Source organism: Nicotiana sylvestris, chromosome 2 (assembly GCF_000393655.2).
Source record: "Nicotiana sylvestris chromosome 2, ASM39365v2, whole genome shotgun sequence".
In the NCBI taxonomy this organism is placed as follows: domain Eukaryota; kingdom Viridiplantae; phylum Streptophyta; class Magnoliopsida; order Solanales; family Solanaceae; genus Nicotiana; species Nicotiana sylvestris.
The window spans coordinates 154,067,124-154,211,302 of record NC_091058.1 but is presented as its reverse complement, the minus strand read 5'-3'; the positions used below and the strand labels follow the sequence as shown (position 1 = coordinate 154,211,302).

At 38.5% G+C, this 144,179-nt stretch overlaps 3 protein-coding genes across 3 annotated transcripts; all 3 read right to left on the bottom strand.

Annotated features, from left to right (window-relative positions):
- Positions 1-4,828: 4,828 nt before the first annotated feature.
- Positions 4,829-5,980, bottom strand: LOC138885811 (uncharacterized). The gene has a single exon (XM_070166793.1). The coding sequence runs from the start codon at positions 5,978-5,980 to the stop codon at positions 4,829-4,831; it is 1,152 nt and encodes a 383-aa protein (XP_070022894.1).
- A 38,461-nt stretch (positions 5,981-44,441) lies between these two features.
- LOC138885810 (uncharacterized) lies at positions 44,442-45,605 on the bottom strand. Its single transcript, XM_070166792.1, has 2 exons — positions 45,300-45,605; positions 44,442-45,194 (listed from the first exon to the last, which is right to left on the bottom strand). Exons 1-2 carry the CDS (start codon positions 45,603-45,605, stop codon positions 44,442-44,444), a joined length of 1,059 nt encoding a protein of 352 aa, XP_070022893.1.
- Positions 45,606-77,515: 31,910 nt separating this feature from the next.
- Positions 77,516-88,090, bottom strand: LOC104217574 (BURP domain protein RD22-like). The gene is made up of 3 exons (XM_070168272.1): positions 88,008-88,090; positions 87,441-87,548; positions 77,516-78,137 (listed from the first exon to the last, which is right to left on the bottom strand). The coding sequence occupies exon 3, from the start codon at positions 78,073-78,075 to the stop codon at positions 77,782-77,784; it is 294 nt and encodes a 97-aa protein (XP_070024373.1). The 5' UTR covers positions 78,076-78,137; positions 87,441-87,548; positions 88,008-88,090; the 3' UTR covers positions 77,516-77,781.
- Between the last annotated feature and the right edge of the window lie 56,089 nt (positions 88,091-144,179).

The following is a 144,179-nucleotide window of genomic DNA, read 5'->3' as shown; positions in this document are numbered from 1 at the left end:
GGAATTTCCACCGCTGACCGCGAAATTAAAACAAATCATTTATAACTCAGGGCTTCATATGACCGATCACAAAAAATGGCCACGGCCGAGAAATTCAAAAAAAAAAAAAAAGAAATGGGAACTATAGGGTTCTTACGAGCATACAAAGTAGGAAATCAATTGCTAAAATGAACAACCCTACCCCTCACTAAGCCTAAACAACAGTTACCCACATGAATTTTGAATCTCAATGCGTATATTATGTGGATTAATCAAACCCTAATAATAAAATAAATAAAGAAGTTAAAACTAAAAAGAAAATAAAACGAAAAATCTAAAAGCAATGCAATGATTTGAGAATACCAGTTGTTTGATGAGTGTTGGAAACGAACTTCTAATTGGTGTTATTTGGATTAGGGCTCAGAATGGGAAGATGAACAGTAGGCTCTTTCTTTTGAGAGTGAAAATTTCGAAAAGGATAAAAGGAGGAGGGCCCTTCTATTTATAATAAAAACCCTAGGGCCCAAATCGACCTACCTGGTGCGGCCGCGGAATTCCACCACTGTTCGCGCTTTTACTGTTATGAAGAGTTTAAAGTTCAATGCTACCACTGAAAGAGAAAAAATGGGCGCGGCCACGGAAAGGGTCCGCTGACCGCAAAAAACCCGCAGCGGACGTGGTTGAAACTTCAGATAGATCACATTTTGGACTTTTCAAGTCCGTGTCCGCTACCAAATTATGACCCCGCGAAATATTTTCCGCTGACTGCGGAATTTTGAGCGCGGTCAGTGGTCCTAATGTATACTTAGCCAAATTTTCCAGTATTAGTCCTGCACTGCATCAAAAATTCCTACATAAATCTCACAACCAGTTAGTCCATAACAAATCCTACACTAAGAAGAAAATGAAAAACACATGGGTTGCCTCCCAAGAAGGTCCTGATTTAATGTCGCGGCACGACACATGTTACCATCATTATTTGAAATTGATCAAGGACACCACGTGGCTGTCATCAAATTTTCCCATGTTGTGTTTGACTCGGTGCCCATTAACTCTGAAAAGTTCACCATTTTTATTCTTCAAATCAAGAGCACCAAATGGAGTTACATGTACAACTTCAAAAGGGCCACTTTATTTTGACTTGAGCTTTCCCGAAAACAGTCGTAACCGAGAGTTGAATAAGAGAACCAAATCACCTTCCTTTATTTCCTTGCTCGGGGCATATTTGTCATGTAAGTACTTCATCTTGTCCTTATACAAGGAAGAGCTGGAATATGCTTGAAACCTAAACACATCAAGTTCATTGAGTTGCTCTACCCTGAGATTTGTTGCAACATCCCACTAAAGATTTAATCCCTTCAAAGCCCATATGGCCTTATACTTTAACTCAACCGGAAGATGTCATGCTTTCCCAAATATCAACCGGTACGGAGACATACCAATTGGGGTCTTATAAGCACTCCTATAAGCCTTCAAAGCATCATCCAGTTTTCTTGACCAGTTAGTCCTATTTGCATTGACAGTTTTTGACAATATGCTCTTTATCTCCCTGTTGGAAACCTCTAATTGTCCACTAGCATGAGGATGATAAGGGGTTGATACCTTGTGATTGACACCATGCTTTGCAAGCAAAGTGTCAAATGCCCTATTGCAGAAATGAGAATCCCCATCACCGATGATTGCCCGTGGAGTGTCAAACAGTGTGAAGATATATATCTTGAGAAATGCCACACGCTCCGGCCTTTGTTGTTGGGCAAAGCCACAGTCTCAACCCACTTGGAAACATAATCAATGGCCACCATAATATAAGTGCTGCCACGCGAACTCACAAAAGGCCCCATGAAATCTATGCCCCACACATCAAAAATGTCAACCTTAATAATAGTGGTGAGAGGCATTTCATCCTTCTTGGAAATTCCAGCATCTCTCTGATGCTCATCACTTCTCTTGACAAGCTCACCAACATCTTTATACATAGTAGGCCAATAAAAACCACAGCTAAGAACCTTTGAAGCAGTTCTCGCCCCACCATGATGACCACTATAGGGCAAGGAATGGCAAGCATCAAGAATACTCGTTTTATCCTCTTCCGGAACACATCTCTGGACCATACCATCATTACAAATCTTGAATAGATAAGGCTCGTCCCAGTAATAGTCCAAGCTATCCCATTTAAGCTTCTTCCTTTGGTTATAAGAGAGCTCACTCAGAATAATGCCGGTCACAAGAAAGTTAGCAACATCGGCGAAACAAGGCATACTATTCAAATAAACTGAGAAGAGTTGTTCATCCGGGAATGAATCATTAATTTTGAGGTCATCACGAGGCCTCCCCTCCTCCAAGAGGGATTAGTGGTCCGCCACTTGGTTTTCACACCCTTTTCGATCAATATTTTCAAGGTCAAACTCTTGAAGAAATAGAACCAATCTCATCAATCAAGCCTTAGAATCCTTCTTTGTCATCAAGTAACGGAGTGCCGCGTGATCAGTATGAACAATCACTTTGGCACCCATGAGATAAGGCCTAAACTTTTCCATGGCAAACACTATGGCTAGCAACTCTTTTTTCGTCACCGTGTAATTAACCTGGGCATCATTCATAGTTTTGCTTGCATAATACACCGGGTGAAACATCTTGTTCATCCTTTGCCCCAAGACCACTCCTACCGCAACATCACTTGCGTCGCACATGAGCTCAAAAGGTAAGCTCCAATTGGGTGCGGTAATAATGGGAGTGGTTTTCAGTTTGTACTTGAGAAGTTCAAAAGCTTTCATGCATTCATCATTAAACACAAACTTCACATCCTTTTTCCAATAATTTGCACAAGGGATTCACTATCTTAGAAAAGTCCTTTATGAATCTTTGGTAGAACCACGCATGCCCAAAAAAGCCCTAACCCCCTTGATAGGAGTAGGAGGAGGAAGTTTTGAAATCACTTAAATCTTGGCCTTGTCCACCTCAATACCGTTCTTTGAGATCTTATGGCCGAGGACAATGCCTTCTTCGACCATAAAGTGTCATTTTTCCCAGTTAAGCACAAGATTTATCTCTTCACATCGGGCTACCACCTTGTCAAGATTCTTCAAACACTCAACAAAGGAGTCACCCACAATACTAAAATCATCAATGAACACTTCCAAGAAGCCCTCCACCATGTCTGTAAATATAGCCATCATACACCATTGAAAGGTAGCCGGTGTATTGCACAAATTAAATGGCATCCGTGATAATGCAAAGGTGCCATACAGACATGTGAAGGTGGTTTTCTCTTGGTCCTTTGGTGCAATCAAAATCTGGTTGTAGCTTGAGTACCCATCCAAAAAGCAATAGTAGGAACGCCTAGCAAGTCTACCCAGCATTTGGTCAAGAAAGGGCAAGGGAAAATGATCTTTGCGGGTCACTTTGTTCAGCTTCTGGTAGTCCATGCATACCCTCCATCCTGTGATAGTCTTAGTGGGGATCAATTCATTTTGCTCATTTATGACCACAATCATAGCCCCCTTTTTTGGCACACATTATACCGGTTAAGTCCATGAACTATCCGAGATGGGGTACACAACCCCTGCATCTAGCCACTTGATCACTTCCTTCTTGAAAACCTCTTCCATAGCCTCGTTCAACCTCCTTTGATGTTCCATGGAGGGTTTGGCATCATCCTCAAGTATAATCTTGTGCATGCAAAAGGCGAGACTTATCCCCCGAATATCAGCTAGAGTCTATGTAATTGCCTTCTTCCTTCTTTGGAGCACCTCAAGGATGGTATCTACCTACACGTTAGTAAGGCACGAAGAAATAATAATAGTTAAAATGGAACAAGGGCCCAAGAATTCATACCTGAGTCGTGGAGGCAAAGGCTTCAACTCCAATACGGGAGGTTCATCGATTGAGGGCTTTGTTGGTGGAGTGTTTCTGTTCTTAAGATCCAAGGAAAGTTTACGGGGCTCATAGGAGTAAGAACCCATTCCTTGCAAGTCATTGACATACTCTACCAAGCCGTCATCCTCAGTCACATCATGGTTCAACAATAACTCTTCCAAAGGATCCTCCACATTGATCATGGCACTCGTGTCATCAACTATCACCTCTATCACTAGACCGACAAAATAACAAACCTCAGTACTATTCGGCTACCTTATTGATTTGCACATATAGAAGACAACTTTTTCATCACCCACCCAAAAAGTGAGCTCTCCTGCTTCCACATAAACCAATGCCTTCCCTGTTGCTAGGAAAGGCCTTCCCAATATTATCAGCACCTCATAGTTGACTTCGCAGTTGAGAATCACAAAATCAGCAAGCAAAAGAAACTTGTCCACACAAACAAGAACATCATCAATAATACCAAGCGGCCTCTTCATTGTTCTATCCGCCATTTGCAATCTCATTTAAGTAGCTCTCGGTTGACCAATACCCAAAGTTTTGAACACAGAGTAAGGCTTAAATTTATACTTTCTCCCAAATCACACAGAGCTTTTGCAAAATCTGCACTACCAATGGTACATGGAATGCTGAAAGCGTCGGGATCTTCAAGCTTTTGAGTCATCGAATGCACAATTGCACTCACTTGATGAGTTATTTTGATGGTCTTACAATCCATAGATCTCTTTTTAGTCACCAAGTCTTTCATAAACTTGGGATATCCCGACATTTGCTCAAGAGCTTCCACCAAGGGCACATTGATCGACAAACTTTTCATCATCTCAATAAACTTCTTGAACTAGTTTTCATTCTTCTGCTTTGCAAGTCTTTGAGGGTAAGGTGGAGGAGGGCTTGGCAAAGGATCCTTGGCTTTAGGCATTACCATTTCCGGTATTTCTATCATGTGTTCCCTAGATGGGTTCACGTCATTTTAAGTCTCCACCGCATTGTCATGAATATCAATTCTCACCTCAGAATGCAAATTATCTCTACTCCCTTGCTCATCAACTATTGGAATATCATCATTTTTCACTTTAGCCTCATCACTCACAACTTCCTTTTGCTTGGAGGTACTTGTTTCACCACCTCTACCGCTCCTTGTGGTCACCGCCATTGCATTGCTGGTATTGTTTCCACCCTTCGGGTGTACTACCATGTCACTAGGTAGTTCCCCCTTAGGGAGAGTGTTCAAAGATTGTGAAATCTGGCCAAGTTGGACCTCTAGGTTGCAGATAGAAGTATTATGGGATGCCAACTGGGCATTCGAATTGGCGTTTTTCTTCATCATTTGCTCAAACATCAACTCAATCCTCCCCATCTCATTATTTGACGAGCTAGGACCATGGGACAGAAATGGAGGAGGGTTGTTTGGTTGTTGATACATCGGAGGCCTTTGAAAATCCGGCCCCCAATTACCTTGATTACCATTATTCCAACCCCCTTGGTTCTTTTTGCCACCCCAATTGCTGTTGTTACCCCAATTTTGGTTGTTACTCCCCCAATTCTTGGAGTTGTTGTTGTTATTGTTCCAATTTCCTTGGTCTTGGTTGCCCCAATTCTGATTATTTCCTTGTGATCTCCATTTTTGATTTGGAGCATTACCTCGGTGTCCTTGATAGTTGTTGGCATATAAAACCTCTTCATTTTGCTCACCATAACCATCATCTTGGTTGTAACCACTGTCACCTTGCTCAAATTGATCTTGATTGCTTTGCATTTGTTTACTTGACTGTCTCCTCTTGTTTACCAACATGTTTACCCCTTCCATGGCATTCACTTGTCTTAATGCTTGAACTTGCTGCAATTGAGATTTTGCCAATTGGTTCATTATTTTAGTCAACTCTGCTATTGCTTGGTTGTGGTCATGGAGCTCTTTGTACAGGTGTATGACATTGGCATCACCTTGTGGCACATTAGCTTGACTTTGCCATGCCGAGAAAGTATCTGCCATATCATCTAGAATATCACACGCCTCAGCATAAGGTGTGTTCATAAAGTTTCCCCCTACTAGCTGGTTCATTACACATTGATTGGTGGTGTTAATGCCATGGTAGAAGGTTTGCTGGATCATTGCTTCAGTCATGTCATTGTTCGGACATTCTTTCACTATCGTCTGATACCTTTCCCAGATCTCATGAAGTGGTTCAGTAGGTTCCTATTTGAAGGCTAGGATATCATCTCTCAGGGTCACCATACGCCCTGGCGAGAAAAACTTGGCTATAAACTTGTCGGCAAACTCATCCCACGTGGTTATGGACTGGTTGGGGAGTGTTTCGAGCCAGTCCAAAGCTTTCCCTCTAAGTGAAAAAGGGAATAATCTCAGTCTCAATGCATCCTCTGACACATTTGTATGTTTGCTTTCCCAACAGGTATCCATAAAACCTTTTAGATGTTTATATGCATTCTGATGGGGAGCGCCTATAAAGTACCCACTTTGCTCCAATAAGGTCAATATAACATTTGTAATCTAGACATTGCCCGGCCAGATCCGGGGTGGGACAATTGCACTTGTGTAAGCTTCATTTGGAAGTACCCGAGGAGCTACTCTCGAAGGGACTGGGGGAGGGTCTGGAATGTTTTCATTGGCCTGGCGGCCTATTCTTTGAGCTTGAGGCACCTCATCTTCACCATTATCATCTACCTCCTCCCCCGGGATAACATTTTCAAGAGGATCATTATTTTCCATTTTGTACCTAAATCGATTAACTCACACAAGTTAGTAAAATAGAAACAAAGAAAAACAAGACACACGACTAGTTAGATAGGTAGCCAAAATCGTTTAGCTCCCCAGCAATGACGCCAAAAAATGATCAGCTCCAACCCTACGCCACTACATAATGGTAAAGAGTGGGCAATGCAAATTTTACCCGAAAGGTCGGGATCAATATCCACAAGGAGCTAATATTGGTTTGGAGTTGGATTTCTATCCAATCTAGCTATGCGTGCTGCTCTTAATTGCACTTCTAATCATATTTGGATTTGTTACTATTCTACTTTTAATGCTATTGAATGCTGAAAATAAACTAAGTACAATATTTTTGTAAGAATTTTCTCAAGTGATAAAAAGCACTAGGGAAGTGACTTACACCTAGGTAAGTATCTAATGGGGTCTAGAATTTAGGACAAGCTTGTCACAATTGTGATCATGATATAACCATTGCACATAATTACTCACTCTATACCTCTCGGTAGTTTGAATGGCTTTGCCCTAATTGGATTTCTCAAGCCTAATTGGGTGTTCAAACAATGCAAGCAAAATTGGCTCAAGTCGTGTATTACTATCTCTAGGTTTAACCCTTTAATTGGGGCTATCAATCTATTGAATGCACCCCAATTCCTTGTTAGCTTGAATTTCCTAGACTTAGTCTCTCTTTCTCAAGAAGAGTCTAAGTCATAAAGGCATGAATCAGTGTTTGTAACCACCAATTGTACAATTAAAGCATGAATCAAGCTAAATATCGCGAACCCATAAATAATTAAGCCCTAAAATTAAAGACCCATTAAATACCCACACTAGGGTTGGGTCACAACCCTATCTAATGGGTTTAGCTACTCATTATCAAGGTACATATCAAAGATGGAGATGAAATATAAGCCATAAAAGTTGATTACAAGAATAAAATCTAAGAATAATAGCTAAAGATGTTCTAAAATTGCTCCAAGTGCTAAAATATTGATGTTCATGAGCTCCTCAAAACAAAAGATGACCTAAAATGTGAAAAAGATCTATTTATACACAACTGAAATTATTGGACAAAAATACCCCTATGGAGGTTCCGCTGTCAGAGCAATACTGATTGCCTCAGCACTTGAACTTTTGCAGCCGCACAAAATCAAGTGTGGACCACGTTTCTTCCATTTTGGAGGGGGACTGGGCTTAATTTTGCTGGGAGTGTAAAAGAGACCGCCTCAGTGTTGTCTTCAAATGCGGCCGTGTAATATGTTCGTGGACCACGCTCTTCATTTGAGCTCAAATTTCTAGGCCTTTAAATCTCTATTTTGCCCTCAGCAAAATTTGCACCATGGCCACTTCAGGTTTTCCGCGTCCGCACTATTTTATCACGGTCAGCGGTCCCTGTCTGCATCCAAAAACCTTCTCTGAACCTCAATTCCGTTGTCAGCATAATTGTGGCTGCCTCAGCGGTGGACCTTCAGTGGCTGCTCTTTTCCTTTGCTGTCAGTGTTGCGCCCCCTTTTTCTCATGAAATCGGGTGTATGACATTTCGTATGGGAGAACTCGTTCTCTTTTAAGAGATGGGTTTTGTAATTTTGAAAAGTCGCCACCTAATGATTTAAGGTGCATTAGGACACCAATGGGGTTCAATTCTAAGTTTCATTTGAATAACCAGAGATAGGGTAAGGGCTTGAAATTATCCCAAGGGGAAGATGTTAGGCACCCCTGGGGATCCACTAGTGTGGTTCCCGGCCAGACAATTTATTGTGAATTTAGCAAATAGACAAGTATGGGCTCAAATATTAGGGGATTTAAATGCATAAAAAGAAAGAACAATTAAAAGAAGAGTTTGCAAATAATGGGAAAGGGGGTCCTAGGTTTATATTTAATATGGATCACATCAATGCGATACCCGGTATGACACTTCTCAAAAGAGGGGATACACGTGGTATTAGCGCACCGGTCATCATATACATATCTACCCTTCCCACCTTGTTCAGGTATTAAAGTGCGGATTGGTCTCGATTACAATTGTATGCTATTACCCGTCCTATTCCTATCAGTCCCGGAGGAGCTTAGGACTACTATTCCTAAAGGGGGGATATTAGGCTAATTGGTTTCAAACGGTAAAAATCTAAGGCGACATACAAAACACATACTGCATGTTGTGGAAAGCATATAAACAGATAAAGGCCCATATACACCTCCTTAAACAAAAGCACATAACTAGCATGACTTGCACATACTTTTTAGGTATGATTAAAATAAGAAAGATGAGAGGAGTTTGATTATTGAAGCAGATTTGTTTGATTACATAATACATATAAGAAGTCTGAATCAGGCCTGCCTGCTGGTTGTAGCAATTAACAAAGGCGGATTCAGTTTTTTTATGGTTATTACTCTAAGGCTTGCCTAAGTGTTTAGATGGGATCCTATAGGCATGATATCTAATTGATTCAGAATGTGGCGAAAAAATAATAACTCAAAATAAATTGTTTGAATTCCTATAGGCATGCTTGCTAAACCTCGTTAAAGAAGGGAATTAGATTATTTAAAACTGATTCAGAATAGACTGATCTTAAATTGAACTAGTTTCATATTCTACAGGTGATGGTATCTACTATTGCTGATTTAAACCCTATGGACATGATATCTAATATTGAATGTGAATGGAAATGAACCAGATTTACTTGGGAATCCTTATAGGCATGGTTTCTATATATTACTGATTTCGATATTATGAACATGACACTTATTTATAGCCTTTTAGAACCTAAAACATGATATCTAAGTGGCATGCAGTATGTAATAAGTCCTATAGGAAGGTTATCTAGGTGTGACATTGACCATGAAGAAATTGAGATAAACCCTACAGACATGGTGTCTAAAAGATGCAGAATTGAACAAAAAGAATTTAAAAGAGTCCTATAGGCATGCTTTCTACCCTTGAGCATAGATAGTTACCCAACCCTTTTCACTAGCCAGCCCCCAAATGTTTATTACAAATTATTAAAAACCAAAAATAATGAATTACATTAGAAAAGTACAAAGAAAAGTTATAACCAGAGGAAGCCTGATTCTTGACTTCCTCTCTGAGTTATGGAATAAACCACCTCAAAAATGCCTATTGATCCAAAGCATTTCTCGGACTTGAGTGTGTCAGAGTTCCCTAAGGGTCTCAAAAGGACCCCGGGCAGTGCTCACACCCAAGTTACATAACCAAAATAGGGATGAGTGCAGTGTGGAAATGCCAGCCCTTATGTGTCCAAGTTCAGAGGGAGCTCATGGGTCCCAAGGCAGGGCTCATATAATGGGGGCAGAACGTAAGTCTAAGAAGATGGTGAAAGTATAGAAACAGAGTTTCAAGAACTGAGGGAATAGAGGAGGGGAAAGGATGATAGGGAGACATCCATTAGCATTTTACAAAGTTAACAATTTCATACAAAGGGGTGAGGGGATTGGGAGTCCATTGCAATGAGCCTATACACTTAGGTATGGGTTAGCATTGGGCATGCACAACAATGGGAAGTGTTGACATGCCTATAACCCAATCACAACATATGAGATAAACATGGAGGTTATGATCCCAGGGGAATCAGGTTTGGGTCATGCACAGCAATGTCCAATGTTGTCACGCCCCAAACCAACCACAAGTATTAAACATATTGGGGTAGGGATTTAGGATTCACAAGTCATGATACATTAATTTAGAATAGGAAAATAGGGAAGTTACAACATGCTTTATTAATGGTACCGGGTTAAATACAAACCGTAGACAAGAAAGGATGCAATAAACAGTAAATAAGCATGTTGTTGTTGGTGCAGAAGCTTAATTAGGACATACCAGTAAGAAATGCAAATGCAGAGAAAAATAATCAAGTTTCCCACAGCCTAGCCTTGGCTTTTAGCCAGCTAGGTAAGGAAGCAATATAGTAGTAATAGAGAAAAAGAGAGAGATTTAGTGGAGTGTGTCTTTGAACTCAAGTGTTTATGCCTTGTGTTCGTGTCCTTGAAAGAAAAGAAGTACATGGTATTTATAGTTTTTGAAAACGAGTAAGGGAGAGTTAATATGCTACAAATGTGGGAACAATCATGATTCATAATCAATTATACAATTGATTGCTTTTAATTAAGGGATCACTTGCTTAATGGGCAGTGACATGTTAAAAATAAGGAAGGAAATCAATTTGTCAGCAGGCTGACAATTGCCATAAAAGAAGTAATAAAACATTACGTAAGCAATCAAGTCTAGGTACAGAAATACTCTAATTTCGGAAAGGATTCAGTAAAGCAAAATAGGAAAAGAAATCAGTTAACCTTAATAGGCGAGTGAAATCAGAATTTCACAAAGGAAAAGTTTGAAATCAGTCACAAGTTTGAAGATCAGTCAAAGAAGGAAACTCAGCATATAAATAAGGTGCATAAACACTATACATGCGAGGCCAAGCCTATTGGCAAAAGGAAATAGCATACAATAGTAGCACAAAATTTAGTAGATAGCAACATTCGAAGCATGAGAGTCTAGTAGGTCAAGTCACATTGAATTAGCAGTGAAGAAAACATAGAATATCGAAGGCATGAGAAGATCTCACAGTAGCAGGTGAGGAAAACCCCCCTTTTAAAAATTAGAGTTTCGAGCATAATCGAGTTTTAGAGACGATAAAAAACCAGAGTCAGAAGAATCACACAAAGGAATAAAAGGTTTTGAAATTAAGAACTTCAAATCAAGTCATGCACTTAAATGAACAATCTCAGACTCAAAGCCATAGGATTTTCAACAACAATGGAGTTTTAAAAGAGGATAAACAAACAAATCGGACAAAACTCAAGCAAACAAGCATTCGTCTAATAAAAAGTCAAAAGAAATTGGGGTTTTTAACATGCAAACTCAGGTAGAAGAACGATATAAGCTAACATAGCAAAACATGTCAAAAATCAGAGAAAAGTTTTGAAATAATTTAACAAGAACCCTAATCGGAAAAGATAAGGGGTTTTGAAAGCAGAGTTTTAAAAAGAAACTTTGAGAAAAACGCTTAGAAGTCCAAAGAAAACATAGATCTGAAGCATATCTAAGAGAAATCGAAATAACCTTAGATGTTAGGGTTTCAGAAGAACCCCAAGTGACGAGAAAGACCTTGAAAACCATCGATCTAAGCAGGAGAGTCAAAAGTCTGACTCGAATAGCCATGGCTGGCCGGAGAAAGGTCAGATACGACCGGAGAACAGTCATCGAGCAAAGACTGGACAAAACCCTTTTAGGATCTAGTCATAAGACCACAAGAACGAACACGTAGGGGCCATGGGAGGTTGATACAGGTCTCCGATGACCTTGGAAAGCCATGGATTAGAGCAGATTAGGGTGGCGGTAGCTAGGGTTTGATGTAGTTGTAGAGAGGATTTGGGAGAGGAGGGGTTTTAGAGGCAGCGAATTATGAAGAATGGAAAGGGTTTTTTTTGGAAAGCGTTTGGGGGTCTTTGGGTTTAATTAGGAAAGGATTAATGGGAGTCGTTGATCTAAACGATCAACGGCTGGGATTAGATGGGAGTCCGGGTGGGTCATTTAAATGGGTTGTGGGTCAGTTTGAATGGGAATTGGTTTAGGGTAATTGGGCTTCTAATTAGGTTCAATTGGGGTTCAAAAGCGGGCTATAATTGAAATAAAATGGGGCTAACATTTAAATAACCAATTTTTCCTATTTATTTTATAAAAAATAGTAAAATAATTTCTGTAAATTAATTAAAGGTACTAAAATAATTTATAGTACATAATTATCAAATTTAAAATACTGGACTTAATTTTTTATTGATATAGACGTAATTAACTCTAAAAGAGGCTGACATTGCAATTACATGTAATTTAGTTTTAAAAATACTAAATAAATTTGTAAAAATATGCAAAAATTATTTTAGCTATATTTTAGTAAAAATATGAGGATCCAACAAATGAATCACCAAAAATGATAATTTTGAAAATTATTATTTGTTTTTTATGAGTAAAATAGGGGAATAAATTGGTTTAAAAATCTTTAAAAAAATAGGAAAAAATGATAAAACATTTGGAAATACTTATACATGCATATTTATGCTATTTTAAAAGTACTTTGTATATAAAAATATACAGGAAAAAATTGGGTATCAACAGCTGCCCTCTTTACCTAGGAGGGATGAAAGAGTTGTCGGGTAAAGATATGATGGCCAATTTTGACTGAGCGAAATGGTTCGAAGAGGTTTAGGCTACGGAGACTTTCGAGAATGGACGCAATATCCATGACGGGGTGAATGGAGAAGGTCTGATAGGGCTGCGGGAACTAGAACGGGATCGCTCTTGCCGAGATGGCCGTTGCTCGCCGGTTTACCTGCAAATAAGCAATACAAGCATCTATCATGCATAGATTTAAATATGATGCAAATTTCCGTCGTACTATGAATGTCGTCTTCGGACGATGAGAATGATGTCCTTAGACCATGATGTCCTGGGCCATGAAGCGTGCAATAAAGGATTCGCAAGCCATGAAATGATGCTCTCGGGCTATGTGGATGGTGCCTCCGAGCCATGATGCCTTTGAATAATGATACGCGAGAAAATTAAAAGGGATCCTCAGGCCATGACATGGTGTTCTCGGGCTATAAAAATGGTACCTCCGAACGATGACACCTTTGGATAATTTGGTGATCTTTCAACCCATGAGATGCAGTATGTGGCGATCTTTCAGCACATGAGATGAAGTATGAGGCAATCTTTCAGCCTATGAGATGCAGTATGAGGCGATCATTCAGCCATACAGATGCAGTATGAGGCGATTTTTCATCCCATGATATGTAGTATGTGGCGATCTTTCAGCCCATGCAGATGCAGTATGATGCGATCTTTCAGCCATGCGGATGCAGTAGGTGGTGATTTTTCAGCCATTCAAATATAGATGAGGTGGCTATCTTTTAGCCATGCAATGTAGTAGGTGGCGATGTTTCAGCCATGCAAATGTAGATGAGGCGGCGATCTTTCAACCAAGCAATTATAGCAGGTGGCGATATTTCTGCCATGCAGATGCAGATGGAGGTGGTGATCTTTCAGCCATGCAACGTAGTAGGTGGTGCTCTTTCAGCCATGCAAATGTAGATGAGGTGGTGATCTTTCAGCCATGCAAACATAGATGAGGCGGCGATCTTTCAACCATGCAAATGTAGTAAATGGCGATCTTTCAGCCATGTAGACGTAGATGATGTGGTGATCTTTCAGCCATGCAATTGTAGTAGGTGGCGATCTTTCAGCCATGCAGATGCAGATAGAGGTAGAGCTGAACCTTGGAAGGCAGAATGGAAGCCTTATGCAATGCAGAAAATGCAGATGGAGACAGCATTTAGTCTTGAAAGGCAAAATGGTAGTCTTATGCAAGAAATAAAATGGTAAATGGTAATAGAGCTTTCTTAGCTGATATCAGGTTGTGATATTGTTACTACTGGGGCCATTGTGATGCACAAAATGTCATTGGTGTGTATGGATAGCAAATATGGGTAACTGAAACGGTTCTGAGAGTTGTATTCCTAAACAATATTCGTCTCGTGAGTTTATGATATGTTTGATGATTGCACAATCCAAGTGCCTGCATCCAAAGAAAAATCGTGAGTTTTGTAAAGGGGGAGGTTAGTTTGTATCCCCGCTAGCTCTGCTCGACCTTCTTGGCTTTGATCTGGTGATACTATATGTATCATTGGGGGAGCATTGCTAAACAAAGCAATTTTAGTAGTAAACATTCATGATTTCGTAAAAATATGACATAATAATAATAATTTTTAAAATAAACCGATGACTGTGACGTGGTTCGGGACATTGCAACCTCTCTTGCTACAGAATTTTGAGGGTCCTCCTCAAAATTCTGCCCCAGTTTAATTGGTCGATGCTTCTGACTATTGCCTGCGACGATCGGCTGAAATTATTTCGGAATTCTGAGGGACCTCCTCAAAATTCTGCCCTAGTTTCCAATTGTTGGGGAAATGAAAATCTTATTAAATTGTGACCGAACCAATAGGGCTGCCTACGTATCCCCTCTTAAATGGGAATCAGGTCAGGCGTAGTTCAAATTACATCATATAAGGAAAGCATAAAGATCACACATAGTAACGCTTGACTGCATCTGAATTGATTAGCATTGGCCAGACTTCTCCGTCCATTTCTACGAGTATGAGGGCTCCTCCTGTCAGAACCTGGTGAACCATGTATGGACCCTTCCAGTTGGAAGAGAACTTCTCTTTGGCTTCATCCTGATGTGAAAAAATTTTCTTTAACACCATGGACATTCTTTTCTGATAAAGTTGACCATGGCAAACTGCATTCATTCTTTTTCCATTTATAAAGGCTGGTTGCTCGTAATGCCTTTTCACCTACTCTGCGTCATCGAGCTCAGCTTCTTGCATGATCCTTAGGTAGGGAATTTTTACCTCAGTGGGAATGACTGCCTCTGTACCGTAAACCAGCATATCGGGAGTTGCCTTGGTTGATGTGCGGACTGAGGTGCGATAGCCAGTAAAGCAAATGATAACTTCTTGTTCCACTGTTTATGCTTCTCTATCATTTTCCTCAATATTTTCATGATATTCTTGTTGGCAGTTTCTACGGCCCCATTTATCTGAGGTCTGTAGGTTGTGGAATTCTTGTGTTTGATCCTTAAGGTTTCACACATAGCTTTCATCAAGTCATTGTTGAGGTTGAAGCCATTATTAGTAATGATCAACTCTGGAATCCTGAATCGACCAACAATGCGGTCGCGAAAAAAGTCTGCCACGACTTTCTTGGTTACTGCCTGTAAGATGATTCTTCGACCCATTTGGTGAAATAGACGATTGCTACTAGGATAAATCTATGTCCACTGGAAGCGGCGGGCTCGATTGGTCCAATAACATTCATCCCTCAGGCGGCGAATGACCAAGGTGAACTTGTTGCATTAAGCTCATTTGGAGGTACCTTTATCATGGATGCATGTATCTGACAGCAGTGGCATTTCCGGACATAGTGGATGTAGTCCGTTTCCATAGTCATCCAAAAGTAACCAGCCCGGATTATCTTCTTGGCTAAGACAAAACTGTTCATATGTAGACCATAGGTCCCGGCATGAATTTCCTCTAGTAGCTTGGATGCTTCCTTTGAGTCAACATACCTTAATAGTCCCAAATCGGGAGTCCTCCTATATAGGATTCCTCCACTGTGAAAGAAATTGTTGGACAATCTCCGAAGTGTGCATTTCTGAGTGGGGTTTGCAAATTCTGGGTACTCACCTTCTGCCAAATATTCCTTGATATCATGAAACCAAGGCTTTCCATCTGCTTCTTCTTCGATGTGGGCATAATAAGCTGGCTGATCGTGGATCTTTATTGGAATGGGATCAATGAAGTTTTTTTCTGGATGTTGTATCATGGATGATAAGGTAGCCAACGCATCGGCGAACTCATTCTGAATTCTAGGAACATACTAGAATTCCGTATTTTTGAACCTTTTCCTCAATTCCTGTACATGATGCAGGTACGGGAGTATCTTGGAGTTCATGGTTGCCCATTCTTCTCGCACCTGATGTACGTGTAGGACCGAATCTCCAATCACTAGTAATTATTGAATATTCATGTCAATGGCCATTTTGAACCCTAGGATGCAAGCTTCATACTCGTCCATGTTGTAGGTGCATGGGAACCTGAGTTTGGTAGACACTCGATACTACTGACTGGTTTCTGATACTAGGACTGCTCCTATGCCAACTCTTTTGAAATTTGCTGCTCCATCGAAAAACATTCTCCAACCGTCATAGGATTCTGCAACATCTTCTCCTATGAATGATACCTCTTCGTCAGGAAAATACGTTTTTAGGGGTTCGTATTATCCATCCATGGGATTCTCAGCAAGGTGGTCTGCCAGTACTTGTCCTTTGACCACTTTTTGAGTTACGTAAACAATGTCAAACTCACTCAACAAGATTTGCCACTTGGCTAGCTTGCCAGTGGGCATAGGCTTCTGAAAGATGTACTTCAAAGGATCCGTCCTTGATATGAGATATGTGGAATAAGCATAGAAATAGTGTATCAGCTTCTGAGCTACCCAAGTCAAAGAACAACATGTGCGCTCTAACAGAGAGTATCGGGCCTCCTACGGGGTGAACTTCTTACTGAGGTAATAGATGGCCTGCTCTTTCCTCCTCGTTTCATCATGCTGCCCTAGAACACAATCGAACACTCCATCCAAGACTGGTGGTGTTGACGGGTATTTCATGATTCTGTCGAAAGCTTTCTGGTAGTCATCAGTCCATTTGGTAGCAGCATCCTTCTTCAATATCTTAAAGATTGGCTCACAGATAACTATAGATTGCGCTATAAACCAGATGATGTAGTTAAGCCTTCCCAAGAAACTCATCACATCCTTCTTGTTCTTTGGCGGTGGCAATTCTTGAATAGCTTTGACTATTGATGGGTCCAGTTCTATTCCTCGGTGACTCAAAATAAACCCAAGTAATTTTCTAGCAGGAACCCCAAACGCACACTTTGCGGGATTCAGTTTTAGTTTGTACCTTCGCAGTCTATTGAAGAACTTTCTCAAATCTTCCATGTGATCGGTGGCTTTCTTGGACTTGATGATGATTTCATCTACATATACCTCAATCTCCTTGTGTATCATATCGTGGAAAATGGTGGTCATGGCCCTCATGTAGGTGGCCCCTGCATTCTTTAAACCAAACGGCATCATCATGTAACAATACATTCGCCATGACGTAATGAAATCAGTTTTCTCAGCATCTTCTTCATCCATCCAGATCTGATGATAACCAGCAAAACAATCTACAAACGATTACAACTCATGCTTGGTGCAATTTTCGATCAGGATTTGTATGTTTGGCAAAGGGAAGTCGTCTTTTGGACTGGCCCGGTTGAGATCCCGGTAGTCGACACAGACTTTGACCATCCCGTCCTTCTTCGGTACTGGTACAATATTGGCTAACCATATCGGGTATTCTACTACCCTGAGAACCTTAGGTTTGACCTGCTTAGTGACTTCTTCCTTGATTTTTAGACTCATATCAGGCTTGAACTTTCTGAGCTTTTGCTTTACCGGTGGACATGTTGGATCGGTTGGCAGTTTGTGAGCCACAATAGATGTACTCAGACCTGTCATGTCATCATACGACCAAGCGAATATGTTCTCATATTCTCTTAGAAATTCTATGTATTCCTTCTTTTCTAACAGCGATAAGTGAACGCTGATTCGTGTTTCTTTAACGTTTTCTGCATCTCCCAAGTTAACAACTTCTGTCTCGTCCAGGTTGGACTTAGGTCTGTTCTCAAAATTCTCAACTTCCTTAACAATCTCTTCTGGTATGTCATCTTCCTCTAAATCTATGTCTGTTTGTTACGTTGTCTCATTCCATGTCACAGTCTTTGGCTTATCAAGGTAAGTAATAGTAACGCTGTATAAGTAAAGTAATGAGAGAAAAATAATAATAAGCGTTGAATTATAAGAAAAGTTAAAATGCTTGGATAAATTGCATAATTATTTTGGAACATTGGAGCTCTTATTACGGGAATTAAAATGCAAAAGAAAATCATTTAGTAAATAAAACAGTGCATGATGTTTGTTTTAGCCTTGCTACCCCGAGGCTCGTCGGGCTCTGGTTGTCCTGATGGTCCAGTTATTGAGTCGTGCTCCTCTGCTTACAGCCTGTATGGAAGGGCCTTCCTCCCCCTCCTCCTGGAGAACAATACAACAGTCCATGTCATTGTATTTTAAGAACAAGTTCTTCATTGATGCTAGTGTTCTTCCTCTGACCCATAAATAATATCGGTCGGTCGGAAAGTCTGCTCCAGATGTGGTATCGGCTTCTCCAGTGGATAGTAAGGACCGCGCCATGGTGGCGACCAGTTGTTGAATTCTTCCCAGGTGTACTCATATCCCAAACCGAAAGTGGTGCCATACTTCTTGAGTTTTATGAGCTTAGTGATTCCTTGGAGGTTCTTGCCGAGCCCTTAGCCAATTTCGTACCCACTCCAATTCAGTATACTCTCGATCTTGCTATCCCACAATTTGTCTTTGTCAACAGCATTTACCCGTTCGATGTGATGGTAAGTCTCTCCACCTAGCTTCTTTCTTCCTTCGATTGACGGAATGGTTTGGCAACTATATATAGGGTTGCTACCGTCGCCGTGAATGATCACCTCCTGGTGATTCTATTCAAACTTTATCGCCTGATGTAGTGTTGATGTTACGGCCCCAGCAGCATGAATCTACGGTCGTCCCAACAACAGATTGTAAGATGTTGACACGTCTATCACTTGGAAATCAACATCGAACCAAGTTGGCCCCATTTGCAAACACAGACTAATCTCCCCAATGGTGGACCTTTGGGAGCCGTCGAAATCTTTCACATTGATAGCTCTGTCCTTTATTTCATGTAGTCCCTTACACAACTTCTTGAGTATTACCAGCGGACAAATGTTGAGACTGGACCCTCCATCGATCAGGATTCTGTTTATAAAATAGTCTTTGCATTGCACGGTGATGTGTAGTACCTTGTTGTGACCCAACCCTTTAGGTGGCAGCTCATCCTCATTAAAAGTAATTTTATGACTTTCCAATACCTGTCCTACCATGTTAGCCATTTCCCCACCAGTGATGTTGCTTGGCATGTATGCTTCACTCAGCACCCTCAATAGAGCATTCTTATGTGCCTCAAACTTTTGTAGCAAAGAAAGGATGGAGATTTGTGCTGGTGTTTTGTTCAACTAGTCGACGACCAAGTATTCCTTATCTTGTATCTTTCTCCAAAGATCATCCGGCACTGTCTTAATTATGGGTGGCCGATTGGAGGCCTGCTTTCTTGACTCAGCTAACTGTTCAGGGGTATAAACTCTACCAGTTCTTGTCATACCCTGTGCCACAATAGTTTCTTCGAACCTAACCTTGCCTTTACTCCTTGTTTTGGCTGTATAGTCCCATGGTATAGCCTTTGTATGGAATGGTGTCATGGTCGACATCGCCACTGGAATTAGCATGGATATATTTACTCTGAATAGAGCATGTGCCTTGGGTGGTAAAACTGCAACTTCAAATGGTGCGGGTGCATTTGCTGGAGACACGAATTTGACCTCAATTGGTTATGGTGTCTTTGCAGATGACGTTGCTTCAAACTCAAGTGGCACGGACATATTTACCTAGGCATCCTCAGAGGGCTGAATCTGGACCACGATCGGATTAAGAGTAACTATTGGCTTCTTTGGGTCATCACCTTCTGCTATCAATCTGATTGATCCCTCGGGATCCCAATCATCCTCTATTTCAATCATGTGGATGTCTCCACCCTTATGTTCTGGAAAAGGGTTGATGCAGACATTTGGAGAGGGTTCCTTTGCCACAATAATCTTACTATCAATCAGAGACTAGATCTTATCTTTTAGAGAACGACATTCGTCGATGGTGTGTCACTTTATGCCGGAATGGTATGAACAGGATTTGTTAGGATTAACCCACTGAGAAGGGTTCACAGAAGTTGCAGCGGAGATGGGGGTGACATAACTAGCCATTTTGGGTCTCTCGTACAATTGGTCAATAGGATTAGCAATGGTCGTATATTGTTTTGGAGGTCTGCGATCAAAATTTGGTCAAGATCTAGGAAAGTTTTGGTGTGTAGGAGGTGATTGATAGAAGAATGGTTAAGCATTGTAGGTTTGGTAAACATGTGTGTGTTGAGAATATCTGGGTGAAGTAGACTAATATGCGGGAGGTGGAGGTGATTGATAAGTGGGTGGTGGAGTTTGGTAGGAGGGTGAGGGTGCTTGGTAGTTCGGAGTTGGTTGATATGTGAGTGGAGGTGTTGGGTAAATTTGGTATTTGACAGGAGATTTGGCTCTCTATGCAACCGTTACGGCTCCTATGTCCCTTTTCTTGGGCACACTACCTTACTGCAAGGCCTTATTTGTCGCTTACGAGGCCTCGAAGTTTGTAACCATACCGCTATTGATGCCCTCTTCAATCCTTTCACCCAACTTGATAATGTCAAAAAATTTGTAGCTCTCGATCATCATTAGTCGTTCATAATACTGCGGGTCCTGAGCCCGGACAAGGAATTTGTTCATTTGTTCCTCCTCTAAGGCAGGTCTGACCTTAGCAGCTTCAGACCTCCAGCGAGTAGCATACTCGCAGAATGTTTCTGTAGGCTTCTTCTTTAGATTCTAAATATAGAACACATCCGGCACATTTTCTGCGTTAAACCTGAACCTGTCCATAAAGTCGGACGCCATGCTTACCTAGCTTGACCATTTCTTTGGATCATGGATGATGTACCAAGACAAAGCATCTCCATTCAAGCTCCTCATGAAAAGCTTCATGTGGATTCTCTCGTCTTTCCCTACTCCAACCAGCTTGTCATAGTACGTTGTCAAATGGACCCTTGGATCCCCTATACAATCAAACATTTCAAACTTCGGAGGTTTGTACTCCTCGGGCAGTTCAACATCGGGTTGTATGCAATGATCTTCATAGATTAACCCTTCAATTCCCTTGCTTCCTTCAACGCCTTGAATTCGGCTACTCAATTTCTTAAGTTCTTCAGCCAAATTCCTGATGAGTAAATCCTTGTCATCAGACTAGGGTGTGCTTGAGATGAGTTGGGTAGACTATGGCATTGTCTCCACGTAGATAGGGGTGTTATGGTGGGTGTGAAAATGGTCATTTGTGGGGTTTTGGAGTTCTGGGATGAGTAACGGGGTGTTGTTTGAGGTATGGCATGTGTTGCACTGATGGTGGGGCGCGGGATGGTTTAGTTGATTTGGGTGTATTCTGTGGAGGTGTGGGGTTCTGAGCATTTGGGAAATTGATATTTGGAGTGGTGAGGAAAAATGATAGATTTACCAGATTCCGAACCTGATCAAGTTCTTCTTGGAATTTTAGCAACTTTTGTTCGAGTTGGGATGCATTTTCTTTGGAAATCTGAGTACCATGACCATGAGTGACCTCAACCCGTTCAGCTGAGTTCTCCTTTTTGACATTGTTCAAATCTTCCATCTTCTCTTTGTTCTTATTTTTGACAGAACTAAGAGGAGGAGTGGGTGCAGGGCCCATAGATCTCGTGGAATAAGATGATGTTGCCAGAGTGCACGAACTAACTTTTTGGGAGAGGAATAATAAAACAAAAGTAAAAACAAAAAGGTAACAAGTTAGTGAGGATCATAAAAATGTTGTGATATTTAAACACATAGTGCAGAATGTAAAACGTGTCCTAATTTGGGAGCCTCTTTGTGCCCGAGGTAGGCCTAACGACAAATTAATTTGGAGAACTTATAATGCTATAGGCCTCATTTTATTGATAGAAAATAAGACGAATCCCAAATCGACACTAAACAAACAGGAAATAAATGTCACTAATGGCCATTGGCCTTATTTTATAAAGTGAAAAGACAAACTCCTATCTATTTGGTCCCAGAAGGACCTTCCCAGATTCGGCATCCTTAGCTCCGTCGAACAGCTTTCCCAGCTCGCGAAGTCCCAGCAATAAATAGGCTCTTGCTAGATGTCCTCCTTCGTTTCCTTCAGCATTTTGGCAGTCTTCGACCCTTTTGAGAAACTTTCTTTCTTATTCCACTATGCCTCGCTCCAGGTATCTCAATCGCTTGTTGCCACTGACAGCCATATCCTTCCATTCCTCAATCAGTTTCTAGTTGTTTTCTTATATCTCACGGTGCTCACTTTCGCACTCCCGGATCCTCTTGCGTAGTTGATTGTATTTGACCTATACCTCGGCCCTTTCATCTATGATCATGTGGCCCCTAGCAAACCCTGGCTGACCCAGACCATCGTGATTATCTTCTAACCAGCCTGAATAGTATGGAGCGCGGCCAGTGTGGTATCTGTCTGGCTCGATGGTATCTCTCCCCATGACGATCTTGCAGTGCCACATATACTGAGCTTGGTACTTATAAGGACTATCCTCATTATGGAAGTCAGCCCGGAAATGACTCATCTTGTCGACCTTGGGTATAACTTGCTTCCTACCAGCTTGCCTCATAACCGAGAGAGTGTTGTAAGGGTATGTTCCTCTCGGGTCGATCAATATCAGGAAATGTGCATCTCTGGATTGGGCGATGAATTCCTCGGTAGGAAACCACTCGAACATCCATTGTACCTGGTCCTCAGTTAGATTGTCAAATAGCTCTACCCATCCTTTGGCATCTTCTAGCTGAGCGAACATATTGGGCATGCAATTCATTCGCCTCGGATAATGGAAAGAGATATGATCATCCCATTCCCTTCGCTGAATCTCTTGTCAATATTCACCCCTTTGGAGATGCTCCATGAGCTAGAGTCGAAGTAGGAAATTGCAGCCTTCAAAGTGTTTGGCTCCTCGTTGACACTTCTCCAATGCTCGGTATATTTCCGAAATGATCATAGGCACAATGCTGAAGGGTTGCCCCCCAATTCCTTCCATTAGAGTATTAGTTACCATAGCCAACCTAGTGTGGATTCTTGCTTTCTTCATTGGAAACACGATCAACCACAGGAAACAAAACATGAATACAAAGACTCTTCAGTGAATGTGCCCCAATGATGTGATGGCATACTCGTTAGGATAGGTACGGTAGGATTTTCTATGCTTGTACCTCTCATACATATAGTCAAAAGGGATGTAGGATTATTTCAAACATGTCAGTTCTGGGTTCTTCTTCAAACCCATCATTTTGAGGAAGCCCCTGCCCTTACGGTTCTCAAGCATTAACAAACCCGGAGTTTCCCATACTATACCAGTCAATCCTCCTATCTCTTCTAGAAAGGGTGTCATTTCAATGTACCCGAAGTGGAATACGACCCTCTCACAATCCTAGAACAAAGTAGCAGCTTCTATGATCTTGTTGTTGGGGTGGATCTCCAGGAGAAAAGGTAGATTTCCCAAATATTTTCGGACAAGAGCTTGATCACTAGAGTGAAGATCATTCCATAAGCTTAGTAGTTTTGGGTGGATGTTGGTGACCATGCCGAATCTAGGGACTTTGTGCCTCATTTCTGCAAGACAAATAAGGTTGGGCCCTTACCCTCACCAGACTCGACTATTTAATACCAGCAATTAGCATGAAGCATTTAGTTCTCCAAATAAATGCACAGAACATGGGGATGTCCGTTTGGGTTTAGGGAAACCCAGTGAACTTTGGACAAGGCTATCTTAAAGAGTCATTATGCGGACAACATAACTGACTGAGCTAGGTTTGACCATGATGCATGCACGGTTTAAACAAAGTGAGGTTTCTATGGGGTTTTATACTGGTACCCTTGAGCGGACAACTCAAAGGGGAAAGGCACGGAACTGTAGACTACACCATTAATCGACTGGTTTTACCGCAAATATGTCTTTTTTGGATTTAGGGGTAATAATATAAGAAGAGCACAACCACTCATTATAAGCGTTGATATGGTATTTGTTTGGGCACGAGTGGAATATGATGTTGAGCATGATTATGCAATAATTAAAAGTATGTTGGCACGTATTTGCACATTAAGAAAGCAATAAATACAGTAGTTTCATAATTTAAAGCAGTAGTAAAGGAAAGAAACAAAGAAGACAAGTCAATTTTGCAATTGAAAAGGGAATTGAATGCTTAAAGAAATTAAACAAGTAATTGCCACATAAAGAGGTATAAATTCACAGTAATAGTCTGAAATGGTAAAAGCCTAAAGTCCCCAGCAGAGTCCCAATGTTGTCGCGCCCTTTTTTTCTCGCGAAATTAGGTTTATGACATTTGTTATGGGACAACTCGTTCCTTTTGGGAGCTGGGTTTTGCAATTTTGAAGAGTCGCCACCTAATGATTTAAGATGCATTAGGACACTAATGGGGTTCAATTCTAAGTTTAGATTGAATAACCAGAGATAGGGTAAGGGCTTGAATTATCCCAAGAGGAAGGTGTTAGGAACCCCTCGGGATCCACTAGTGTGGTTCCCGGCTAGAAAGGTTATTGTGAATTTAGCAAATAGACAAGTATGGGCTAAAATATTAGGGGATATAAATGCATAAAAAGAAAGAACAATTAAAAGAAGAGTTTTAAAAAGGAGTTTTCATATAAAGGGAAAGGGGGTCCTAGGTTTATATTTAATATGGATCACATCAATGAAAAGAGGGGATACACATGGTATTAGCGCACCGGTCATCATATCCATATCTACTCTTCCCACCCCGTTAAGGTATTAAAGCGCGGATTGGTCTCGATTACTATTGCATGCTATTACCCATCCCATTCCTATCAGTCCCGGAGGAGCTTAGGACTACTATTCCTAAAGGGGAGGGATATTAGGCTGATTGGTTTCAAACGGTAAATATCTAAGGCAACATACAAAACACATACTGCATGTTGTGGAAAGCATATAAACAGATAAAGGCCCATATACACCTCCTTAAACAAAAGCACATAACTAGCATGACTTGTACATACTTTTTAGGTCAGATTAAAATACTAAAGACGAGACGAGTTTGATTACTAAAGCAGATTTGTTTATTACATAACTCAGATAAAAAGTCTGAATCAGGCCTGCCTGCTGGTTGTAGCAATTAACAAAGGCGGATTCAGTTTTTTATGATTATTACTCTAAGGCTTGCCTAAGTGTTTAGATGAGATCCTATAGGCATGATATCTAATTGATTCAGAATGTGGCGAAAAAGTAATAACTCAAAATAAATTATTTGAAATCCTATAGGCATGCTTGCTAAACCTCGTTAAATAAGGGAATTAGATTATTTAAAACTGATTCAGAATAGACTGATCTTAAATTGAACTAGTTTCAGATTCTGCAAGTGATGGTATCTACTATTGTTGATTTTAAACCTTGTGGACATGATATTTAATATTGAATGAGAATGGAAATGAACCATATTTACTTGGGAATCCTTATAGGCATGATTTCTCTATATTACTGATTTCGATATTATAAACATGACACTTATTTATAGCCGTTTAGAACCTAAAGCATGATATCTAAGTGGCATGTAGTATGTAAATAAGTCCTATAGGCAGGTTATCTAGGTGTGACATTGACCATGAAGAAATTGAGATAAACCCTACAAAAATGGTGTCTAAAAAATGCATAATTGAACACAAAGAATTTAAAACAGTCCAATAAGCATGCTTTCTACCCTTGAGCATAGATAGTTGCCCAACCCTTTTCACTAGCCAGCCCCCAAATATTTATTATAAATTATTACAAACTATAAATAATGAATTGCATCAGAAACGTACAAAGAAAAGTTACAACAGAGGAAACCTTATTCTTGACTTCCTCTCTGAGTTATGGAATAAACCACCACAAAAATGTCATTGATCCAAAGCCTTTCTCGGGCTTGAGTGTGTCAGAGTTCCCTAAGGGTCACAAAAGGACCCCGGGCAGTGCTCACACCCATGTTACATAACAAAAACAGGGATGAGTGCAGTGTGGAAATGCTATCCCTTATGTGTCCAAGTTCAGAGGGAGCTCATGGGTCCCAAGGCAGGGCTCACATAAGGGGGGCAAAACTTAAGTCTAAGAAGATGGTGAAAGTGCAGAAACAGAGTTTCAAGAACTGAGGGAATAGAGGAGGGGAAAGGATGATAGGGATACAACCATTAGCATTTTACAGAGTTAACAATTTCTTACAAAGGGGTCAAGAGATTGGGAGTCCATTGCAATGAGCCTATACACTTAGGTATAGGTTATCATTGGGCATGCATAGTAATGGTAAGTACTAATATGCATGTAACCCAATAACAACATATGAGATAAACGTGGAGGTTATGATCCCAGAGGAATCAGGTTCGGGTCATGCATAGCAATGTCCAATGCTATCATGCCCTAAACCTACCACACGTATTAAACACATTGGGGTAGGGATTTAGGATTCACAAGTCATGATACATTAATTTAGAATAGGAAAACGGGGAAGTTACAACATGCTTTAATAATGGTACCGGGTTAAATACAAATCGTAGACAAGCAAGGATGCAAGAAACAGTAAACAAGCATGTTGTTTTTGGTACAGAAGCTTAATTAGAACATACCAGTAAGAAATGCAAATGCAGAGAAAAATAAGCAAGTTTCCCACAACCTAGCCTTGGCTTTCAGCCGGCTATGTAAGGCAGCAATATAGTAGTAACAGAGAAAAAAGAGAGAGATTTAGTGGAGTGTGTCTTTGAACTCAAGTGTTTATGCCTTGTGTTCATGTCCTTGAAAGAAAAGAAGTACAAGGTATTTATAGTTTTTGAAAACGAGTAAGAGAGAGGTAATAAGCTACAAACATGGAAACAATCATGATTCAGAATCAATTACACAAGTGATTGCCTTTAATTAAGGGATCACTTGCTTAACGGGCAGTGACAGGTTCAAAATAAGGAAGGAAATCAATCTGTCAACAGGCTGACAGTTTCCATAAAAGAAGTAGTAAAACATTAAGTAAGCAATCGAGTCTAGGTATAGAAATACTGTAATTTTGGAAAGGATTCAGTAAGGCAAAATAGGAAAAGAAATTAGTTAACATTAACAGGTGAGTGAAATCAGAATTTCACAAAGGAAAAGTTTGAAATCAGTCACAATTTTGAAGATCCGTCAAAGAAGGAAACTCAACATATAAATAAGGTGCATAAATACTATACATGCGAGGCCAAACCTGTTGGCAAAAGGAAATAACATACAATAGTATCACAAAATTTAGTAGATAGCAGCATTCGAAGCATGATAGTCTAGTAGGTCAAGTCACAATGAAGTAGTAGTGAAGAAAACATAGAATATCAAAAGCATGTGAAGATCTCAGAGTAGTAGGTGAGGAAAACCCCCTTTCAAAAATTAGGGTTTTGAGCATAATCGAGTTTTAGAGATGATAGAAACCAGAGTCAGAAGAATCACACAAAGGAATAAAAGGTTTTGTAATAAAGAACATCAAATCGGGTCATGCACTTAAACGAACAGTCTCAGACTCAAAGCCATATTATTTTCAACAACAATAGTGTTTTAATAGAGGATAAACAAACAAATCGGACAAAACTCAAGCAAACAAGCATTCATCTAATAAACAGTCAAAAGAAATTAGGGCTTTTAACATGCAAACTCAGGTAGAAGAACGATATGAGCAAACATAGCAAAACATGTCAAAAATCAGAGAAATGTTTTGAAATAACATAACAAGAACCCTAATCGGAAAGATATGGGGATTTGAAATCAAAGTTTTAAAAAGAAACTTCGAGAAAAATGCTTAGAAGTCCAAAGCAAACATACATCTGAAGCAGATCTAAGAGAAATCGAAAGAACCTTAGAGGTTAGGGTTTCAGAAGAACCCCAAGTTACGAGAAAGGACTTGAAAACCATCGATCTAAGCAGGAGAGTCAAAAGTCTGACTCGAACAGCCATGGCTGGCCGAAGAAAGGTCAGAGACAACCGGAGAATAGTCATCAAGAAAAGACTGGACAAAACCCTTTTACGATCTAGTCATGAGACCACAGGAACGAACACGTAGGGGCCATGGGAGGTTGATACAGGTCTCCGGTGACCTTGGAAGGCCATGGATTAGAGCGGATTAGGGTGGCGGTGGCTAGGGTTTTATGTGGTTGTAAAGAGGATTTGGGAGAGGAGGGGTTTCAGAGGCGACGGATTATGAAGAATGAAAAGGGTTTAGGGTGTCTTTGGGTTTAATTAGGAAAAGATTAATGGGAGCCGTTGATCCAAACGATCAACGGCTGGGATTAGATGGGAGTCCGGGTGAGTCATTTAAATGGTTTGTGGTTCGGTCTGAATGGGAATTGGGTTAGGGTAATTGGGCTTCAAATTGAGTTCAATTGGGGTTCAAAATCGGGCTATAATTGAAATAAAATGGGGCTAACATTTAAATAGCTAATTTTTCCTATTTGATTTATAAAAAATAGTAAAATAATTTCTAAAAATACATTAAAGGTACTAAAATAATTTATAGTACATAATTATCAAATTTAAAATACTGGACTTAATTATTTATAGATATAAACATAATTAAATCTAAAAGAGGCTAACATTGCAGTTACATGTAATTTAGTTTTAAAAATATTAAATAAAATTTGAAGATCCAACAAATGAAAAACTTATCTTAGCTATACTTTAGTAAAAATTTGAAGATCCAACAAATGAATCACCAAAAATAATAATTTTGGGAATTATTATTGGTTTTTTATGAGTAAAATAGGGAAATAAATTGGTTTAAAAATCTTTTAAAAAATAGGAAAAAATGATAAAATATTTGGACATACTTATACATGCATATTTATGCTATTTTACTTAGTACATAAAAATATACAGGGAAAAATTGGGTATCAACAGTCAGCGCTTTTATCTCAGCTTTGAACTTGTACATGTTTAACTCTTTTATGAGCTGGTTATGACTTCATTGCTTCATTTTGACCAAACCCTGCAAACAAGCACAGTAAGATAGTTTTTGGGAATACTTTTACACATTTGTTATCCAAAATCTAAGCAAAAGAGAGTATAAGATACGCTAGAATCCACTGTTATCAGTAAGGAAACAAATGTTTCTTAGGACGCGCTGAGGTTGAGGCTATTTCCCTTTTCTCTACGTGGAAAAGCATTGGACTGGTTAGAGAGGTTTCCCAACCACTCCATCCACACTTGGGATGATTTGGCAGAGCGGTTCATTTCAAAATTCTTCTCTCTGGGACATATGGCAACGCTTCGGGATGTGATTCTTGCTTTCAAGCAAGAACCAAATGAGTTATTGCACAAGATTTGGACAAGATATCGTACCATGGTTAAAGAGTCCCTGAATAATGATATGACTCAGGCCATGATCCAAAAGAGCTTCTACAGGGGGATTAACACCACTAATCAATGTGTGGTTAACCAACTCATCGGGGGGAACTTCATGAACACGCCATATGCCGAAGCTTGTGAAATTCTTGATGAGATGGCGGATACTTCTTCGGCATGGCAAGGTAGCGCCAATTTTTTGCAAGGTGACCTTAATGTTATTCACTTACACAAGGAGCTAAATGATCATGGCCAAGCTATTACCGAGTCGACAACTACCATTAACCAATTGACCAAAGCTCATCTTCAACAAGTTCAAGGGTTGAAACAAGTGCATGCAATGGAAGGTGTAAATATGATGGTAAAAAAAAGACGGCAACAAGGTCAAGAAATGCAAAGCCGCCCGAAACAATTTATGAAAGATGATAGTGGTTATGATCAAGGTGATTCATTCAATGAGCAAGATGAAGAAGTTTAATATGTCAATAATTATCAAGGTCAAAGAAACAATGCTCAAGGGCAAAATCAACAACAATGGAGGTCACAAGGGAACCAAGGTAATTGGAACAACCAAAACCACCAAGGAAATTAGAGTGGTGGCAATCCTAATCAAGGCAATTGGAACAATCAAGTAAATCAAGAGAATTAGAGTAATCAAGGCAATTGGGGTGGAAATAACCAAGGAGGGTGGAACAATAACAACAATCGGGGGTTGGGTTTTCAAAGGCCCCCGATGTTCCAACAACCGAGCAATTTACCTCCTTATCCTTCTCAAGGCCTGAGCTCATCTTCCAATGAGATAGGTATAATTGAAAACATGTTTAAACAGATGATGGAGAAGAATGCCGATTCCGATGCTCAATTAGCCTTGCACAACACTTCTATTTGGAATTTGGAGGTTCTATTAGGCCACATCTCACAAGCATTGAACACTCGTCCTAAAGGGGCACTACCTAGTGATATGGTGGTGAACCCAAATGGTGGTAATAATACAGGACATGTTATGGCCGTGACACTAGAAGTGGAAAGGGTGGAGATGCAACCACCTCAAATCAAAGAAAGATTGTGGATGAAGATGTTGTGGTTAAAGAAGATGAAATCCCAAGAAATGTGATTCGAGCTAATGAAGAGGTGAGAATTGATATAGATGAAAGTGTGGAGGAGACGCAAGAAGAGGTGAGAATTGATATAGATGAAAGTGTGGAGGAAACGCAAGAAGAGGTGAACCCATCTAGAGAACACGTGATTGACAAGCCGGAACCAATAGTGACAAAAGCTAAGGCACTAATGCCAAGGCCCCCTCATCCATACCCTCAAAGTCTTGAAAAGCAAAATAGTGAGAACCAATTCAAAAAGTTTATTGATATGATGAAGAGTTTGTCCATAAATATGCCATTGGTTGAGGCATTGGAACAAATGCCGGGATATGCAAAATTCATAAAAGATTTGGTAACCAAGAAAAGATCAATGAATTGTGAGACCATCAAGATGACTCATCAAGTGAGTGCTATTGTGAACTCAATGGCTCCGAAATTGAAAGATCTGGCGCTTTCACAATACCTTGCGCACTATTGGGATCGCTGATTTTGCCAAATCATTATGTGATCTCGGGGCAAGTATCAACTTGATGCCCTACTTGGTGTTCAAAACTTTGGGAATTGGGAAACCAAGACCCACATATATGAGGTTGCAAATGGAAGATCTAACAATAAATAGGCCTTTCGGTATTATTGATGACGTATTGGTTAGAGTTGACAAGTTCATCCTCCCAGCAAATTTTGTGATCTTAGATTGTGAAGTGGACTATGAGGTGCCTATCATTTTAAGTAGACCTTTCCTTGCTACGGGAAAGGATCTTGTTGATGTGGAAGCCAACGAGCTCACTTTCTGGGTGGGTAACGAAAAGGTGTTTTTACATGTGTGCAAATCAATGAGGCAACCGAATAATAATGAAGTTTGTTCGTTCATGGATTTGGTTACGGACGTGATTGTTAATGATGCTAATGCCACAATGAATGTTGAAGACAAATTGGAAGCAGTTTTGCTAAATCTTGAAGATGATGAGGAGAGTGATGGCTATATGGAGTGTGTAAATGCATTGCAAGGCATGGGGCCGAACGCTTATGAACCCCGAAAACTATCTTTGGATCTTAAAAACCGGAAGACTCCTCAAACAAAGCCCTCAATCGAGGAGCCTTCTACCTTGGAGTTAAAGCCATTGACCCCGCATCTCAGGTATGAATTCCTTGGCCCTTCTTCTACTTTACCGGTTATCCTTTCTTCTTACTTAACTGACATGTAGGTACAATCCATATTAGAAGTTCTACAAAAGAGGAAAAGAGCAATCGGATGGTCTTTGGCAGATATCCGAGGCATAAGTCCCGCTTTTTGCATGCACAAGATTATTTTGGAAGGGGTTTCCAAACCCTACATTGAACATCAAAGAAGGCTTAATGAAGCAATTCAAGAGGTGGTGAAGAAGAAGATAATAAAGTGGTTAGATATCGGGGTTGTTTACCCCATTTCCGATAGCTCGTGGACCTCTCTGGTGCAATATGTCCCACAGAAAGGGGGCATAACTGTGGTAACAAATGACAAGAGTGAATTGATCCCAACAAGAACCGTTATTGGGTGGAGAGTGTGCATGGACTATAGGAAACTCAACAAAGTCACTCGGAAAGATCATTTCTCACTTCCATTTCTTGACCAAATGCTTGATAGGTTGGCCGAATGTGCTTTTTATTGCTCCCTTGATGGATACTCCAGCTACAATCAAATTCTTATTGCTCTTGAGGATCAAGATAAGACCACTTTCACATGTCCTTATGGTACTTTCTCATTTTCTAGGATGCCTTTTGGGTTGTGTAATGAACTGGTAATATTTCAGTGGTGTATAATGGCTATTTTCACCGACATGGTGGAGGACATTCTTGAGGTCTTAATGGATGATTTTTTGTGGTTGGGAATTCATTTGAAGTTTGTTTGAACAATTTGGATAGGGTATTGGCTAGATGTGAGGAGACAAATTTGGTGTTGAATTGGGAGAAGTGTCACTTCATGGTCGAGGAAGGCATTGTCCTCGCCCATAAAATTTCAAAACATGGTATTGAGGTTGACCAAGCCAAAATTGAGGTGATATATAAACTCCCTCCCCCTACATCCGTGAAGGGAGTAAGGAGCTTCTTGGGTCATGGGATTTCTATCACCGATTCATCAAGGACTTTTCCAAGGTGGTGAATCCATTATGCAAACTTATGGAGAAGGATGCCAAGTTTCATTTCAATGAAGATTGTATGAAGGCATTCGAGTTGGTTAAGTTCAAATTGACTACTACTACTATTATCACCACACCGGATTAGAGCTTGCTTTTTGAGCTCATGTGTGATGCTAGTGATTTGTGGTTGGAGCGGTGTTGGGCCAAACAATTAACAAAATCTTCCATCTGGTCTACTATGCCAGCAAGACCATGAATGATGCCTAAGTGAACTACACAATGACCGAAAAGGAGTTACTTGCTATAGTTTTTTCCATGGAGAAGTTCCGACCGTATGTGATGGGTACTAAGGTGATTGTTCACACTGACCATATGGCACTTCGGTATTTGATGAGCAAGAAAGATTCTAAGGCAAGGTTCATGCGGTGGGTGCTTCTTTTGCAAGAGTTTGATCTAGAAATTCAAGACCGTGAGGGTAGTGAAAATCAAGTGGCAGACCACTTGTCCCGATTGGAGGAGGAGGGGAGGCCAAATGATGGCCTTAAGATAAATGATTCCTTTCCCGACGAGCAATTGTTAGCGATTTCAATGACCGGGATTCCATGGTTCGCCGATCTAGCTAATTATCTTATGAACGGCATTGTACCGAATGAGTTCTCTTCAAACCAAAGGCAGAAGCTCAAATGGGATGGCTTAGATTATTATTGGGATGAGCCGTATCTTTACCGGATATATACTAATGGTGTGATCCGGCAATGTGTGCCGGAAGAAGAACAAATGGGAATTATTGAAGCATGCCACTCCTAACCGTATGGTGGTCATCATGGTGGAGCTAGAATGGCTACAAAGGTTTTGACTTGTCAATTCTATTGGCCTACCCTCTAAAAGGACTCTAGTGAACTTGTCAAGCATTGTGATGAATGTCAAAGGGCCGGTGGGATTTCTAAGATGAATGAGATTCTCCTTACCACCATTGTAGAGATTGATATCTTTGATGTTTGGGATATTGATTTCATAGGACCGCTCATAAGCTCTTGTGGGAACACTTACATTTTGGTAGTTTTGGACTGTGTCAAAATGGGTTGAAGCCATGGTTTTACCCAATAATGAAGCTAGAAGTGTCGTGGCTTTCTTGAAAAAAAATCTTCACAAGGATTGGTACTCCGAGAGCCATTATTAGTGATAGGGTTCGCATATTTGCAGTTGAGCTTTTGATACCTTGCTCACAAAGTATGGTCACTCATAAAGTCTCAACCCCTACTGTTAAGTCCTAACTCATTATCATCGGGTGTGGCACGACTGTGGCAAGGATTGGGGCGTGATGGCCTTGTCATTGGCCTATGTGCAGGCAAAATGATCATGCGGGCGACAGACAAGACATTGTCATGAGGGCTATTGTAGTCAAGTATTGGCCAAGGTCTTGGGACAGGGAAGACACGCTTGGAAGGCTTGACAAGGCAGAGTGGGCAGAGTTGGGGCGGCATGGCATGGCATGCGCGCCAAAGTCAGTGTCATGGGCTTTTTGGGTTGTGGCAGCAACAAATGTGGGCTAAGCTAAGATGCAGATGTGCAAAATAATGGAAAAGGCTTTCAATAGCTAAGGCAAGTCTATGTTAAGGAAAATACAAGCTATGGCATGAGGGAAACAAAGGTTGACATAGACAAGTCAAAAACTCGGCCAAGACATGTGCGGGCGGCACTGGCGTGGGGCGTGTGCGGCAAAATCATGGGCGGTGGATTGCGGGCAAGGCATTGGTGTGGAGCAATGTCAAAATGAGCCAAGGCTAGGCGCAATGCCAGCCTTGGACGTGAATCAGCTGGCCAATTTGAAATGGCACATGCAAGGCACATGCCAAAGCAGTTTGGCATACCTTTTCATAACCTCTTGTACCCATGACTGATTTATGCTTGTATCCATTAGAATTTCGTGCATAACATGTCCTAAGTAGTTGGGGATTTCAACTACAAGTTAGGAACTGATTGAGCCTTAGCCCGACAAGTGGAAAAAGTTTTTGACAACAAGTGTCAATGTGATGTCAAGTACTAAAGACTGCCTATGTTTTATAAATAAGGCCTTTAGACTTAGTCAGATTTGAAGGTAGGAATTTTGTGTGAAATTCAGTAAGGGAAACAAGAGAGAAACGTGAGTCTTTCTAAGTGTTTTAAAAAGGGGCTAAGGCTGGGCATTGGGTAGGTCTTAGTGTGCAAGATCGACTTGTGATCTTGGCTAGACGAAAGTGGGTTGTGAACGACTTGTGTTAATAGCAAAAAGAGGGTTCCTTTGTATATTTTCGAAATTAATACAAGGGTTGGGATTTTCCCGTATTGGCTTGTGTTCTTTCTGATTTGCTGCCTAAAATTTGATTAAGGCCAAACTTCCTGAAAATTTGGCTAAGTGTTAGAAAAGGCTGAGTCAAGTGCGCAACTTGACTGCCGCGCGGGTGTGACTTTGGACTGACCAAAAATGCCCTCGTGACAACTAGTATCAGAGCGGAGCAAGGTTTGTGGCAGTGGAAAGACGACCGGTCGTAGATTTCGAGGTAATATTTAAGAACATGGCTGGTGGCACAAATGTTAAACTGTGTCAAAGGGTGGAGCGGTAGGAAGCACTCATTGGGAAGGCTCTTGAAGTAGATGGTGGTTTTTTTTGTTATTGTGATAATGGAACATTTGGAGGCAGATTATGCGGTGAGGCATGAAACTACGTTGGCAGAAATGGCCTTGGTACGCAATGAAAAGGAAGAAATCCACGAAGAGGTGGTTCAACTTCGAAGGGCATTACAAATTGCTGCCCCTAGAAGTGATGAACGCACAAAATAGAGGATATCGGAGCCAAAGGCTTATTGTGGTGCAAGAATTGCCAAAGAAATGGAAAATTTCTTGTGAGATATGGAGTAGTATTTCCAGGATGCTTGTGTGCCGGATGAGGAAAAGGTGACCATCACACCTATGTATTTGACTGATGGTGCGAAAGTGTTGTGGCGTACATGGGTGGTAGAAGTGGAAAGTGCTGGACTGCCCAAGATTGAAACTTGGGAGATGCTGAATAAGGAATTAAAATCTCAATTCCTTCCAACTAACTCATAATGGGTTGTAAAAGATAGACTACGTCGCTTTAAACAAAGTGGCACGGTGAGGGAGTATGTCAAGGAATTATCGTCCTTGATGCTGAATGTAAGTAATATGGCAGAGGAAGACAAGCTGCATTACTTTATGAGAGGATTGAAGGGTTGGGCACAATTGGAGTTGAGAAGGCAGAATGTTTAAAGCCTCTATATTGCTATTGCGGCGACAGATGCGTTGGCTGACTTAAACATAGGTGATGACCCTGTTGAAACTTCACACAAAGTCTAGTAGAAGAAAAGACAAAGCAAAGGAATGGAAGAAAAGTAGGAAAGGCCAAGCTGCCAAAGGTGAGGGACTTGCCAAGAATGTGAGATAGGAGATTCACAACGACAAGGAAAGGAGCTTCAAGTTAAAAGACTGCTTTACTTGTGGTGGACCGCACTTGAAGAAGGACTGCCTGGTGCAAGCTAGGGTGAATGCTATGCTGGCTGCGGAAAAATAGGAACAAGTTGCGGAGGCAAATGCCAATGTGGCAGATGTGCATGGAGCAACAGGGGCGTTATTTGTCAACAAACCCCTTGGGGATGATTAATTGAGTTGGATCGACAAGGACATCAATTTCAAAGGGTGTGGGTGGTTTGTTAGGGCCTGACTCTTTGTCATCGGGTATGGCATGGTTGTGGCAAGGATTGGGACGTGATGTCCTTGTCATTGGACTATGTGCGGACAAAACGATCATGCGGGCGACAGACAAGACGTTGTCATGAGGGCTGTTGTAGGCAAGTATTGTCCAAGGCCTTGGGACAGGCAAGACATGCTTGGCAAAGGCTTGACAAAGCGGGCAATGTTGGGGTGGCATTGCATGGCATGCACGCCAAAGTCAGTAGCACAGGCACTTCCGGTTGTAGCAGCAACAAATTTGGGCTAAGCTAAAATGCGGATGTGCGGAATGATGGAAAAGACTTTCAATAGCTAAGGCAAGGCTATGTGAAGGAAAATACAAGCAATGGTATGAGGGGAACAAAGGTTAACATGGACAAGGCAGAAACTCGGCAAAGACATATGCGGGCAGCAGCGACGTCGGGCGTGTGCAGCAAAATCATGGGTGGCGGATTGCGGGCAAGGCATTGGTGCGGAGCAATATCAAAATAATCCAAGGCTTGGCGCAATGCCAGCCTTGGGCATGAATCAGTTGGCCAACTCAAAATGGCACATGCAAGGCACATGCCAAAGCAGTTTGGCGGTTACCTTTTCATAACCTCTTGTACCCATGACTTATTTATGCTTGTATCTATTATAATTTCGTGCATAACATGTCCTAGGTAGTTGGGGATGTCAACTACAAGTTAGGAACTGATTTATCCTTAGCCGAACAAGTGGAAAAAGTTGTAGACAACAAGTGTCAATGTGTTGTCAAGTACTAACGGCTGCCAATGTTCTATAAATAGGGCCTTTGGACGCAGTCAGATTTTAAGGGGTGGGGGGGGGAATTTCGTGTGAAATTCAGTAAGGGAAACAAGAGAGAAACGTGAGTCTTTCTAAGTGTTCCAAAACGGGGCTAAGGTTGGGCATTGGGCAGGTCTTAGTGTGCAAGATCGACTTGTGATCTTGGCTAGACGAAAGTGGGCTGTGAACGACTTGTGTTCATAGCAATGTGAGGATTCCTTTGTATATTTTCGAAATTTATACAAGGGGTGGAATTTTCCCGTATTGGCTTGTGTTCTTTTTGATTTGCTACCTAAAATTTGATTAAGGCCAAACTTGCTGAAAATTTGGCTTAGTGTTAGAAAAGGCCGAGTCATGTGCGCAACTTGACTGCCGCACGGGTGTGACTTTGGACTAACCAAAAACGCCCCCATGACACCTACCATCCTCAAGCAAGCAGATAGGTTGAAGTCTCCAACCTGGAGATCAATAATATTTTGTCAAAGACTGTGAATGCCAACCAAACGGATTGGTCAAGAAAACTTGATGATGCTCTTTGGGCTTATAGGACAGCCTCCAAGACGTTGACTGGGATGTCTCCATATCGATTGATATTTGGGAAGGCATGTCATCATCTTGTAGAACGTAAGCATAAGGCCATGTGGGCTTTGAAAAAGTTGAACCTTGAGTGGGATGTCACTGCAAACCTAAGAGTAGCACATTTGAATGAGATTGATTAATTCGGGTATCATGCCTACAAAAGTTCGTCCCTTTACAATGAGAAAATGAAGTACCTCCATGATAAGTATATCTACAATAAGGAGTTTTTATTCCCGTTTAACGATGTTTCCGGGCAAGTTGAAATCAAAATGGAGTGGACCCTTTGAAGTGGTGAATGTAACCCCTTTTGGTGTTCTAGATTTGAAAAATAAGAACGATGAGTTTTTTAGAGTCAATGGGTACTAGGTTAAACATTATCTTTTTAAGGTTGATGACGGCCACAATGTGGTGGTTCTTCATTTCAAGTGATTGGTGATCTGCGTCGTACCGCAACGTTAAATTAGGTTCTTCTTGGGAGGCAACCCATGTGTCTTTCCATTTTTCTTGGTTTTCTCATTTAGGTTAGATAGGCTTTGTTTTGTGCTAACCAGTTTTGAAGTGTATGCAGGAATGGGTGTGCATTGTAGGGACTGTGCATGAAAAATTTGGCTAAGTGTCAAAATACATTGTATCTGAAGTTGGCCTATTGAAAATGCTTAAGGAATTGCGTCCGCACACATTTTTGTGTGGTTCCCACTGATGTTGCGGCCGCACTCAATTTTGTGCGGTCCGCAGTGTAACTTCTCAAAGGGCAGATAAGGAGTGCGGACCGCATCCAAATTATGCGGCCACACTCAAGTAAAAAACTGGGTCCCACGAGTAAAAGTATAAATAGGGCTTCTTGCATCTTCTTACACTTTTCATTCTAAGCCATGAAGACTAAGCTGCATAATAAAATTTCCCCATTGCTCTCAAGTTGTTCCCTCGTTTCATCACATGCATCTTCATTACTGGTGTGTTAATTTCTTCATTAGATTTTTCATCTTTTGTTTTGATTTGTTCTTTGATTTAAGGTTAGTTCCATGTCTAAAAATGTCAATGCTTAGTTGTTTTTTTCTTAGAATAATGTGGGTAGCATATTAAGAGTTAACTGTGGTGTGGGTAAGTAGATATCCATGCTTAATTGTTCAACCCATGCCTAAATTAGGTAAAGAACGCATGAACCCTAGTTACACTGCCCGTGAATTTTAAATTATGCGGTCGCACACATTTTTGTGCGGTCTGCAATAGAGGTTGTGCGGCCGCTTTCACTTTAGTGCAGTTTGCAGCCCTCAGAGTTAGGAAATTTTGTACTTGACTTGTGCGATCCGCAATGGACTTCTGCGGCCGCACTCATTTTTGTGTGGTCCACTATGATGAAACTTCAGAGACCCCAGTAGTCTGAACCTGGGGCTCTACGGCTGCACTCATTTTTGTGCAGTCCATAATGGGCGCTCTGCGGTCACACTCATTTTTGTGCGGTCCGCAATGGGTAGTCTGCGACCACACTCACTTTTGTGTTGTCCGCATTACCCCTTATGAGAAGGTTTTCCTACAACTTCCAATTATGTTTATGCATGCATTATGAGCTTTAATTGTAACTGATTTCTAGTTCTTATGTGTGTAGACAATGGTTCGATCATGAGGCAAAGAATAACTACTCAAAAGGGAGGGCAAAACCCTCCCGAGGCCGGGGTCGAGGCACTAGAAATCTCCCACTGGCAATCAAAAAGGTTATAAGCAAGAAAACAATAGCAAATAGAGCCCATGATACCTCGAAGACTAGTGAGCACGTCCCATTTGGGGAATCTTCTGAGGGTAATTCCATGCAAGCACAGCCAGAAGCCCAATCACAACAAAGACAACAATTCCCTAGGAGACTCCACTTGGTGGATGAGTCCTCATTAGCTGCCACTTCTTCAGAAGGTTTGAAAGAGGGCAGCTAAGACTCTGAGCCCTTTTCCTCACATGCTCCCCCTTCTCCAATAAACTTAGATGATGATGATGTTCCAGATGAAGGGAGAGGGGGCGATACTGTAGTACCAGGGTTAGAAATATCAAGGAGGCTGGAGATATAGGAGGACAGATTTGTCAATGACAATGCCTTCGTGAAGTTTAGGGAATGGTAGCCACAAAGGTCACTCACTCTTGAGTGACAGTTCTTAATGACAGACCTGCACAAGTACAACCCCAATGTCCTTAGGCAATTCCAAGAGCGGAAAGGTTGGAAATGGTTCACCAACAAAGTCATAGATGAAAATGAGTACCTTATCAAGGAGTTCTATGCAAATGTTGCTCACATCAAACAGGAACGAAGGTGACAAAAGTGCGGAATCTAAAAATCTGCTTTGACTCTTGTGCACTGAACACATATATGGGGTTTGAAGAATTGGAGGCACTGCAATAGTTTGGAGAATCTAGCTATGGGTGATGCAGCTCGCCCGTAACTAGCTGAGATTCTGGCAATCCCAGGGTCAACACCTCCGTGGCTCACAGCATGGGTTCCAATTGACCAGGCCACCCTAAACTTTGAAGCAAAAAGGTGGCAAACATTCGTTTGTAGACGCATTGACCCATGCCTCAATGAAAATATGCTCCTACTTCCTCGTGCAGTTTTGGTGGCCTCGATTATGGCTGGGTATATGATAAATGTTGGTGTTATCAGGTCCACCAACATCCCTCTAGATGTCCAGAAGGGTGAAAGAACTTATCCATACCCAAACTTCCTCACTGAGTACTTCAAGGATCAAGGGGTAGAGTCGAAGCATATGATACATATGTGAAGGCCAAGAAGCCTTTCTCCTGGTACCACTTTCAGGGAGCTGACAACCCTAAGTTCAAGGGTAAAGCTACTACCTCTACTAGCCAGTCTGAGGAGCCAACAGTAGTAGTTACTGATTCAGCTGTCGAGCCTTCCACAGCACCCGGTACTTCCACCAGGAGAGCGGTCATGCCACCTTCATCCTCTGGAACACCTATTTCTGCTAGATTATCAGTGCCATACTAGTGTCAGCTTCCTCTACTTACCCTCATACTGCATTGCGAGTCCCCCAGACATTAGCGAGTCTCAACAACTGGATGCAGGCAGCTACTATAAAGCTGACTGATATATCCAATGTTGTTGCAACACAGTCCTCAGCCCCAGCTGCCCCAGCAGAGCCTCAGTTACCTCCGTTAGTGGAGGAAGCATTGAAGAATATTATGGTCGATCAAAAGACTATCATGGCTAAGGTGGTGGCACAAGGGAAAGCCATTGAGGATATGGGCGAACAGATGAAGAAGACACCTAAGTCTTAGGCATCAAAAAAGTTGGTGCACAAGCTGTTGACACCCAATTATTTCCTATATATTTTCAATATGCAAAATAATGGTTAGGTTTTCTTAATATTTTCTAAAAGACTTCTCCTCAGATTTTTCAGTATTATCTTATGATTTGACTATGTTTAAACAGTTTGTTTATGTTTTTCCTCTACTTGACTCATCGCGTTGAAAACCCGAAGTACCTTTGGTTTTATCTGAGCTTTGGAACTGTCATTGTTTGTTTTGTACATATACTTGTTTTGATTGAGTTCTTTGTGTTTAGATCCTCTTCTTTGTTGACTGATTATGAGTCCTTACCATTTTTTAACTCGACTATTATTAAAACCCTACTTTCTCAAAAGTTTTTCTTCACTTATTACTGTGATTTTAAAGGCTTTATTTACTTGTTTCTGACCTTCTTAACTGTTAGTTTGGTTTTCCACTCTGATTCTATGTGTTAGCTATGACCACTTGGCTTTGTTGACTACCATGCTTTGAGTATGTTCTTTTGCTACTGAGTCCTTAGCCTACTCATGTTACTGTTGTATGTTTGTGTTCATCTAGTCGTCTATTTTGTCAATATGGTTGGCCTTGCATGTCTGATACTCTTATTCATTCTTCTCTATTTATATGTTGAAGTGCAGAATCATGATTCCTTCTTGATTAATCTTTATTTCCTCAAGTTATGACTAATTGAAAAGGTTTTCTATAAACCCTAAAATTTTACTCATTTGTTTAAGTTGATTCATTCCCTTCCCTTATTTACTGTGATGTTTCACCCCTACTGAATCCTTTCCCCAAATTAAGTATATTATGTACTTAGACTCAATTACATAATCTATATTTTTACCACCCTTTATATGGTAAAAAATAATCCTTCTCAAACTGATTTTCTTTCCTTAATTATCCCTATAGTATCCGTTTGAGCTGTAACTCCTTGATTAAGGGGAAGTACTTGTATTAATTGATTCTAATTGTGATTGCTTCCATATTTGTGCTAAAACTTTACTTGTTACTTTATTTTCTACTCATTTTCAAAGCTATAAATACTCTACCCTCTCTTCTCTAAGTTTTTCATTAACAAGACACGAACAACTGAGTTCAAAACACACACTTAAACATTCAAACTCTCTTTCTTCCTCTACTACTTGTGCTACTACCTTGTCTAGTCGGCTGAAAGCCAAGGCTAGACTGTGGAATTCTAATTTGATGTTTTAAGCATCAATACCACAAAAGAGGAGGGTGATTTGTGTGGTGCCCAATGTTCGATCTAGAAGAACCAGGTTCTTCTAGGTGTTCTAACAACTACTGTGTACGTAATTAAAAGTACATAAAATAAAGAACACAAAGATTTTTATGTGAAAAACACTCGGCTCAAAAGGTGAAAAAACCACGACCTACTACTCAGTAGGATTTTCCCCAACACTTCACTTAATCACTGAGCCAAAACAGTATTTACAAAACTCTTTGTAAACCTAAGGATTAACTCTAATCTCGTTGTGGCACACAGCCTCAACTGTTGCGACAACTTCAAGTTAGCCTATAACTTGAACTCTCAAAGTACCTAATACAATTGCTTCTATGAAAGCTGGAAAGGTACAACTTTAAACCACCTACTACAATTGAACTAGAATAAGAAAAAACACAATAGATCTGGTTCTTCTATCTTTTTCAAGTATCTTCAGGAGTGCACACTCAAATCTCACATAAATTGCTTGCAAAATCGCCTTGCTCTTTTGCTTTCAATTTAGTTTAACTTATGTGTATGTGCAATACCTGTAAAAGAGAAAAATCACTATTATTTAATGAGTTAGTAGTTAGAATTTGATTGAGACTCAATTGTTGATATTCCATCGAAGTTGAGTCCTTGAACAACACAAACTCCAACACTATCTTTTATCTGAATTATGTTCTCTTCACATAAGGAGACTTTCTCCCCTTATCCAATATGCAACCTTTTCGATCAGATCAAGAGATATTGCTTCTTGATCAGTGGGACTTATCTCCTTCACATGCATCTCACATGTATAGGTTGATCATGACTGTGCTTCACATGATGGACCTGTTCCATAACTGAGTTCATTTGTCATTCTTTAAAACTTCACCTATTCTAGGTCCAACAAATTCCTCTTTTTTGATGATGACAAACTCAATGCGTTTTACTTATTGAAAGACCTGTAAGAACTCAGCTTAACCATCAACACTAGACTTAGAAAATTTACTTCTCATCAAGGACCAGGTTAATTAGGTTATAAATATCACTTATTCAGAATAATGGGTAAAGCACAATATCTTCCCCCTTTTGGCATCTTCAAAAAGTTGCATACGTAATGTGAATCCCAGATTTTATAAAGTACTCATGGCCACTAGGGAAACTACAAGTGAAAACATGGTGCAATTATCAATAATCAACAAACATGTTTAAACTATTAAGACCAGAATCATCATAGAACAAGAGAAAATAGTTATTGTCATTGATTATGATATGTAGCCATTAACAGTCCACAAAAAGAAAGAAAAACTTTCAAAACATGAGCAAAAATAGAAAAAACCCTAATTCGGGTTATTAGACAGGTTCAGAAGACAAGTACTAGGAGACCTAAGGCTTAGAGGAACTAGAGGGTTGAGTCTGGAGAAGGTTCAGCATATTCTGAAGGATTCCGTCACTTTTCTCCATTTCTTTTGTTAGCTCAGTTCTAAGTACATCCCTCTCAGTTTTCAATTCAGCCATACGAGCCTTGATCCTAGCAATTTTAGCATCCTTAGTTCCATATTCCTGAACCAAAGTCCTAACCTTGTTATTGATGGGTATCTTCAGAGATGAACCAGGTTCAACTAGGATGGCATTGACTGGATAGTCCCAAGCCAGAAGAGTCTTAATGCCAAAATGTTCCTTGCTTGATGCCATTTCCCGTTTCTTCAAAGACACGTTCAGCATGTCCAAAACAATGGTCAGTATGAAGCCATATGGAGTAGCATGAGCCTTGGAGCCATTGATGACCCTGTCTAGCAATTTTACAATGAGAGAAGGCCAGTTGATCTGCTTTCCTCTCTCAAGGAACTCCATAAGAACTAGGTCCATATAATTTGCGATATGTCTTCTCTCTTGTCTGTGCAGTAGGCACTTGTTGACAAACTCAAACACAACCTTGTGCTCAGCCATTATCACACATTTTTGCACAGCCCTGGCTTCATTCACATCCTCTGAATCACAGAACTTCTTGGTGATCTCAATAGTAGAAGGTAAAGAGTCCAGGCATGGACACCTTTGCCTAGTGTAGTCATCAAACCCTTCAGAGGGTATATCCAGAATTTCTCCCAGTTTCGCAGCATCGAATTGCACTGGGACTCCCTTCACCAAGCTACTGACAACCCCATCGTTAACATCAGCATTAGCCATGAACTCAATTAGTTCATTTTTGGCTAGTGTCCCATCCATCTGAAGGACCATGTCATTCCAACATTGAGCAATTAAAGAGTCAACCAACCTCATCATCCCTGGTTCTACCAGATCCTTCAACAATCAACCTTTCAAAAAAATTCTCCTGCCAAAGATGGCAAACTTGTCTTGTTCCTTCTCAGATTCCTCTTCTTTTTCTTCTCCACTCCACTTTTCATCATCTGAAACTTTTGCTTTTTTAGCTTTCACTGCAGATCTTATCTTCTTGGCTAGTGAGGGTGCAGCAGACACAGGTATAGAAGAAGACTTTTTGGAAGAAGTCTTGGACTTTTTATGTTTGGGTGTAGGAACCTCCACTGTTGTACCCCTTTCTTGATCGACCAGTTCCATCTCCTCTTTCTCTACAACCTCAGAGGATTCTGTAACCTTTCCATTTCCCTTCTCCATTTTCCTTTTCTTGCTTTCTTCTAGATCCTTTTGTAAGTCAGCTTCACTTTGTTTTACCCTACTTCTTGTGGCTCTTCCGTTAGGCATTGAAGAGGCAGTAGGTTTTGGGGATGAAGTTTTTCTTTTCTTGGATGGCTTGGGAACATTTGGGGCTTTTGGTGTAGTAGCGTTGTATTTATTTGGGTCATAACTTGTCCCAATCTTTCTCAGTAGATCAGCTAGGGTCTCTTTAGTAGATGAAACAGGTTCATCTCTCCTTTTGCTCAGATGAACCAACCCCTCAGCAGCCTCCCCAGACCCACTTTCCCCTGACTTCATGCCATTCTCTTCTAACCTCTCTTCTGCAACCCCACATATAGCAAGAACTGCTCCCTTCCCATTTCCCCTCTTTTCACCACATGCACCCCCACTCTCTTTTTCTTTTTCAAACTTCTTTTTACCTTAACTCCTACTCGTCTCAACCAACTTAACATCCCTAATGGGTCCAACTAGAACAAACCTAGTTTCAAAGTTTTCAACAACGGATGAGCTTACCTCAGTAGGGAATTCTTGAGTCTTCTCAGAGTCAAAAGACCCATGTCCTTCCCCCTCAGTCACAGATTGAAAGGATTCAAACTCGAAACTGGAATCAGAATTTGGAGATGGGCTTTCTTTCACTTGGCTAGCTTTCAACCTTTCATTTAAAACCTTTCTTAGAGCCCCAGATGCTACAATTTTTCGAGCCAACATTTTCTGCCTTCGAAACCTAAGTTTTGGGGATTCACTAGGAGGAGTAGATGAGGACGAATTTGAGGGTGATGGTGGTAGAGGAGAACTAGGATGATCTTGTGGGTTAGACATTTTTGTTCGTTTCTTGAGTTAATTTGGGAATTTTGGAGAAGAGAGAAATTAGAGTTGAAGAAGAGAATTTTTGACGGTTTTAGAAATGAAGAAGTTTAGAGATCTAGTGTGTATTTAAAGAGAATTAGAGATTAATTCAGTAACGGCAGCTTTTCAGGGGTCAAATAGAAGTCTAATCAAACTGTAATTCCAGACTTTTAATGATTATTTGGCTTCCCTAGATATTAGGCAAAAATCACGATTTTAGAGTTCTAAATGGACGAAACTGGTTCAATGCTTCAACGGATAGAATTTTCTAGGAATTTGGCAAGTATAGGACTTCTGCTCATGATTGAATTGTTAATCTTTCTAATTGTGCAAAGTATTGAAACCATACCTGAGCTTTCATACGAACTCATATTGATGAACCAGGTTCTTCATTTAGAATTCTCTTGAACATGCCTCAAATGCCATAATAGAAAAAACTTTGTAAGAGATCAGTGAGTCATATATACACATGTCACAAGAGTATACTAATTAAAATATGAGACTGAGTAAGAATTAATCTAGATATTTACACAAAGTTAGAATTCCTAGCCAAAAAATTAAATTTTTTTTGTATTCTGAGTTGGACCTATTACGTGATATTAATCATCCCTAATTCCAACCTATTCCTCTCAAAGTTTTCTCTACTCAGTGCTTTAGTGAAGATGTCAGCAATTTACTTATCAGTAGCACAGAATTCTACGGAGATCAGACCTTTCTCATAGTTGTTTCTTAAAAAATGGTGCCTAACATCTATGCGCTTAGTCCTTTTATGATGAACAGAGTTCTTTGTCATACTTATAGCACTAGTGTTATCACAAAATATAGGAATGCAACCCATTTCTATACCAAAATCTACCAACTACTATTTGATCCATAGTAATTGAGCACAACAAGAAGCAGCAGCAACATATTCAGCTTCAGCAGTTGACAAGGCCACAAAATGTTTCTTTTTAGTAGCCCATGACACAAGACATGAACCAAAAAAATGTGTCATACCTGAGGTGCTCTTCCTATCCACTAGAAAACTTGCATAATCAGCATCAACATATCCTACTAGATTGAAATTGCTACCTTTGGGATACCAAAGACACAGACCAGTGGTGCCTTTCAAGTATTTTAGTATCCTTTTGACAGCAGTCGGGTGAGACTCTTTAGGATTTGCCTGAAAGCAAGCACAAAGCCCTACATTGAAAACAATGTCAGGTCTGCTAGCAGTAAAATACAAGAGTGAACCAATCATACCCCTATATAACTTTTGATCAACTGATGAACCAGGTTAATCAACATCTAATTTAGTGGTAGTTGCAATAGGTGTGTCTATTTCTTTAGATTCTTCCATTTTAAACTTTTTGATTAGCTCATTTGCATACTTCTACTAATGGATCATGGTTCCATTTGGACTTTGTTTGATCTGTAAGCCTAAGAAAAAGTTAAGCTCACCCATCATGCTCATTTCAAACTCACTCCCCATTAATTTTGCAAAGTCCTTACTTAGCTTATCAATAGTGGCCCCAAATATTATGTCATCAACATATATTTGTACAACAAAGAGATCCTTACCTTTTTCCCTTAAGAATAAAGTTCTATCAATTTTACCTCTTTTGTAACCATGCTCCAGCAGGAATTTGGACAATCGTTCATACCATGCTCTTGGGGCCTGCTTGAGTCCATAGAGAGCCTTGTCTAACTTGTACACATGCTCAGGACATTCCTTGCTCTCAAACCCTGGAGATTGTTTCACACACACTTCTTCTTTCAGGTAGTCATTCAGGAAGGTACTTTTGACATCCATTTGATGAAGAGTGAATTCCATGTGTGCTGCAAAGGCTATGAGGAGTCTGATTGCCTCTAGTCTTGCAACTGGAGCAAAGGTCTCATCATAGTTTATGCCCTCCTCTTGGCTGTAACCTTGGACCACCAGTCTTGCCTTGTTTCTTGTAACTATTCCATCTTCATCGAGTTTGTTTCTGAAGACCCACTTTGTACCAATGACTAATCTGTCATTGGGTCTTGGAACTAGATACCAAACTTAACTTCTCTTAAACTGATAGTGTTCATCTTGCATTGCAATCACCCAATCTACATCCTGCAAAGCCTCAACAACATTGTTAGGCTCAATAAGAGATAAAAGGCATAAAAAGAACATAGATTCTTTAATTGTGATCTACTTTTGACTCCAGATGTGGGATCAGTGATAATATTCTCAATAAGATGAGAACTTTGATACTTGTGAGGTTTCACAACCAACTGGTTTCTGCTAGATGTTTCTCCCATGTTCTGTTGCTGAGGAACATGGTCATGAACAAGTTCTTTTAGGGGATTTATTTCAATTCCTCCTTGATTAGTTCCCCCTGTCAAGTTGCCCTGGATGGAAGAACCCGTTCCATCACATGTTCCTTCTTTTGGTGCCACTTTGACTTGATCATTTACCAATCCAATGGCTTCATCTTCGTATTCATATCTCTTGGAAAGAATGTTAGTTTCATCAAATACTACATGTACACTTTCTTCTACACACAAAGTTCTTTTATTGAACATTTTATATGCTTTGCTATGTGAAGAATATCCCAAGAATACTCCCTCATCACTTCTAGGATCAAACTTACCTAGGGAGTCTTTTACATTATTGTGCACAAAGAACTTGCAACTACATGCCATAAGATGGGATATATTTGGTTTTCTCCCTTTAAGTAACTCATAGGGAGTCTTCTCTACAAGATTTCTAGTCATGCATCTATTGATAATGTAACATGCAGTGTTTACAGCCTCTGCCCAGAAGCTCTGGGGCAATTTACTAGAAAGAAGCATAGTCCTAGACATGTCTTCAAGAGTCCTATTCTTTCTTTCAACTACTCCATTTTGTTGATGTGTCCTAGGGGCAGAGAAGTTATGATCTATACCATTTTCATCACAAAATTCAGCAAACTTAGCATTCTCAAATTCAGTTTCGTGATCAGACCTAATTGATGCAAGTTGATTTCCTAATTGTTTCTGAGTTTTTCGAACAAAGGTAGTAAACATGTCAAATGCTTCATCTTTAGATGTTAGAAACAGTACCCAGGTAAATCTAGAATAGTCATCAACAAGTACCATTACATACTTCTTTTGACCTCTGCTCATGGTTCTCATTGGACTACATAGATCCATATGAACCAGTTCCAACGACTTGGTTGTGCTTACCATTTTCTTTCTTTTGAAGGATGATCTTACTTGCTTCCCCCTTGCACAAGCCTCACAAACTTTGTCTTCCTTGAACTTGATGTTAGGTAACCCTATCACCAAGTCCTTAGGGACCAATTTGTTTAGCTGATTCAGACTGGCATGACCAAGTCTTTTGTGTCATAGGAGGGGATCATTACCCAGCACACTTAGGCAGGTTAGTTCATTTTCTAAGAGAGTGGACAAATCTACAATGTAAATATTGTTAACTCTTTTTCCCTGCAAAACAATCTTGTCAGTGGTAAGATTAATAACAAAGCATTTAGTAGAGGTGAATGCTACAAGGTTATCTCTGTCACATAGTTGTGACATACTGATAAGGTTGTATTTCAAGCCATCTATCAAGTAGACATTCTCAATGGAGTGAGAGTTTTTCTTACCTACCTTTTCCAACCCCAATGATCTCACATTTCTTCCCATTTCCAAAGGAGACATTGCATCCCTTTAAGTCCTTAAGTGAAAGGAACTGGTTCTTGCTTCCAGTCATATGTTTTGAGCAGCCACTATCCATGTACCATATTTGGTTGTTTCCCTTCACTTGGACCTGGAAAAAGAAATCAGGGGTTAGTCTTAGGAACCTAAACTAGTTTGGGTCCCTTTCTATGGGCAAAGGGATAAATTAGATTCCTTCTAGCACACCCAAGCAGCCTATTTTTTTCTTGAACAAAGGTTTTGTTCTATTGACTGGCCTTTTCTTTTGCATTACATTCATTTTTTTAATGGCCAGTCTTGCCATAATGTATGCAAATTTTGGTTTCAGGAAGAGTGAGGTACTTGCTTTTAGGATCCCACTTAGGTGCTTGAGTTCCATAACCAAGTCCTCTTTTGTTGCTACTGTGATGTTCGTGTAGCCAGGAGAGTGCATCAGAAGCCTTGTTCCATTTGCAAGTTCTATCTAGTTCATGTTTTACCTTCCGTAGATCTTCTTTTAGTACTTTTATCTGCTCATCTTTCCTGTATAGCTCATCCTTCAGTTTTTCTAAGTTTTCTTCTAGGGTGAGTTGAGTGTGATCAGCTTTCTTCTTTCCTGTTCCTAGTTTAAGTTTTAAGTTCTCAAACCTAAGTTCTAGGACACTAGTATCAAGTTCAAGAACCTGGTTCTTCAACTCGGTATTTTCACTTTCACTCTCCTTAGCCCTAGACTCTAGATTTTTGCACTTGGCTTTTAGAATCATACATTCCCTAGCCAGCTCTTCCTTTTCATTGTTAATAATCTCAACTCATCAATGAAATCCTGCAATAGCTCAGACAACCTTTCTTTAGACAGGAATTTAATCTTATCTTTGAGATGAAGAATACTTACCTCTTGTTCATCATCTAATTCTCCTATGGCCATAAGAGCTTGTTCATCTCCAGCTTCATCTTCTGATTCCTCATCTGATGTTTCTCCCCAGGCAGCAACCATAGCCTTTGTTGATCCTTTGTTCCTTTTTGGTTGAACTTGTTCCTTCTTCCTGCTCCTTCTTTCAGCCCTTTCCTTCTTCCACTCAATTTCCCATTGAGGGCAGTTCTTGATCATATGATCAGTCTTACCACACTTGTAGCAGCCCTCATTGGTCTATTTCTCAAGAGACCTTGGTTTATTGAAGGTTGTACCTCTTGAATAACCCTTCCCTCTCATCAAGTAATTTTGAAATTTCTAGTGATCATAGCCATTTCATCATCCTCCAGATCTGAACCTTCAACAATTCTGAGAGCCAGACTTCTTTCCTTCTTGGGTGCATCCATTTTCAAGGTCTGCCTTCTCAGTTCATAGGCAGTAAGGTTTCCTATTAGTTCATCTAGCTTTGGGGTAGCAATGTTGTTTGATTCCTGAATAACAGTGATTTTGCTTTCCCAAGAGACTGGTAGAACTCTGGTCAAAATCTTCTCAACTTTGTCTTCTTAGAGAATAATCCTTCCAAGAGATTTAAGTTCATTTGTCAGTATGGTGAACCTTGTATACATCTCTTTGATTGTTTCTCCTTCCTTCATGGTGAAGTTCTCATACTAGGAGTACAATACTATTCATCTGAACCTCTTCACTTGAGGTGTTCCTTCATGAACCACTTGCAGAGTGTCCCAGATTTCCTTAGCAGTAGTACAACTTTGAATTCTACTGTGCTCATCTGGACCTAGTCCAACACAAGCCATTTCTTGGCCTTGGCATTTTTTTCCCACTTCTCATGTCTTCAGCAGTGCAGTCACCCCTTGTCTTAGGCACATCCACTCCTTCGGCATTCTTCTTTGTAGTTGCTAGAGGACCATCAGTGACTATGTCCCAGAGCTCATAGTCTTCTCCTATGATGTGATCCCTCATCTTGTTCTTCCACCAAGAATAGTACTGACCATTGAAAAGTGGAGGCCTAGCAGTGGATTGCTCTTCCCAGTTCCCAGGTGGTGCACTCATGTTGAGCTTTTCCTAAGGTGTTAACCTCTTTAAGGATAACCTGCTCTGATACCAATTGATGTTTTAAGCGTCACTACTACACAAGAGGTAGGGTGATTTGTGTGGTACCCAATTTTCGATCGAGAAGAACCAGGTTCTTCTAGGTATTCTAACTACTACTATTTGCAGAATTAAAAGTACATAAAATAAAGAACACAGAGATTTTTACGTGGAAAACACCCGGCTCAAAAGGTGAAAAAATCACGACCTACCACTCAGTAGGATTTTCCCCAATACTTCACTAAATCACTGAGTCAAAACAGCATTTATAAAAATCTTTGTAAACCTAAGGATTAACTCTAATCCCGTTGTGGCACACAGCCTCAACTGTTGCGATAACTTCAAGTTAGCCTATAACTTGAACTCCCAAAGTACCTAATACAATTGCTTCTATGAAAGCTGTAAAGGTACAACTTTAAACCACTACCACTATTGAACTAGAATAAGAAAAAACACAATAGAATTGGTTCTTCTATCTCGTTCAAGTAGCTTCAGGAGTGCACACTCAAATCTCACATAAATTGCTTGCAAAATTGCCTTGCTCTTTTGCTTTCAATTTAGTTTAACTTTTGCGTATGTGCAATACCTGTAAAAGAGAAAAATCATTGTTATTTAATGAGTTAGTAATTAGAGTTTGATTAAGACTCAATTGTTGATCTTCCATCGAAGTTGAGTCCTTGAACAACACAAACTCCAACACTATCTTTTATCCGGATTGTGTTCTCTTCACATAAGGAGACTTTCTCCCCTTATCCAATTTGCAACCTTTTCGATCAGATCAGGAGATATTGCTGCTTGATCAGTGGGACTTATCTCCTTCACGTGCATATCACATGTATAGGTTGATCATGACTTGTGCTTCATATGATAGACCTGGTCCATGACTGAGTTCATTTGTCATTCTTCAAAACTTCACTTGTTCTTGGGCCAACATAATTGCTTTAGATTTCTCTTCCTACACTTTGCCTCTTCAACTGTTATGTCCCTAGTTTAAATTCTGAAACTCAAACCTATGTGTTCCCTTATTGTCAATCACTATCTCTTTCTGCACTGACGTAAAGGCTCATGCTATTGCACTTTTTGTTTATCGCTTTACTCAGCATGCTTAAAATTCTGCCATCTTTTTTCAAATGTAATTAGCATGTTTACATATTCCTATTTATGTCCCTAAACCAGTATGTCTCCTAATGTACTTGATTCATGATTAATTATGTGTTTCTAATTTGGGTCCTCTATGTCCCCAACCCCTACTTCCCTACTTGTAATTGCTAAAGTTGTGCTACTCTGAACTGGTTCTGTATGTGTGTTGTTGCTCCTATTCCTTGCTCCTTTTCAAAACTCTTCTGTTGTTCTACAAACTTATTTCAAACATGTTGTTTTTAAAACTGCTTCAAGCACTCTCACATGCACTCTTAGATCATTAGGTTATGCCCCTCTTGTGTGAGCCTTGCTTTGGGACCCTTGAGCTCCCTCTGAACTTGGACACATAAGAGCTGACCCTTCCATACTGCATTTACTCTTGGTTATGCAATTTGGGTATGAGCACTGCCTAGGACCCCTTGAGGTCCTTAAGGAACTCTGACACACCCAGATATGAAAAAGGATTTGGAACAACATTGGCATTTGAGGTGGTTTATTACATAACTCAAAGAGGAAGTCAGAATCAGGCTTCCTATAGTTGAAACTTCTTATTTTTTATTTCTTATGTAATTCTATCATGGTCTGTAATAATTTATAAACAAGTATTGGGGTGGCTAGTGAAAAGGGATGGAAAATATGCATGCTATCATTGTTAAAGGATAGAAAGCATGTTATTAGGTTTATATTCCTAGTTGTGCACTAGAAACCATGTTTAGGATTAATACATGCATTAGAAAACCATGTTCTTAGGACCTGTGTTTCTTGCTTCAGCACTTCATTCATTAGTCCATGCTTTATGTCTATCACTTAGAAATTCTACTCCTAGGGTAATAACAACACTGGTATAAAAAGTTGTTATTTCAAAAATTCTGCAACTCTTGTGTACATTTAGAAATCATGTCTTTTGGATTCTGTTTTCAATAACCTTGCAATTTTCATGTGCATATTAGATATCATGTTCTAAGATCCTATTTGCATTTTTGTTTAAGATGCCTAGTTAATTACTGATTCTTAAAAAGAGTAGTAAAGTAATAATTTTCACATTGTGTTATTTTCTGAATAAAATTGGCAACAATCTCTACAATTGGAACATCATGTTTTAGGTAATAAAAATAATCTCCAAAGTATCTTAATGACTTGGAACAACTGCTGCATCTCGCTTTGCGCCTAAGAAAGCCTTAAGTAATGACTTAAATAAAGCTAGAAGTGCCTTTGTTTAGTTATCAACTATTAAAATCAGTAGGCAAACCTGATTCGGACTTCTTTTTTGAGTCATGTAATAAATCTGGTTATGATGTTACCACTTAAACACCCTGCTTTAGGATTTTAAATTTAGACCATAACTGTATATAAGTCATGTTGTCTATGTGAATTATCTGTAGAGGTATAACTGAGCCTTCTGCTTGTTTTCTATGTTTTCCCACTTTAAATGTAGTCCTACTTGTTTTTTATGTCACCTTAGTATTTTGCCTTTAAACCTGAGGGTCTGCCTAGAACCTCCTTCTTATAGGATAGGAGTCCTAAATTCCTTCGAGACTGATAAGAAGGGACGGGTGGGGAGGGTAGATATGGATATGATAATCGGTTCGTTAATGCCACGTGTATCCCCTCTTTTGAGGAGTGTCATACTAGGTATTTTATTTATGCGGTCCATATTACAAACAAACCTAGGACACCCCTTTATATTCATAAGCACGTTTAGATTGTAACTCTTTTCAAAACCTTGCTTTCCTTAATCGTTTTCAGATACCTAAGTATTTAAACATAAATCCCCTATTATTTAAGCCTCTACTTGTTTATTTGCTAATTGCACAAATTCACAAAAATTGTCTGGCCGGGAACCACACTAGTAGATCCTGAGGGGTGCCTAACACCTTCCCCTTAGGATAATTTTAAGCTCTTACCCTATCTCTGGTTATCAAACGTAGTTGTAGATAAACCTGTAGCTGCCCTAACGCACCTTAAAAATCATTAGGTGGCGACTCTTCAAAAACACAATACCCAACTCCCAAAAGGAAATGAGTCATTACACCCCATGATTGTCTCACCCAGACTCCTCTCCGTGGGGAGGGAAAAAGGGGGCGCGACAACATGGGACTCTGCTGGGGATTTTAGGCTTTTACCATTTTAGATTGTTCTTGTGAATTTGTACCTCCCTATGTGCGATTATTTGTTTAATTTCTTTAAGCATATAATTTCTTCTTCAAAAACGAAACTGACATGTCCTTCTTGTTTCCCTCCTTTACTATTACTTTAAATTATAAAACTGTTGTATTTATCGCTTTCTTAACATGCAAATACATGTCAACATGCTTTTAGTTATTGCATAACCATGCTCAACATCATACTTCACTCGTGCCGAACAAATACTATAGAAATGCTTGATGAGTGGTTGCGTCTTCCTAAATCATTACCCCTAAATTTGGAAAGGCATATTTGCGGTAAAACTAGTCGATCAGCAGTGCAATCGACAGTTTTGTGTCTTTCCCCTTGAGTTGTCCACTTAAGGGTACCAGTCTAAAACCCCATAGAAACCTTACTCTGTTAAATTGTGCATGCATCATGGTCAAACCTAGCCATATCAGTTATGTTATCCACATAATGATCCTTTAAGATAGCCTTGTTCAAAGTCCACTGGGTTTCCCTAGACCCAAACGGACATCATCATGTTCTGTGCATTTATTTAGAGACCTAAATGCTTCATGCTAATTGTGGTATTAAATAGTCGAGTCTGGTGGGGGTAAGGGCCTAACCATATTTGTCTTGCAGAAATATGAGGTACGAAGTCCCCAGATTCGGCATGGTCACCAACATCCACCCAAGATTTCTAAGCTGCTCGAGAGATTTACATTCTAGTGACCAAACCCTCGTCAGAAAATATCTGGGCAATCTACCATCCCTACTGGAGGTCCAACCTAACAATATGGTCATAGAAGCTGCTACATAATTTTGGGATTGTAAAAGGGCCGTGTTCCCCTTTGGGGACATCGAAATGACACCTTTGCTAGAGGAGATAGGAGGATTGGCTAGTCTAGTAGGAAACTCTGGGTTTGTTAATGCCTGAGAACCGCAAAGGCAAGGGTTTCCTTAAAATGATGGGTTTGAAGAAGAATGCAGAAGTGACGTGCCTGAAGGAATCATACATCCCTTTTTGACTACCTGTATGAAAGGTATGGTCACAGCTAATCATACCGTACCTACCCTGACGAGTTTGCCATCACGTCCTTGAGACATATTCATCGTAAGGTGTTCGTCTTCATGTTTTGCCTCCTGGGTCTGATGGTGTTTCCAATGAAGAAAGGGAGAATCCATACTAGGTTGGCTATGGTAACCAAAACCCTAATGGAGGGGATTGGTGGGCAGACATTCAGCATTGTGCCCATGATCATCGCAGACATATGTCGAGCCTTAGAGAAGTGTCAACGAGGAGCAAAACACTTCGAGGGATGTAATCTACTACTTCAACTTTGGCTCATGGAACATCTCCAAAAGGGCGAATACCGACAAGAAATTCAGCAGAGAGACTGGGATGACCACATCGCTTTCCACTATCCAAAGCGAATGAACTACATATCTGACATGTTTGCTCAGCCGGAGAATGCCAAAGAATGGGTTGAGCTCTTTGATAATCTGACTGAAGAACAGGTTCAATAGATGTTCGTGTGGTTTCCGACCGAGGAGTTCATCGCCCGATCCAGAGATGCACCTTTCCTGATACCGATTGGTCTAAGAGGAACCTACCCTTATGTCCCTCTTCAGGTTTTGAGGCAAGTTGGTAGGAAGCAAGTTATACCCAGGGTTGACAAGATGAGCCATTTCCGAGCTGACTTCCAAAATGATGATAGTCCCTACAAGTGCCAAGCCAAGCATTTGTGGAACTGCAAGATTGTAATGGGGAAAGACACCATCGAGCTAGATAGATATCATGCTGGTTGTGCTTCTTTCTATTCAGGTTGGTTGGAAGACAATCATGATGGTTTGGGCCAGCCAGGGTTTGTTCGAGGTCACAGAATTATAGATAAAAAGGTCGAGGTGCAAGTCAAGTACAACTAGCTGCGCAAGAGGATACATGAGTGTGAGAGCGAACACCGCGAGATACAAGAGTCCAACTAGAAGCTGATTGAGGAATGGAAGGACTGGCTGTCAGTGCCAACAAAAGGATAGGATACTTGGAGCGAGGCATAGTAGAATTGGAGAGAAAATTTCTCAAAAGGGTTAAATATTGTCAAAATGCAGAAGAGGCCGAAGGCGGACATCTAGCCAGAGCATACTTATTGCTGGGACTTCGCGAGTTGCGGAAGCTGTTCAACAGAGCCACAAATGCTGAATCTGGGGAAGGTCCTTCTGGGACTAAGTAGATAAGAGTTTATCTTTTTTTCGCTTTATGAATGTAATAAGGCCAATGGTCATTAGTGACTTTTATTTCTTGCTTATTTAGTGTCGTTTTGGGATTCATCTATTTTTATCAATAAAATGAGGCATTTAGCATTCTAAGTTCTCCGAATCAATTTATCACTAGGGCTACCTCGGTCACAAAAGAGGTTCCCAAATTAGGACGCGTTTTACATTCCCGCACTATGTGTTTAAATATTGCAATACTTTTTATAATCCTCACTAACTCGATTACCTTTTGTTTTTATTATTCCCCTCCCTAAAGGTTAGTTCGTGCACTCTGGCATCATCATCTTATTCTGTGAGATCCAGGGGCCCTCTACCTACTCCTTCTCTTAGTTCTGTCAAAAGCAAGAACAAAGCAAGATGGAAGATTTGAACAATATCAGGAAGGAGAACCCAACTGAACGGGTTGAGGCCACTGATAGCTAGGGTATTCGGGTTCCAAACAAGAATGTGTAACAACTTGAGTAGAAGCTGTTGAAATTTCAGGAAGAGCTCGATCAGGTTCGGAATCTGGCAAGCCTATCATTTTCCCTCAGCACCCCAGATGTCAACTTCCCCAACACTCAAAACTCTACACCTCCTCAAAATATCCCAAAACAACAGAATCATCTCGCTTCTCAATATCACGTTGCTCCACCAAAGAACCAATGCAACACTTGCCATACCCCAAACAACACTCCACTACTCATCCACGAACCCCAAAACTCCACAAACGACCATTTCCAAACCCATACACCAGGCCACCATAACACTCCTATCTATGTGGAGACCATGACACACTCTATCCAACCTATCTCAAGCACACCTAAGTCTAATGAAAAGGATCTTCTTATCAAGAATCTGGCTGAGGAACGTAAAAAATTGACTAGCCGAATTCAGGGTGTTGAAGGAAGCATTGGAATCGAGGGGTTGAACTATGAGGATCTTTGCATACAGCCTGATGTCGAACTGCCCGAGGGGTACAAACCTCCTAAGTTCGAAATATTTGATGGTACAGGTGATCTAAGGGTCCATCTAAGGACAAATTGCGACAAGCTGTTTGGAGTAGGGAAGGATGAAAGAATCCGCATAAAGCTTTTCACAAGAAGTTTGAAAGGAGATGCATTATCTTGGTACATCATCCAAGATCCCAAGAAATAGTCAAGTTGGGTAAGCATGACATCTGACTTTATAGATAGATTCAGGTTTAACACAGAAAATGCACCAAACGTGTTCCATATCCAGAACTTGAAGAGGAAGCCCATGGAAATGTTTTGCGAGTATTTTACTCGCTAGAGGTCCGAAGCTGCTTAGGTCAGACTTGCCTTAGAAGAGGAGAAAATGAACAAGTTCTTTGTCTATGCTCAGGACCCGCAGTACTATGAGAAGCTGATGATGATTGAGAACCACAATTTTCCGATATCATCAAGTTGGGTGAAGAATTGAAGAAGGTATTAAAAGCGGTATGGTTACAAACTTCGAGGCCTTACAAGCTACAAATAAGGCCTTACAGTCCGGTGGTGTGTCCAAGAAAAGGGACGTAGGGGTCGTGATGGTTGCACAAAGGACCAAGTCTCCCCTCAAATACCAAACTTACCCAACACCTCCACTCACATACCAGCCAATTCCAAATTGCCAAGCACCCTCACCTTCATACCAAACTCTGGAACCAACTTATCAGTCATTTCCACCTCCTACATATCAACCTACCTTACCCAGATACTCCCAACTCGCTCATGTCTACCAAATCTATAATGCTCAATCATCTTGCCATCAATCACCCCATGCACGCCAAAAATTCCCTAGACCTCAACCTAATTTTGATCGTAGACCTCTAAAATAATATACAGCCATCACTGAACCCATTGACCAGCTGTATGAGAGACTCAAAGTTGCTAGTTATGTCGCCCTTATCCCTACTGCAACCCATGAGAATCCTTCCTAGTGGGTTAACCCAAACAAATCTTGTGCATACCACTCCGGCATGAAAGGGCACACCATCGATGAATGTCATTCCTTGAAAGACAAGTTCTAGTCTTTGATTGACAACAAGATCATTGTTTCAAAAGAACCCGCTCCAAATGTCCGCAACAACCCTCTGCTAGACCATAAGGGTGGAGGTATCCACATGATTGAAATAGAAGATGACTAGGATCCCCAGGGATCAATCGGGTTGATCATAGAGGGCGATCAAAGAAACCAACAATTACTCTCACTCCAATCATGGTCCAGATCCAACCGTCTGAGGACGTTGAGGTGAATATGTTTGTACCACTTAAGTTTGAAGCAGCACCATCCGCAAAGGCACAGGCACGAATTGAGGTTGAATTCGTGTCTCCAGCAAATGCACCTGCACCATTTGAGGTTGCCGTTTTGCCACCCAAGGCACATGTTTCATTCGGAGTAAGGATAGTCGTGTCAATACCAGTGGCGATGACAACCATGACACCATTCTATACAAATATTGTACCTTAGGACTATACAGCTGAGGCAAGAAGGAAAGGCAAGGTCAAAATTGAAGAAACTGTTGCAGCACAGGGTATGACAAGATTTGGTAGAGTCTATACCCCTGAACATCTAGCTGAATCAAGAAAGCAGGACTCCAATCAGTTACCTCTCAATAAGATAGGGCTGGACGATCTTTGGAGGAAGATACAAGTTAAGGAATATTCGGTCATCGACCAGTTAAACAAGACGCCAGCACAAATCTCCATTCTCTTTTTGCTGCACAATTCTGAGGCACACAAGAATGCTCTGATAAAGGTGATAAGTGAGGCATACTTACCAAGTAACATCACTAGCGGGGAAGTGGCTAATATGGTAGGACAAGTTCTAGAAAGCCGTAAGATCACCTTTCATGAGGACGAGCTGCCACCTGAAGGGCTGGGGCACAACAAAGCACTGTATATCACCGTACAATGCGAAGATTGTTTCATCACCAGAATCCTGATCGATGGAGGTTTTAGCCTCAACATTTGTCCGCTGGTAACACTCAAGAAGCTAGGTAAAGGACTGCACAAGATAAAAGATGAAGAAATCAATGTGAAAGCCTTCGATGGTTCTCAGAGGTCCACCATTGGTGAGATTATTCTATGCTTGCAGATGGGACCAACCTGGTTCGAGGTCGATTTCCAGGTGATAGATGTACCAGCATCTTACAACTTGCTACTGGGACGGCCAGGGATTCATACTGTCGGGGCCGTAGCATCAACGATGCATCAAGCAGTAAAGTTAGAATGGAATCACTAGGAAGTTATCATTTACGGTGACGGTAGCAACCCTATATACAGTCGCCAGACCATTCCGGCGATCGAGGGAAGAAGTAAGCTAGGTGGAGAAACTTACCACCACATCGAACGGCTCAATGCTGTCAAAAAAGACAAATTGTGGGATAGAAAAATCGAGAATATACTGAATTGGAGCGGGTACGAACCTAGCAAAGGGATCGGTAAGAACCTACAAGGAATATCTAAGCCCATAAAATTGAAAAAACATAGCACTACCTTCAGTTTAGGATATGAATACACCTGGGAAGAATTTAATAACTGGTCACCACCATGGCGCGGTCCTTACTATCCACTAGAGCAGCCAATACCACATCTGGAGCAGACCTTCCAATACGCCGACATTATTTATAGGTCAGATGAAGAAGAAGCACTTGTAGCAGTGAAGAACTTGTTTTTAGAGGACATTGATATGGACTGTTGTGTTATTCTCGAGGAGGAGGGGGAGGAAGGCCTTTCCATACATGCTGTGAGCAGAGGGGCGCAGCTCAAGAATTGGACCATCAAGACAACCAAAGCCCGACGTGCCTTGGGGTAGCAAGGCTAAAATAAGCATTGTTCATTGTTTTTTTTACTAAATGATTTTCTTTTCGCATTTTTTCAATTCCCGCAATAAGGTTTTCAATGTCAAAACAGTTACCCAATTTATCAAAAGCATTTTTGATTTTTCTTATGAATTAATATTTATTGCTATCGTTTTCTCTCCTTACTTTACCTATACAGCATTACTATTACTTATCTTGATGAAGTAATGGCTGTGACATGCAATGAGACAACACAACAAACGAACATTGATTCAGAAGAAGATGACATACCTAACGATATTGTCAAAGAAGTTGAGAACTTTGAGAACAGACCTAAGTCCAACCTGGATGAGACCGAGATTGTCAACCTGGGAGATGCAAAAAATGTCAAGGAGACACAGATCAGCATTCACCTATAGCCATTAGAGAAGAAAGAATACACAGAGTTTCTAAAGGAGTATAAGGACATATTCGCCTGGTCATATGATGACATGACTGGTCTAAGTACGTCTATTGTGGCTCACAAACTGCCAAACGATCCAATGTGTCCACCGGTAAAGCAAAAGCTCAGAAAGCTCAAACCTGATATCAGTTTGAAAATCAAGGAAGAAGTTAATAAGCAAATCAAAGCTAAGGTTCTTAGGGTAGTAGAATACCCGACATGGTTAGCCAACATTGTGCCAGTGCCAAAGAAGAATGGGAAGGTTAGAGTCTGTGTCAACTATCGGGATCTCAACCGGGCCAGTTCGAAGGATGACTTCCCTTTGACAAATATACACATCCTAGTCGACAATTGCACCAAGAATGAGTTATGGTCATTCGTCGATTACTTCGCTGGTTATCATCAGATCTAGATGGATGAGAAAGATGCTGAGAAAATGGCTTTCATTATGTCGTGGGGAGTGTACAGTTACAAGATGATGTCATTCGGCCTGAAGAATGCAGGGGCCACCTACATGAGGGTCATGACTACCATTTTCCATGATATGATACATAAGGAGACAGAGGTATATGTGGAAGATGTTATTATCAAGTCAAAGAAGGCCACTAACCACATGGAAGATCTGAGGAAGTTCTTCAACAGACTACAGAGGTACAACCTGAAACTAAACCCCGCAAAGTGCGCATTTGGTGTTCCTGCTAGGAAATTGCTTGGGTTTATTGTGAGCCACCAAGGAATAGAACTGGATCCATCAAAGGTCAAAGCCACTCAAGAACTACCACCACCAAAGAATAAAAAGGAAGTGATGAGTTTCTTTGGAAGACTTAACTACATCAGCCGATTCATAGCAGAGTCTACAGTTATCTGTGAGCCAATATTTAAGATGTTGAAGAAGAATGCCGCTACCAAATGGACCGATGACTGCCAGAAGGCCTTCAACAGAGTCAAGGAATACCTGTCAACACCACCAGTCTTAGTCCCGCCCGAGCCAGGTAGACTCTTACTACTCTACCTTGTAGTGTTAGATGGAGCTTTCGGCTGCGTTCTAGGGCAGCATGATGAAACGGGAAGGAAGGAACAAGCCATTTATTATCTCAGTAAGAAGTTCACCCCATACGAGGCTCGATATTCTCTATTAGAGTGCACCTATTGTGCTTTGACTTGAGTAGCTCAGAAGCTGAGACATTACTTCTGTGTCTATACTACATATCTCATATCGAGGATGGATCCTTTGAAGTACATCTTTCAGAAGCCCATGCCTACTAGAAAGCTAGTCAAGTGGCAAATCCTGTTGAGTGAGTTCGACATTGTTTACATAACTCAAAAAGTGGTCAAGGGACTGGCACTGGCAGACCACCTTGCCGAAAATCTTGTGGATGGAGGATACAAACCCCTGAAAACATATTTTCCTGATGAAGAGGTATCATTCATAGGAAAAGACATTGTAGAACCCTATGACGGTTGGAGAATGTTCTTTGATGGAGCAGCAAACTTCAAAGGAGTTGTCATAGGAGTAGTCCTAGTATCAGAAACCGGTCAGCATTATCCGATGTCTGCCAAACTCAGCTTCCCCTGCACCAACAATATGGCCGAGTACAAAGCCTGCATCTTAGGACTCAAAATGGCCATTGACATGAACATTCAAGAGCTGCTAGTGATTGGAGATTCATACTTACTTATACATCAGGTACGAGAAGAATGGGCAACCAAGAACTCCAAGATACGTGCATCATGTACATGAATAGAGAAAGAGGTTCACGAAGACGGAATTCCAGCATACCCAGAGTCCATAATGAGTTCACAGATGCATTGACTACCCTATCATCTATGATATAGCATCCAGACAAGAATTTCATTGATCTTATTCCAGCAAAGATCCATGATCGGCCAGCTTACTGCGCCCATGTCGAAGAGGAAGCAGACGGAAAGCCTTGGTTTCATGATATCCAGGAATATTTGGAAAAAGGAGAATACCCAGAGCTTGCGAACCCTACTTAGAGCAGAGGAATCCTGTATAGGAGGACTCCTGATTTGGGATTATTAAGATGTGTTGACGCAAAGGAAACATCCAAGCTACTAGAGGAAATTCATGTCGGGACCTGCGGTCCACATATGAATAATTTTGTCTTAGCAAAGAAGATACTCCGAGCTGGTTACTTTTGGATGACTATGGAAATGGACTGCATCCAGTATGTCCAGAAATGCCACCGTTGTTAGATACATGCAAACATGATAAAGGTACCTCCAAGCAAGCTTCACACAACAAGCTTACAGTGGTCGTTCGCCGCCTGGGGAATGGACGTTATTGGACCAATCGAGCATGTTGCTTCCAACGGACACAGGTTTATCCTAGTAGCCATCAACTAGTTTACCAAATAGGTCGAAGCTGTATCTTACAAAGAAGTGACTAAGAAAGTCATGGCAGACTTTGTCCGCGACCGCATTGTTTGTCGATTCGGGATTCCAGAGTTAATCATTACTGATAACAACTCTAACCTCAACAGTGACTTAATGAAAGCTATGTGCGAAACTTTCCAGATCAGACACAAGAATTCCACAGCCTACAGGCCTCAGATGAATAGAGCTATAGAAGCCGCCAAAAAGAATATCAAGAAGATATTAAGTAAAATGATAGAGAAACATAAGCAGTGGCACGAGAAGTTATCATTTTCTTTACTAGGATATCGTACCACAGTCCGCACATCAACCGGGGCAACCCCCTATATGCTGGTTTACGGTATAGAGGTTGTTATCCCCGTCGAGGTAGAAATTCCTTCCCTAAAAATCATACAAGAAGCTGAGATTGATGACGCAGAGTGGGGAAAATGTTGTTATGAGCAACTAGCCCTTATAGATGGAAAGAGAATGAACACGGTTTGTCATGGTCAACTCTATCAGAACAGAATATCCAGAGCCTTCAACAAAAGAGTCAAGCCAAGACAGTTCACACCGGGGCAGTTGGTGTTAAATAAAATTTTTCTGCATCAATATGAAGCCAAAGGGAAGTTCTCTCCCACCTGGCAGGGTCGATACATGGTTCACCAGGTTCTAACAAGAGGATCCCTCATACTTGCAGAAATAGATAGAGAAGTCTAGCCAAAGCCGATTAACTCAGATGCAGTCAAGCGTTACTATATGTAATCTTTATGTTTTCCTTATATGATGTAAACTGAACTACGTCTAACCTGATTCCTATTTAAGAGGGGATACATAGGCATCCCTATGGGTTCGGTCACAATTCAATAAAAATTTCATTTTCCCCTGCAATTGGAAACTGAGGCGGAATTTTGAGGAGAATCCTCAAAATTCTGAAGTAACTTCAGCCGATCATCGCACGAGCAAAAGTCAAAAACGTCAACCCATCAAACTGGGGCAGAATTTTGAGGAGGACCCTTAAAATTCCGTAGCAAGAGAGGTTGCAATGTCCCGAACCATGTCACAGTCGTCGGTTCATCTAAAAGTTTTTTTATTATACACTTATGTCATACTTTTACAAAATCATGCATGTTTATTATTGAAACTGCTTTGTTTAGAAGTACTACCCCAATGATACAGATGATATCACCCGATCAAAGCTGAGCGAGTCAAGCAAAAGCTAGCGAGGATATGAACTAACCTTCCCATTTACAAAACTCGCGATTTTTCTTTGAATGCAGGCACTAGGATTGCGACATCGTTAAAATACTGTACGCCCATTGTACAACATTGTTCAAAAATACGATTTTCAGAACTGTTGCACTTGCCAACATTTGCTATCAGCACACACCAACTGATGTCCCGTATGTCATAATGCTCCCAGTAATCACAATGCCGCAATCTGCTATCAGCTAAGAAAACTCTACCATCATTTGTTATTTTATTTCTTGCATAAGGCTACCATTTTGCCTTCCGAGGTTAAGCTCTACCTCCATCTGCATCTGCATTGTATAAGGCTACCATTCTGCCTTCCGAGACTAAACGTTGTCTCCATCTGCATCTGCATTGCATAATGCTACTATTCTGTCTTCCAATTTGCATAAGGCTACCATTCTGCCTTCCGAGACTAAACGTTGTCTCCATCTACATTTCTACATAAGGCTATCATTCTACCTCCATCTGCATTTGCATCTTTGCATAAGGCTACCATTCTGCCTTCCGAGGTTAATCTCTACTTCCATCTGCATCTGCATTGCACAAGGCTACTATTCTACCTTCCGAGACTAAACGCTGTATCCATCTGTATTTCTGCATAAGGCTATCATTCTGCCTTCCGAGTCTAAGCTCCGCCTCTAATTTTCTTCAAAACTAAGCGCTATCTCAAGCACTATTTATCTCGTTATTCTTACGGGATAAGCTCTGCCCTTCAATTTGCAAGACTAAGCTCTATTTTGTCCACATCATACTACTGTATCCTTCATGGGGTGAAATATCGCCAACTCATCCAAAGGCGGCATAGTTCGGAGGCACCATCTTCATAGCCCGAGAACACCATATCATGGCCTGAGGATCTCTTTCAATCTCTTGCATATCATTATTCAAAGGCATCATGGGTTTGAGGCACCATCCTCATAGCCTGAGAACATCATTTCATGGCCTGCGAATTTATGCTTCATGGCCCAGGACATCATGGTCTAATGACATCATCCTCACCGTCTGAAGACAACATCATGGTCCAACAGAAATTTGTATCATGTTTAAATTTACGCATAATATATGCTTATATTACTTATTTGTAGGTAAGACGGCGAGCAACAGCTACCTCCTAGCAGGAGCGATACCGCTCTGGTTCCCACAGCAATATCGAACCTAACCATTCCCGTAAAACCTCTCACTCACCCGGCTCTAGATACTGCGTCCGTTTTTGGAAGATCTTCATCGGTATACTCCGTAGATGGATCCTGAACTACATACGGCCTGATTCCTATAAAACCAAGGATATGTAGGCAGCTCAAAATCCAGGGTGCGGCCTAACCTCTTCAAACTGTTTCGCTCGGTCAAAATTGGTCATCATTTCTTTACCCGAAAACGCTTTCATCTTTCCCAGGTAAAAAGGGACATTTGTTGACACCCAATTTTTCCCTGTATATTTTCAGTATGAAAAATAACTTCAAAATAGCATATGTATGCATATATGAGCATGTCCAAGTATTTTATTATTTTTTCATAATTTTAAAGGTTTTTTAATTAATTAATTTCCCCCTAATATCCATAAAATCTCAATAATTATTTCCAAAATTATTATTTTTGATGATTCATCAATTGGATTTTTATATATATGCCAAAATATGACTAAATTAATTTTTACATATTTTTATAATTTTATTTAGTATTTTTAAAGCTAAATTGTACATTATTGCAATATTAGCCCTTTTAAGGTTTATTTAGGTTTTATATTCATAAAATTGGGTCTTGTATTTTTAAATTGTTAATTTGTGTTATAAATTATTTTAGCCTTTTAAATTAATTTTCAGAAACTATTTTACTATTTTTATAAATTAAAAGGTAAAAAGGGGCTATTTAACTCGTAGCCACATTTGGTTTTCAAACCTAGCCCAAATCAAACCCCCAATTCCCAGCATAATTTTGATTTAAACTCGACCCTAACCCTTTTAAATCCTACCCAAACCTGGATCCTCACCTACCCCATTTAATTTGGGTTGTTGATCATTCAGATCAACGGTCCCTATCCCACCTGCATAAAATAAACCCAAACGACCCCCTTAACCTAATTCATTTCCACTAACTCGCCGCCCTTGAATCCCCTTCCTCTCCAACTCTCTCTGCAACCTCACCCAAACCCTAGCCACCGCCACCCAAACTAACCCTAATCCCCTTTGATTCTCACTCAATCCATGGACTCCCATGGCAATTTGAGACGTATACCAGTCTCCTATGTCTACTGGTTGCCTATTTTCGTGATTTCATGGAAAGATATCGAAGAAATCTAGTCCAGACCTTGCTCAACTTCTATCCATGGTCCTTTTTCCGGCCATCCATGGCCGTTCGAGTCAGATCCATGGCTTTTCCGGCTAGATCGGTAACTTTTCGAAGTCTTTTCACTTTTTTTGGGTTCTCTGAAACACTAGCTTTAAGAGCTTTCCGATTTTCTTTCAGATTTGTCTTAGATCTGTGCATGTTATGAACTTCTTGGTGTTTTCTCAAACGTTTTCTGATTTCTTTCATTGAGACTCTCTGTCTTTAACGATTAGGGTTTTCTTAATCTTTTCTAAAAGACTTCTCCTTTGATTTTTCAGTATTATCTTATAATTTGACTCTGTTTAAATGGTTTGTTTATATTTTTCCTCTACCTGACTCATCGCGTTGAAAACCCTAAGTACCTTTGGTTTTATCCGAGGTTTTGGAACTGTCTTTGTTTGTTTTGTATATATACTTGTTTCGATTGAGTTCTTTTTGTTTAGATACTCTTCTTTGTTGACTGATTCTGATCCCTTACCATTTTTTAACTCGACTATTGTTGAAACCCTAATTTCTTAAAAGCTTTTCTTCACTTATTACTATGAGTTTAAAGGCTTTCTTTACTTGTTTCTGACCTTCTTACCTGTTAATTTGGTTTTCCACTCTGGTTCTATGTGTTAGCCATGACTACTTGGCTTTATTGACTACCATGCTTTGAGTAGGTTCTTTTGCTAATGAGTCTTTAACCTGCTCTTGTTAATGTTGTATGTTTGTGTTCATCTAGTCGCCTCTTTTGCCAATATGGTTGGCCTCGCATGTCTGATACTCTTTTAATTCTTCTTTATTTATATGTCGAAGTGTAGAATCATGATTCCTTCTTGATTGATCTTGATTTCCTCAAGTTACGACTGATTGCAAAGGTTTTCTTATAAACCCCTAAAATTTTACTCGTTTGTTTAAGTTGATTGATTCTCTTCCCTTATTTATTGTGATGTTTCACCCCTACTGAATACTTTCCCCAAATTAAGTATATTATGTACTTAGACTCAATTACATAATCTATACTTTTACCACCCCTTATATGGTAAAAATTAATCATTCTCAAACTGATTTTCTTTCCTTAATTATCCTTGTAGTATCTGTTTGAGCTGTAACTCCTTGATTAAGAGGAGGTACTTGTATTAATTAACTCTGATTGTGATTGCTTCCATATTTGTGCTAAAACTTTACTTGTTACTTTATTTTCTACTTGTTTTCAAAGCTATAAATAATCTACCCTCTCTTCTTTAAGTTTTTCATTAACAAGACACGAACAACTGAGTTCAAAACACACGCTTACACATTCAAACTCTCTTTCTTTCTCTACTACTTATGCTACTGCCTTGTCTAGTCGGCTGAAAATCAAGGCTAGACTGTGGAATTCTGATTGCTTTACTTCTCTTTTCCTGCACTTTGCCTCTTCAACTGGTATGTCCCTAGTTTAAATTCTGAAACTCAAACCTATGTGTTCCCTTATTGTCAATCACTATCTCTTTCTGCACTGACTTAATGGCTCATGCTGTTGCACTTTTTGTTTATTGTTTTACTTAGCATACTTAAAATTCTGCCCTCTTTTGTTCAAATGTAATTAGCATGTTTACTTATTCCTGTTTATGTCTCTCAACCAGTATGTCTCCTAATGTACTTGATTCATGATTAATTATGTGTTTCTAATTTGGGTCCTCTATGTCCCCAACCCCTACTCCCCTGTTTGTAATTGCTGAAGTTGTGCTACTCTCTAAACTGGTTCTGTATGTGTGTTTTTGCTTTTATTCCTTGCTCCTTTTAAACACTCTTCTGTTGTTCTACAAACTTATTTCAAACATGTTGTTTTTAAAACTGCTTCAAGCACTCTCACATGCACTCTTAGATCATTAGGTTCTGCCCCTCTTATGTGAGCCTTACTTTGGGACCCTTGAGCTCCCTCTGAACCTGGACACATAAGAGTTGGCCCTTCCACACTACATTTACTCTTGGCTATGCAATTTGGGTGTGAGCACTTCTCAGGACCCCTTGAGGTCCTTAAGGAACTCTGACACACCCAGATATGAGAAAGGCTTTGGAACAACATTGGCATTTGAGGCGATTCATTACATAACTCAGAGAGGAAGTCAGAATCAGGTTTCATGTAGTTGTAACTTCTTAATTTTCATTTCTTATGTAATTCTATCATGGTTAGTAATAATTTGTAAACAAGTATTGGGGTGTCTAGTGAAAAGGGATGGAAAATATGCATGCTATAATTGTTAAAGGATAGAAAGCATGTTATTAGGCTTATACTCCTAATTGTGCACTAGAAACCATGTTTAGGATTCATACATGCATTAGAAAATTATGTTCTTAGGACCTATGTTTCTTGCTTCAGCACTTTATTCATTAGTCCATGCTTTATGTCTATCACTTAGAAATCCTGCTCCTAGGGCAATAACAACACTGGTATAAAAAGCTGTTATTTCAAAAATTCTACAAGTCTTGTGTACATTTAGAAATCATGCCTTAACGATTCTGTTTTCAACAACCTTGCAATTTGCATGTGCATATTAGATACCATGTTCTAGGATCTTGTTTGCATTTTCGTTTAAGATGCCTAGTTAATTATTGATTCATGAAAGGAGTAGTAAAGTAATAATTTTCACATTGTGATGTTTTCTAAATAAAATTGGCAATAATCTTTACAACTAGAACAACATGTTTTAGGTAATAAAAATAATCTCCAAACTGTCTTAATGACATGGAACAACTGCTGCATCTCGTTTTGTGCCTAGGCATGCCTTAGGTAATGACTTAAATAAAGCTGGAATTGCCTTTGTTTAATTATCAACTGTTAAAATCAGTAGGCAAACCTGATTCGGACTTCTTTTCAGAGTCATGTAATAAATTTGGTTCTGATGTTACCACTTAAACACCCTGCTTTAGGATTTTAAATTCAAACCTTAACTATGTATAGTCATGCTATCTATGTGCATTATCTGTGGAGGTATAACTGAGCCTTCTGCTTGTTTTTTATGTTTTCCCCCTTTAAATGCAGTCATACTTGTTTTGTATGTCGCATTAGTATTTTGCCTAAGGGTCTGCCTAGAACTTCCTTCTTATAGGATAGGAGTCTTAAATTCCTCCGGGACTGATAGAAAGGGACGGGTAACAGCATGCAATAGTGGTCGAGACCAACCCTCGCTTTAATTACCTTCACGGGGTGGGGAGGGTAGATATGGATATGATAACCGGTGCGCTAATACCACGTGTATCCCCTCTTTTGAGGGGTGTTATACCGGGTATTGCATTGATGTGATCCATATTACAAACAAACCTAGGACACCCCTTTTACATTCATAATCACCCTTAGGTTGTAACTCTTTTCAAAACCTTGTTTTCCTTAATCGTTTTCAGACACCTGAGTATTTAAACTTAAATCCCCTATTATTTGAGCCTCTACTTGTTTATTTGCTAATTGCACAAATTCACAAAAACTTTCTGGCCGAGAACCACACTAGTGGATCCTGAGGGGTGCCTAACACCTTCCCCTTAGGATAATTTCAAGCCCTTACCCTATCTATCTCTAGTTATCAAACATAGTTGTAGATAAACCCTCTAGGTGCCCTAATGTACCTTAAAAATCGTTAGGTGGTGACTCTTCAAAAACGCAATACCCAACTCCCAAAAGGAAATGAGTCATTATACCTCATGAATGTCGAAACCCAAACTCCTCTCCGCGGGGACGGAAAAAGGGGGTGTGGCACAAGCTGAGAAAAGAGATTGAGAAGATTACATCTGCTGGTGATTTACCATTGGACTTTCTCGTGGAGACAACACCCCTAGCAGCACATGCACCACCAGTAGCACAGACAGCATCAGAGACAGTAGTCGGCCATGTGAGCACGTGATTTTTGCCTCACAAGAATTACTTCAAAAGAAATCATAAATAATTTTTCTTTGTATACGATTTTGAATTTTTCGTAGCATTTTATCTGTACATGTTTATTTTATTCTAATTAAAGAAAAATACATAAAAATGGTAATATAGGTACATGTGCATTTAGGAATTAATGTTGCATTTTCATAATTAATTAATCATTGGTTTATGTAAAAGGATAAAATAAAATAAAAATACATTTTGGAATTAAATAAACCATAGTTGGTTTTAAAAGAAGAAAATATGCATTTAAAGTGTGTCATCGTGTGATTTTATTTTTAAAATATTTTTACTTGTGTGATAATTGTTGATAAGAGTTAATATTTTGTAGTTTGATTTTGGTTTTACATTTATTATTTTATTTTTAGAATTTTTGTTAAAGTGTTAATTAAAAGAAGAAAATGAAAAGAATTAAAAACATAGGGCCAATCAGATCTGGGCCAAAAAACTTTAAACCAAAAATGAGGCCCAAAACTTTCTCTATACCCAGCCAAATCCAGTCCACCTGCAGCCAATCCTAAACGATGTCGTATTGGAACTTTCCATCTGGACCGTCGATCAAGATGATCTAACGATCCAGTTCAATTCTCTTGTTAAACCAAACGACGTCGTATGGCTGTATTTGATCAGGACCATTCATTGTTGTTGATCCAATGGCTTCAAGGCCTCCCCATAACCCGATCCAATTTGCCCTCCCCGGGCCAACCCATACCCCTGTTTAAACCAAACGACACCGTATAAGTTTAACCCCTTTCATCCTGACCATTGATCGTAATAGATTTAACGGTTAAGATCAAAACAACCCCTCACTATATAAGCCCCAAATCCTTACCCCACCCCCCAAACCAAACACCCCCCCACTTCCTGTTCATATTCATCGTCTCCTTCGGAGACAGACCCAAACCCTAGTCGCCTTAGCTCCCCTTCACCTGAAACCCAGCGGCAACTACGCCGCCGGCCACCACCTTAACACCCTAGCTTCCCCAAGACATCCTCTTTCTAGATCTGATGCTAGTTTCCTTCGAATCATCACCGATCTTCTCGAATCTGCAGTCGAAAAGTTCGTCTGAAACTTCACCTATTCCTATGACCACCAAATTAACACCACAACATCCCCTGACCACCCTCTTCATGAATCTGGTAACCGTTTGGTTCGAATCTTCCCGGAACTTCTCGAATCTTCAATCGAAGATTCGAGCATAACTCAACTCACACCAAATCATCCCAAATTGATACCTAACACTCACCTGACCCCCCTGACCCCCCCTTAGGCCTACACCAACGAAGGTTTGGTTCGAATCAAGCCGAAAGTGTTCGAACCCCAAATCAGACCCTCAAGAACCCTAAAAATCTAAATCATGGAATCAGTCCAATTAAATGAAGATTTGGGGTCTAATAGACCTTAATCGAGGTATTCTCAGTTGATAATACTTCGATTAAAGTTTGTTCGACCTCAAAAATGTCCAAATTCAAGTTCGAGCCTGGGTCCGTATATTTCTGAGTTTCTGAGGTATTTTATTCATTTTTGTATTCATGTTTTTCTATCTATGTATCTGTTTAGTTTAGTTTTATTAATTTTCCATTTTTATCAATTAATTCTGCTCATCTCAATAGACCTTTTATTTGGTCCAAATTTGTCATTTGTTTATGATTACTGTAATTATTATGTGTGTGATCGATTAATAAGTTGCGTCGATTAGTTAGTTTCCATTTTAATTCTGTCAATAACACTGAAATTACCCGAATTGTCTCTTTCTTTGTTTGCTGATTTGATCAATGTCAGTTGTAATACGTAATCGTTCAATTAAGTTTCATTGAGTAGGTCATTCGTATAGTTTGAATCAATTGACATTCTGTTGTTTATAATTTTCAAATTGTTAGTCATCCGGTTAGTTCAGATGCTGTTTTGAGTATGAGCATTATTCTGAATCACTGGAACCTTCGTATTTGATGTAGTTTCTGCCGTAAAATGCTGGCTGAATTGGTTTTAGCTGTTAATCAAGTCAGTTTTGGTTAATTGACTAGTTAAACAGATTTTGATACAGTAGTTGTATTGGGCTAGGACAGTAAATCACAGTGGTTTTCAGGGGCAATTTGGGAATGAAACAATAGGAATAATATGTTAGTATTAGTGTGTTATTAGTGGAGTGTTAATGTCTTTAATTTAATGTGATAATGGGGAACAAAAGGAGTGGGGGCTGAAAATTAGGGAAAAGGTTTCCTTAATGGGATTTAAAGTAAAAAGAGTAGATTTTTAGTGGGAAATTCTGGTTTTTGAAAAGAAGAAGGGTCGGGCAAATTGTATAAAGAGGGAGGGAGACTGAAAGAGAAGGGGGAAAAATACTGGAAAAGGAGAGGAAACAAATTCAAAAAAAAATCAGAACTTTTACATTAAGAGTTAGTGTTGAGTTTGAACTTTTGCACTAAGAGTTGTCAGGCTGCTTTTCTTAAGTATTTGAAAATCAGAAACTATTGTTTCCTTGCATCTGTCTGTGTTTCATTTTGGTACTGTTGGGTTTTCAGTTTCGTTTGAGCTGGGTTTACTGGTTGTTGTTGTACTGCTTGGTGCTGATTGTCGCTGTTGTTAGCTACTGGTCTACTGATCTTCACCTTCTTCTTCTGTTTCTACTATCAGGTACACTTTCGAATCATTGTGATGCGGCTGTTGTAGTGAAAAGAAATACTCAAGTAGTCAAGTATTTAATTTTTATTTGCATGTTTAATAGTCAAATGATAGGCAGGTGTATAATCTACCTTTGTAATTCAAATTAAGAATATGGACGATGGAATTTATATTCGGCTAGAATTATTTGCTTTTGATTATAAACTGTAATTTGTAAACTATTAATAGTTTTCCAGTGTATGTTAGTTAGAATTCTATTTCATTTCGAATTAAGTATATTGAGTTGTTGGAATTAAACAAGTTTAGGTAATCCTAATTGGAGCCGGCATCGGTCTGAAATAACAAGTTAATCGTGAACATGCTGATAAACGTAGTTAAGGCATAAATTTGGACTAATTATGTGAATTAGGTATTAAGGTTTGGTTCAGACAGCTCGTTTGTTTAAAAAGGAGATTTGTTTGGTTTGAAGGGGTAAGTGTTTGAATAGGTTTAGTTCTGCCAGTTTTAGGCAGAAATAAAAAGGCCATTAATTTTATAGAATCCGTAGGCTTGACATATTTGAAGCGCGGTTCAATGTAGAAAGGATAAGAACCTTAATCCGATAGGTTATCCAAGTTAACGAGTTAGCTTCAACAAACTTTTGTAAGCACCAGTAATTAAGGTGGGTTTAGTTTCAAATAGTTGAAAAGCATTTAGTCCCAATGAATCAATTCGTCTAACAATGCGAGTTTAATCTAGCTATAGGTTAATTGGTTTCTTTTGAATATGTTATTTGTAGATGTCGTATTTTATTTATAATTTCAATTTTAGTAATCTTCTCTTCCAATAACATTTGTCTTAATCTAGCAATTAATATGTTACGTTTTTTTAGCATGTAATTAACTAGGATTATTTTCTTTTATTTTAGAGACCAACCTAAATAGAAATGTAGTCACTTTAGGACCGTTCTTCTAAAAAGAATGAGATGAGTCTCGCTGAATAAAAATATAAAAAGTGCGGGGCCTTCGGTAAATATGTATTTTAAAAATTGCTTAGACTTCGGAATGGACTGTGTAGCAAATTTTTACGGCCCTACCCAAAGTAGTGGATACGCTAGTCGATGTAGGCGCGCCTTTAATAATTTAATTTTCTTTAAACTGGGGTGCACATTTATGTGACCCAAATCCAAATCTCAACAGAGTCGAAATATGTCAATAACCACGGGTACATTGATGTGACGTGGTTCGAGATATATTTTCACATTGTTGCAATTCTCTATAAAAATAATAATAATAATAAAAGCGGCTAAAGGATAAAATTTGCATATAAGTTTATAATATGTATTATATCAGATAGTCAAGCTGAATATAACAGTTGAGCGACTGTGTTAGAACCACGGAACTCGGGAATGCCTAACACCTTCTCCCGGGTTAACAGAATTCCTTATCCGGATTTCTGGTTCGCGGACTGTAATACAGAGTCATTCTTTTCCTTGATTCGGGATTAAAATCGGTGACTTGGAACACCCTAAATCTCCCAAGTGGCGACTCTGAAATAAACAAACAAATCCCATTTCGATTGTCCTTTAATTGGAAAAAACTCTTTCACCCTTCGCGGGGACGGAAAAAGGAGGTGTGACAGGCCAGTCTCAGGATCCGGTTGCCACTTCCCACACTACTGAGGAGATGATCCAGATGCTCAGCAGCCTAGTTGTCCCTCAACCGGTTGATGATGAGATACCAGTTTAAGATCAAGGATCTGGGAAGACTATATTATTTCCATGGCCTTAAAGTTTTGTATACAGCTGATGGTGTGATCATTTCACAAAGAAATTTTGCCCAGGACATGCTAAAGGAATATGACTGCCTCTCCTACATTAGTCTTTCTAGTTCTCTTGATCCCAATGAGAAGTTGAGGGCCAAAGAGGGAAAACCATTGTCAGATCCTCCATACCACAGAAAACTTGTAGGAAAATTAAACTTCCTTATAACACCAGATTAGACATAGCCTTCAGTGTATAATATCTCAGTCAATTCATGCAGGATCCCAGAGAACCACATTTGAAAGCAGCCTTTTACTTGCTTAGGTATTTGAAGAGTGATCCCACTCTAGAAATTTTGCTGTCCAATGACTCTGACTGTAGTCCGAAGGGATACTGTGACTCAAATTGGGAAGCTTGCCCAAATTTTAGGAGATCAGTTACTGCATATATAGTCCTACTCAGAACAACCCAATTTGTTGGAAGTCCAAGAAACAAGAAATAATTTTCTTGTCATGTGCAGAAGCAGAATACAGGTCCTTGAGGAATGTTGCAGGGGAACTGACTTGGTTGTGAAGACTCTTTGATGAGCTTACTATCTCTTATCCTAAGCCAGTCTCAGTTTTTTGTGACAACTAATGTGCTCTGTACATAGCCAAAAATCCTGTTTTTCATGAAAGAACTAAACATATCGAAGTTGATTGCCATTTTGTGAGAGACAAACTTCACGAGGGCCACATTTCTTTACATCACATTGCCAGTGGTGCTCAACTAGCAGATGTCCTTACCAAAGCCCTAACTGGTGTCAAACATTCTTCTTTTTTAAGCAAGTTGGGCATGAAACCTTCACCTCAATCTTGAGGGGAGTATTGAGCTGTATTTATGTTTTATGCTTCTATGTCTAGCTTTTACTATCTTAACGTTTATCTTTACATGTTGTACAGTTAGTTACAGTAAGTTAGTGGCTTAACTATCAATTAGCAGTCTGTTAGAGTTAGTTTCTTTTGTCTTGTTTTCGTGTATATATACACTGTTAGATAGCAACACCAAAACACAGTTCATTCTCTCATTTCTCGGAACCAGACTTCTCCTTCTCTCTTTCATGCGAAGCTTCTAGAGCTCTTCGATGGAGCTCAATCAAGGAACAAATTACTCATCCATGGTGTAAATTGACAGAGGGCATATCAAATCATATCTTGTTCGCTTCAATTGTTTCTATTTATCTGTCCTTTGTTATCATCCTCACCATCCTCAAAAAATTTAAACTTTTGATGGATGACACTAAACTTTAAAATTTAATTTCAGCTGCTGAACAAATACTTTTCTAAGTCCATAGTTCTTAACTAGTTCTTTATCAACATCTCTGATTAGTATATATCAAATTTAAGGCCATCGGAAGTCGGAACAAGCTCTTAGAAGTTTATTAGGTTCTTCAAAGGATTTATCTTTCTAATATTTACTGTCTTTTCGTTTATGTTTGCTGCAGTAGAGGTTATTCCACATTCTTTCTCTATCCCCTTTTGATTGTTACGATGGAACAAGTTTTTTTACTTGATTGGATGTTATCACATTTAGATGATTAGTTTCAGATATTATTTGTCAATATTGACTGTAAGTGTAAGTGAAGATTAACACAATTGCTCCAGACTAAGTCTAATTCAAGGAAAAGGTTAAAGGCACCAGTCTACACCACCAGATTCATCCTTTTGTGCGAGTAAAATAGTTATTAAAGATTAATCATGTCATCAAACAACATTTATAATTAACATGGCAGGTTTTCTTGGTTGAATACTTACTAGTACTTAATTATCAATAATTTTACTTTTGTCGGAGAGAGCTTTCGCCTAATCTTCAGAATTAGTCCACTTATTTTGAGCAGTATCTTTTGCAAAAATCAAATTTTAGATACGTATTTGGCATAGTAGAGCTTGGAGTAAAATTATACATTATTTTTATTTCTAATATTACTTGATTAACAATTAATTTTACGCTCATATAGGTTGTTGCATAATTTTTATATAAGCACCATCTCACTTAGTATAAAACTAAAAAAGAATCAAATACTTATGATGTTATCAGTGTTACTGCTGTAGAATAACACACCAAAGACTCGCTGGTTATCTGATGACATTTCTAAAATTTAACAATCAACTGGGATTTCTGAAATTGAATTTTTGCAATATTCTCGCAACTTTAGACCTCGAAAATTAAATTATTCACCCGGATATTGATCATGAAATCATTAGAGATCAAAGAAAAATATGTACCGTAAAGCCAGAATCATATCCATTTATTATAAAAATATATACATTACGGATAAAAGGCAGAGTACTGCAAAAGGCAAACCACCAAATTCTTTCACGACAATCTATGACTTAGCTGTCGGATAGCTTAGTGGCCTCTTTAGAAGGAATAAAGGTGATCTGATCATCCTGAAGGAAATGACAAATAGGGGTAGTTCCAGGCTTAACTTTGAGCAGTACAAAAGGCAATCCTTTGGGGTTCCAAAAAGATGTATCTTTGTGGCACACTAATACTGCTTTAACTTTTGTTCCATCAGCACAACCATGGATACCATAAATATCTTGGTACGTCCTCCAACATGGCAATTATAAACTGCAAATGCATAACTAAGTTTGTGGCATACCAAGTTATCTCCATCAGTTATCTCTTGAACTTCTTCAATGGTGTACTTTTGCAACATTTGAGTTTCCCCTTCAACTTCTGTTGTAACTGCATGAACATTATTTGTTCCTAGCATGTTTAAGCTGATATCCACCATAGACTCCAAAGAAGAAGTACACATTTTCTTCTCTCCATTCATCGATGGCTCTTCACAATGTCTGATAGTTTCCTCAATAGTTTGAGCATCCTTTGAGCTACTATCTATTAAAAAATAATTTAGAATTTCTGGAACTTTTTCCAATAAGAAGGGAATCGATCCACAAATTGGCGAGACAAAAAAGGTGCTTCATTTTTATTTTTTAGAGATGGAAAATTGATTACTTTTCCTTTCTCCAATTTCTTTTCTAAGAAGTAAGGTTTGGTAAAGGTAATTATCTTTAACATCACTCTTGGCACTGCTTCCTTCAGTTACTTGTTGGATATTATTCACGGTGGTAGCATGATGCATGTAACGGCTTTCCCTTTTGAGATGACGAACCTCATCCTCTGCAGCAGCACGACGCAAAGCATGAACTCCATTGATGATGTCCATCTCATTGAAGAAATATTAGGCATGTGCCTAACAAAAGTTTTTTTGGTTTGGTAATCAACCTTGTTGACCTGGTTTGGTTAGGTAGCCAACCTTGTTGAATTAGTTTGGTTTGGCAGCCAACCTTGTTGAATTTCTTTGGTTTGATAGCCAACTTTGTTGAATTGTGAAAAGTGTGTGTATATTGTCAAATATTGTAGACTTTAGAGGGTGAAGCTTTGGCTATAAAAGGAGAGCTTCAACTCTCATTTCGACACACCAACAAAGAGAGAAAGAAAGAGTGAGGTTTCACAGACAAGGTATAAGAAAATAGTCTGTGAGGAAAATAGAGAGTGAGCGATATTGTAGTGAGGTGGGAATATCAAAAGAGGGTTATTTCTTTTGAGTGTTGTAGTGGTCTTTGGAGTATTTATCTCCGACCTACAAAGTGTAAAATTCCTTACTATAGTGATATCAGTTGCTCCTCTCGGGGTCGTGGTTTTTTCCCTTATTAAAAGGGTTTTCCACGTAAAAATCTTGGTGTCGTTGTTACTCTTTTATTCTTGTTAATTACCGTATCTCGGTGCTACATTATTATTCCACTTTTATTACCGTGAATATTATTTTGGCAAGGGGTTTATTCCCAACAACTGGTATCAGAGCACAGGTTCTGCTCGTTCACTGAAATACTATTCACTATCGGTACTACTATACTCGGTGAAAAATAAATGTCCGGAGTAAAGTACGAGGTAGCAAAATTCAACGGAGATAACGGTTTCTCAACATGGCAAAGAAGAATGAGAGATCTGCTCATCCAACAAGGATTACACAAGGTTCTAGATGTTGATTCCAAAAAGCATGATACCATGAAAGCTGAGGATTTGGCTGACTTGGATGAAAGAGCTGCTAGTGGAATCAGGTTGCACTTATCAGATGATGTGGTAAATAACATCATTGATGAAGACACTGCACGTGGAATTTGGACAAGGTTGGAAAGCCTATACATGTCCAAAACGCTGACAAATAAATTGTACCTGAAGAAGCAGTTATACGCCCTACACATGAGTGAAGGTACGAATTTTTTGTCACATTTAAATGTGTTTAACGGACTAATCACACAGCTTGCCAACCTCGGAGTGAAAATCGAGGAAGAAGATAAAGCCATCTTGCTATTGAACTCGTTGCCATCTTCGTACGATAATTTGGCAACAACCATCCTGCACGGTAAGACTACTATTGAGTTGAAAGATGTCACATCGGCTCTTCTACTCAATGAGAAGATGAGAAAGAAGCCTGAAAATCAAGGACAGACTCTCATCACAGAAGGTAGAGGCAGGAGTTATCAAAGGAGTTCGAACAACTATGGTAGATCCGGAGCTCGTGGGAAGTCAAAGAACCGATCCAAATCAAGAGTCAGAAATTGCTACAACTGTAATCAACCAGGTCACTTCAAAAGAGATTGCCCAAATCCAAGGAAGGGCAAAGGTGAAACCAGTGGCCAGAAGAATGACGACAACACAGCCGCCATGGTGCAAAATAATGATAATGTTGTCCTCTTTATAAATGAGGAAGAGGAATGCATGCACCTGTCAGGTCCAGAGTCGGAATGGGTGGTTGACACAGCGGCATCTCACCATGCCACACCGGTAAGAGATCTTTTTTGCAGATATGTAGCAGGTGATTTCGGCACAGTGAAAATGGGTAACACAAGTTACTCAAAGATTGCGGGGATTGGTGACATTTGTATCAAGACAAATGTCGGATGCACATTGGTTCTAAAGGATGTGCGGCATGTACCTGATTTGCGGATGAACTTGATCTCGGGAATTGCTTTAGACCGAGATGGATACGAGAGTTATTTTGCAAATCAAAAGTGGAGACTCACTAAGGGATCATTGGTGATTGCAAAGGGAGTTGCTCGTGGCACGTTGTACAGGACAAATGCAGAAATATGCCAAGGTGAATTGAACGCGGCACAAGATGAGATTTCTGTAGATTTGTGGCACAAAAGAATGGGTCATATGAGCGAGAAGGGATTGCAGATTCTTGCCAAGAAATCACTCATTTCTTATGCCAAAGGTACAACGGTAAAACCTTGTGACTACTGTTTATTTGGTAAGCAGCATAGAGTCTCATTTCAGACATCGTCTGAAAGAAAATTGAATATACTTGATTTAGTATATTCTGATGTTTGCGGCCCAATGGAAATTGAATCAATGGGCGGTAACAAATATTTTGTTACTTTTATTGATGATGCTTCACGAAAATTATGGGTTTATATTTTGAAAACCAAAGATCAGGTGTTTCAAGTTTTCCAGAAATTTCATGCTCTAGTAGAAAGGGAGACGGGTCGAAAGCTAAAGCGCCTCCGAAGTGACAATGGAGGTGAGTACACTTCAAGGGAATTTGAAGAGTATTGTTCAAGTCATGGGATCAGACATGAAAAGACAGTTCCTGGAACCCCACAGCACAATGGCGTAGCCGAGAGGATGAACCGCACCATTGTGGAGAAGGTGAGAAGCATGCTCAGAATGGCTAAACTGCCTAAGTCATTCTGGGGTGAAGCAGTTCAGACAGCCTGTTACCTGATCAATAGGAGTCCATCAGTTCCGTTGGCGTTTGAAATCCCAGAGAGAGTTTGGACCAACAAGGAGGTGTCCTACTCGCATCTGAAGGTGTTCGGTTGCAGAGCTTTTGCACATGTACCAAAAGAGCAGAGAACAAAGCTGGATGATAAATCTGTTCCCTGCATATTTATCGGATATGGAGATGAAGAGTTCGGGTACAGACTGTGGGATCCTGTAAAGAAGAAGGTCATCAGAAGCAGAGATGTAGTCTTCCGAGAAAGTGAAGTTGGAACTGCTGCTGATATGTCAGAAAAGGCGAAGAATGGTATAATTCCTAACTTTGTTACTATTCCTTCTACTTCTAACAATCCCACAAGTGCAGAAAGTACGACCGACGAGGTTGCCGAGCAGGGGGAGCAACCTGGTGAGGTTATTGAGCAGGGGGAGCAACTTGATGAAGGTGTCGAGGAAGTGGAGCACCCCACTCAGGGAGAAGAACAACCTCAACCTCTGAGGAGATCAGAGAGGCCAAGGGTAGAGTCATGCAGGTACCCTTCCACAGAGTATGTCCTCATCAGTGATGAGGGGGAGCCAGAAAGTCTTAAGGAGGTGTTGTCCCATCCAGAAAAGAACCAGTGGATGAAAGCTATGCAAGAAGAGATGGAATCTCTACAGAAAAATGGCACATACAAGCTGGTTGAACTTCCAAAGGGTAAAAGACCACTCAAATGCAAATGGGTCTTTAAACTCAAGAAAGATGGAAATGGCAAGCTGGTCAGATACAAAGCTCGATTGGTGGTTAAAGGCTTCGAACAAAAGAAAGGTATTGATTTTGACGAAATTTTCTCACCTGTTGTCAAAATGACTTCTATTCGAACAATTTTGAGCTTAGCAGCTAGCCTAGATCTTGAAGTGGAGCAGTTGGATGTGAAAACTGCATTTCTTCATGGAGATTTGGAAGAGGAGATTTATATGGAGCAGCCAGAAGGATTTGAAGTAGCTGGAAAGAAACACATGGTGTGCAAATTGAATAAGAGTCTTTATGGATTGAAGCAGGCACCAAGGCAGTGGTACATGAAGTTTGACTCATTCATGAAAAGTCAAACATACCTAAAGACCTATTCTGATCCATGTGTATACTTCAAAAGATTTTCTGAGAATAACTTTATTATATTGTTGTTGTATGTGGATGACATGTTAATTGTAGGAAAAGACAAGGGGTTGATAGCAAAGTTGAAAGGAGATCTGTCCAAGTCATTTGATATGAAGGACTTGGGCCCAGCACAACAAATTCTAGGGATGAAGATAGTTCGAGAGAGAACAAGTAGAAAGTTGTGGCTATCTCAGGAGAAGTACATTGAACGTGTACTAGAACGCTTCAACATGAAGAATGCTAAGCCAGTCAGCACACCTCTTGCTGGTCATCTAAAGTTGAGTAAGAAGATGTGTCCTACAACAGTGGAGGAGAAAGGGAACATGGCTAAAGTTCCTTATTCTTCAGCAGTCGGAAGCTTGATGTATGCAATGGTATGTACTAGACCTGATATTGCTCACGCAGTTGGTGTTGTCAGCAGGTTTCTTGAAAATCCTGGAAAGGAACATTGGGAAGCAGTCAAGTGGATACTCAGGTACCTGAGAGGTACCACGGGAGATTGTTTGTGCTTTGGAGGATCTGATCCAATCTTGAAGGGCTATACAGATGCTGATATGGCAGGTGACATTGACAACAGAAAATCTACTACTGGATATTTGTTTACATTTTCAGGGGGAGCTATATCATGGCAGTCTAAGTTGCAGAAGTGTGTTGCACTTTCAACAACTGAAGCAGAGTACATTTCCGCTACAGAAACTGGCAAGGAGATGGTATGGCTCAAACGGTTCCTTCAAGAGCTTGGATTGCATCAGAAGGAGTATGTCGTCTATTGTGACAGTCAAAGTGCAAAAGACCTTAGCAAGAACTCTATGTACCATGAAAGGACCAAACACATTGATATGAGATATCATTGGATTCGAGAAATGGTAGATAATGAATCTCTAAAAGTCTTGAAGATTTCTAAAAGTGAGAATCCCGCAGATATGCTGACCAAGGTGGTACCAAGGAACAAGTTCGAGCTATGCAAAGAACTTGTCGGCATGCACTCAAACTAGAAGACAGTGCTATCTCCTCTAGATGAATGAGACTGGAGGGGGAGATTGATGATGTCCATCTCATTGAAGAAATATTAGGCATGTGCCTAATAAAAGTTTCTGTGGTTTGGTAATCAACCTTGTTGACTTGGTTTGGTTAGGTAGCCAACCTTGTTGAATTAGTTTGGTTTGATAGCCAACCTTGTTGAATTTTTTTGGTTTGGTAGCCAACTTTGTTGAATTGTGAAAAGTGTGTGTATATTGTCAAATATTGTAGACTTTAGAGGGTGAAGCTTTGGCTATATAAAAGAGAGCTTGAACTCTCATTTCTACACACCAACAAAGAGAGAAAGAAAGAGTGAGGTTTCACAGATAAGGTATAAGAAAATAGTCTGCGAGGAAAATAGAGAGTGAGCGATATTGTAGTGAGGTAGGAATATCAAAAGAGGGTTATTTCTTTTGAGTGTTGTAGTGGTCTTTGGAGTATTTATCTCTAACCTACAAAGTGTAAAATTCCTTACTATAGTGATATCAGTTGCTCCTCTCGGGGCCGTGGTTTTTTCCCTTATTAAAAGGGTTTTTCACGTAAAAATCTTGGTGTCGTTGTTACTCTTTTATTCTTGTTAATTACCGTATCTCGGTACTACATTATTATTCCACTTTTATTACCGTGAATATTATTTTGGCAAGTGGTTTATTCCCCACAATAACGTTGGTGTAAACCATGATATATTTTCTCCATAGTGGGAGTGTTTTCTTGTTTCAACTCACGAACCTCATCTTCTATAGCATCACGATCATAACCATATGGTTTGTGCAAGCTATAGTATGCTTTCTCCTTAGTGGCCGTGTTATCTTGTTTCAGCTCACGAACCTCATCTTCTATAGCAGCACAAGCATAACCATATGGTTTGTGCAAACCATAGTATAATTTCTCCTTAGTGGCAGTGTTATCTTGTTTTACCTCACGAACCTCATCCTCTGTAGCAACACGATCATAACCATATGGTTTGTGCAAACCATAGTATACTTTGTCCTTAGTGGCAGTGCTAGCTTGTTTCAGCTCATGAACCTCATCTTCTGTAGTAGCACAATCATAACCATATGGTTTGTGCAAACCATAGTATACTTTATCCTTAGTGTCAGTGTTGTCTTGTTTTAGCTCACGAACCTCTTCCTCCGTAGCAGCACGATCATAACCATACAGTTTGTTCAAACCATGGTATATTTTGTCCTATGTGGCAGTGTTAGCTTGTTTCAGCTCATGAACCTCATCTTCTGTAGCAGCACGATCGTAACCATATGGTTTGTGCAAACCATAGTAAACTTTCTCTTTAGTGGCCGTTTAATCTTGTTTCAGCTCATGAACCTCATCTTCTGTAGCAGCACGATCATAACCATATGGTTTGTGCAAAACATAATTTACTTTCTCCTTAGTGGCAGTGTTGTCTTGTTTCAGCTCACGAACCTCATCCTCCGTAGCAGCGCGATCATAACCGTACGGATTTTGCAAACCATAGTATACTTTCTCCTTAGTGGCAGTGTTATCTTGTTTTAGCTCATGAACCTCATCTTCTGAAGCAACACGATCATAACCATATGGTTTGCGCAATCCATAGTATACTTTCTCCTTAGTGGCCGGTTTATCTTATTTCAGCTTATGAACCTCATCTTCTGTAGTAACACGATCATAACCATATGGTTTGTGCAAACCATAGTATACTTTATCCTTAGTGGCAGTGTTGTCTTGTTTTAGCTCACGAACCTCATTCTCTGTAGCAGCACGATCATAACCATACGGTTTGCGCAAACCATAGTATACTTTCTCCTTAGTGGCCATATTATCTTGTTTCAGCTCATGAACCTCATCTTCTGTAGAAGCACGATCATAACCATATGGTTTGTGCAAAACATAATATACTTTCTCATTAGTGGCAGTGTTGTCTTATTTCAGCTCACGAACCTCATCCTCCGTAGCGCGAGATCATAACCATACGGATTTTGCAAACCATAGTATACTTTCTCCTTAGTGGCAATGTTGTCTTGTTTTAGCTCACGAACCTCATTCTCTGTAGCAGCACGATCATAACCATACGGTTTGCGCAAACCATAGTATACTTTCTCCTTAGTGGCCATATTATCTTGTTTCAGCTCATGAACCTCATCTTTTGTAGCAGCACGATCATAACCATATGGTTTGTGCAAAACATAATATACTTTCTCTTTAGTGGCAGTGTTGTCTTGTTTCAGCTCACGATCCTCATCCTCCGTAGCAGCGCGATCATAACCATACGGATTTTGCAAACCATAGTATACTTTCTCCTTAGTGGCAGTGCTATCTTGTTTTAGCTCATGAACCTCATCTTCTGAAGCAGCACGATCATAACCATATGGTTTGCGCAATCCATAGTATACTTTCTCCTTAGTGGCCGGTTTATCTTGTTTCAGCTTATGAACCTCATCTTCTGTAGCAGCACGATCATAACCATATGGTTTGTGCAAACCATAGTATACTTTCTCCTTAGTGGCAGTGTTGTCTTGTTTTAGCTCACGAACCTCATTCTCCGTAGCAGCACGATCATAACCATACGGTTTGCGCAAACCATAGTATACTTTCTCCTTAGTGGCCATATTATCTTGTTTCAGCTCATGAACCTCATCTTCTGTAGCAGCACAATCATAACCATATGGTTTATGCAAACCATAGTATACTTTCTCCTTAGTGGCAATGCTATCTTGTTCCAGCTCACGAACCTCATCCTCCGCAGCAGTACGATCATAACCATATGGTTTGCGCAAACCATACTATACTTTCTCCTTATTGGCAGTATTATCTTGTTTCAGCTCACGAACCTAATCTTCCATTGCAGCGCGATCATAACCATTTTTTTTTTGTGCAAACCATAGTGTACTTTTTCCTTAGTGTCAGTGTTACCTTGTTTTAGCTCATTAATCTCATTATCTGTAGAAATACAATGACAATCATTTTTCTCAAATGGTTGAATAATGACCAAATTAAGTGGCTCTTCAATTATGGTGCTCAAGAAAAAGAGTTTGGTCGCTGAAAAAGGCAGTTATCTTGCCAAAGCTCATTTGGATGACAATCATTTTTCTCCGATCCTACGCATGTAATGATATTCCATAGTGAAATGCAGTAAATTCTTGTTTTCTCTCAATATGATCATGAGGTCTAGAAACAATATTAACAGCCACTCGGAAATTAAACCATGCACCGGTCACATGTGTAGTAGTTCAATTGAGCAATATAGGTCATTTGCAGGGATCACATAGGAAGATTAATTATGGCATTTGCTCAATCAGTTGGAAAAGTTAGCAGCAACATGCTGAAGCTAAGGTTACTCTTGCTAGAATTATACGTTGGTGTATCCAGAATAATTTGGAGAAGATCATATTGGAAAGTGACTCTTTGCTAGTCATATATATGATAAGAGGAAGGTCCATTGGCAGATGATGGAAATTATTAAACAGATTTCAATATCTTATTTGCCAGGTTAATCACTGTTATAGGGAGGCTAATCAAGTCGCAGATGCACTAGCCAAGTGGAGTATTGAAAATGATGAACTGCAGATATGATCCTCAAGCGATTTACCTGGCGCTACTAGAGCTCGGGCCTTACATTTTAGACAATATTCAGATGCTGTCTTTTAGGCATAACAGAGGAAGAATGTATTTTTTGTAATATAATAAGTGTAGAGGGCATGGGTGATTGAAGCTTATATCTATTATCTTTTGTAGATGGATCAAGCTGTAGGTTTAGCTTTATCACTCCTTTTGTTTACTAGAAATTGTGAACTGGTGCTAATCCAGTCCAGGTCTTCTAGTGAGGTTTGTACGTTCACTCTGATGCCTCTTTTCCTTGTATTTTTTCTGGTTTAATGATAGGGCCATGCCACCATATGGCATAATTAATTAAAAAAATTGAACAATATAGGTAAGTTAGCTCGGATGTTAACAAATTTGAAATAGGAATTAATCTACAACTCACATATGTAAAGTTGGATAATAGAGGTAGATAAAAAGTGCAACAAAAGTATAATCGAGGGGTAAATATTCTTATTTCTTGAACATAAAATATCAAAGAAGTTAAATAAATGTACCAGATAAACTTTTAAGTTAAAGGTAGCTTAACCACACCTAATGATATATAAATATAAATGTCACAATACGCATAAAGACATATGGGAAGACAAGTCAAACGCACGACACAAACAAGTGAAGTGATAGAAATGTGCTGCGTTCTCTCAACATGCAAAACAATATCCCTTGAGTTGAAGACAAACCTGCTTGGGGAAGGCAATCCTTGATGACTTTGGGGATTGAGTGTTGGGCAATTTTACTTTCCAATAAACTTCTGGTGATATAGCTGCATGACTTGCTACAAAACCAGGCTGCATATATACAACAATAAACATTTTTTTTTGTTAATTAGTTTCTCCCATGTAAACAATAAGTAGAATCAGACGAGGAGCCAAAATTTGATTGTGTACATATTTATTAAATATATTAACACAAATACAAAGTTTGAATTAAAATTACAGGTTCAACTGAACGTTGTTTGATCCCATAGCCTACTTTCTAGCTCCATCTCTTAGTAGAACGGTGTTTTTTCCCATTACGGCAACTTTGATTTTATAATACTTTGATTGTCAAAGAGTATATGAGCATATAAGTTAGGTTGACTGAAGTATATCCTACGACTATTATCAACCATCTCGATAACTCTTTCAAAATCCATGGCGATTTTGGCAGTACGAATGATATTTTCAGAATTAAATGATTACTAGAAATGACGAAAAATAAATTTTGATAGATAAGACGAAAACTATATATATAAAATTGCAACTCACCCAAAAAATGGTGAGCGAGTATAGGAGCTGCAACTTCATTAAATTTGCTACTGTAGAGTGTAGAATAGCTAAAAGACTGAAAGCAAAAGATGGATTCAACCAGAACAGAAACTGTCAATTTATATGCATGGATCTAATACCACCCACTTAATCAAAACAGCAATTCGAGATTAATTAGTGCTCAATTATTGTTGCGCTGACATCAACGGTCATGAATCATCACTACGTGCATGGATTACTTAAGACTTATTTTATTGTGCAGTAGGCGGCAAAAGCTAAATGAAAGTGTGAAAATAATTGTTTATAATAAGTAGAACTAATTATTCAAAAAATAAGGTAAAAAATATTTTACTACGTACAACTGGATCATATATATATATAGACAGAGATAATTCTAAAATTATTTACATAATCGTATTTAAGTTAAAGTCAAATATCTCATATGGGAACACTACAAGAAAAGGCTCATTTTGTGGGGTATTTTTAAGTTTTGTGGCGGTTTTTGACCCCTGCAAAATGAATTGTGACGGTTTCAAAAAACGCCACAGTTACCTTCGCCACGAGCATTTCTATGGCAATTTTGTAAAACCTCCACGACGACTGCCACAATATAAATTTTTAATTTGTGGCGGTTTTTAAAGGCAATTGGCGACGATTTGTAACACCCAAAATATGATCTCTGTGTTTTTAAAAAAAATAATGTAAGAGGGTTATAAACCCCACAATTTGATCTCAATCTTTTAAAAAAAATAATCATTGGCACCTTATAACTGCCACAATAGTGGAAAATATTAATTCAAGGATTCAAAAAATAAACTCAATAACTCATACAACATAAATCCAATTCCATTAAGAATATCTATAGTAACAAACATCAACACATTCAAATTCATATCACACTAAAGTTATAAAAACACATATTTGATAATTTAAACATTATACATGCTACAGTTGCCCATAATAAGTAAATATGCAGATGTGCTAAGTATTTGCTTGGCGATTTGTATTGCTGTCACCTGATCATATTCTCACATCCACCGAATAAAGCAGGCTCACTCTACACATCACATGCTGAAACAGAGAATTTTGATCAAAAACTTATAAAGGAATAAAATTTTACCAACAAGCTAAAAGGAAGATCTGGGTATATAAATAAACGAAAGGTCTGATTCTTCTTATGGAGCCGCTTAGAGGATAAAGGGGTCCCGAGTAACTATATTAGGGTGATTAAAGACATGTATGATGGAGCTAAGACTCGGGTTAGGACAGTAGGAGGCGACTCTGAACACTTTCCAGTTATTACGGGGTTGCACCAAGGGTCTGCGCTCAGCCCATTCCTATTTGCCCTGGTGATGGATGCACTGACTCATCATATTCAAGGGGAGGTTCCATGGTGCATGCTATTTGCTGATGACATTATTCTAATTGACGAGACAAGAGGCGGCGTCAACGAGAGGCTAGAGATTTGGAGACATGCTCTTGAGTCTAAAGGTTTCAAGTTGAGTAGGACGAAGACGGAATACCTCGAGTGCAAATTTGGAGTTGAGCCGACGGAAGCGGGAGTTGAAGTGAGGCTTGACTCTCAAGTCATTCCCAAGAAAGGTAGTTTCAAGTACCTTGGATCGGTTATTCAGGGGATCGGGGAGATTGACGAGGATGTCACACACCGTATAGGGGTGGGGTGGATGAAGTGGAGGTTAGCGTCGGGAGTCTTGTGTGACAAGAAAGTGCCACCGTTACTAAAAGGTAAGTTTTATAGAGCAGTGGTTAGGCCTGCCATGTTGTATGGAACTGAATGTTTGCCGGTAAAGAACTCACACACCCAGAAGATAAAAGTAGCAGAGATGAGGATATTGAGGTGGATGTGCGGGCATACAAGGATGGATAAGATTAGGAATGCAGATATTCGAGAGAAGGTGGGTGTGGCCCCCATGGAGGACAAGATGCGGGAAGTAAGACTCAGATGGTTTGGGCACATTCAGAGGAGGAGCACTGATGCACCGGTGAGGAGGTGTGAGCGACTGGCTGTAGTGGGCACGCGGAGAGGTAGAGGGAGACCTAAGAAGTATTGGGGAGAGGTGATCAGACAGGACATGGCGCGACTTAGGATTACTGAGGACATGGCCCTTGATAGGGAATTATGGAGGTCGAGCATTAAGGTTGTAGGTTAGGGGAGAGTGTGAATATTTCTACAGCACAAGTGAGGGAGATTATCTAGTTAGGAGTTAGACTAGGAATGTCAGTGGTCGTCTATTGATGCAGGGCTTTACCTTCTAGTTGTACTATACCAGCCATCTATTTCGTATTTCGTATCCTGTATTTCATATTTCATATCTCTTATATATTGTTGTTATTTTTATTACGCATTTTTATGGTACTAATATATCATCTCATATTGCTTTTTTGAGCCGAGGGTCTCCTGGAAACAGCCTCTCTACCCTTCGAGGTAGGGGTAAGGTCTACGTACATATTACCCTCCCCAGACCCTACTTGTGGGATTATACTGGATCGTTGTTGTTGTTGTTGTTGTCTGATTCTTCTTACAAATAAATCTGTTACTTGATCCAACAATAGCATTGAACTGAAGTTGTTAGATACTCGCATGAATAAGAGCTAAAGTACAAAGCTATTTCCTTGGATATCATCACAACACTTATATCCACAAACTATTTACTTGATAGCATAAATTCTTGCCATATATTCACGAAAATCATAATGTAACTAATAAATCATAAGTTAACCACTATAAGCTTTCTAACATTTAGAATCAAACAAATAAATTATAAGCTGTAATGTATCCTAATAATTAACAAACTTGCATCAAAACTGAAGGCTAATAACACTAGGAAATTGAAGCAGAAGAAATGAACTGAATAAAATAGGAGTGGTATGATAGGAGTAGTTAGTTAAACAAACCAAGCATGTTAAAATCTGTCGGATCCAACTTCAAACAAAAGAAGCAACAAATTAAAACGCGCAAAACTTTTTCTAAGGCATGAATTCCATTAGTATTTGTATTATCAGTAAAAACTACAAGAGAATATATAACAAATTACTCTTAGTTACTTAATGTAACCTGAGGAAAAGATCTGAAAAGATTTAGGAGATGAGTTAACAAGCATAACTTACCACTCAATGCCATCATAACAACATATCAATCTGTTAAACCAAAATATGCATAGATTAGCATTCAATCAAGTTGGCTTCATCAAAGTTTTTGTCCCTAGAATTACTCTACAGTAAGAGATCCTCTTATGGGAACACATAAGAATGCAAGATATAAAAAATAAGGTGAATCAAATGTGAATACCATTTCTGAACATAGCTTTAAACCAAACATGAATATCATCTCTAAACATACCTATAAACGAAATAAATAAGCGCTACTTAAAGATGCAATATTGTTACCTTTAGATAAAACACCATATTAAATAAAAAATTTATTCGGATTTATATGCATTTGTTGCTAAATAAGTAGCAGTATTTGCCTTGACTAAATCATCAATTAGATGGTCTGTAGCTAGTTATATCCCAACTCTTAGTATGGCTCATTCTCATAACCTTCATCTTCCACAACTTCTTTTGTATCATACAAATCTCTTAGCTTTAGATTTACTAAAATACTTCATCCTTAATTGAAAATATCATCTACATAGTACACCATATTTATGCTTGAAATACTTCGATGTAAGGCTCATATTCTTCATCCTCAATCTCGAATAATTATATAGAAAGTTGGAGTTCATTTTCTTTTTCCCAAATGAATAAAACATCAGTAGCATAGAAATAATTTACCTGCCTAATGATCTTTGTATGCTAGAATTATTCAAATTTGAAGGCATATATAAAATATGCTGAAAAACTTATGCGAGCCGTACATAAACTAGTTTTTAGAACAAAATGAGTCAACTTACCTGATAGCGGGTTTGAAGTTACACCATGTCCAGTACTCTTAGAAACGTGCACATCTGCAATAATGATATGATGCAAGACATATTACTAGAGGAAGTTTTCATTTGCAGTAATTCATTTTCTAAGGAAAGTGAAAAACTAAACTACTAAAGTATGAGCTAGAGAAGGAAAAATTTGTCACCATAGCAAGTAAAAGATATGCATTCATTAAAGACCTTGTACTGTCTTGATATTCCTCAATATAGAAGTGAGAAAAACATTAGGAAGTTCCCTGACTGAATAATCAACAGAATAAAATGTATTTATGCTCTCCCATTAGCGCCGACTCTAACATGATGAGGGGTAAGGCATGGGTCTTAGGCCCGCAAATTTGTGGGGGGGGGGGGGCTTTTTTTAAAACGAATAGGCTTATAGGTATTTAAAAAATGATATTTAGTACTTTTAATACAAAATTAGAGTTTTTAATATAAGAGGAAATAGAGCTCTTTAGATATGTAAATAAAGTAATAATTTGACATATTCAAAATGGATAGATGAATAGTTTTCTCAATGTTTCAGTTTTACTCCTTATTCATTAGATAATGTATAAAAATTATTCACTCTCCCTTTCTTAATATGTCCAAGTCAATCTTTCTTTTCTCCAATATCTTTATATTTCAGAAACCCCTATATATTTTCTTTCTTTCTTTTTAATATTCCTACTCACTTGCTTTCTCCAATATTTCATTACTCACATTCTTTCTACAAGATATCATTAGCTCCACCGTTCAACAATACTTTTAAGCTTCCAATAATTCTATACTTTTATTGCTCTATAAAATATTATCTAATATCTACAATATCTCAAGAACGATTAAATGAGTTGGCAATATTATCAATTGAATAAAGACAATTAGAGAAAATCAATTATAAAAAAAGATTATTAACAACTTTGTATCTCAAAAAGTTAGAAGAATATACTTCAAATAAAAATGTATGCTATAACTTTCTTTTAAAAAATTAGGCCTCATATTAAACTTTGGTCTTAGGCTCTGCATATACTTGAGCCGCCCATGTCTCCCATATTATATTAATTTGTGGGTCAATCAATTTCAACATCACACAACAGAACTGAATTCTAATTGGAATCTGGAAAAGCTTTGCCTTAAATAAAGGAGTTTCTTACTACAACACTGAGTAGTCTGTACCCTGAAGCAAAACATCTAATGGTCTTTCCTCGAATATCAACACTCTTTAAAAAAGAGAATAAATTTCAAGCTAGATTGTCCATAAGAGTTTCATTACTAGTTCAAGCAATAACTACAACTGAAAAACCCAAATTCTACTGCTACTGGGATAAAGAAAATAAATGAAATTAAGAGGAAAAGAAAAAAAGAAAAAAATCACCTTTAGACGAGCAGTGACATTCTGAAGTTGATTCGCCCAAATGGATACTTCACTTCAGAAATTCCCAAGACGCAATGCAATACCAATAAATTGTATTCCTAGCCTGAAAACATCTTAATAAAAAACTACTTAAATTGAAACAATGGAGCAATACAAAAGACATAATCCGTGATTCAAAAATCATAGCAGGAACCATAAATTGAGAAGAAGAATAATACTTACAAAATGTAATTAATATTGACAGAAAATTGCGAGAGAGCGCATCTGAAGGGAAGCAATGCACTAGAGAAGAAGCAGTTCAGTTAAAGTGTTGAAAAGGAAAAACCTAGGGCTAGAGGCATAATGGAATTAAAAGAGGGAAAGATTCGGAAAATATTTTGGAAAAGGAGGGAGAACTTACTGTGTTTACCTTTCGAGCAAAAAAAGGGAAATTTAAGGTAACAAATAAGTTTTTGGAAAAATTAAGTATTTTTCCAACAATAAAAATAATATTTTTGAACATAATAAAATTGCTAAAATCCCTAGATAAAATAAATATAACACTAGTTACGGATGTATTGATATCATACTAATTATTTAAAATTTTAATTAATGAAATATGAATATCTTTTGAGATGTTAAATCTAAATATATTTTTTATATTTTAAATATAAAAAAATTGAAAAAACTATTTTTGGGTAATTTTGTTTATAACAACCAAATAAGATCTAAATTTTAAATGTTAATATAGGTGTACAACAACTAATCGTTAATATAGGCCAAAAAATATTGACATATGAGGCTGTTATAAAGAGGTTTAACAATTTTTTTTTTCATTCTACTATTTAGCTACTGGTATCATATTCTTAAAAATTGTGAAAAACGTTCATCCACAATAAAATCAATATCTTAATATTGAGAAGTGACAAATAAAGAGAGGAAAAAAGCCTTTGAGTTTTTAGAAGTTGAAAATTAAACTAAGATTAATTAGTATTCCTAAATTGTCTATGCTATTTGTTACTTACTCTGTTCCGGTTTATGTGAACCCATTTTCTTTTTGGTCTATCAAAAAAGAATGACCACTTTCTAAATTTAGTAACAATTTAGCTTAAACTTACAATTCTACCTTTAATGTGAAGCTTCTATAACCACACAAGTATCCTGGGCCTCTTTCTGACTTGTTTAGGACCACAAATTTCAAAAATCTTCATTTTTTCTTAAACTCTGTGCCCAGTCAAATAAGTTCACATAAATTGAAACGGATGGAGTAGTTTATTTAATTCTGTCTAATTAGGATTCACAGTCGGAATCATGTAGGAATAGGTTTTCTAAATTCCAGTCACATTTGGTTTTTAGTATTCTAAATAGGGGTGTAGCTACATAATTTTTTAGATGGAGAGATAGCATCGATGTAGAGAGATTCAAGAGTTTATAAATAAATAAAAAAGCCTCCTACCATGTTTGGTCTCTAGTTTGATAAATTTCTTCCGTATAGCCTTTGTTGAATTTTTTGCTTGTGCTTAAATTATTTTTTGAGGTATTTCAATCCTTTAAATTGGTATCGGAGCCTATGTGAGATTTGTCAAAGCAGGTATGAGATCCTAAAAATATATGGATATTCTATCACTTGGTTGTCTCATTTTTTTTGTGTTTGATGGTAAAAATAATTTTGATACTTGGTATCAAAAGATAAAGAATTTTTTAAATATTGTTGGATTATGGTCCATTATTAACGAAGGATTTGAAAACTCTAGAAGGCACAACATTGATGAGTAACACAACTACGCAGTTGAAAAAAAAAGACAATTGGATTGTGAGTGCGATATTATCTTGCTATCAAGGTCAAACTGCATGTATCTAACAAATCTTGCATGCAAAGTAATTAAACGAGCCCTGGACAATGTCGTATATTACCACCTAAAATCCACCCGAGGTCCCTGGGACCCCGACCAATCATACCAGCCAATTCCAAACCATAATACGGACCTGCTTGAGGCCACAAATCACATCAAATAATGGTAAAATCACGTATCACACTCCATTTCGAACTTGATAAACTTTAGAACTTCGAATTTCTTCGCTCGATGTCGAAACATATCAAATCACGTCCAATTGACCTTAAATTTTGCACACAAGTCATATTTGACATTACGGTCCTACTTCAACTTCCGGAATCAGAATCCGACCCCAATATCAAAAAGTCCACTTCAGGTCAAACTTGTCCAAAAACCTTCAAATTTCTAACTTAAGCCAAGTAACCCCAAAATGACCTACGGGCCTCCAAATCAACTTCCGATCGCGCTTTCAATACCAGAATCACCATACAGATCTATTCCCGGATTTGGAATCCCAATCGGACATTGATAGCATTGAAATGCACTTCAACCCAAATTTATGGAATTCTTCCAAAATGCCAACTTCCACAATAAGCGCCGAAACGCTCCCAGGTCATCCAAAACCCGATCCGGACATATGCCCAAGTCTAAAATCATCATCTGAACATGTTAGAACCTTTAAATCCTGATTCCGAAGTCGTTTACTTATAAATCAACCCTTACTTAATTCTTTCAACTTAAAGCTTCCAAAATGAGAATTTTCTTTCCAAATCCACTTTGAACTTCCTGAAATTCAATTCCGACCATGCGTATAAGTCATAATACCTGAAGTGAAGCTATGATAACCTCAAACTACCAAATGATGCACTAGAGCTCAAAACGACCGGTCGGGTCGTTACACTTAGCACCATAAGACTTGATGATTTAAAATGTGATTTCATGACATATTAAATGTCCCTTAATCAATAGAGATATAAAATAGTAGAGGAGGTATTGCTATCGAAGGAGATCAATGATCAACCTACAATAAAAAAAAATTGCCAAAAATAAATCAAGAAGGTCAGAATTCAAAAATAGAGGAGCAAGAATCGAAGGAAAAGTTAAAATAGATGATTTAGTTGCAAATAGTGCACCACTGAAAGAGGATGGTGTTTTACAAAAAAACTTACTTGATAGTCAAGATGAGCCTAGTAATAAAGAAGTATAATGATACACCAAGAGAAAGTTTCTGGTGATCTACTCAAGATTGAGGCGGAACTAGCTTGGGATCTAGAACCACAATAACTCATGATTACATATATCGAAAATGGAATAAATTTTGTACCATTATTCGAGATTGCATGTTTCAAGTAGTATGATGAAATGTTTATTAATGGCATTACTCTAAAACCTATAGGACGGCTAATTGGAATTGAATGGGTGTACAAGGCCAACCACAAGGCAAATGGAGAAGTAGATGATTTCATAGTAAAAGAAAAATATATTATTGATATTTTGAAAGGATGTATCATAGGTAAAGCCAAATCAATTATGATCAATTTTGAAGAGAAGATGAAATTGACTAAGGATTGCGCTTCTGATTTTGTTGATGTAACATATTTTAGAAAATTAATGAGAGCCTAAAGTATTTGACTTCTACAAGGTTTGATGTTACTCGTGAGTTTGAAGATCTTGGTTTAAGGAAGACTGTTGGAAACTAAACCGAGATTAATTAGTATTCCTAAGCTCTCTGGGATTTGGTATTTGTTACTCTATTTAATTCTATCTAATTAGGATTCACAATCGAATCCATGTAGGAGTAAATTTTCTAAATTCTAGTCAAGTTTGATTTGTAGTATTATAAATGAAGAATTAACCCAAATAGTCGCTCACCAATTATTTAAACTAAAAATCGCCGATAGAGGTATAATATATGTATATTTTGTATATTATATATGTATAATCAATATATAATCTATGTATATGGCTAGAAAAAAAGTAAACAAAGAATATAAACGGCTATTTGTGTAAAAAGGGGTGTAGCTACATGGTTTCTAAGGTGGAGAGGTAGTTTCGATATAGAGATATTCAAGAATTTATAAGTGAATAAAAAATTCCCGTTCTCTATCTAGTTTGTTAAATTTTTTCTATATAGCCTTTATTGAATTTTTTTATTTGTGACTAAATTATTTATCGGGGTATTTCAATCCTTCATTAGCTAAAGATGAATATACAAAAAAAAATATCTGAAGACAATAAAAGAAAAACTAATAACTAATATATGAAGATAATGGAAAATCTCTGTTTTAGTGTCTACTTTTTGTAGGGGTAGAATGTTGGGGAAAAGACAAAAAATGACAAGGTTTAAAAATTGGCATAAATTGCATTAATTTGTAGAAATTTAACTAAAATGTGCAATTTGATTAGATTTTCAAAAGATGGTAAAAAATGACTAAATATTGCATGAGTTAGTGGCCTCCAATTTGTATCGAATGGTAAAGATTTTGCAGATAATTAAATTTGTATTTCTGGAGGTTATCAGAAACCTCCACAATAAAACTGTCACAATATGAATAATTTTGTGAAAGTTAGAACAAACGCCATAAATTGAAAATATAGTGGAAGTCTTTTACAACCCCCATAAATAAACCGCCAAAAAAAATTATTTTGTAGGGGTTGACGCAAACGCCACAAAATAAATGTATTGTGGGAGTTTCTTATAACTCCCATAAATTAACTATCACAATTTAACAATTTTTTTTTTGTAGTGGAAGGCCCTTGACACCAATTGGCAATGAAAATAGAATTTAACTTATATACTGATATATAAATAATTTTAAATTTGTATTGTATATTTTTAACATGTTATCATATAGACAATCTGTCTTATTTTTGCCACACACCGAATCATGGCCTGGGCGTAACATGACACTCGATGCCTGAGTGCATATGACCGAGAGCGAACCAACTGGATGGCTGGATTAATTGTAAGCTAGATATAAATATACAACATGATGATCTATTAAAGAGTCTGACTGAAATATCATAAATGCGGAAAATTGAAAAGTCTGCAAGTGTAAATGAGTAGCCGAAAAGCTAACACATAAAGCCTGCTAACATCTAACTGACTGAACTATAGTCTACGAAGCATCTAAGAATATTGAAATGCTAACTATTTATCAGGACAAGGTCCCCGGCATACCTTACCAACTGAAATACTATAAAGATTAAAAAAGGGATAATGCCCTGGAAGACTAGGGCTCACCAATAGCTGATACAAGATGTCCTAGCAAGCGGAATCGTCAACCTGTAAATCGTTACCTGCATTCTGAGATGTACGCCCCGAGCAAAAGAGGGACGTCAATACATTTGAATTGCACTAATATGTAAAACAAAAGAACTATAAATACAAAAACCAAAATTGAATTGATAAGTGATAACTGAATTAAACATAGAAAGTAAGGGATATGAATACTTCCTCTTCTGAATGATGAACCACCTGCTTATTTGAATAAATAAATTGCGGCCTCAAGCCCAATATATATGTGCACAAGCTAAGGCCTCGGGCCCAATTATATGTATACATAACTACGACCTTGTAGACACCTGATTTTTGACCCTCCCCGAGAATTTTCACATTTTTAGCGTGAATATGTGAAATTGGGTCTAATATAGCCATTTTGACTATTTTTAATTTATTTTGCAAAAAGAAAAATTACAAAAAATATATATATAAATTTTTAGTTTATGTATTTCTCATAAACTTGAAAAATACAAAAATAGTACCTTATTTTGTACTTTACATAAAAACGAAAATTACAAAAAAAATAGTTTTATTAATATTTCGTAGCTATTTTAATCTTGAAAAATATTAAAAAAGATATAGTTTTGTTTAAATATTAGTCTTATTTTGGTAGCTATTTTGGTTACATAGGATTAGTCGAACAACGTCGTTTTCTTAATCGGGTCCGGACAAAAGAATAATATTCGGGTTCAAATTACCCGTTTTTAGGCCTAATTTCGGACCTAGCCCATAATAATCCGAGTCCACCACACATGAGGGGACACGCGTGGGGAACACGGACGGAACACGACACACGGGGAACCTCACCACGCGTGGGGAACACAAGTCTCGAACCCCACCACGCGTGGGGCTCATTTTTCTTGGCATGTGGTATCAAATACACGGACATTTTTGGCTGAAAAGGGGACGGACTTTTTGAAATTTTTGGAGGGGCACCACTGTTCATTCATCTTCTCCAAAAGGAGAAGAACAAAAAAACCAACTGGATTTTAAAAGATTTTGAAATGTAGGAGGACTGGGCATCGTCTTCTTCCTCCTTTGAAAGAAGAAAACAAAACCACTGTTCATCCAGAAAAACCCTACTGGAAGCGAAACCACAGCCAAACGACCACCCCGTCTCCCCCCAACTCCATCACCATCTTGTCCAAACGCCACCACCCAAACACCACGTCCAAACACCTACTGAAACCAGTCACACCCCCTCGACACTACCCGCTGCCAGCAAACCACCCAAACACCACCTCCATCGACACAGCCCAAACGACCCCTCGCTCCCCAGCAGTGAATCGAACCAAGCGTCCTTCACTCCCTCATCGTCTCACACAGCCACGACCAATCCTCCTCCTCCTAGCTCCCTCCGTTTCGTCCAGCTCCCCCTCTCGTCGTCCCTCCCGTCCTTCACTCCCTCATCCGAGTCGACAATCAAACAACCAGTGAACACCATCGGAAAAACCAGTGGTTTCGCCATCGAACAGTAGCTGTGACTGCGCTGCTGCCTCGCGCCACCAGCTCCCTCCATAGCTGCTCCTCCCTCACATCCAAACGACCCCTTTGCTTCATATCCACGTACCAACTGCTGCATCGAAAAATATACAGCAGCAACCAACAATCTCAGGTCGTTGACAGACTTGGTCCGAGCTTTCTGCTTCCATCGAGGTCGTCGTTGTTCGTCGAGTTCCGGTACGTCGAGGGGTTTGTCCGAGGTTTCGTCATTGTTCCTCGTTTAGTTGAGGTCAGGTTTGAGTTCCGTCGGGGGCTTGTTTGTCGTTCTAGGTTTGTCGAGGTTCGAAGGTTAGTATTCTTCATCCTTTGTTTCATTTCGTTCGTTTCGCATATTATCGTTCAAGGTGAATGAGAGTATTTGATATGGATGTATGTCAATAATGCATTTTCGTTGTTTCTTTCTTAAAAAAAATGTTTATTTCATGGTTAGTTACCACATATGCTTAAAGTAAATGAGAGAATATATCGTGAGCTTAAGTTTTTTTTACGAGAATGTTTACTTCTGTGCATATATTTGTGTTTATTAAGGGAACAATTTGACATCCAGTGAATTGTTGCGAATGTATGTACTCACGTATATTATGTACTCTCGTTGCAATAAGTATGTGGACGTCTGAATGAAAAAATCATGACTACTGGCGTTAAAGCCATATTTCTCATTTTTTAGTAATAGAAGTTGGATTTAATAACAATAACAATACGTTAGCAAAGTTGGGATTAATAGGAGCCTTATTAAAATACTTAGAATTTGGGATGGACCGTTTAGTGAAATTCACTGCCTTCCCCAAAGATAATAAAGCGTTAGCCTCTTTAGACGCGATTTAATTAAATTACTTTCTTAAACTCGGGTGCACATTTATGTGACCCAAATCCAAATCTCAACGGAGTCGAAATGTGTCTCTAATCGCGGGTACATTGATTGTGACGTGGTTTGAGATGCATTTCCATGACGTTGCAAATTCCTTTAAAAATAATGAATGAGACGAGCCTCGACAAACAAAAATGCACAAGCTGTGGGGCCCTCTAAATGTATATATTAAAATACTTAGAATTCGGGACAGGCCGTTTAGCGAATTTCATGGCATTTTCCCAACATAACAATACGCTAGTTGCTTTAGACGCGTATTTAATAATGTTATCTTCCTAAACTTGGGTGCACATTTATGTGACCCAAATCCCAATCTCAACAGAGTTGAAACGTAGCCCTAACCACGGGTACATTGATTGTAACGTGGTTCGAGGTATGTTTCCACGATGTTGCAATTCTCGATAAAAATAACAGTAAATGATAAAAGCGGTTAAAAGACAAGATTGGCACATGAATTCATATTTGTATAAAATCAGATAATCAAGCCGAATATAACAGTTGAGCGACTGTGCTAGAACCACGGAACTCGGGAATGCCTAACACCTTCTCCCGGGTTAACAGAATTCCTTATCCGGATTTCTGGTACGCAGACTGTAATATGGAGTCATTATTTTCCTCGATTCGGGATTAAAATTGGTGACTTGGGACACCCTAAATCTCCCAAGTGGCGACTCTGAAATAAATAAACAAATCCCGTTTCGATTGTCCTTTAATTGGAAAAAACTCCCCTGTGCCCTCGCGGATGCGGAAAAAGGAGGTGTGACAGCTCTGGCGACTCTGCTGGGGAATATGGCCCAGAACCACTGGTTCAGGGTTAGATATTCGAGCTTAGATAAATTGTTATATTTGGCTTTATCTGATTTTTACATGTTTTGAGCCTAATGTGCTAAATGTTGCCTTTACCGCTTTGATATTATCTGAACTATATATAAATTGTGCTGAAACCTTTCTCTTCTTACCTCCGGGGATGTGCTCACTGGTTGAGACTCCCTATTCTGTTAGTGTCATACCCTAAATAAAAGAGGCTCGGAAAGTTTCTAAGTCGGCTGGCCTTTTGGTTCCCGGAAAGGAGCTCCTTCCTCAACTCGAGTTGTCCGCTCGGGTACACTGTCTAGAACACCGACCCAGGTTTTTGAACATAGAATAACGTGACTTCATGCCGGATCCCTAGTAGGAACGCTTATTTGCATCACGTTGCATTTGACTTAGGGGACTCAACACAGGGGTTGGGTCCGTCTAGGACTAGCAACCTGATATAAAAAGACCATCCTGATGCATCCTATTTGTTTTTCGTGCATTTATTTTATCTCACTGACCGGTGTTTGAATATTATGAATATTGTGAAATTGAAAAAAAAAAAAGAAATAGCTGTTAGGGAATTGATTGTTTATTTTTGAAATAAAACAATACCCAAATACTGTTAAAACTCTGCCGAAATTTTGAGAAAATGAAAAAATGTCTTATTAGTCTGTTTTATTAAAAGCAAAGGAAAAATAGAAGAAAAAAAGTCGTTGTTCTGTTTGTTTTTTCAAAAAAAAAAACATAGAAAAATAGTTTGTCATGAAAATGAAAATGAAAAAGAGTCGTATGTTTAAAATAGTTTTTTTATTTGTTTATGAAAAGGTCAAAAAAATAAAAATAAAATGAGTCGTGCGTTGAACGTGGTTTTATTATTTGTTCCAATATATATATATATATATATATATAATCCAAAAAGTATTTTTCTTTTCTTCCAAAATGTATATATATCTTTATTTGTTGCAAAGAATATTTGTTTTACCAAAAAATTCAAAGTAAAATTTCAAAAAGATATGTCTTGCAATAAATAGATATATATATATATCTTTATTTTTCATTATTGATTTCTTTAGAAAGTCTTTTTAATTATTTTTTTAAAAATAAAAAATATAAAAAAAATATAAAAATATTTTCGTTTTAAAAAAAAAATCCGAAAATATTTTGATTCTTCTTCAAAAATTGAAAAGAAAATTCAAAATTCTTTCATTAAAGGTAAAATTCCAAAAAATATATATATTTTCTTTCTTCTTTAGAATAAGAGAAAACAAATGAAAATTCAGACAAAAAAAATATATCTTCCTTTTACTTTTGCAATTCTCAAAGTTCAAATCAAAAGAAAAGGAATTCTTACAAGTCTTTCCTTCAAAAGAAAATCAATCAAAAAAATATACTTCCTTTCTTCTTTTGAATCAGTTCTTTCACAAATTCCAATTAAAAAAAATGTTAGTTCATTTACTTATTCATGATCTACCCGAACTACGCGGGTTTGATTCTCACCGGATGTGAGATACGTAGGCAACCCTCATTGGGTCCAACCCCCCTTTTGCTAAAAAGCCAAAAACAAATAATAATAATAAAAAAAACATGTCAAGATTTTTTCATAAATAAGTCAGGTGATGTCCAACTTCCCCTTTTACAAAAAAAAATAGCAAAAATATATATGTCAAATTTCATAAAGAAGTCGGGTGACGCTGTTTTATCAAGACATAGCCGAATGTTCCCGAAAGGGACGCCGGAAGACTGACTTTGCATAAACAGCCACTTTTGGGTCATTTTTAAGACTTGGTCCAGTTGACCCCCACAGCCTAAAAATCTTCGTCCCCGAGACGTTGAAAGGCCGTGTTTGCAATATTGACTTTTCTAATTTGAAAAACGATAAAAAAGAGTTATAAATAAGTCAGGTGATGCTGTTTTGTCATAAATAGCCAAATGTTCCCGAAAGGGACGCCACTGATGACCGACAACAATTGGTCGAACGGAACAACGAGTTGGTAAAAGAAGTGAAAATGCTGAGACAGCACGTGGCCGACATGTATCAGGCATGGACGACTGGGAGCGCACCACCCCCTCCACCGCCAAGCTTCTTGAACTTGTCTTTACCCAAGCACCCAATACCATAACGGAGGATCCCCCATACTCTCCATACCAACCCACTTATGGCAGTTTTTCCAGCTACCCGAGTAGCTCCATCACTCGTCAACACTGCTATCCTCCCCAACGCTACTATTCTCCACGAGATTCCCAAGAACGGACTTCACTGTACAAATACCCAGCTCCACAAAAGGCATATCCACCCTCACAAGCCTACCGAAAGCCCCCTGGATCTGGTTTCCGGCCCAATAAAGCATTTAGGAATGAGAGGTTGCTGAAACGAGAAAAGGCTATCACCCCTATCGGAGTATCTTATGCAAGTCTGTTCGAAAGGCTAAATCATATTGGCCTGATGGAGCCGCTCCCCGCATATACTCCAGATCCACGTGCAAGAAACTTTGATCCGGCAGCACGATGTGCATACCACTCCAATGTCAGAGGGCACAACATTGAGAGCTGTCGTAATCTGAAAAGGGAAGTAGAAAAATTGATCCAAAAGGGGCGGATTGTGATCGATAACAGTGACATAGAGCACTCGAACCCTATCGAGAACTCGTTGACGGAGGTTGATGGTATTGAAGCTGGTAGTGGTCTTGGCAGTATTGAGGCAAAGCTCAGTGGCTAAGATGCCAGGTCTGATAAGTGGGAGGACACTCCGTTCTTTGGTTAGCAAGAGAGAAGCTTGTTAGTGGCTTATTTTGTTGTCAATTCTGTTGTTCGGATTATTAGAATTGTAATTCGGATTTTGTCCTGTGTCAAACCTTTTTATCTTTCCGTTTTGTCATAGCGGTTTGTTTAAATTTGTCCAGGTTATTTTAGGATTTCATTTTGGTTTGTTTGTTTGTTTTGTTATTCAAACCATTTTCACCGGTAGTCTAATGCAAATCCGGTCTTTTATTATTTCCAGTCCTCTTTTTGTTTAATCCTTTTATCATTTTGTTCAATGCCGATTCTAGGGACAGGACATGCGCACCCATGTTTGGGCCTAATCTTAAAAGTTAATCATAAAACCCTGGGAAGGTGATCAAAGCATTTAAAGGAAATAAGAACGGTTCAAGATTATTTGGAGCCCGAGTCATGTGGAACTGGGGCAAGTAAAACATAAAGAAAACCGTTAAATGCAAGATTCGCCAAATTGGCATGAGGGTCGTTCATAATAATGAGAAAGAGAGTGTCGCCCAACGGTGCTTTAGAAGTAACAAATGAACAAACAGATGTTGAATATAATTGTCAAGTCCAGCACCATCGGAAGAGACTATAAATCTATTGTTTAATTGTGTTGTTTGCACTTGGCATGTTTTAAAGACTGGAATGATGAAGACATTTTGTTCTGCTACCCAAACACTCTATCCTTCATTACCCCTTTTGAGCCTTATTTATTTTCTTTCATACCCCTCGTTCGGAATCAGTAGCAACGAAGAAAAAAAAGAGAGAGAAAGAAAGAAAACAACAAAACGAAAAAGAGAAAAAATAAAGAAAAGAAAATGATAACAAAAACAACAACAAAAGAAAGTCGGAATGAAAAGAGGAATTGGGAACTACGTTTGACCTGATTCCTCAAAGAGGATACGTATGCGCTTCACGGGTCGGTCATAGTTTTGAAAAATGAAAAAAAATCAATTAAGATATCCCCAAGCAAGAAACTGGGGCAAAGGTTGTGTTTGTTGTAAATAAATCTAATTCCGAAGGTTGTAACTAATAACCCAAAATTAATGTATTTTTGAGCCTTTTTTCTCGCCCTATCCAAAACTCACATTACGGTCCAAAGAAAGACCTTCTGACCAGTCTTCAAAAGATGCCAAGTCAGACAAATGAGAGTCTTACCGGCGAACATAACATGTTGTTCCACAGCAGAAATGACTCTAATCTCCAGCAGAAAGAGTCATACCGGCGACACTCCAAACCCCCAGCTGGAAAGTGATACAAATGAGAGAGTCTTATTGGTGAAAACCTTCACAGGCACCATAAGGTGATGAAAGCTGAGAGAAAAACCAGAAATGAGAGAGGCTTGATAGTGAAAACCCTTTGGGCACTACAAGTCGAATAGGATTGAGAATCAGATGGGGAATTGCCAATTGAAGGTCTGGAAAGATGATTAACGGCGGAGGATAGGCCACATATGCATGTCATGACCATTAGAGTCGGTATCTGCGTTTGATAGGTTTTTATTTATAGTTTCTTTTGTTAAAAGGTCGTCTTTTTCCTTTTGTCCTTTTATTCTGTTCCCTTTTTATCTTTTACCTTTCATAGAAAAATCCCCAATAGAGTCTGCTTGGTCAGAACAAGTGTGTATTGACTTCAAAATAGGCCATCAGCTTTCCAAAATGAGATCTGACTAGTACATCCAAGTGGTTTAGTCAGCAAGGAACAAACGCGAGGCCAGTGTCAACAAAAATATCCCCAGCAAAAGGGAATTGACAAAAGGATTGACGAGTGTCAAGAGGGATACCCTTGCCAAAACCAAGGTTATAAACCTCAAGGCCAAGGCCCGTGAACAAAGCAAGGAAAGCAGTGAGCATGAATTTGTGGGAAATTCATACAAGACTAAAAGTCGGGGAAATGCCAGTTTCCGAGCTATGCCACAAAAGAAGAGGGATACCCCCAGCAGAAAGGGATTATCCCCAGCACATAATATCATCCCCAACAAGTTGTTGAACGCAGAGCAAGGAAGGAGAAAGGGAAAGCTATCCCAGTAGGAGTATCACAACCAACCACCATGTTTTAAACTAACAAAATTTTGTTTGATTTGAAGCAGGTAACGGAAATGGCATTGATGCCAGAACTGCATGCCACAAGGGATATTATCAAACTGGGGCAGAAAATTTTCCTTCCATTTAGAAAATTTTCTGGAAGTCAGGTACCCCCAGCTGATAACATTTTACCCCCCCCAACAGGTAAGTAAATAATTCCCCAACAGTGTTATCCCTAGCAGTTGCGAGGAGTCCAACACAAGGTTGGAAAGTCAGTATCATCAGCGGTTCCTTTCGGGGAAAGACAAAACGACTCTCAAGGGAGGTAGTCTTCGAAGGAAGAAGCTATGCAAAGACAAAACAAAAAAAAAGAATAATAAAAAAAAGAATAAAAAAAAGAATAAAAAGATAATAATGAAAAAAAAGGGGGAAAAGTCATCCCCATCTAAATAATCCCCAACAGTTTCGAGGGAAGACAACACAGATAAGTAAATAATTCAAAAAAAAAAAGGCGAAGGTTTCATTAATAGGAGACGCACTTCCTAGTTTGAAATCATTTAAGTTTTACCCATAGGAGACGCATTTCCTCCTAGGTTTGTTTAGTTTCACCCATAGGAGATGCATTTCCTCCTAAGTTTAAGTTTTACCCATAGGAGACGCATTTCCTCCTAAGTTTAAGTTTTACCCATAGGAGACGCATTTCCTCCTAAGTTTAAGTTTTACCCCCTAGGAGACGCATTTCCTCCTAAGTTCGTTTTAGTTCCACCCATAGGAGATGCATTTCCTCCTAAGTGGTTGTTAAAGATAAAAATGTATGCTATAAGTTAGAAGAATATACTTCAAATAAAAATGTATGCTATAACTTTCTTTTAAAAAATTAGGCCTCATATTAAACTTTGGCCTTAGGCTCTGCATATACTTGAGCCGCCCATGTCTCCCATATTATATTAATTTGTGGGTCAATCAATTTCAACATCACACAACAGAACTGAATTCTAATTGGAATCTGGAAAAGCTTTGCCTTAAATAAAGGAGCTTCTTACTACAACACTGAGTAGTCTGTACCCTGAAGCAAAACATCTAATGGTCTTTCCTCGAATATCAACACTCTTTAAAAAAGAGAATAAATTTCAAGCTAGATTGTCCATAAGGGTTTCATTACTAGTTCAAGTAATAACTACAACTGAAAAACCCAAATTCTACTGCTACTGGGATAAAGAAAATAAATGAAATTAAGAGGAAAAGAAAAAAAAATCGCCTTTAGACGAGCAGTGACATTCTGAAGTTGATTCGCCCAAATGGATACTTCACTTCAGAAATTCCCAAGACGCAATGCAATACCAATAAATCGTATTCCTAGCCTGAAAACACCTTAATAGAAAACTACTTAAATTGAAACAATGGAGCAATACAAAAGACATAATCCGTGATTCAAAAATCATAGCAGGATCCATAAATTGAGAAGAAGAATAATACTTACAAAATGTAATTAATATTGACAGAAAATTGCGAGAGAGCGCATCTGAAGGGAAGCAATGCACTAGAGAAGAAGCAGTTCAGCTGAAGTGTTGAAAAGGAAAAACCTAGGGCTAGAGGCATAATAGAATTAAAAGAGGGAAAGATTCGGAAAATATTTTGGAAAAGGAGGGAGAACTTACCGTGTTTACCTTTCGAGCAAAAAAAGGGAAATTTAAGGTAACAAATAAATTTTTGGAAAAATTAAGTATTTTTCCAACAATAAAAATAATATTTTTGAACATAATAAAATTGCTAAAATCCTTAGATAAAATAAATATAACACTAGTTACGGATGTATTGATATCATACTAATTATTTAAAATTTTAATTAATGAAATATGAATATCTTTTGAGATGTTAAATCTAAATATATTTTTTATCTTTTAAATATAAAAAAATTGAAAAAACTATTTTTGGGTAATTTTGTTTATAACAACCAAATAAGATCTAAATTTTAAATATTAATATAGGTGTACAACAACTAATCGTTAATATAGGCCAAAAAATATTGACATATGAGGCTGTTATAAAGAGGTTTAACAATATTTTTTTTCATTCTACTATTTAGCTACTGGTATCATATTCTTAAAAATTGTGAAAAACGTTCATCCACAATAAAATCAATATCTTAATATTGAGAAGTGACAAATAAAGAGAGGAAAAAAGCCTTTGAGTTTTTAGAAGTTGAAAATTAAACTAAGATTAATTAGTATTCCTAAATTGTCTATGCTATTTGTTACTCACTCTGTTCCGGTTTATGTGAACCCATTTTCTTTTTGATCTATCAAAAAAGAATGACCACTTTCTAAATTTGGTAACAATTTAGCTTAAACTTACAATTCTACCTTTAATGTGAAGCTTCTATAGCCACACAAGTATCCTAGGCCTCTTTCTGACTTGTTTAGGACCACAAATTTCAAAAATCTTCATTTTTTCTTAAACTCTGTGCCCAGTCAAATAAGTTCACATAAATTGAAACGGATGGAGTAGTTTATTTAATTCTGTCTAATTAGGATTCACAGTCGGAATCATGTAGGAATAGGTTTTCTAAATTCCAGTCACATTTGGTTTTTAGTATTCTAAATAGGGGTGTAGCTACATAATTTTTTAGGTGGAGAGATAGCATCGATGTAGAGAGATTCAAGAGTTTATAAATAAATAAAAAAGCCTCCTACCATGTTTGGTCTCTAGTTTGATAAATTTCTTCCGTATAGCCTTTGTTGAATTTTTTGCTTGTGCTTAAATTATTTTTTTGAGGTATTTCAATTCTTTAAATTGGTATCGGAGCCTATGTGAGATTTGTCAAAGCAGGTATGAGATCCTAAAAATATATGGATATTCTATCACTTGGTTGTCTCATTTTTTTGTGTTTGATGGTAAAAATAATTTTGATACTTGGTATCAACAGATAAAGAATTTTTTAAATATTGTTGGATTATGGTCCATTATTAACGAAGGATTTGAAAACTCTAGAAGGCACAACATTGATGAGTAACACAACTACGCAGTTGAAAAAAAAAGACAATTGGATTGTGAGTGCGATATTATCTTGCTATCAAGGTCAAACTGCATGTATCTAACAAATCTTGCATGCAAAGTAATTAAACGAGCCCTGGACAATGTCGTATATTACCACCTAAAATCCACCCGAGGTCCCTGGGACCCCGACCAATCATACCAGCCAATCCCAAACCATAATACGGACCTGCTTGAGGCCACAAATCACATCAAATAACGGTAAAATCACGTATCACACTCCATTTCGAACTTGATAAACTTTAGAACTTCGAATTTCTTCGCTCGATGTCGAAATATATCAAATCACGTCCAATTGACCTTAAATTTTGCACACAAGTCATATTTGACATTACGGTCCTACTTCAACTTCCGGAATCAAAATCCGACCCCAATATCAAAAAGTCCACTTCAGGTCAAACTTGTCCAAAAACCTTCAAATTTCTAACTTAAGCCAAGTGACCCCAAAATGACCTACGAGCCTCCAAATCAACTTCCGATCGCGCTTCCAATACCAGAATCACCATACAGATCTATTCCCGGATTTGGAATCCCAATCGGACATTGATAGCATTGAAATGCACTTCAACCCAAATTTATGGAATTCTTCCAAAATGCCAACTTCCACTATAGGTGCCGAAACGCTCCCGGGTCATCCAAAACCCGATCCGGACATATGCCCAAGTCTAAAATCATCATATGAACCTGTTAGAACCTCTAAATCCTGATTCCGAAGTCGTTTACTTATAAATCAACCCTTACTTAATTCTTTCAACTTAAAGCTTCCAAATTGAGAATTTTCTTTCCAAATCCACTCTGAACTTCCTGAAATTCAATTCCGACCATGCGTATAAGTCATAATACCTGAAGTGAAGCTATTGATAACCTTAAACTACCAAATGACGCACTAGAGCTCAAAACGACCGGTCGGGTCGTTACACTTAGCACCATAAGACTTGATGATTTAAAATGTGATTTCATGACATATTAAATGTACCTTAATCAATAGAGATATAAAATAGTAGAGGAGGTATTGCTATCGAAGGAGATCAATGATCAACCTACAATAAAAAAAAATTGCCAAGATGATTTAGTTGCAAATAGTGCACCACTGAAAGAGGATGGTGTTTTACAAAAAAACTTATTTGATAGTCAAGATGAGCCTAGTAATAAAGAAGTATAATTATACACCAAGAGAAAGTTTCTGGTGATCTACTCAAGATTGAGGCGGAACTAGCTTGGGATCTAGAACCACAATAACTCATGATTACATATATCGAAAATGGAATAAATTTTGTGCCATTATTCGAGATTGCATGTTTCAAGGAGTATGATGAAATGTTTATTAATGGCATTACTCTAAAACCTATAGGACGGCTAATTGGAATTGAATGGGTGTACAAGGCCAACCACAAGGCAAATGGAGAAGTAGATGATTTCATAGTAAAAGAAAAATATATTATTGATATTTTGAAAGGATGTATCATAGGTAAAGCCAAATCAATTATGATCAATTTTGAAGAGAAGATGAAATTGACTAAGGATTGCGCTTCTGATTTTGTTGATGTAACATATTTTAGAAAATTAATGAGAGCTTAAAGTATTTGACTTCTACAAGGTTTGATGTTACTCGTGAATTTGAAGATCTTGGTTTAAGGAAGACTGTTGGAAACTAAACCAAGATTAATTAGTATTCCTAAGCTCTCTAGGATTTGGTATTTGTTACTCTATTTAATTCTATCTAATTAGGATTCACAATCGAATCCATGTAGGAGTAAATTTTCTAAATTCTAGTCAAGTTTGATTTGTAGTATTATAAATGAAGAATTAACCCAAATAGTCGCTCACCAATTATTTAAACTAAAAATCGCCGATAGAGGTATAATGTATGTATATTTTGTATATTATATATGTATAATCAATATATAATCTATGTATATGGCTAGAAAAAAAGTAAACAAAGAATATAAACGGCTATTTGTGTAAAAAGGGGTGTAGCTACATGGTTTCTAAGGTGGAGAGGTAGCTTCGATGTAGAGATATTCAAGAATTTATAAGTGAATAAAAAATTCCCGTTCTCTATCTAGTTTGTTAAATTTTTTCTATATAGCCTTTATTGAATTTTTTTATTTGTGACTAAATTATTTATCGGGGTATTTCAATCCTTCATTAGCTAAAGATGAATATACAAAAAAAAATATCTGAAGACAATAAAAGAAAAACTAATAACTAATATATGAAGATAATGGAAAATCTCTGTTTTAGTGTCTACTTTTTGTAGGGGTAGAATGTTGGGGAAAAGACAAAAAATGACAAGGTTTAAAAATTGGCATAAATTGCATTAATTTGTAGAAATTTAACTAAAATGTGCAATTTGATTAGATTTTCAAAAGATGGTAAAAAATGACTAAATATTGCATGAGTTAGTGGCCTCCAATTTGTATCGAATGGCAAAGATTTTGCAGATAATTAAATTTGTATTTCTGGAGGTTATCAGAAACCTCCACAATAAAACTGTCACAATATGAATAATTTTGTGAAAGTTAGAACAAACGCCATAAATTGAAAATATAGTGGAGGTCTTTTACAACCCCCATAAATAAACCGCCACAAAAAAAATTATTTTGTAGGGGTTGACGCAAACGCCACAAAACAAATGTATAGTGGGAGTTTCTTATAACTCCCATAAATTAACTACCACAATTTAACAATTTTTTTTGTAGTGGAAGGCCTTTGACACCAATTGGCAATGAAAATAGAATTTAACTTATATACTGATACATAAATAATTTTAAATTTGTATTGTATATTTTTAACATGTTATCATATAGACAATCTGTCTTATTTTTGCCACACACCGAATCATGGCCTGGGCGTAACATGACACTTGATGCCTGAGTGCATATGACCGAGAGTGAACCAACTGGATGGATGGATTAATTGTAAGCTAGATATAAATATACAACATGATGATCTATTAAAGAGTCTGACTGAAATATCATAAATGCGGAAAATTGAAAAGTCTGCAAGTGTAAATGAGTAGCCGAAAAGCTAACACATAAAGCCTGCTAACATCTAACTGACTGAACTATAGTCTACGAAGCATCTAAGAATATTGAAATGCTAACTATTTATCAGGACAAGGTCCCCGACATACCTTACCAACTGAAATACTATAAAGACTAAAAAAGGGATAATGCCCTGGAAGACTAGGGCTCACCAATAGCTGATACAAGATGTCCTAGCAAGCGGAATCGTCAACCTGTAAATCATTACCTGCATTCTGAGATGTACGCTCCGAGCAAAAGAGGGACGTCAATACATTTGAATTGCACTAATATGTAAAACAAAAGAACTATAAATACAAAAACCAAAATTGAATTGATAAGTGATAACTGAATTAAACATAAAAAGTAAGGGATATGAATACTTCCTCTTCTGAATGATGAACCACCTGCTTATTTGAATAAATAAATTGCGGCCTCAAGCCCAATATATATGTGCACAAGCTAACGCCTCGGGCCCAAGTATATGTATACATAACCACGACCTTGTAGACACCTGATTTTTGACCCTCCCCGAGAATTTTCATATTTTTAGCGTGAATATGTGAAATTGGGTCTAATATAGCCATTTTAACTATTTTTGCTTTATTTCGTTGCAAAAAGAAAAATTACAAAAAATATATATATAAAGTTTTAGTTTATGTATTTCTCATAAACTTGAAAAATACAAAAATAGTACCTTATTTTGTACTTTACATAAAAACGAAAATTACAAAAAAAATAGTTTTATTAATATTTCGTAGCTATTTTAATCTTGAAAAATATTAAAAAAGATATAGTTTTGTTTAAATATTAGTCTTATTTTGGTAGCTATTTTGGTTACATAGGATTAGTCGAACAACGTCGTGTTCTTAATCGGGTCCGGACAAAAGAATAATATTCGGGTTCAAATTACCCGTTTTTAGGCCTAATTTCGGACCTAGCCCATAATAATCCGAGTCCACCACACATGAGGGGACACGCGTGGGGAAACGGACGGAACACGACACACGGGAAACCTCACCACGCGTGGGGAACACAAGTCTCGAACCCCACCACGCGTGGGGCTCATTTTTCTTGGCATGTGGTATCAAATACACGGACATTTTTGGCTGAAAAGGGGACGGACTTTTTGAAATTTTTGGAGGGGCACCACTGTTCATTCATCTTCTCCAAAAGGAGAAGAACAAAAAAACCAACTGGATTTTAAAAGATTTTGAAATGTAGGAGGACTGGGCATCGTCTTCTTCCTCCTTTGAAAGAAGAAAACAAAACCACTGTTCATCCAGAAAAACCCTACTGGAAGCGAAACCATAGCCAAACGACCACCCCGTCTCCCCCCAACTCCATCACCATCTTGTCCAAACGCCACCACCCAAACACCACGTCCAAACACCTACTGAAACCAGTCACACCCCCTCGACACAACCCGCTACCAGCAAACCACCCAAACACCACCTCCATCGACACAGCCCAAACGACCCCGCGCTCCCCAGCAGTGAATCGAACCAAGCGTCCTTCACTCCCTTATCGTCTCACACAGCCACGACCACTCCTCCTCCTAGCTCCCTCCGTTTCGTCCAGCTCCCCCTCTCGTCGTCCCTCCCGTCCTTCACTCCCTCATCCGAGTCGACAATCAAACAACCAGTGAACACCATCGGAAAAACCAGTGGTTTCGCCATCGAACAGTAGCTGTGACTGCGCTGCTGCCTCGCGCCACCAGCTCCCTCCATAGTTGCTCCTCCCTCACATCCAAACGACCCCTTTGCTTCATATCCACGTACCAACTGCTGCGTCGAAAAATATACAGCAGCAACCAACAATCTCAGGTCATTGACAGACTTGGTCCGAGCTTTCTGCTTCCATCGAGGTCGTCGTTGTTCGTCGAGTTCCGGTACGTCGAGGGGTTTGTCCGAGGTTTCGTCATTGTTCCTCGTTTAGTTGAGGTCAGGTTTGAGTTCCGTCGGGGGCTTGTTTGTCGTTCTAGGTTTGTCGAGGTTCGAAGGTTAGTATTCTTCATCCTTTGTTTCATTTCGTTCGTTTCGCATATTATCGTTCAAGGTGAATGAGAGTATTTGATATGGATGTATGTCAATAATGCATTTTCGTTGTTTCTTTGTTGAAAAAAATGTTTATTTCATGGTTAGTTACCGCATATGCTTAAAGTAAATGAGAGAATATATCGTGAGCTTAAGTTTTTTTTTTACGAGAATGTTTACTTCTGTGCATATATTTGTGTTTATTAAGGGAACAATTTGACATCCAGTGAATTGTTGCGAATGTATGTACTCACGTATATTATGTACTCTCGTTGCAATAAGTATGTGGACGTCTGAATGAAAAAATCATGACTACTGGCGTTAAAGCCATATTTCTCATTTTTTAGTAATAGATGTTGGATTTAATAACAATAACAATACGTTAGCAAAGTTGGGATTAATAGGAGCCTTATTAAAATACTTAGAATTTGGGATGGACCGTTTAGTGAAATTCACTGCCTTCCCCAAAGATAATAAAGCGTTAGCCTCTTTAGACGCGATTTAATTAAATTACTTTCTTAAACTCGGGTGCACATTTATGTGACCCAAATCCAAATCTCAACGGAGTCGAAATGTGTCTCTAATCGCGGGTACATTGATTGTGACGTGGTTTGAGATGCATTTCCATGACGTTGCAAATTCCTTTAAAAATAATGAATGAGACGAGCCTCGACAAACAAAAATGCACAAGATGTGGGGCCCTCTAAATGTATATATTAAAATACTTAGAATTCGGGACAGGCCGTTTAGCGAATTTCACGGCATTTTCCCAACATAACAATACGCTAGTTGCTTTAGACGCGTATTTAATAATGTTATCTTCCTAAACTTGGGTGCACATTTATGTGACCCAAATCCCAATCTCAACAGAGTTGAAACGTAGCTCTAACCACGGGTACATTGATTGTAACGTGGTTCGAGGTATGTTTCCACGATGTTGCAATTCTCGATAAAAATAACAGTAAATGATAAAAGCGGTTAAAAGACAAGATTGGGACATGAATTCATATTTGTATAAAATCAGATAATCAAGCCGAATATAACAGTTGAGCGACTGTGCTAGAACCACGGAACTCGGGAATGCCTAACACCTTCTCCCGGGTTAACAGAATTCCTTATCCGGATTTCTGGTACGCAGACTGTAATATGGAGTCATTATTTTCCTCGATTCGGGATTAAAATTGGTGACTTGGGACACCCTAAATCTCCCAAGTGGCGACTCTGAAATAAATAAACAAATCCCGTTTCGATTGTCCTTTAATTGGAAAAAACTTCTTTGTGCCTTCGCGGGTGCGGAAAAAGGAGGTGTGACAGCTCTGGCGACTCTGCTGGGGAATATGGCCCAGAACCACTGGTTCAGGGTTAGATATTCGAGCTTAGATAAATTGTTATATTTGGCTTTATCTGATTTTTACATGTTTTGAGCCTAATGTGCTAAATGTTGCCTTTACCGCTTTGATATTATCTGAACTGTATATAAATTGTGCCGAAACCTTTTCTCTTCTTACCTCCGGGGATGTGCTCACTGGTTGAGACTCCCTATTATGTTAGTGTCATACCCTAAATAAAAGAGGCTCGGAAAGTTTCTAAGCCGGCTGGCCTTTTGGTTCCCGGAAAGGAGCTCCTTCTTCAACTCGAGTTGTCCGCTCGGGTACACTGTCTAGAACACCGACCCAGGTTTTTGAACATAGAATAACGTGACTTCATGCTGGATCCCTAGTAGGAACGCTTATTTGCATCAAGTTGCATTTGACTTAGGGGACTCAACACAGGGGTTGGGTCCGTCTAGGACTAGCAACCTGATATAAAAAGACCATCCTGATGCATCCTATTTGTTTTCCGTGCATTTATTTTGTCTCACTGACCGGTGTTTGAATATTATGAATATTCTGAAATTGAAAAAAAAAAAGAAATAGCTGTTAGGGAATTGATTGTTTATTTTTGAAAAAAAACAATACCCAAATACTGTCAAAACTCTGCCGAAATTTTGAGAAAATGAAAAAATGTCTTATTAGTCTGTTTTATTAAAAGCAAAGGAAAAATAGAAGAAAAAAAGTCGTTGTTCTGTTTGTTTTTTCAAAAAAAAAAACATAGAAAAATAGTTTGTCATGAAAATGAAAATGAAAAAGAGTCGTATGTTTAAAATAGTTTTTTTATTTGTTTATGAAAAGGTCAAAAAATAAAAATAAAATGAGTCGTGCGTTGAACGTGGTTTTATTATTTGTTCCAATATATATTTCCAAAATATATATATATATATATATATAATCCAAAAAGTATTTTTCTTTACTTCCAAAATGTATATATATCTTTATTTGTTGCAAAGAATATTTGTCTTACCAAAAAATTCAAAGTAAAATTTCAAAAAGATATGTCTTGCAATAAATAGATATATATATATATATATATATATATATATATATATATATATATATATATATATCTTTATTTTTCATTATTGATTTCTTTAGAAAGTCTTTTTAATTGTTTTTTTTTAAATAAAAAATATAAAAAAAATATAAAAATAAAAATATAAAATATTTTCGTTTTAAAAAAAAATTCGAAAATATTTTGATTCTTCTTCAAAAATTGAAAAGAAAATTCAAAATTCAAAAAAATATATATATATTTTTAGAAGTATTTCTTTCATTAAAGGTAAAATTCCAAAAAATATATATATTTTCTTTCTTCTTTAGAATAAGAGAAAACAAATGAAAATTCAGACAAAAAAAAATATATCTTCCTTTTACTTTCGCAATTCTCAAAGTTCAAATCAAAAGAAAAGGAATTCTTACAAGTCTTTCCTTCAAAAGAAAATCAATCAAAAAAATATACTTCCTTTCTTCTTTTGAAGCAGTTCTTTCACAAATTCCAATTAAAAAAAATGTTAGTTCATTTACTTATTCATGATCTACCCGAACTACGCGGGTTTGATTCTCACCGGATGTGAGATACGTAGGCAACCCTCATCGGGTCCAACCCCCCTTTTGCTAAAAAGCCAAAAACAAATAATGATAAAAAAAAACATGTCAAGATTTTTTCATAAATAAATCGGGTGATGTCCAACTTCCCCTTTTACAAAAACAAAATAGCAAAAATATATATGTCAAATTTCATAAAGAAGTCGGGTGACGCTGTTTTATCAAGACATAGCCGAATGTTCCCGAAAGGGACGCCGGAAGGCTGACTTTGCATAAACAGCCACTTTTGGGTCATTTTTAAGACTTGGTCCAGTTGACCCCCACAGCCTAAAAATCTTCGTCCCCGAGACGTTGAAAGGCCGTGTTTGCAATATTGACTTTTCTAATTTGAAAAACGATAAAAAGAGTTATAAATAAGTCAGGTGATGTTGTTTTGTCATAAATAGCCACAGCACCGAGTGGGTCGGTACTGATGACCGACAACAATTGGTCGAACGGAACAACGAGTTGGTAAAAGAAGTGAAAATGCTGAGACAGCACGTGGCCGACATGTATCAGGCATGGACGACTGGGAGCGCACCACCCCCTCCACCGCCAAGCTTCTTGAACTCTGTCTTTACCCAAGCACCCAATACCATAACGGAGGATCCCCCATACTCTCCATACCAACCCACTTATGGCAGTTTTTCCAGCTACCCGAGTAGCTCCATCACTCGTCAACACTGCTATCCTCCCCAACGCTACTATTCTCCACGAGATTCCCAAGAACGGACTTCACTGTACAAATACCCAGCTCCACAAAAGGCCTATCCACCCTCACAAGCCTACCGAAAGCCCCCTGGATCTGGTTTCCGGCCCAATAAAGCATTTAGGAATGAGAGGTTGCTGAAACGAGAAAAGGCTATCACCCCTATCGGAGTATCTTATGCAAGTCTGTTCGAAAGGCTAAATCATATTGGCCTTATGGAGCCGCTCCCCGCATATACTCCAGATCCACGTACAAGAAACTTTGATCCGGCAGCACGATGTGCATACCACTCCAATGTCAGAGGGCACAACATTGAGAGCTGTCGTAATCTGAAAAGGGAAGTAGAAAAATTGATCCAAAAGGGGCGGATTGTGATCGATAACAGTGACATAGAGCACTCGAACCCTATCGAGAACTCGTTGACGGAGGTTGATGGTATTGAAGCTGGTAGTGGTCTTGGCAGTATTGAGGCAAAGCTCAGTGGCTAAGATGCCAGGTCTGATAAGTGGGAGGACGCTCCGTTCTTTGGTTAGCAAGAGAGAAGCTTGTTGGTGGCTTATTTTGTTGTCAATTCTGTTGTTCGGATTATTAGAATTGTAATTCGGATTTTGTCCTGTGTCAAACCTTTTTATCTTTCCGTTTTGTCATAGCGGTTTGTTTAAATTTGTCCAGGTTATTTTAGGATTTCATTCTGGTTTGTTTGTTTGTTTTATTATTCAAACCATTTTCACCGGTAGTCTAATGCAAATCCGGTCTTTTATTATTTCCAGTCCTCTTTTTGTTTAGTCCTTTTATCATTTTGTTCAATGCCGATTCTAGGGACAGGACATGCGCACCCATGTTTGGGCCTAATCTTAAAAGTTAATCATAAAACCCTGGGAAGGTGATCAAAGCATTTAAAGGAAATAAGAACGGTTCAAGATTATTTGGAGCCCGAGTCATGTGGAACTGGGGCAAGTAAAACATAAAGAAAACCGTTAAATGCAAGATTCGCCAAATTGGCATGAGGGTCGTTCATAATAATGAGAAAGAGAGTGTCGCCCAACGGTGCTTTAGAAGTGACAAATGAACAAACAGATGTTGAATATAATTGTCAAGTCCAGCACCATCGGAAGAGACTATAAATCTATTGTTTAATTGTGTTGTTTGCACTTGGCATGTTTTAAAGACTGGAATGACGAAGACATTTTGTTCTGCTACCCAAACACTCTATCCTTCGTTACCCCTTTTGAGCCTTATTTATTTTCTTTCATACCCCTCGTTCGGAATCAGTAGCAACGAAGAAAAAAAAGAGAAAGAAAGAAAACAACAAAACGAAAAAGAGAAAAAATAAAGAAAAGAAAATGATAACAAAAAAAACAACAAAAGAAAGTCGGAATGAAAAGAGGAATTGGGAACTACGTTTGACCTGATTCCTCAAAGAGGATACGTAGGCGCTTCACGGCTCGGTCATAGTTTTGAAAAAATATAAATCAATCAAGTAAAATATCCCCAAGCAAGAAACTGGGGCAAAAGTTGCGTTTGTGGTAAATAAATCTAGTTCCGAAAGTTGTAACTAATAACCCAGAATTAATGCATTTTTGAGCCTTTAATACCCTTTTTTTTCTAGCCCTATCCAAAACCCACATTACGGTCCAAAGAAAGACCTTCTGACCAGTCTTCAAAAGATGCCAAGTCAGACAAATGAGAGTCTTACCGGCGAACATAACATTCTGTTCCACAGCAGAAAGGACTCTAATCTCCAGCAGAAAAGAGTCATACCGGCGACACTCCAAACCCCCAGCTGGAAAGTGATACAAATGAGAGAGTCTTATCGGTGAAAACCTTCACAGGCACCATAAGGCGATGAAAGCTGAGAGAAAAACCAGAAATGAGAGAGGCTTGATAGTGAAAACCCTTTGGGCACTACAAGTCGAATAGGATTGAGAATCAGATGGGGAATTGCCAATTGAAGGTCTGGAAAGATGATTAACGGCGGAGGATAGGCCACATATGCATGTCATGACCATTAGAGTCGGTATCTGCGTTTGATAGGTTTTTATTTATAGTTTCTTTTGTTAAAAGGTCGTCTTTTTCCTTTTGTCCTTTTATTCTGTTCCCTTTTTATCTTTTACCTTTCATAGAAAAATCCCCAATAGAGTCTGCTTGGTCAGAACAAGTGTGTATTGACTTCAAAATAGGCCATCAGCTTTCCAAAATGAGATCTGACTAGTACATCCAAGTGGTTTAGTCAGCAAGGAACAAGCGCGAGGCCAGTGTCAACAAAAATATCCCCAGCAAAAGGGAATTGACAAAAGGATTGACGAGTGTCAAGAGGGATACCCTTGCCAAAACCAAGGTTATAAACCTCAAGGCCAAGGCCCGTGAACAAAGCAAGGAAAGCAGTGAGCATGAATTTGTGGTAAATTCATACAAGACTAAAAGTCGGGGAAATGCCAGTTTCCGAGCTATGCCACAAAAGAAGAGGGATACCCCCAGCAGAAAGGATTATCCCCAGCACATAATATCATCCCCAACAAGTTGTTGAACGCAGAGAAAGGAAGGAGAAAGGGAAAGCTATCCCAGTAGGAGTATCACAACCAACCACCATGTTTTAAACTAACAAAATTTTGTTTGATTTGAAGCAGATAACGGAAATGGCATTGATGCCAGAACTGCATGCCACAAGGGATATTATCAAACTGGGGCAGAAAATTTTCCTTCCATTTAGAAAATTTTCTGGAAGTCAGGTACCCCCAGCTGATAACATTTTACCCCCCCCAACAGGTAAGTAAATAATTCCCCAACAGTGTTATCCCTAGCAGTTGCGAGGAGTCCAACACAAGGTTGGAAAGTCAGTATCCTCAGCGGTTCCTTTCGGGGAAAGACAAAACGACTCTCAAGGGAGGTAGTCTTCGAAGGAAGAAGCTATGCAAAGACAAAACAAAAAAAAAGAATAATAAAAAAAAGAATAAAAAAAAGAATAAAAAAAAAGAATAAAAAGATAATAATGAAAAAAAGGGGGAAAAGTCATCCCCATCTAAATAATCCCCAACAGTTTCGAGGGAAGACAACACAGGTAAGTAAATAATTCAAAAAAAAAAGCGAAGGTTTCATTAATAGGAGACGCACTTCCTAGTTTGAAATCATTTAAGTTTTACCCATAGGAGACACATTTCCTCCTAGGTTTGTTTAGTTTCACCCATAGGAGACGCATTTCCTCCTAAGTTTAAGTTTTACCCATAGGAGACGCATTTCCTCCTAAGTTTAAGTTTTACCCCCTAGGAGACGCATTTCCTCCTAAGTTCGTTTTAGTTCCACCCATAGGAGATGCATTTCCTCCTAAGTGGTTGTTAAAGATAAAAAAAAAAAAAAAAACAAGACCTAGTCTGATGAACCTTCTCCTAGGATCAAAATCTTAGTCCAATGAATCTTTCTCCTAAGATAGAGACCTAGTCTGATGAACCTTCTCCTAGGATCAAAATCTTAGTCTGATGAATCTTTCTCCTAAGATACCAAAAAAACAAGACCTAGTCTGATGAACCTTCTCCTAGGATCAAAATCTTAGTCTGATGAATTTTTCTCCTAAGATAGAGACCTAGTCTGACGAACCTTCTCCTAGGATCAAAATCTTAGTCTGATGAATCTTTCTCCTAAGATACCAAAAAAACAAGACCTAGTCCGATGATCCTTCTCCTAGGATCAAAATCTTAGTCTGATGAATTTTTCTCCTAAGATAGAGACCTAGTCTGAAGAACCTTCTCCTAGGATCAAAATCTTAGTCTGATGAATCTTTCTCCTAAGATACCAAAAAAACAAGACCTAGTCTGATGAGCCTTCTCCTAGGATCAAAATCTTAGTCTGACGAATTTTTCTCCTAAGATAGAGACCTAGTCTGATGAACCTTCTCCTAGGATCGAAATCTTAGTCTGATGAATCTTTCTCCTAAGATACCAAAAAGAAAAAGACCTAGTCTGATGAACATTCTCCTAGGATCAAAATCTTAGTCCGATGAATCTTTCTCCTAAGATACACAAAAAAAACAACGTTTGAATTTGAAAAAAAAACAACGATTGAAAAAAAAAGAAAAAAGAGAGTCATTTTTAGTTTTCTTAAAATTATCAATGTTTAGTTTTCCTAAAACCAGGAGCCCGCCTGAAGAGAGGAGTGGCGTTTATTTTTAAAGATGTTTAAATCTCGCCAACCTAAAGAAAGGAATGGCATTTTATTTTCAAAGTTGTTGAAATCAGGAGCCCACCTGAAGAGAGGAGTGGCGTTTATTTTTAAAGTTGTTGTTAAAATCAGGAGCCCGCCTGAAGAGAAAAGTGGCGTTTATTTTAAAAGTTGTTGTTGAAATCAGGAGCCCGCCTGAAGAGAGGAGTGGCGTTTATTTTAAAAGTTGTTGTTGAAATCAGGAGCCCGCCTGAAGAGAGGAGTGGCGTTTATTTTTAAAGTTGTTTAAATCTCGCCAACCTAAAGAAAGGAATGGCATTTTATTTTCAAAGTTGTTGAAATCAGGAGCCCGCCTGAAGAGAGGAGTGGCGTTTATTTTTAAAGTTGTTGTGAAAATCAGGAGCCCGCCTGAAGAGAGGAGTGGCGTTTATTTTAAAAGTTGTTGTTGAAATCAGGAGCCCGCCTGAAGAGAGGAGTGGTGTTTATTTTTAAAGTTGTTTAAATCTCGCCAACCTAAAAAGAGGAATGGCATTTTATTTTCAGAATTGTTGAAATCAGGAGCCCGCCTGAAGAGAGGAGTGGCGTTTATATTTAAAGTTGTTTAAATCTCGCCAACCTAAAAAGAGGAATGACATTTTATTTTCAAAGTTGTTAAAATCAGGAGCCCGCCTGAAGAGAGGAATGGCGTTTATTTTAAAAGTTGTTGAAATCAGGAGCCCGCCTGAAGAGAGGAATGGCGTTTATTTTAAATGTTGTTGTTAAAATCAGGAGCCCGCCTGAAGAGAGGAATGGCGTTTATTTTAAAAGTTGTTGTTAAATTCAGGAGCCCGCCTGAAGAGAGGAGTGGCGTTTATTTTTTTAAATCTCGCCAACCTAAAGAAAGGAATGGCATTTTATTTTCAAAGTTGTTGAAATCAGGAGCCCGCCTGAAGAGAGGAGTGGCGTTTATTCTAAAAGTTGTTGTTGAAATCAGGAGCCCGCCTGAAGAGAGGAGTGGCGTTTATTTTTAAAGTTTTTTAAATCTCGCCAACCTAAAAAGAGGAATGGCATTTTATTTTCAGAATTGTTGAAATCAGGAGCCCGCCTGAAAAGAGGAGTGGCGTTTATTTTTAAAGTTGTTTAAATCTCGCCAACCTAAAAAGAGGAATGGCATTTTATTTTCAAAGTTGTTAAAATCAGGAGCCCGCCTGAAGAGAGGAATGGCGTTTATTTTAAAAGTTGTTGAAATCAGGAGCCTGCCTGAAGAGAGGAATGACGTTTATTTTAAAGGTTGTTGTTAAAATCAGGAGCCCGCCTGAAGAGAGGAATGGCGTTTATTTTAAAAGTTGTTAAATTCAGGAGCCCGCCTGAAGAGAGGAATGGCGTTTATTTTAAAAGTTGTTGTTGAAATCAGGAGCCCGCCTGAAGAGAGGAGTGGCGTTTAGCTTTAAAGTTTGTTAAAACCAGGCGCCCACCTGCATAACGAGAGGAATACGTTTCAGTCCTTACATTTCTTACCAGGCGCCCACCTGTATAATGAAAGGAATACTTTTCAGTCTTTACATTTCATATTTCAGGCGCCCACCTGTATAATAAGAGGAATACTTTTAGTCTTATACTGCAGATTTTGGAAATCAGTAACCCCACCGGAAGGTAGAAGGTTACAACAGGAATCCTCAGCAGGAAACAATAAAAATCCTCAGCACTGGGAAGCAGAAGGCTACAGCTAAAATCCCCAGCATTCAACCAAGTTATAAATAGCAGAAGCTCGCCTCAAGAATGCGAGTCAACATTCTGAGATGGTCAACAAAACCTGGACACAACATAAAAGAAAAAAGAAAAGAAGAAGAACAAGAAAAGAGAAAAACAAAAAAAGAAGAAGAGAAAGATACGGAAGTTGAGAACAAATGTGGTCTGCTCAAGAACTAGCACCTACAACTAGCAAGTATCAAGGTTCAGATCCAAAGTCTGTATGAAGCACCATTCAAGACTCAAGATCAAGTTTCAGAAGACTTAAAGATATGAATCCTTGTAACTAGTAGCTGATAGGCTTAGTTAGTCTTTTTCAGTTTTCATTTTTGATGTAATGACAGGACCGCGGACCGGAACCTCAACGGAACGGCACCTCGATCGGCTCTTCACCTCGGTACAATCTACCATCTCTCATTCCTGAACTACACGTGGCCTGATTCCTGTATAACCAAGGATATGTAGGCAGCTCCGATACCAGGGCTCGGTCACATTCCCTTCCTTTCCTTAGTGTAGTCTCTCCAAATAACGGTCGGGTCAAAAACATGTCTAGTCGTTCTTTGTCGGAAAACTCTTCGTGTTTCCAGTCAAAGAGGGGCAGATGTAGACACCTGATTTTTGACCCTCCCCGAGAATTTTCACATTTTTAGCGTGAATATGTGAAATTGGGTTTAATATAGCCATTTTGACTATTTTTGCTTTATTTCGTTGCAAAAAAAAAATTACAAAATATATATATATAAATTTTTAGTTTATGTATTTCTCATAAACTTGAAAAATACAAAAATAGTACCTTATTTTGTACTTTACATAAAAACGAAAATTACAAAAAAAATAGTTTTATTAATATTTCGTAGCTATTTTAATCTTGAAAAATATTAAAAAAGATATAGTTTTGTTTAAATATTAGTCTTATTTTGGTAGCTATTTTGGTTACATAGGATTAGTCGAACAATGTCGTGTTCTTAATCGGGTCCGGACAAAAGAATAATATTCGGGTTCAAATTACCCGTTTTTAGGCCTAATTTCGGACCTAGCCCATAATAATCCGAGTCCACCACACATGAGGGGACACGCGTGGGGAACACGGACGGAACACGACACACGGGGAACCTCACCACGCGTGGGGAACACAAGTCTCGAACCCCACCACGCGTGGGGCTCATTTTTCTTGGCATGTGGTATCAAATACACGGACATTTTTGGCTGAAAAGGGGACGGACTTTTTGAAATTTTTGGAGGGGCACCACTGTTCATTCATCTTCTCCAAAAGGAGAAGAACAAAAAAACCAACTGGATTTTAAAAGATTTTGAAATGTAGGAGGACTGGGCATCGTCTTCTTCCTCCTTTGAAAGAAGAAAACAAAACCACTGTTCATCCAGAAAAACCCTACTGGAAGCGAAACCACAGCCAAACGACCACCCCGTCTCCCCCCAACTCCATCACCATCTTGTCCAAATGCCACCACCCAAACACCACGTCCAAACACCTACTGAAACCAGTCACACCCCCTCGACACTACCCGCTGCCAGCAAACCACCCAAACACCACCTCCATCGACACAGCCCAAACGACCCCTCGTTCCCCAGCAGTGAATCGAATCGAGCGTCCTTCACTCCCTCATCGTCTCACACAGCCACGACCACTCCTCCTCCTCCTAGCTCCCTCTATTTCGCCCAGCTCCCCCTCTCGTCGTCCCTCCCGTCCTTCACTCCCTCATCCGAGTCGACAATCAAACAACCATTGAACACCATCGGAAAAACTAGTGGTTTCGCCATCGAACAGTAGCTGTGACTGCGCTGCTGCCTCGCGCCACCAGCTCCCTCCATAGCTGCTCCTCCCTCATATCCAAACGACCCCTTTTCTTCATATCCACATACCAACTGCTGCATCGTAAAATATACTGCAGCAACCAACAATCTCAGGTTATTGACAGACTTGGTCCGAGCTTTCTTCTTCCATCGAGGTCGTCGTTGTTCGTCGAGTTCCGGTATGTCGAGGGGTTTGTCCGAGGTTTCGTCATTGTTCCTCGTTTAGTTGAGGTCAGGTTTGAGTTCCGTCGGGGGCTTGTTTGTCGTTCTAGGTTTGTCGAGGTTCGAAGGTTAGTATTCTTCATCCTTTGTTTCATTTCATTCGTTTCGCATATTATCGTTCAAGGTGAATGAGAGTATTTGATATGGATGTATGTCAATAATGCATTTTCGTTGTTTCTTTGTTTAAAAAAATGTTTATTTCATGGTTAGTTACCGCATATGCTTAAAGTAAATGAGAGAATATATCGTGAGCTTAAGTTTTTTTTTACAAGAATGTTTACTTCTGTGCATATATTTGTGTTTATTAAGGGAACAATTTGACATCCAGTGAATTGTTGCGAATGTATGTACTCACGTATATTATGTACTCTCGTTGCAATAAGTATGTGGACGTCTGAATGAAAAAATCATGACTACTGGCGTTAAAGCCATATTTCTCATTTTTTTAGTAATAGAAGTTGGATTTAATAACAATAACAATACGTTAGCAAAGTTGGGATTAATAGGAGCCTTATTAAAATACTTAGAATTTGGGATGGACCGTTTAGTGAAATTCACTGCCTTCCCCAAAGATAATAAAGCATTAGCCTCTTTAAATGCAATTTAATTAAATTACTTTCTTAAACTCGGGTGCATATTTATGTGACCCAAATCCAAATCTCAACGGAGTCGAAATGTGTCTCTAATCGCGGGTACATTGATTGTGACGTGGTTTGAGATGCATTTCCATGACGTTGCAAATTCCTTTAAAAATAATGAATGAGACGAGCCTCGACAAACAAAAATGCACAAGTTGTGGGGCCATCTAAATGTATATATTAAAATACTTAGAATTCGGGACAGGCCGTTTAGCGAATTTCACGGCCTTTTCCCAACATAACAATACGCTAGTTGCTTTAGACGCGTATTTAATAATGTTATCTTCCTAAACTTGGGTGCACATTTATGTAACCCAAATCCCAATCTCAACAGAGTTGAAACGTAGCTCTAACCACGGGTACATTGATTGTAACGTGGTTCGAGGTATGTTTCCACGATGTTGCAATTCTCGATAAAAATAACAGTAAATGATAAAAGCGGTTAAAAGACAAGATTGGCACATGAATTCATATTTGTATAAAATCATATAATCAAGCCGAATATAACAGTTGAGCGATTGTGCTAGAACCACGGAACTCGGGAATGCCTAACACCTTCTCCCGGGTTAACAGAACTCCTTATCCGGATTTCTGGTACGCAGACTGTAATATGGAGTCATTATTTTCCTCGATTCGGGATTAAAATTGGTGACTTGGGACACCCTAAATCTCCCAAGTGGCGACTCTGAAATAAATAAATAAATCCCGTTTCAATTGTCCTTTAATTGGAAAAAACTCCCCTGTGCCCTCGCGGGTGCGGAAAAAGGAGGTGTGACAGACCTCATGCTGAAAGATGCATAAAGCATAAACTATGGCCTCATACGCAAATATGCATAAAGCATAAACTACGGCCTCAGGCCCAAATACAGGTGTTCAACATTCGAGAATTTTGAATCAGGAACTAAGAATCATACTGCAATAGATGATATTGAAATATTGAACCATATTAAGTTACATGATACTGGAATGCTGAATAGTACTAGACTGAGATATGTATTCATAATAAGTTGATTTGTCAAAACTGAAACTCATAGGAGATTGAACGATTATGAAACTATTCTATCTAGAGAATAGAAGTTCTACAACAATTTATGGAACTAAGACATAATTACTTTATGAGGAAACTCGTAAAAGTCATAAAGAATGGGATGTAGGGAGAATCATAAACATTCCCAAACGTAAAGAGAGTTAGCCTCACATACCTTAGCTCTAGAGTATCACGATGTTCGTCGCCTCTTTCAATGATAATCTACGTCAATATATATATAAAAAAGAACCAATATTAGCACTAATTCTCATGTTTTACTAACTTGGGAATTTTATCAAACACCTTATGGGTGTAAAGCATCATAACCCTTTGTAATTGGTTTTTTCTTCACCAAGTTCTCATTCTACTACTTCGAAGTGATTCTACAATCCCAAATAGATGTAACTAATACCATTTCTTATCACTCAAATGTTTAGAACAATCATAATTCAACAATCCAAAACCCTAGAATATTTCTTATGGTTCTCTTTATCAAACCCATTTACTATTCTCCCAAAAACCCATCAATTCATAGTAATAAATAATTAGGGAGTAGAAGCATTACCTTTTCGAAGTTCACTCCTCTTGAATTTGAGCTCTACGGTTCATTTTCTTAACAATGGTGTCTCAATCAAATATCTAATGAGTGGAAGGATTTACCCATATTAATAAAGTGTTGGAGAATTGAAATTAACTTAGAATCATTGTTAGAACTTACCTTGGATGATGGAGGGACATTGGGGAAGTTAGGTTCTTGAGAGCTCCCCTTTCTAGAGTAGGTATTCGCGTTTGGGATGCGTGGGAACGAGGTAGGCTTTTAAATATGTGAACACGTCCCAAAATATAGGAGGAATATAAAAGTAGCTCGGGTAAATATCGCATGCGCGAGGCATCGTCAGGGGCGCCGAAATAACTATGCAAGGCGCCATCACTGGCGCCAAAACTACAATGCCTTGCACTGTCTAGGCGCTGAGGTTGATGCCTTGGACAGTGCGTTGCACTATTTGGGGTACTGATGTTAATGCCATGCACAGTGCCTTGCACTAGCTGTGAGCGTGAGTTTTTATGGCCTTGCACTGTGTATGGCCGTGAGTTTTCATGGCCTTGCGCTGACTAAGGCTATAAGACGTACATCCCATAAACGTAGTCGATTCTATTGAATTTTATGCACCTCACTATCGGTCTTGATTCTAAAATAATGTTTTCCGCTCATACTCATCCCGATAGGACTTCTCCTCATATAATATATCCACAACTAATTCACATTTTACGGAGTGTTACAATTTTTCAGGTCACTAATATTAAACTTTTGAAGGTTACCTATAGTTATTTTTTGGTGACCTAATAGTATACTTGTAGTTAACCTCATTTATATTGAAAATAAATATTTGTTAAACTTTTACCAGTTTAAGCGCACCAACATTAAGAAAACACTGAATATCATAAATACTAGATCTCCATGAATGAAGCAATCAAAGAATGCAGTTTCAGCTCGTAAGTTCTATAGATATTATAGAAGGATGTTTACATAAATAACTGTACGGATTTATTGTTTATTTTTTCGTTGGTATACATAAGTTATATATTAATTATATATAATTATACATATAGTATATATACATTGTACGTATATTATACATTCGCTTGCTATTACTATTAGAAATTCGGCAAAAACCGAGCACGGTCGACCGACCAATTTTGGTCGGTCAAAAAACCGCCCAAAAATTCGACCAAAGTTGATCGGTTTTTCAAAATATGTATATTTTTTTTTTTACGAAACCGACCAACTTTGGTTGGTTTTCTCGGGAAATTATTTTTGGGTCCCGCAATTTTTTTTTAAAAAAACCCACCAATTTTGGTCGATTTTTTGTTTAAAATAAATTAAAATTAATATTAAAAAACCGATCGAAATTGGTCGGTTAATTCGGCCAGTGATTTTAAAAAATCGACCAAGTTCGGTCGTTATTTTTATTTTTTGATAAAGCCGACCAACTTTGGTAAGTTATTTTCGTGCGAAAATACATTAAAGATCATAAATAAAATAAAAGACAGGCTTTAAAAAATGCACCAATAGTCTAGTGGTGAATAGTATCCTACCACAGTACCGACCCTGGTTCGATACCCAGATGGTGCATTTTTTAATTACATAATTAAAAAACCGACCAACTTTGGTCGGTTTTTTCGGCAATTTGTTTTTTCAAAATTTAATTGACCGACCAACGTTAGTCGATAATTTCCGACCAACTTTGGTCGGTATGCCCTTTCGGCCTTCAAAATACTGACCACACATTAATGGTCGCTTTTGGACGGTTATTGGCCATTACCGATCAACCTTGATCGATTTCTTTGACGGTTTTTTCCGAATTTCTAGTAGTGTATTTTATACTCCCTTCGTTCATGTTTACTTGTTCACCATTGACTTTGCATGTCTCTTAAGAAATAATAAATAAAGTGTATAATTTACCATGATACACATATTAATTGGTGTATAGTCTTAATGGATTTGAAAAATAATTTGGAATGAGTAATCAATGCTAAGGGCAAAATAGGAAAAAAAAAGATAATTTTCTCTTGATATGCGAAAGTGGACAAGTAAAAAAAAAATCTATTTTTAAAATAGTAAACAAGTAAAAGTGAACAAAGAGAATAATTTAAGTTGGGTGGACGGCTATTTCGATTAATTCTTCAAATAAAACTAGTCTATAATAAAACTTGTCTCTTTGGCTGACATTCACATTTATTTATTTATTTTACTTTTTAATCCTCTTTTTTTATTTTTTATGTTAGACTTATTTTAAGAAGCCCAAACGTCACACTTTTTGCGTCAGGGTTTTGGTAACCAGTCACATCATTTTGTAATTTAAGAAGACCAGCAGTCACACATTTTTGTATTTTTGCGTGAGGGGTCCCGGAATCTCCGAATCTGTGGTTAGTTTCGTTAACCAGTCACATCTTTTTGTAGTACTATATATTTATGCAACTTTTTGTATATATCCTCTGCAATAAGGGTTGCCGTTCCCGAGTCCGAAACTTTTTTGATGTTTTTTTAGATAAAAAATACGTTTCAAATGTTAAAAAAAAATTATATAACTAGGTAAAATACAGTACTATACTGCGTTTTACTTAAAAATTATTTTTTTAAACTAATTCGCAGTACTATACTGCGTTTTACTTTAATGCAGTACACAACATTTGTTTTTTTGTAAAACGCAGAATAATATTGCGTTTTACACTGAAACGTACTATTATACTGCGTTTTACTCTGATTTTTGGCCCCACCAATTAACTGACATAACAATAATTTAAATACATAAAACGTAGTATTGTAATGCGTTTTACATAGAAAAATTCTACACCCCAAGCTCGGACTTGCCTTATTTAAAGGCGTTTCAATTTTATGAAAATCCATTCAATACTTTACTTCAAACTTACGTTCATACTTCTCTCTTCTTCTTATCAATCATTTTTTACAAATGTCTGAAGTGCCAAAAACAAGAGTTTCACTATATTGGGGAGGGGGGGTGAGGTTGTGATGGAGAATAGCTCTGTGAGGTATAGCTCACCTCCACAGTGTCATGTTAAATTGCCGCTTACTATGGAGTACGATAAATTGGTATCGTTGTTTCGTAAAAAAATGAGTGATAGGAGGCGTTCGGTTAACCTTAAAGTAACTGGTAGATTTCCGTATTCAATGACTCCGCAGGGGTTTGCTTATTATTCTGAGTTTAACATCGAGGATGATGAAACTCTTAGAGATTTTTTGTGGATTTCGGATGAATACAAGGAATTTATTGTAATAAAGTTATTGAAAATGTACGTCAAGGTGGAAGACGTTCCCAATAATGAGGGCGTGCATAGTAGGGATAACCCCCAGTCGTCGGGTGGTTATTCTGGAGCAGTTTTTGCCGGACAGATTGCTGATAAAAGAGCTTGCCTTGATTTAGACTTGTCACCACCGGCGAATGAGCAGCCACAAAATAATTTTTCGACTTTATATAATCAACAAGATGACTGGTAAACTTCAATTTTACTACGCTTTAGCGATGTTTATTTTATGTTTTAATTGGATTTGTATTAACACTCATATTATTCGTAGGGGGTACCGTCCGAATATGAATTTTACAAGTTATGACCCCGCCCCTAGTTGGAATATGCGGAGTTCTGGAGTATTGGACCACGGTGGTCCAACTGGGAGTTATTACCAACAAGAAAATATCCATCATGAAACATCAAAACAGTACGACTTATAAGTAAAGTGATATAACTATATCTAAAGTATTTATCTAGTTGGGTAACTTATCATTTTGTTCTTTTTGTGCAGTGAAAACGAGCTTCTTGAAGCTCCTGACCTCACACAGTTGCCCATAGACGACGTATTTACTCGTGATTTGGCAGATGCGTAGAGTCAGGAAGATGATAGTGATTATGACAACAATGCGGATGAGTCTAGGGATGACACACCCTTCCATGATGAGGGTGATGATGAGGAGGAAGTGAATGTTGAACCTGAGCTGACGAGAGAGCATGTTCCTCCACCTCTCGCTAGACCAAAAGTGTACGAGTCCCACGTGCCATTTCATGAGCGGAATATTCCCTACCTTGATAATTTGCCAAGCATGCCGAACGTGGATGCCCTCACAAGGGATGATGATGAATATCGGTCAGCGATGTGGGATGAGTCTAGACCAGCTGTTCTGACAAAGGGCATGTATTTCCCCGATAAAGCTCGCCTAATTAGGGCTGTAAAAGCCTACAGTATAAGAGAGTGCCGTGAGATGATGATAAGTGAGTTAACTATGGAGAAATATAAGGCTATATGCCGTAGAGACTTTATGGGTTGTCACTGGATGTTGCATGCCACCAAGAAGAAATCAGGTTTGTGGAAAGTGCGTAAATTTATTAGCGAGCACAGATGTGAAATTGACACATACAATGAGAATCACTTCAACTTGGATGTGGACTTGATTTCTCTTGTCTTGATTCCATATTTGGAAGTGTCCATTAGGTTCAAGATTAAAGAGTGTATTACAACCGTCCACCAGGAGTATGGTTGTACTATAACCAAAAGAAAGGCATATCTCGGTCACAAACGTGCCTTTGAACTTATTTATGGCGACTGGGAAGTCTTTTTCAAATCTGCCTAGGTACATGGCTGCACTGCAACACTTTAACCCCGGGACTATTGTTGAATGGAGGCGTGAGCGAAGACCGGACAGACCCGGATATATTTTCAACTATGTATTCTGGTCATTTAAACTAGCAATTGATGGTTTTGTGCATTGTCGTCCTGTTATTTCCATAGACGGTACTCATGTCTATGGAAAGTATGATATTAAACTTTTGATTGCAGTTGCAGTAGATGCCAACGGGTAAATATTTCCACTAGCTTTTGCCATATGTGCCAACGAAAGCTAAGAGACGTGGACGCTTTTTTTTTAACCACTTAAAGCAGTACGTTGTCAAACAACGTTCAAGTATTTGTCTAATATCTTATCGGCATGGTGGTATTTTAAGTTTTGTACGTCACTTGCCTGAATGGTAGGAACCATATGCTTACCACCGTTACTGTGTGTGTCACCTGAAGGCCAATTTCTAGAAGAAATATCCTGACAAGGCCTTGCATGACTTAATGTGGATGGCTGCAACTGAGCACCAGCAGTACAAATTCATGAGGCGCATGGAAGCGATCCGGCAGTTAGAACCACGAGTCTATACTTGGTTGATGGGGCATGAGCTTCACATGTGGACATTGCATGCTGATGGCGGCAGACGATGGGGAGCCCTCACTACAAACGTGTCAGAGTCATTCAACGGCTTGTTGATGTCTGCCCGTGGACTGCCTGTCACTGCCATGGTCCGCATGACATTCAAACAGAGTGCAGAGAGGTTTGTTGAAAGGCATGCAGCTGCATCAACATTGATGGACAGGGGTGTTCAATTTATGCCAAAACCCATGAACGAGGTGTTTTTGAAGTTAAGACCGCTATCTGTGGACACCGTGGGAATAATCTACAGACAGTGAATGAAAATAGAAGGTTATGTTTATGTGGAAAATGGACCATCTACCACATTCCGTGCGCACATGCGTTGAAGTGCTTTCAACAAGTTGGATATAGGGCAACAAACTATATTGATAGGCAATACAGTGTTACTGCATACGTAGACACGTATAGTGGGAAGTTGCAGCCATTAGGTGATGATCATTATTGGCCGCGGAAACTTTTAAGATGGTATGTAACAAGGACTATTTGCGCAAGCTGCAAGTGCAAAAGAGAACGCGTATACGGAACCAAATGGATATTGGTCACACAATTTATGCGCATAATGTGGCATATGCTCGCAAACAGGATACGACTGTCGTAAATGTCCTTCAGGTGGTGTGCGTGGCGATGGTAATCCGGCTCCTGGTGCAAGTTCGTCGAATGTACCCAACTATCAAGGATACCTCTAGTCTTTTGTTTTGGTATTGTTTTTTGTAATATGTGTTTGTACTTGTGTATGTTGCAATATATATATTAAATAAAATTATGTTCCACAATCTGGAATGAGTGAAGAAAAAGCTGTTTAATTGTAGAAAAATGTAATATGTAAAGCGTGGTTTGATAGTTTCATATAACAACACAAGCACTTAAACTTAACTTCCACTTCAATTAAAATAAAATTTAATACACATACATGCCATACATGCCAATACATTCCACTTCAATACATGTCATACATGCCACTTCAATTAAAATAAAACATTACTACAGCACAAATACAAACATAACAGTCCAACATAATAAAAATACATGAAATATGAAAAATACACTAAACACATACATGCCAATGTTTAGTCCCGGTTGCCATTTATTTCTCGCTCCAACTACTTAAATCGTTCTTCCATTTGTTCTTTTTCTTCTTCTACCTCTTTTAGTTTCGCCTTCACCTCCGCAAGTTCTCGTTTATATTTTTTTTACGTTCTTTTTGTGCTTCACAATTCCATTGTGCTTTCCATTTTTCTTCTCCCACCTCCTTCAGTTTCGCCCTCATTTCTACAATAATTCTATCGCTTTCTCTTAGTGTTTGCCGTTGGCATAAACACAAATTATGAAGAAACTGCAGTTGTTCTCTGTATCATTCCTGATAACATGGTTCATCAACCCATTCCTCAAAATCACAAATAGGTTCGCCGGGAACCTTGTATAACTGGTTCATACAGCACCAGTAGCGGCGTCCAACTTCACCACCGTCCCAACAATTTTGCATCGAGCATTCTTTTCCACAGTTGCACTTTGGTGGACGAAGAGATTGAGCCATTTAATGAAATATTTGCTTTTAGTAAAAAAAAACCTTACTTTTAATGAAATATTTTCTTTTACTAATTTTTTAGCACACAAAATAACTACAATGATGCCGTTATTTATAGGCGAGACAAAATACATAAAGAGTGGCATAGTACTGTGTTCTATGGAGTTGTCTTGTCATTCTGAAAAAGATGAAAACCATATGAAAAAAGCTGCTTTATTACAGAAAAATTTAATATATTAAGCGAGGTATAGTACTGCGTTTTATGGAGTTGTCTTGTCGTTCTGAAAAAGATAAAAACCATGGGAAAAAAGTTGCTTTATTGCAGAAAAATTTAATATATAAAGCGTGGTATAGTACTGCGTTTTATGGTTTTAGTTATCCTTTATGCAGTGATGGTTTTAGTTCTATTGTTTGTTTTTGTGCTACATTTGCAATGTTTGTGTTTCTTGTGTACTGTTTAAGTAAAATTGTTGTTCAAACACAATTAAAATAAAAATGTAGTTAAAAGATAATTGTTATCATTATTTACATAATGCACTATTTACACAAAGTAAAAACATAAGTAAATCAGTGAGTCCCGCAGCCTGTGTGCTTCAGTGTTGCTGCCGGCCTAAGTCACATCCCCTGCTGCCCGGGTACACTATCTGGATCATCGTCATCAAGCCGCCTCTTTATGTGAGGATGTGCAGCAGCATCGACACCACAGCTGGCAGGATCATAAGAATATACCGTCGGGCCGTCAGCAACCTACAAAACAAGTAGTAATCTTAGCATGTGAAAAAGTATATTTGTATTGTACGTGTTGAGTCAAAAAAATATTTTCTCACCGTGGTCTCGTCGGCCGCCTGAGTATATGCATCCGTGGTGTCCTCATCAAAGCATGTAGTAGCCTCAAAGATGGGCTGAGACAAAACCTACATAAGAAAGTTAAAAATTAATTAATGTCAGCTCATTAAGGAAAAGAAAACAAATTGAAATTTTAAAGTAATACAAACATACATGCGCTTGTGGTAGATCCGTATCAATCGCCGAGGATAAGGCATAACTCAACCTGCGCCCGCCATCCACGTCCCGGGTGGGCCGATCCTCAGTTGCAGTAGATGGGCATGCAAAGTACTGGTCTACATCCCCGTCGAATGTACCCGTGATCAACAATGCTCCTGACAGGGTGACCTGCGATGCTGTCAGAGATAGCTGAAGGCTGTACGAAGGCATGCTGCTGGAAGGATCATCTACCCGAGGTATATAACCCGACTGATCATCTCCAAGCGCCTCAACTCCAAAGTCCTCATCATGTCCCTCAACAGGTGGGTCGACAGGTGCCTCAATGTCCCCCTTGCTGGGGACCACTTCCTCGCCATCCCCCGCGACCCCGTGGGGCACCCCTCCTTCGTGCCCTACCCTTGCCTCGTGGGACACCCCTACCCCGAGGATAGTCCTCTGGAACCGCATACTGAGCCTTGTGGTCCAACCTCGCAGCATCTCTCGCCTGAAACAGGGTCCGACGAGACAACTGTGCCACCCGCTGCCATAGTCAACTACCGCAGGGATGTCGGTATGCTGCTGCATCTCCTGTCCCAACTGGTAGAGGTGATGATGCCCAATAGCCTGTGAAACATTTGAAATATTAATTAAATAACGCTGTATCACAATTATAAGATATTAATAAGCCAAAAATATACCAGTGCCTCGTGCCTCCCGGCGTATGGTCTGTAGCGCTCGCCAAGTACATGAATGCGGTTCCCGATAATTAGTCGGGTGTGACGGCGGTACCATGACGCATACAGATGAATAGTGGCCTCCTGGGTAAATGTAGGTACTGGCGGAATACGGTCAGCTCTCTCCTCCCAAATATGGACCTGCTGCTCTAGCCTACCCATATAAATATCGTCCAACCTGGAACGGTCATCCCGCTGATAGTGTGTAGCCACCCATCCAGGCTCCCCCCGGTATAGGCTAGGGATGGTGAAACTAGCGAAGCACACGCTCTGTGGCATGATACTCAACCATATCAAAGAAGATCATCGGGACGGAGGTGCTCCAAAGCAGTCGATCGATTTAGCAATAAACAGGCAGCTGAGCTAGCAACTCGTCGTTGTATGGCGTCCAGATAAACTACCAAATAATAACATAAAAGTGAGTATGCGCAACACAACTCAATTTAAAACAAGTAAGTGTAGGTACATATTTACATGTCCGTCCACCAGCATATCTAGCACATCCCTGATAAGGAGAAGATTATGATGAGCATCGGTCATTCGGTAGTTCCCACGTCGGAGAATCCACCTAGAAGCTAGAGGGAGAAACGGATAAGCCTCACCGGGCACAAGTGGTGGTAGAGGTGGCTGCAACGGCATGATCCGCTGCCAGGCCCATACCTAAGATAAAAGGTTGATGTAAAATTTATGAGTCATTTCGACCATATAGAATTCGGAGTAATAGACAGAGTTTTCGAAAATGTTGTCACCTGTAGGAGGGGCAGAAAACCACATATGTCCACCGCTGGGCCCATGCTCGACTGGCACATGCTCCTAGACAGGTATGCGAGAACAACAACACCTCAACTGTACTAGGGTAAATCATCCAGTTGCTGAAGATGATGGAGAAAGAGTATACTCACGAGACTCCCCGAAGTGTTCGGGAACAAGACACACCCGAAAAACAGGAGCAGCACCAACCGCGTGTACCTCTCAATATGGAGATCCTCCGTCTCACCGGTAATGACTAGGTGCAAAACAGCCATATGATCTCTGATGGCTGACAAAGCAACGCGACTGCCCCCAGCGTCACCCTGAGGTCTATAACCAGTAAAATGCCCCATCATATCCAAAAACTGTGCACGCGTCATGGATCTAATGTACTGGGGCAGTGCCACGGCCCATCCATCTACGCGCAGCCCATACAAAACCTGAACATCCTCCAGCGTGATGGTGGCCTCTCCAGTGGGCAAGTGAAAAGTGTGCGTCTCCGGTCGCCACCGCTCTACCAAGGCCGTGATGAGAGACCAATCAAGCTGCATCCGTCCAAGCTCAAAAATCGTATAGAAGCCCGTAGCCTGTAGGCGCGCGACTACGCGGGCATGGAAAGGATGCTCCACGATGAACTCCCACAAATCGTCAGGTCTCCTGGGGCGGAGAGCCTGCATCGATAGTTGTCCCTCCCATACAAAGGAGGACCTATGGTCGCCCTGCAACACTAGTAGCTGATCCTCGGCAGGTCCAGGATGCGCAGGCGGAGGAAAGTCCATGTCGTCTACTATAATTTAAACAAAATTAATTGTGTGTGTTAGTTTAAGGAATTAAATAATTAATTATGTTTAATATTGGACTGAATAATTATGTATGGGTTCCATACTCGATATTTGAGGCCCGGTAGCACCAAGTTATCCTTAATTATTATGCGTGTCAATTTCAACATTTTTGGAATTTTGTTAGCTTAATAAATTAAATAATTAATTATGTTTAAAATTGGACTGAATAATTATGTATAGGTTCCGGGCTTGATTTTTGAGGCCCGGCAGCACCGAGTTATCTTTAATTATTATGCTTGTCAATTTCAACATTTTCAGAATTTTGTTAGTTTAAGGAATTAAATTAAAAATTACTGAATTGGACCGAATAATTATGTATGGGTTCCAGGCTCGATATTTGAGGCCCGGTAGCACCAAGTTATCCTTAATTATTATGTATGTCAATTTCAACATTTTTAGAATTTTGTTAGCTTAATAAATTAAATAATTAATTATATTTAATATTGGACTGCATAATTATGTATGGGTTCCAGGTTCGATATTTGAGGCCCGGTAGCACCAAGTTATCTTTAATTATTATGCGTGTCAATTTCAACATTTTTAGAATTTTGTTAATTTAAGGAATTAAATTAAAAATTATTGAATTGGACTGAATAATTATGTATGGGTTTCAGGCTCGATATTTGAGGCCCGGTAGCACCAAGTTATCCTTAATTATTATGTGTGTCAATTTCAATATTTTTAGAATTTTGTTAGCATAATAAATTAAATAATTAATTATGTTTAATATTGGACTGAATAATTATGTATGAGTTCCAGGCTCGATATTTGAGGCGCGGTAGCACCAAGTTATCTTTAATTATTATGCGTGTCAATTTCAACATTTTTAGAATTTTGTTAGTTTAAGGAATTAAATTAAGAATTATTGAATTGGACTGAATAATTATGTATGAGTTCCAGGCTCGATATTTGAAGCCTGGTAGTACCAAGTTATCTTTAATTATTATGCGTATCAATTTCAACATTTTTAGAATTTTGTTAGTTTAAGGAATTAAATTAAAAATTACTGAATTGGACCGAATAATTATGTATGGGTTCCAGGCTCGATATTTGAGGCCCGGTAGCACCAAGTTATCTTTAATTATTATGCGTGTCAATTTCAACATTTTTAGAATTTTGTTAGTTTAAGGAATTAAATTAAAAATTATTGAATTGGACTGAATAATTATGTATGGGTTCCAGGCTCGATATTTGAGGCCCGGTAGCACCAAGTTATCCTTAATTATTATGTGTGTCAATTTCAACATTTTTAGAATTTTGTTAGCTTAATAAATTAAATAATTAATTATGTTTAAAATTGGACTGAATAATTATGTATGGGTTCCAGGCTCGATATTGGAGTTAATTTTACAACATATATTAATTTGTTACTTTTGTAAGTTTATTGTTATAAATTAAATAATTAATTTTGTAAAGTGTAATTGGATAGAGTTTGCAGTTACTACATACTTAAACTACATAGACTCTACGCTAAAAGGTTCTATATGTTACTACGCTAAAAGGCTCTATATTTTACTATGCTAAAAGACTCTATATTTTACTACACTAAAAGGCTCTATATTTTACTACATAAAAGACTCTATATTTTACTACCCTAAAAGGCTAATTATTTTACTACGCTAAAAGGTCACTGTTACATATAAAAACAACTAACATAAAATACAAATATGAACAACAAACAAAATAAATAATATTAATTTTTTAACAATACAAATAATTTATCAAATTTTAACAATATTTTCTACCAAAGCTAATAAATCAATCGGGGTATAAATAGGATACAAATTTAAACACAAACATAACACAAATTAACATGGAATCACATTAAACAATACAAACATGCATGTACTATACGAGTTTCGACATAAACAAAATCTAAATACCTCGATTTAAGTTTTTTTTGAATTTGATTGAAATTGAATTTTTGCACCCGAAAGAAGGAATCCAAAGCTTGTCTTGTGTGTGAGACCTACACTCCTTACTCTTTAGGTGACGGGTGGGGCCCATTTTTTTTTTTAAATTTTGACGCGGGGGCGGGGGCGGGGGGGGGGGGGGGACCAGCAGAATCCGAAATTTTTTAATGGGGTTCGTCGGTTCTGTGGTCCAAGGAAGAAGAAGGGGCTTTATTTTATTAAAGCAATTCGCAGTATTATACTGCGTTTTAGTTAAAACGCAGTATTATACAAACGCAGTATAGTACTGCGAATTGCTTTAATAAAATATAGTTGGGCCTAGATTTTAAGTAAAACGCAATATAGTACTGCGAATTAGTTAAAAAAAATTAATTTTTAAGTAAAACGCAGTACTATACTGCGTTTTACTTTAACGGCTAACTTTCCGTTAAAGTAAAACGCAGTATAGTACTGCGTTTTACGTAGTTATGTAACTTTCTTTTTTTAGCATTAGAAATGTACTTTTTGTCCAAAAAAATATCAAAAAAGTTTCGGACTCCTAGTTTTTATTCCCCACCCCCCCTACGCCCACCCCCCGCTTTTAGAAATTTTCCCATTTATGTACCCTTTAACAAATCAGTACATACTGACGCGACATTAATTAAAATTGCATCGCTCATTCTCTCCTTTATGATTGGTTTCCACCAACATTTAGTGTCTTCCAAGAATTTAAAGCTTATGAATTTTGTATTTATCATAAAAAATTTATAGCTCGTTTAGTTACTAATTTGTAGTTATGATTGCCCCTATTCTTTCACAAGAATATATCAAGTCTTTTTTCTCCCATTTCTTTTCTTCTTTTTTTCTGCACCCAATACCTTAGTGCTTTCCAACATCTCATGTACGAGATATTAGAAATGTTTTTACTTCATGAGAGAAAATGCATATTTAATGAAGGGTGACAACTACAACCCTAGCCAAAACCACCCAGTTCACCTTTGCGAGCGAGTAAAACAATTGATTTGGCTATATTTGTAAAGTCTACTTATTTTGAGAAATGCTTTTGTAAAATAAATTTTCAGATAAATTTTGAAATAGTAGAGCTTGGACTAAAATACTAGTACATAGTTTATTTCTAATAATAATTGGTTTGCAATCAATTTTATGCTTGTGAAGTAAATATAATTATTACACAACTTTCATATATGCATTATTAGCTCACTTAGTATAAACTAAAAAAATCAACCATGTATGATATCAAATATTGATGTGGTAAAATTTAACTATAGCGCCACGGAACCCAAGTGTTGGTGATGTTTCCACAATTTAACAAATCAAGTGGGAATTTTAAAACTGAAAATCGTAACATGCCAATGGTATAGGTGACCTAAAGCCAAGTTTTCACAAGAGACCTTAAATTTATTCAATAATACAAGTACAACTAGTCAATATATATATATATTTACATATATATATATATATATTTACACACACACCTAAAATCCAACTAGTCATGATGGTATCTAACCTAACCTGCTAGGTAAGCCAAATAACATTTAACATAACTCAAATGAGAATAATAGGAATCAATGAGTAAGATTAACTGAATTTCTAAGACATAATTACTTTATGAGGAAACTCGTAAAAGTCATAAAGAATGGGACGTAGGGAGAATCATAAACATTCCCAAACGTAAAGAGAGTTAGCCTCACATACCTTAGCTCTAGAGTATCACGATGTTCGTCGCCTTTTTCAATGATAATCTACGTCAATATATATATAAAGAAGAACCAATATTAGCACTAATTCTCATGTTTTACTAACTTGGGAATTTTATCAAACACCTTATGGGTGTAAAGCATCATAGCCCTTTGTAATTGGTTTTTTCTTCACCAAGTTCTCATTCTACTACTTCTAGGTGATTCTACAATCCCAAATAGATGTAACTAATACCATTTCTTATCACTCAAATGTTTAGAACAATCATAATTCAACAATCCAAAACCCTAAAATAACGTTTTCCGCCTATACTCATCCCGATAGGACTTCTCATTTACACTCGTATAATATATCCACAACTAATTCACATTTTACGGAGTGTTACAATTTTTCAGGTCACTAATATTAAACTTTTGAAGGTTACCTATAGTTATTTTTTGGTGACCTAATAGAATACTTGTAGTTAACCTCATTTATATTGAAAATAAATATTTGTTAAACTTTTACCAGTTTAAGCGCACCAACATTAAGAAAACACTGAATATCATAAATACTAGATCTCCATGAATGAAGCAATCAAAGAATGCAGTTTCAGCTCGTAAGTTCTATAGATATTATAAAAGGATGTTTACATAAATAACTGTACGGATTTATTGTTTATTTTTTCGTTGGTATACATAAGTTATATATTAATTATATATAATTATACATATAGTATATATACATTGTACGTATATTATATATTCGCTTGCTATCACTATTAGAAATTCGGCAAAAACCGAGCACGGTCGACCGACCAATTTTGATCGGTCAAAAAACCGCCTAAAAATTCAACCAAAGTTGATCGGTTTTTCAAAATATGTATATATTCTTTTTTACGAAACCGACCAACTTTGGTTGGTTTTCTCGGGAAATTATTTTTGGGTCCCGCAAATTTTTTTTTAAAAACCCACCAATTTTGGTCGATTTTTTGTTTAAAATAAATTAAAATTAATATTAAAAAATCGATCAAAATTGGTCGGTTAATTCGGCCAGTGATTTTAAAAAATCGACCAAGTTCAGTCATTATTTTTATTTTTTGATAATGCCGACCAACTTTGGTAAGTTATTTTCGTGCAAAAATACATTAAAGATCATAAATAAAATAAAAGACAGGCTTAAAAAAATGCACCAATAGTCTAGTGGTGAATAGTATCCTACCACAGTATCGACCCTGGTTCGATACCCAGATGGTGCATTTTTTAATTACATAATTAAAAACCGACAACTTTGGTCGATTTTTTCGGCAATTTATTTTTTCGAAATTTAATTGACCGACCAACGTTGGTCGATAATTTCCGACCAACTTTGGTCGGTATGCCCTTTTGGCCTTCAAAATACTGACCACACATTAATGGTCGCATTTTGGACGGTTATTGGCCATTACCGATCAACCTTGATCGATTTCTTTGACGTTTTTTTCCGAATTTCTAGTAGTGTATTTTATACTCCCTTCGTTCATGTTTACTTGTTCACTATTGACTTTGCATGTCCCTTAAGAAATAATAAATAAAGTGTATAATTTACCATGATACCCATATTAATTGGTGTATAGTCTTAATGGATTTGAAAAATAATTTGGAATGAGTAATCAATGCTAAGGGCAAAATAGGAAAAAAAGTTAATTTTCTCTTGATATGCGAAAGTGGACAAGTAAAAAAATATCTATTTTTAGAATAGTAAACAAGTAAAAGTGAACAAAGAGAATAATTTAAGTTGGGTGGACGGCTATTTCGATTAATTCTTCTAATAAAACTAGTCTATAGTAAAACTTGTCTCTTTGGCTGACATTCACATTTATTTATTTATTTTACTTTTTAATCCTTTTTTTTTTATTTTTTATGTTAGACTTATTTTAAGAAGCCCAAACGTCACACTTTTTGCGTCAGGGTTTTGGTAACCAGTCACATCATTTTGTAATTTAAGAAGACCAGCAGTCACACATTTTTGTATTTTTGCGTGAGGGGTCCCGGAATCTCCGAATCTGTGGTTAGTTTCGTTAACCAGTCACATCTTTTTGTAGTACTATATATTTATGCATCTTTTTGTATATATCCTCTGCAATAGGGGTTGCTGTTCCCGAGTCCGAAACTTTTTTTTATGTTTTTTTTAGATAAAAAATACGTTTCAAATGCTAAAAAAAAGTTATATAACTAGGCAAAATACAGTACTATACTGTGTTTTACTTTAAAATTAGTTTTTAAACTAATTCG

Excerpts from the sequence above, each read along its gene's own strand:
- LOC138885811 (XM_070166793.1), bottom strand. The coding sequence starts at position 5,980 with ATGACTGAAGCAATGATCCAGCAAACCTTCTACCATGGCATTAACACC.
- LOC138885810 (XM_070166792.1), bottom strand. The coding sequence starts at position 45,605 with ATGTCTAACCCACAAGATCATCCTAGTTCTCCTCTACCACCATCACCC. Across the intron at positions 45,195-45,299 it reads CTCAAGAATTCCCTACTGAG|TTTGAAAAAGAAAAAGAGAG; the intron begins GTAAGCTCATCC and ends GGTAAAAAGAAG.
- LOC104217574 (XM_070168272.1), bottom strand. The coding sequence starts at position 78,075 with ATGAATGGAGAGAAGAAAATGTGTACTTCTTCTTTGGAGTCTATGGTG.